This window comes from Cavia porcellus, unplaced genomic scaffold (assembly GCF_034190915.1).
Source record: "Cavia porcellus strain 051 isolate PalLab524CR breed Dunkin Hartley unplaced genomic scaffold, mCavPor4.1 scaffold_1, whole genome shotgun sequence".
Taxonomy (NCBI): Eukaryota; Metazoa; Chordata; class Mammalia; order Rodentia; family Caviidae; genus Cavia; species Cavia porcellus.
Window position 1 is genome coordinate 200,875,564 of NW_026947484.1, and position 142,115 is coordinate 201,017,678.

A 142,115-nucleotide genomic window follows, 5' to 3' on the forward strand; every position below is an offset into this window, starting at 1 on the left:
CGTCTCGGGGGTGATCAATCCCCGGGCGGGCCTCCAAATGTCGATGTCCGCTCCCGGCCAGCAGGAAGGACACACGACAAAGTCTGGTAGTGGACAACCTTTTCTTTTTATTTTCCTTCTCCGTACAGCCTGCCCTGGGATCGCTCCCAGCCGAAGCCTCCTCTGGTCCGCTCCCCGCGGCTCCTTCCGGGCTTCGCTCCGAAGCCTCTACCGGTCCGCTCTCCGCGGCTCCTTCTGGGCTTCTACTTCCGGGCTTCTACCTGGCTTCTTCTTCCGCCCAGGGGTGGCACCGGTATATATACGGGTACAGTGTCCAATCATGTTAAAGTAAGCAAGGCAAGCTGATTGGCTAACATCATCAGTTGCCAGGCAGACTATATTGTTGAGCGGGTTGTTTACGCGGTAAGCAGGAAACTAACATATTCGATGGGAGGGGTAATCTACCTCAGGCTTTGCTCTTTACCACAGGCCGCACGTCCGCCGCGCAAGGCGAGCTATCACAGACGCGGCTCCCAACAAAGAATGTTATACTTAAACTGTCAAAAGTCAAGGAAGACAGATTTTAATTTTTGTTTTTAGATACAGTCTCACTTTGTAGTCCAGGCTAGCCTTGAACTCATAAGAATCCTCCTACTTCAACCTCCCAAGTGCTGGGATTACAGAAGTTTGCCCACCCAAAAAATTTTAAGAGATAAGGTCTGTGGTGCTCAAGTTACCTCTGAACTCCTGGACTCAAGTGATCCTCCTCCCTCAGCTTCTTAAGTACCTGGGATATAGGTACATGTCACCATGCCTTTAGAAGGAATTTTAAAAACAGCAGGAGAAGAGCATTAAATTACATGTAAAGGAATATTCATCAGGCCACCAGCAGATTCTCAGCAGAAACCCTGCAGCCAGGAGAGAGTGGAATGATAAAACTCAAAGGATTCAAAGGAGCAACTGCCAGCCAACAGTACCATATCCAGAAAAGCTGTCCTTCAGAAATGAAGGAGAAAATAGTCTTTCTCCAACAAGCAAAAATTGAGGGAATTAATCACCACTGCTTTACAAGAAATACTTCGGGGAGTTCTTCAAGTAGAAACAACAGGATATTAATTACTAACATGAAAATGTATTAAAGTATAAAATTTACTGGTAAGGGAAAATCTGGAACACTCAATACTGTCATGGTACTTTGTAAGCAATATATATTTTAATATAGAGGTGAAATAAAAGACTAAAAACAAATAACAATAAATTATTCATAAAAACGTTATAAAAGTATAAATTGCAACATCAAAAATTATGGAGGGAGGGTACAAGTGTAGTTTTTAAATGCAACTGAAAACAAATTTGTATCAGGGTAAACTAGTCTAACTATGAAGTGGTTTATGCAAGCTTCATGAAAACCATAAAGCCCAAAACTAGCGACACACAAACAAAAGAAAAAGAAATCAAAACATAACACTACAAAAAAATCTCCAAAATCACAAAGATATGCAACAGAGAATAAAAGAAAAAGGACCTCCAAAACTACCAGAAAATAAAATTTAAAATGGCAATAATAAATCCTTACTTTTCAATAATTACCTTAAACACAAACAGATTAAACTCTCCAATCAAAAGACACAGAATGGCTGCCTGGGTCTTAAAAAAATAAGATCCAGGCAGGTATTCCTACAAGAGACCCATGTTAGCCATAAGCGACACATAGGCTAAAAGTAAAAGAATGGAAAAAGGTATGCCATGCAAATGGTAACCAAAAGAGAACAAGGGAGGTTTTATCTATACCCGATCAAACAGACTTCAAGTCAAAAACTGACACAAGAAACAAAGAAAGTCATTAGTTACTAATAAAAGCCTCAATTCATCAAGGAGACCTAACAGAGTTCAAAGCCAGCTCATGGACTACATGGTGAGACTGATCTCAAAAAACAAGCAAACACAAGAGCTGGGCATGGTGTCATGTGCCTATCATCCCAACACTCCAGGAGGCGGAAGCAGGAAGATCGTAAGTTGGAGCCCAGCTTGGGCAACTGAGCCACTTAGTAAGACCCTGTCTCAAAGTATTTAAAAAGGGGGAAGATGGGGAGTGCAACCACCAGGGGTTCAATCCCTGGCACTGCAGGAAAGGAAAAAAAGGCATAACAATTTCATATCTATATGAGCCCAGTGTTGGGTCATCTAAGTATATAAAGCAAACGTTAATGGACACAAAAAGAAAAATAGGTAGCAATGCCATAATTGTATAGGATTTCAATACTCCACTTTCAATATGGATAGATTAATCAGACAGGAAATGAATTTAAAAATACTGGCTTCAAAATGCACGTTAGACAAAATGGACCTGATAGATACACATTGAAACCTCTGCCCAAAAGCACAGAAAACATGTTCTTATTTAGTGTATATAGATCATTCTCCAGGATAGACCATGTGTTATGCAATGACAAAATTCCTCACAAATTTTTAAAATCAAACTCATCAAGTATTACTCTGAACTACAGTGACTTGAAATTAGGAATCATTACTAAGAGGAACTTTGGAAACCCTACGAGTACATGGAAATTAAGCCGGATGCCACTAAACAGTCAACAGGGCAATGAAGAAATTGAAAGGGAAATTTTTAAAATTCTAGAGAAAAATGAACATGAAAACACAACATAATTGCAGGCATGGTGGTGCACTCCTGTAATCCCAGCACTCGGGAGGCTGAGGCAGGAGGATCATTGCAAGTTCAAGACCAGCCTGGGCTACAAAGTGAGCTCAAGGCCAGCCTGAACTGCATAGTGAGACCCTGTCTCAAACAGGCAAAAATAAATAAATAAAATCAACAGAGGGATAGGGGTTAGTTCTGATATTATATAGCATGTTATGGTAACTATATATAGAAGAATCAATTATGTATTTCAAAACAACTAGAGAAGAGCTTGAAGATTCTCAACACAGAGATATTTGAAAATATGAAAATATTAGTTACCATGATTTGACCATTATGTATTAGAAGCACGTATTCAGTGACAATACTGTGCCCCATAAATAGGTACAATTAGTGCATGGCAATTAAAAATAAATAAAATCACAGGTAAGAAAAGAGATATAGCTGATACCATAGAAATACAAAGAATCATGAAACTATTATGAACAACTTTACACCAAAAAATTGAAAAATTTTTTGGCTCCCAGTCATACACAGCTACCAAAAATTAATCAACAAGAAGCAGAAAATTCGATTATACCCATAGAGAGTAACAAGATTGGGCAATCTTAAAGTCACCCACCAAAGGACTAATGGCTTCACTGTTGAATTCTCCCAAACATTTAAAGAAGAACCAGTATAAATTCTTCTCAGACTGTTCCTGAAAATCTTAGAGAAAATTATTTCAAACTCATTCCACAAGGCCAGTATTACTCAATACCATAAACAAACAATGACACCATAAAAAAGAAAACTATACATCAATCTCCCTGAAGAACATAATTACAAAAATCCCCAACAAAATCCTAGCACACTGAATTAAGCAACACATTTGAAACATCACTCGCTGTAAACAAGTGGGGTTCATCCCCGGGATCCCAGAATGGTTCAACATATGGAAATCAATCAACACGATTCATCACACTAACAACTGAAAGACAAACCCTATGATCATGTAATAGCTGCAGAAAAAGGATTTGATAAATGTTAACATGTTTTCATGATTAAGACTCTCAAAAATTGGCATAAAATGTACATTTTCCAACACAGCAAAGGCTATCCATGACAAACCCACAGCTGACATCATACTGAATGCAAAAACGTTGACAAATTTTCCTCTAAGATCTAGACCGAGAGGTGAGTGCCCACTTTTACTAATATTCAGCACAATACTACAAGTCTTGGCCAGAGCAATTAAGCAATAGAAATAAATAAAAGCCATATGAATTAGAAAGAAGGAAGTCAAATTGTTTCTTTGCAGATGACTTGGTCTTAGAAGTTCAAACCTTAAAGCCTCCACCAAAAAACTGTTGATTCAATGAACAAACGCAGTAAAGTTTCAGGATACAAAAATCAGTAGCATTCCTATACACTAATAGAGAACTCCCTGAAACAGAAATTAAGAAAGCAATTTCATTTATAAGAGCTACCAAAAATTAGATATCTAGGAATGCATTTACTAGGAGGTAAAAGATTTCTATACTAAATCTATAAAACATTGATGAAAGAAATTGAAGAAGACACAAATAAGATATCCCATATTCATGGGTTAGAAGAATCCATGGTATTAAAATACCCATAATACCCAGAGCAATCTACAGAATCAATTAAATCTCTATCAAAATATCAATGTCTTTCTTCACAAAAATAGAGAAAAATCCTAAGACTCATATAGAACAGAGAAGACCCTGACTAACCAAAGAGAGAATCACTCCCTGATTTTAAAACATACTACAGAAGTCTAGTAACCAAAACAGCACAGTGCTAGTGTAAAGACAGACACAGGTCAACAGAACAAAATAGAGGGCTCAGAAATAAATCTGTGGATCTACAGACAACTGACTTTTTGACAAAGTACCAACAGCAAATACGGGGAAAAGAACAGTCTTATTAATTAAATAGTGTGGGGAAAGTTGGATAGCCACACGAAATAAGTAGAAATCACATCCCTGCCTCTCACCATAGATAAGACCCTAAAAGCACAGGCAACAAACTCAAAAAGGGGCTGGAAATGATTTTTGGCATTAGTTTACTTCCTTGACACACTTGAGGCCATGGGTTCCATTCCCAGCATCACTGATAAGTAAATAATAAAGCAAAAATAGAGGCGAGGGTTGCACCAAACTGAAAATCTTAATAATGAACAACAGAATGAAGAGACAACCTAAAGAATAAAACATTTGCCAACTATATGACAACATGTTAATATCCTGAATATATAAATATCTCAAACGACTCAACAGCAGAAAAGATCTGATTAAGAGATGGATGGAGCCCAATACCACAGAGTATTACTCAGCCATAAATAAGATAAACTTGAGACATTTATAGTTAAATGGATAGACCTTGAGACCATACTCTTAATTAAATTGGACACATATGTGTACATTGTGTCATTGTCTCTTTGGTATGAGAAACTGAAAGTGTAAATAATCTAAATGAACCCTGGCAAGTGTAAGATTGTGAGTTAAATCCATGGTACCCCCCCAAAAAAAGAGAGAGAGAGCGCGCCAAAATGAATCCAGGCGTGGTGACACGTGCCTGTAATCCCAGCACTCGTGAGGCTGAGGCAGGAGGATCGTTGAGAGTTCCAGGCCACCTGGGCTACAAAGTGAGCTCAAAGCCAGCCTGAACTGCATGGTGAGACCATGTCTCAAAAAAAGAAAAGAAATTAAATTGTACCAATAAACTTAATTATTCAAAAAAGAAGAAGAAGGAGAAAAAGAAGAAGAAATGAAGCCCACATTTCTTGTGGATGACACACACCTGTCATCCCAGCTCTCTGGGGGTGGGACAGAAGGGTGTCCTGGGACACATCTCCATGGTAGGGCACTTGCCTGACATGTACAAGGCCCTGAGTTCTATCCCCAGTACTGGAAAAAAATGGACATAAGATTCCAATAGGCATTTTCCAAATGAAAGCATGCAAGTGGCTAACACGTATGTTTTGGTTTTTGTTTTTTTTTTTTTAATTTTGAAGAGAATAATACCAAATGAGACAAAACAAAATAGAGTCCATCAGAACAAAAGAATCAACATGGTACATAACTTAAAAGCAAAATACAGGGAGATCAATAATGGCTACCATAATGCCTCCTGTTATCTTCAAAAGAATTGCCCATATCATCAGGCATAATAAGATTGAACAAAACAGTACAGAACAAAACTAATAAAAACAAAACAATGGAGACAGTATAGGACTTCAAAAGATGATAGTAGTCAAAGCACAGTGGGTATCGAAGCGCATCTTATTGTCTTCAAAGTAGTTGCCTGTACCATCAGACTTGATACTATCAAACAAACCAGATTCAAATAAAGTCAGGCAAAACAAAACAGTGAAAGCAATACAGGGCTTCAAATCAAGTTACTAGGAAATAAGAAATGGCTACCATAATATATCCCGCTATCTCTGGAATAGCTGTCCATGCCATCAAATGTAATATAAGGAGACAAACTGCATAAAACCAAACTAAACAGAATAACGAAAACAATATGGGCTTCCAATCATGATGACCGATTAACCACGGCCACTGCCTTCCCTTTTTAGACAGTTCCTCCCCCTTTCACGTTAGCAGGTATACTTTGAAATCCTTAGCATCATCTGTCACCCAGGAAAGGCAAGTCAAAGCCACCGTGACACACTGCCTCACTCCAGCAAGGGCTGTTATCCCAAAGGCAAGAGAGGACAGGGAGGTGTGAATTAGTGCAGTCATCGTGCAAAATGGATGGAATTTCTCACAAAGCCCTAAAAAACCTCCCACATGGTCCAGCAATCCTCCTCCTGGCTACATAGCCAAGGGGAAAGAAGTCAACCAGTCAAAAGGACATCTGCAGCCCTTTGTTTATTGCAGATTATTCTCAAGAGCCTAGATAAGGGATAAACGGAAGCACCCGGCCACAGACGAGTAAAGAACGCAGGGTGTGTGTGATTTCTGCGTGGACAATTATGAGACACACACACGTATATCAAATGGAACACAAGTCAGCCGTGAAAGAGAAATGAGCCATGCAGTTAGCAACAAATAGGTGGATCTAGAAAACAGCATCTTAAATGAAAGAAGTCAGACGCAGGAGGACAAGGATGACGCGATCTCCTTCCTATGGGAACATAAGATGCTTTATCTCAAAGAAACAACCAGTAGAGTAGAGGCAGCTGAAGGCTGGGGAAGGGAAGGCGAGCGGACGGGGAGAGGCGGGGACTGGCTGCAAAGCCACCAGGGACCACAGTTAAAAACCATACATTGTCTATGTCAAAATAGCCAGGAGGAAAGATTGTGCGGGCACCACGATAAACGGGAAGCAGCGAAGGGAAGGCTGAGGAAAAACAAAACAGAGTCAGTCTTATCTCATTATGACCGATGAATTTGGTGTCATTTCATTAAAATTAAAGTGAAACTTAAAAAATCCTATCAGTCCCAAATGTCCATAGAAATCCTGGCTTAGAGGACACAGAGTGTGTGAGGAATGTCCTCTGAGCCAGCACGGGCATGGTACAGGGGTGCATGGCAGGGGACATGGCTGGGTGGGACTGAGACCCCTTAGGGAGCTGTGTGTCCTTGGCCATGTGACGCTCCCTCTCGGAGCCCAGGCTACCTCAGCGATGAAACAGAATTAACAACCGCCTCGTTAGAGTTGGGATCCTAAATGTCCTCTAAGTTTCGTGTGTTCGAGGCGTGGCCCCATTCACTGAGAGGAGGTGGAGTCCAGTGGGAGAAGCTATGTCACTGGAGGTGTCCCCCGAGGGCAATAGCGAGACCCTGAAACTGTTTTGGGCTTCCTGGTTGCCATAAGCAAAGCGTCATCCCCTGCTGCACGCTCCCACCTCCAGGATGTCTCCCCACAGGCCCTAAAGCAACCAGGCTCACCATGCACTAAAACTTCTGAAAGCTTTCCTCCCGTAAGTGGCTGTCCTCAGGTATTTTGTCACAGAAACAGAAAGCTGACTAATACACACCTTGTGAGGTTGTGGGAGGCTCATGGGAAGTGCTTATTCATTCGACTCTGAAAAGAGTCAGCGCTCAAGGAATAGGGGCTGTGACAGGCTCACTGGTGTCTCCACAGTTCTCGTCCACACCCACCGAGTGTGACCCTGTTTGGTGAGTGTCTGAGTGTCACTGGTTAAATTAAAATGCAGTCATGTTGGATGAGTGTGGGCCCTAAATCCAATCGCTGCTGTCCTTACCGAGAAAGGGGGTGCAGACCGAGGGGTGTGCACATAACAGAGCGAGCAGGACCCCAAGCACTGCTGGTGACACCACCACCTCAAGTCTGGCAGGAAGGGGTGGGCATCTCCCTTGGAGCCTTTGAAGGAACCAACCCAATCCTGCTGGGCTTCCTTGCAAATTCTGGTGTCCAGGAACCATAGGAATAATTTCTGTGGTTTGAATCACATCATTTAGGGTACACTTTCTTCATCCTGGGGATTAAACCCAGGCCTTTCTGCTGAGCTACATCTCTGGATTTTTTTTTTTTAATGTAAAGTTTCCTAAGTCTCTCAATAGCCCAGGCTGGTCTCAAACTTACAATCTTCCTGTCTCAGCCTCCTAGAGAGCAAGGATCTCAGGCATGTGTCACCTCCCCACCTGTGTGTGCATGCCTTTACAGTTACGCCAGTGGCTATGACCATGCAGCGATTGTCACTACGTGGCCCCAGCGCACCTGAGTGGGCCTCTTGGATGCCCCAGTTTTCTCAGTTTCCTGCATACATTTGTCCTCCATCATGCTGTGCAGAGCTCTAACCCCCGGGATGTATCCGGCTGTGGGCTTTTCACCAGGGTCAAGGGTGTGTGTCCACCTCCAGCCCTCCAGGTTACACTCAGAGCACGCGCTCTGTGGAGCTGACCAGGACACACAGCGCCTATGGGATTTGCCCACAGCACATGACATGCGCCAGCATCACTGTCCATGCGGCCAGGACAATGGGACACACAGAGGACACCCGCAGCACGGTGAGCGCACCCACAGAGGCTCCCCAGCAAACGGGGAAAACCTCGAAAATACGGCAGAACCACGGCACAGAGCCACCAGACTCTACCCACAGGAAGAAGCCGGGTGTGTGCCCCAGGAAGGTACCAGTGGCTGGCAGGCTGCGTCCCTGGAAAGCTCACAGCCTGGAGTGACCGCAGCACCCAGGCCGCATCTGCTGCCGCCTGACACAACAGCCACGACCCAGGCGGGCTCCGGCTCCACAGAAGTGGCTCGGAGGAGCTCCGCGCGGCTATGGCCATGCAAGGCGAGGAAGGAGGAAAATCCATTTGGGGCCGAGAGCTCTGTCTGAACTTTGTCCTTTTCTCAAGCAAAAGAAAATATTATTTCACCCTCTAAAGAACCACACATAATAACAGGCGAAATGTCAAGGCCAATGTTGATATAAACCCCCAAGGAAAACAAACATCTCCCTACCTTCTCGGTGGCCTCCCCACCTCACCCTGCTCAGCTAGTTTAAACAGATCTAGTGGTGGGCAGAGAGAGGAGGGGGACCAAGGAAGCCTGCCGGGCACGGGGCTGGACCGCGGCGGGGACACGGCGGCCTTGAGGAACGCATAGATGAACTTGGGAAGGACACCCGGGCCAGGCCAGCAGATAAGAGCTTGGCCTGATCTCAGATTCCAACTCCCTCACTGGCTCTGTGACCTTGGGCAAGTAGCCTGACCTCTCTGAACCTGTTTCCTCATTGGCAAACGGAGAGGATGGCATGGGATGATCCAGGTAGGGTGCTCAGTACAAAGACTGATCACTACTCCCTGGCCAGGTGTCCTGGAAGGCCAGGGGGTGAACCACATGCTTGAGCGGTTCCTGAGGCCCTCTAGGTGCCCATGCTAGTCCAGCCCTTCTCCTGAAATCTCCTCCCTAAAAGCATTCAGCTCTGCCATGGGGTGGTCACCCTCCCCATGTCCAGGAAGCATGAAGGAGGCTCAGAGGGGGAAAGGGGCTCATGCAAAGGCATACAGCTGGGACCTCAAAGCCTCGGCTGCCATTGCTGGCTGCTGGTTCTCCCAGCCACATCCATGTGACCTCCAAATCTGCAGTTTCCCTTTTTAACCTGAAGGCGATCCAGCAGTGTTTGTAGAGCGCTTCCTCAGGCCAGACCCAGGATTGAGCGCAAAGACCTAGAATCAGACCACCCTACTTTCGAGAAAATTCCAGTTCAGTGGGCGTTCAGGGACTGGCAGATAGGACAAAATGACACTCGTCCTCTGGTTCCTCTTTAGGAGGGGGCGGACAAAATGACACTCGTCCTCTGGTTCCTCTTTAGGAGGGGGCGTCCAGGCTCTAGAAGGACCCTGGGAGGGGGCATCTTGCCCTAAAGGGGAACCAAAGGAGTTTACCTCTGGGTGAAAACTTGGGAAGGACAGAAGTCTGCCGGAAGGACCAGAGGGGAAAGAGATTGGGGACAGAAAGATGCCTAGAGGGTTGGGCACCCACACACAGGTCACTGCTGTCTCCAGGGACAGGAGACTGGCAAGAGGGGATAATTAGTGGACCCAGGTTCTCATAAGGCGGAGGCAGGACTGGGTTGATTGGGGCGGCTCAGGTGGGTTTCGCTGTGGGAGCCACCACGAGCCACAGAAGGGCCCTGGGTCCAGTTGACCTTTGAAGGAGATCACAGAGGAAGCCGAGGAAACAGGTAAGGCCATAAATGGGAGGCCAAGGAGGAGGCGGAATTAGGGGGCTGGACAGAGGTGGTGATCCCAGGGACGCTGGGGACAACAGATTCTGAGACCTGCACAAGGTAGAAAGGACGGAAACTGGGTGTAGCATGCCTGAGATCCCAGCATTCAGGAGGCTGAGGCAGGAGGACTGAAGTCAGGCTGGGCTGCATAGCAAGACCCTGTCTCAAAGCAAACAAAAAACAAGGTGAAGGAAAGGTAGAGGACAGAGGAGGAGAAGGAGTCCACAGGATGCTCGGGGTCACGGCTGGCTGCGGCTGATGGCGTTACCTCCCGAGGAACTGTGTGACCTATGCAGAAGGAGGGAGGCATTTCAGGGGGCCCAGGGTGCTGCAGTGAAGACTCCAGGAGATGCCTGGCCAAGCGGTCAGAGAAGGCAGAGCCGGCGAGCAGGCTTGGACATCACCCTGGTGTTGGTGGTGGACACTGAGGTCCCCAGAGGTGCAGGCGGTGCGGGACAACCACAGGGCTGGGCTGACACAGGCCGATCCATATTAGGGACATGGAGGAAAGAAAGAGATGTCTGACCAGACACAGTGTTGCAGGCCTCTGATCCCAGCACTCAGGAGGCTGAGGCAGGATGATCTGAGCCCAAGCCGGGAAATTGATTGAAAAAAATGTTTTATAAAAAGGTCTTGCTATTTAGTACAGGCTGGCCTTGAACTCACTCACACAACCCATGCTGGGCTCAAACTCATGACAGTGAGTCTCAGAATAAAAATGGCTGGAGACGTAGCTCAGGGGGAAGGTGCTGGTTCAATTCCCAGCACCACAAAGGGAAGGTGGGAGGGAGAGAGGCCCACAGGTGCTGCCAGAGAAGGCCGTGAACAAGGCAGGAATGGGTTAGAGCCTAGTGGGGTTAGAGCCAGGGCCGTGCAGGGGAAGGGTGGAAGGGAAGAGCTGCAGGGGGTGGTGGGCGGGTGGTGGGCAGGATGGGGGACAGGCTAGGCAGAAAACGGGGTTATGCAAAGGTGTGGAGGTCACCGGGGTGCTGTTCTGCTCAGTCATAGGAGGACAGAGGGACACAAGTGGCACACAAACGGCAAGGGTCACCCCAGAGAGAGCAGGGCAGGAAACAGTGTGACAGGAGGCGGAGGGCTATCAATGGCAGGTCGCAGGGGTGGGGGGTCCCCAGGGGCCCGCTGAGGAATCCGCCAGGGCTGCAGAGAGGTAGGAGGTCGTGCGGGCCCCGGATTCAGACTGACTTGGGTTTGCACCCCACTCACCAGCCGTGTGACCTCAAATGGCACCCACACATCGCCGGCTCCTTGTCTCTGACAGAGGGATGGCGATAGTCCCTGTCCTTCGGGGACAGAGGCACCAAAGGCACTCAGAGCACAGGGCCGGGCTCTGACCAGGGGACCTCAATAAATATTAGCGAATAAGAATAATAAATACAGAGGAGCTCTGGAAGGGATTCGAAGGCGGGAAGTGGCAAGGTCAAATCTGTATTTTCCAAGACCCGGCTGGAGGAGGAGGTAGCCTTGGGGAGGGATGAAAAGGTCATGCACTTCTCGAGGTATTTCTCTGAAGTCTGTGGGAAGTTTGTAGTGTCAGGTTAAGGATTTTATTGGTTCCATGTTTGGTTTTTGATCCCCCTGTTTCCTTGGGATCCTCCTGGTCAGACGCTGGCCCCTTGGTCACTGGCCTGGCCGCTCCTGCCTGGCGAGCAGGGCTTAATAGAGCTCCAAGCTCTGCTTCAACAGTGAAATGAATGGATGGGAAAAATAAATACAAGACATAAGTAAGTAACACAAGGGGCGGATTTGGGAAGAAGCTCAGGGCCAGAGTGGCTGGTGATGGTCCCTACCAAGCTGGTGTGCAATTGGTACCTGACGTCTCCAGACTGTCCCCGGAGGTAATAGGCAGTGGGCTCTCCTTTCACAGCACTCAAGGCTCCCACCCAGAATGACAGTGATACACCCCAGAGAGGACTCCTGGGTGCCCAGCAAGGCTGAGGGGTTAGGCCCGGGGAGAGAGAAGAATGGCGGGGACGATACCAAACTGCACAGTGGCTGTCGCTGAGTTCTTAGCACGCACCAGGCTCCTTCTCACACTGCCTGACTCTCTGAGGTCAAATCTGTGTTTTCTAAAATACCCAGCTGGAGGAGTCTGGTAAACCTGATAGCCTTGGATTAGACCCATTTCACAGAGAAGGATACTGAGACCAGGAGAATTATACCACCTGGCCAAGGCTCCAGCTTAGAGAGGACCTGTGTCCTATATTTACTTATTTATTTATTTAGTCACGGTCTTGCTATGTAGCTATGTAGTTCAGGCTGGCTCTGAGTTTACAGTGTGTCCTAGGCTCACCTTGAAATCTCCCTGCCTCAGCCTCCCCAGTGCTGGGTTTACAGCCTAGCACCACCACACTTGCTTGGAGCCTCGGTCTTAGAGTTACTGCCCACACTCTCCAAGGACTCTGGACCATGAGGCACCCCAGGCAGCCCATCCTCCATGAAGCCTCAGCTTAGAGAGGGCCTGCATCCTGTATTTGCGTCCTGTTCAGGGGCTGACACTCCTCTGCCCCTGCCTGGCACTCAGGTGCGTGGTAGAAAGAGCCCAAGGAGCAACTGGCCTCCCCGGCAGCAGCGCTCTGGTAACTGCTGTGTGACCCGAGGCACATGGCTACCCTTGGCTTTCATCCTCTCTGTCAAGGATGGTTGGGTGTCTGTCTGGCAGGGCCTGCTGACTCCTGTCTGTCTCTGACCCAGCACATAGTAGGTGCCCCACGGAAGTGGAGCCTCTTCCCAGAGCTTCCCTGTCGATCCTCATGGAATCCACGCTGTGAAAATAAACATGAACTCAAGTGGCCCTGGTCTCTGTGGCAGCGAAGGGGAAGCTCAATCCCCAGCCTGTGCCTGTTCTAAGGAAGAACAAAAGTTCCCCTGTGAAGTTGCCCCCACCCCTGCTTCCCTTCTGGAGCCAGCTGCATGGGGTGGGGGCGGGGGCCAGGCCGTGGCCCCTGAGCTCAGCTGCCTGTCAAAGCCCAGCCTCCCTCTGCCCGACCCATCCAACACCACTGGCTGGGCAGAAGCAGGTGACCTGGCTTCAGATCGGAAAGGGCAGGAGGCTAGGTAGGGGTGTAGGTGTGAGGAAGGAAGGTTCCCACAGCAGCTGGGGACAGACATGCAGGGACCGGAGTCTGGCAATGCAGACAGGGGAGTCAATAAATTATTCTTGCAGGGAGCACGGCTGTGCACCATCTCACGCCCCAGTAGCCCTGATATTTAGAGTGGCATAGACCTGGTTTCAGGAGCTCTTGCGACAAGGGCTGGCCCTAGGGGAAATGGCAAGTCTTGGTGGCAGAAAAGGGCTCAGATTCTGGCTCCATCATCCATCATAACTAGCTGGGCAGCTCCAAGCAGGTAAGGGCCTCTCTGAGCCCCCTGTTGCATCCATGTCACAGGATAACCATGCGGCTGGAGCTGAGGGCCCTTGGGGGCGGATGTGAGGCACAGGCAGGTGGGCTCTGCCAACTCTGAGCCGGGTTTCAGGGAGGAACAGTGGGTCTCCAGAAAGACTCTGCCTCAGGAGGAAGAGAGCTGGAACAGTGAGCCGAGCTAGGCCAAGGGCCCAGGGCAGTGGGCACTGTGTAGCTGCTCTGGATGGCAGATGGCATTCTCGATGCCAGCATGGACAATGTGGTTGCTCCCTGGGGAGAACAGGGTGTGCAGAAAGGCGCCCTGTTTCACAGGACTGTAATCCTCCATATGCCCAAGAGGCCCTGCTGGGGGTCCCTAACCAAGCACCAGCCAGAGGAGTGACCTCACCTCCTCCAAGGTTGTGGGAGCACCAGGGGTCCACAGCCTGGACAGTGAGCCCAGGGGAGCTGTGTATGTGAATCATTGGCACCAATCACAACCAAAGGAGACTTGTCTGTCCCCAGAGGGCCTCAGGAGAATTCGAGCAGCCAGAAGCTACAGGGTCCTTGGCCATGGTGGGCAGCTCTGTCCCAAGTGCAATGGGGACATAGAGGAAACTGTCAAATAGCAAGAAAAGCTTTTGTGAAGGAGGTCTCAATGCACTGTTCAAAATGTTTAATTTAACTGGGCATGGTGGCGCATACCTATCATCCCAGCACTCATAAGACTGAGGCAGGAGGATTGCCATGAGTTCAAGGCCAGCCTGGGCTACATAGCAAGTGTAAGACCAGCCTAAACTACATAGAGAAACCATATGTAAGAGAGAAAAAGATTAATTTATAGCTAGACTTGGTGTGCACACTCAATATCCCAGCTATGCAAGATATTGAGGCAGGAGGATCCCACAGTTCAAGGTCAGGCTGGGCAATTTAACCAAATCCTCTCAAAATAAAACAAAAAAGGGCCAGGACCAGGGAGGTAGCTCATTGGTAGAGCGCTTGCCTGGCATGCATGAGACTCAATCCTTAATACTGCCCCCCCCCAAAAAAAAGAAAAAAACTCTTAATTTATAATGGTTTGCTGCTAGGATTTTATATTTTGATTTGTATCTAGCAACCTTACTAGACTTATTATTTCTTATAGCTTTTTGTAGATTCTATTGGATTTCTACGTAATGATCATGTCATATATGCACAGATGCCATTTTACTTTTTCTTTCAAAATGAAGTGACAACTAGGACTTCCCTGTGGGCGTGTCAGACACTCCGAGTGGGGGTGGCAGTGGGAGTGCTCCCCGGGGAAACCCCAGAAGGCTCCTCCAGCAGCGGGGCCCCTGAGTGGCGAGGCTCATGCTCACAGTACCCAGCTTTCGGCTTTGCAGTTTGTTGACAACCACGTTTTGGTGACCACAGTCCCTCCAGCTCTCCTCTCCTGGGTGGTCATCAAGATTCATGATCTCAGAGTTGAGAAAGAATCAAGAAGGGTAGGATTTGGAGCCCACAGAACTGGGCTCTTTGCCTTCTGGCAAGGACTTTTAAATACTTAATACATTATATTCAAAAATTAAACATGCCAATGATTAAATTACAAAGGAAAAAAATTTTGGATCTTTAAAACTTTTAGATCCTATCCTTAGGGACTGGTAGACAATTCAGAAACACACAAAGATGTAGCTCAGTCGACTGATGGACGATGCAGAATGTCATCCCAGCATTACTCGTACAAAAAGCTTGGAAATCCCCCGAGTAGCCAATAAAAGATGTGGAATGTTGCACAGCTGTTAAAAATGACTGCTGAGCAAATATATACGTTCACAGTGCTTTTTATTTATGTCCAACTGAAATAGGTTAAAAAACCAGTATGATCCCATTTTGATTTTACTTTGTATTTGTATTGTTATTAGCGCACGTCTGCAGTACGGAATATTTCCACTGCCTGCATGGAATGGGTACACGCACATGACACATTTCCATTCCTGTCTCATCCTCTTCCCTTCCCTTCCCTCCCCTCTGCTTCGTCTCTTGATCTCCTTCCCGTCTGAGAAAGATCTGTCTCCCTACTGCCTACTCTTTAATTTCGCTCTTTATTTATAATATGGGTTTCTCATATAAGAAGAGGCCATATCGTATTTAAACTTGGGTGTCTGATTTATTTCACTTAATGTAATGGTTTCAAGGTGCAGCCATTTTTCTACAGATGACTCAAGCTTATCTTTCTTATGGCACAGTAGTATTCCACTGTGTGTACACTTATGTTTTTGTTTTGTTTTTTTTTTTTTTTTTTGGTTTGGACCAGGGATCAAACTCACAACCTTGTGCTTGCCAGGCACGAGTTTACACCACTGAGCTAAATCCTCGGCCCCTCAATTCTGTGTAAATGCACATTTTCTTTATCTATTCCCACTTTATTTGTATAAATATATATAACATATACACAAATTACAAACACATATACGTAATGCCTAGAACAAAGTATTTCAAAATATTTACTTACCTTCAGTCAGGCGTAGTGGTTCACACCTATAATCTCAGCACTCAGGATGCTGAGGCAGGAGAATTGATGTGAGTTCGAAATCATACTGGGCTACATAGTAATTTGAAGGAAGCCTGAACTACTTGGTGAGACTCAAAAAAATTTTTTTTACCTACTGTTAAAAGATCATATAAGGAATAATGCACATTTTGCCTATCTCTTTGCTTTATCTGTATTTTCTTATTTCTCTACAGATAAATTTACAATATAAATGACTACCATTTATTAAGACCTGACAAACACTGTATCAAGGGATTTATATGTTTCCTTTAGCAAATCCTTAGAGCAGATTGGGGTGGGAGCAGGTATTACAGATTATCTCTGTCTGAAATGTTCCAAATTCTGAAGTTTTTCAACACAGACATGAAACTCAAAAGCTTTGGATTTTGAAAGCAGAGATGCTTAACTGGTAAAGTATATGAAAATATCCCAAAATCTGGAAAAAAAAAAAAACAATCTGAAACACTTCCTGTTCCCAAGCATTTTGGATAAAGGATGCTTAACCTTTACTGTTCTGGCAGGCATGACGGTTTCAGTTGAAAGTGACAGAAGACTCAACGCAAACAAGCATGGAAAACCACACTTGGCTTCTTGCATGGACTCAAAAGTTCTCCACCATATTGTCATTTCGCCTGGCTCTCCTCTGGGGCTGCTCCATTATACACAATCAATTTCATTTGGGAGCAAGATAGCTTCTCTTATACCCACACAGCTGCAAGACCAAGGTTTAAGAGGTGGTTCATGGCCCTGAATCAAGGCTGGCAGCTTCTTGACATTGTTGGTTTCAAGCAGGAGCCTAAAGAGATGTCTTTCTATGGTCTGCTGGCCATTTCAGAACTTGGTCAGTGAAATGGTCACTTCATTAGAAAGAAACACTTGAAGCAACCCCTCCCCACCTAGTGAGTGGCTGTGAGTGTGGCAGGCTCTGGTGGCCCAGAACAGGAGCCACCAGTGTCCACCAGCATGGGACCTGTGCCATGCTGGGACCTGGAGTGCCAGGAAACTAAGCAACCCCTCCCCGCTTGCCTGTTTTGTTTTGTTGAACTTCAATAAACATGAGGGTATGGACAGCTATTTTGAAGAGAACGAGAGACTCTCTGACAGCATTAGTGACTTCCCTATTGTCTAGTTTTGAAGACCTAAAACATCTTCCTCATTCAGTTTGGATCAGTTTTATACTATGTTGTTTTGTATTAATTCTCTGTATGCGAAGACATAGACAATTATTCTGAAGAAAACAAGAGTAAATATGATAGACAGTGAAGATCTCAGGTCATCTAGCTTTGAAGTTTACATCTCTTTCATTGTTTTCTTATGTCCTGTTTTGTTGTGTTTTGTTGTGTTTAATTTTACCCCCTTTAAAATAAATTTTAAGAAAAGAGGTGGTTCAAGGCTAATTCAAGAAAAAGCCTCAAGACTTATTCTATTGGACTAGCATGGGTCACATGATCTTTGTGAACCAATCCCTTTGTCTAAGCAATGGAATGCTCTTGATTGGTTTAACCCTAGTCACATGTCCTCCTTAGAAAGCCAGGGAATGAAATCATGGTTGAAAGTAGAAAAGAACTTGTTCATCCAACACCAAAACAAAATCAGAGTAATGGATAATGAATAAGCCATCCATTATCATTTGCAGCTTATTGTTGAGGGAAGTGGGGTTCAGAGGTTGTAAATGGTTCATCCAAAGTCAAGTGATGTAGCCAGTATTGGAGCCTGCATTGTCCAGCTCCAAACCATAAACTTATTTGGTGCATGATAGTGCTTCTCATGATTAGAGTGTTTTCATTCATCTTGGGACCAAACAGGATCAACACCCCTGGTAATGGCTTTGTGCTGTCTGGCAGCTTCGGCCGCAATGATCCGGGCTGGTGAATGCCTGAGACATGTACACTCAGCACCTCTAGCCTTGTGGGTGCAGGTACCAGGCCTGGATTATTCTGCATCAAGACAGGCTGCCAAGAGCGCTCTGACCCCAGCAAGTGGCCTCCGAGCACAGTGAGAAATAGCTATTTATTCATGGTGTCTCATGTGTCAGGGGCATAGCTATGGATTCCTCACAATATCCTGGGAAGTGCCTATAGTTGTCCTGAGCTAGCAGTGAGAGAACCGGACGGAGGATATAACTCAGTGGCACAGCGCCTGCCTGGCAAGCACAAGGTCATGAGTTTAACCCCCTAGTACAAAAAATAAAACAAAACAAAACAAGAAGGAAAAAAAAAAACACAATAAGAGAACAGAAGCACGGAGAGGTGAAACTTCTTGGCCATAGAAATAGTGCCATCTTAGTGTGGCAGGCATTTTGGGGGGCCGGGCTTAGGTGGAGCCTGACCTTAGAGCCAGCCCTATTCACATGCTCTAATGCCTGTATCAGGAATCCTTCTCTGCAGCCAAGACGGACGTTTTACGGCACCTGCAGAGATCAGAACTATTGAAAGTGAAAGTGCCAAGAATATAACTCTGAATGCTGAAGGGCCAAAAAGGGCGATGCCTCTGGCGAGCATCCTCACTGCGTTTTCCTGGGCATTTGCCAGGAAGGATTATGCAATCAGGGTAAGGCTGTATGTAGCCTGGAAGCCTGCTAAATATTCCTCCTGTTGTCATTTCAGTCTTAATCTTGAGTTTATAATCATCTTATGTGGAGTGGGATGCCATCAGTGAAAATACATCCAGCCTCTAATTAGACACTTAGGCTTGTGTGGATGTTCAATTAGGAAAATGTTCACAATATCCATTTCAGTGATTTTCTCAAAAATGCAAACTGGGGGGGATATATATATATATATATATATCATGAGCCAATTTTTTTGAAAAAGCTACTTATATATATGGAAAATCAAAGTAATAAACAAAAAGACTAACTCTGAGAGTTTGCGTTATGCTCACTTTTAGGTTCTCATGTCCTAGACTTTTCAAAATTTCTATCATGAATTATACTCATAATTTAAAAGTTACTAATCTTTGTTTTTTAAGTCTCCAAGTTTGAGGCATAAGACTTCCATAAGGACCTCGAGTTCTGTTTGCTTCTTGCCTTTTCTTCTTCATTCATTCATTTTCCTCATGCAACAAATTTCTATAGTGTTGGCCTGTCAGTCAGAGTGGACCACGTACAGGCTTCTTTATGGAACTGCTTGCGCTATGGCTGCACAGAAAGACAGACAGATGGACACACAGTTCTATACCATGCTTGCATGCTCATACAGGAGGGGCTCTGTTAGATGTAAGCCTCCTGGGGTCAGGACCCACCCATCTGTGTACCCCAGTACCTCGGATGAGGTCTGGAACAGGGACAGGTGCTCCAGAAACAGGAATGAGTCTGTGGAATCAGGGAGACATGAGTTCAAATCCCAGCTCAAATCTCCCTGAGTCCCAGTTTTCTCTTTTTTAAAACACGGGGTAGTGCCCACCCCAGGGCGCTGCCTAAAAGCTCAACTAGCAGGCAGGAGTCCTCTGTGCAATGCCTGCAAAGTGTGCTTGACCCTCCACAGGCACAGGGAGTGATTTACTTAAAACTGGATAGATCATGATGATGTACATGAGCCCTGGCCACCTGCAAACATCTGGAGCTGGGCTGAAAAGAACTTTGACTTCTAATTTGGAAAAGAGTGTGTAGATTATACTCACATTTATCTGAGAAGTACAAAGGTATTTGTTACATTTTTAAATGGAACTATAAACCAAAAATATAAAGCAGCAAAGTTTACCTAAAGGGAGAGAAGGCAAGTGGATAAAAGGGGCAGAGAGATTGTATGTAATATTTCTTGTTTTTAGACCTGACTTGGAAACCAGGAGCATAGTTCATGTATCATAAAATAACGTGAAATATTGCAAAAGAAATTTCTAATATCAAAAGCAAAACAGGAAAAAAAAACTCTTAACTTAAAGCAAGTTGATATCATAGCCCCACGGAGAACTACTCCAAGTGACTAACGTAGAGGAATTTTGTCTGTTCAACCCTAACACAATATTCTTAAAGCAAAGCAAAAATAAGTACAGGCCGGTGTGGTAGAATGTACCTGTAACCCCGGAATTCTGGGAGGCTGAGGCAGGCAGATCAAAGGTGCAAACCCAGCCTGGGCAATTCAGCAACTCAGTGAGACCCTGTCTCAAAATAAATTTTTAAAAGGCTTGGAACACATGTAGTTCAGTACAAAGACCCTGGGCAGAATCTCCGGTACCAAAAATATAAATAAAGTACATATATCACACACACAAAGAAAATGAAGAGTATCTGGTATGCTGGGGCTGAATTTTTTGTCTGTCCCACAAAATTCCTGCACTGAAACTTAATCCCTGATGTGGTATAAAGAGGTGGAGTCCTTCTGAGGCGATGAGAAATGGGATTAACAGACTTAGAACCCGGAGGGGCCCTTCTGGTACTGTTGCCTTCCACCATCTAGAGATCCCCATTTTGAAGCAGTTACTTGGTACCAAATTTGCTGGTACCCCGATCTTAGACTCCCCAGGCTCCAGAACTGGGAGCAATACAATTTTAGTGGTTTATAAATTTCTCAGTCTAAGGTGTTTTGACATAGCAGCCCACACGGACTACGACATGGTGGTACCAGTATATCTCAGAGTGTTGTGTGGGTTAAATGGGACCCGGCAAGTTAGAACTTTTAATTGGGAACACAGATGCAAGATGGATGAAACTAAACAAAAACACTACAGCTGGATTTAAATTAAAGTGTCAATATGAACACATGGTTTTTAAAAATAAATACTTATGTTTAAGAAAGTTTATGTTCACAGAAAAGTTAAGTTCCACATACCCTGTTACCTCCCCTCCCCAGCTTCCTCTGTGGTTAATATCTTGCATGATGGGTTGCCTTTGTCTTCACGTATGAGTCAATACTGATCCACGATTATTAACTAAAATGCAAATCTACCTTAGGGTCCACTCTCAGTGTTGTGCCTTCTGTGGGTTTTGTCAAGTGTATAATGATATACACCCACCATAATGCAATAGCTCCTCATTACCCAAAACCCCAGATAGTACTGAACCACATACGTATTACTTTTTCCTATATATACATATTTATAAGAAAGTTTAACTTACAAATGAGACACAGGGATTAACAATATAACTAATACTATATATATAACTAGTACTAAAATAGAGCAATTATAACAATAGACTAATAAAAGTTGAATGAATGCAGTCTCTCAAAATATCTTTTGTTACAAGATTCGGTTTATTGTTTTATAAGGACATCTCTGCAGTGCACAATGATTCGTGGGGAGCTGGGACACATACGGAACACATCTTAATTCTGTTTATGTCCTTCCTGTCCCCTCCCCGACACCTGCACCTTCCCTCCTTCCCCACTCGCCCTTCCAGGATGTCACGGGGGGACAGTGACCGTATGATGAGATGTAAAGAGACTGACACAGGCGTTATGACGCTCAGACACTGTGACACCGTAACAGTCACTCTGACAACCAGGATCCCCGCTAAGCGACCAGCAGGTGGGCAGCCCTTCAGCGAGGATACACTAATCAAAAGGACAAAGGGAGACCTGCAGGATTTCCTCACGCCACTCAAAATGGAGCGTGACTTAAAGCGTATGCGTTCTTTATGTGGGGAATTCTCCATGTAGTATTTTTGGAGCAGAGTTGATCATGAATAATAAAAACGAAAGAACAAAGCTGTGGATCAAGGTGAACTACGGCAGCAGGACGTGGAATAGCTTCACAGCCCGCGCACCCCGGCTCTACCCAGCAGGTGAAATACGACCTCCTCCACCCAACAGCTGAAAACCACCGATCTTTCCAGGGCCTCTAGGGGTCTGCCTTTTCTAGAACTTGGATCCTAGGCTTCTTTCACCTAGCAACGTGCAGTTAAGGTCATTCCTCTTTGCTCCCTCTTTTTTAACTGGGTATAGAAATGAATGGGTTTCATTTTGGCAAATTCACACATGCATATGACATACTTGATCACCTTTATACCCACCACGCCCTTGCCCGGTCCTCTCTCCAGTTTCACATTTGGGGAGGTTTCAATATGTGCTATATTCCATTCACATACGTTCCCTTTATTACCCGCCCTTCCATCCACCTCCCCTTGTTCCCTTCCCTTTGTATAATAACGGCCTTGCCTCTGCCTTCTGGTCATGTTTTAGATTCCACATGTTAGAGAAAATATGCAATATTGGTCTTTCTGAATCTGGCTTGTTTCAGTCAACATGATGATTTCTAGTTCCCTCTATTTTCTTCAGATGACAGAGTTTTGTTCCCGTTTGGGGCTCAGTAGTACTCCATTGTGTGTATTACTACATTTTCTCGTTGTTGACAAGCACCTAGGCTGGCTCCACATTTTGGCTCCTGTGAATTGTGCACTTTATTTAATATCCCATTGTACGGATGTACCACCATTAGCCATCCAATCAAAGCCATCCTACCGAAGCACATCTAGGTTACTTGCAAGTCTTGCCCATCATAATTTATAAGGTATTTTATCTTTCTTTTAAAAATGTATTTCCAGCCGGTGGTTTAGCTCAATGGTGTAGGTGCCTGCTTGGCAAATGCAAGATTGTGAGTTCGATCCCCGGCACCAAAAAAATGTATTTCCTAGTTCTGTCTACTGGAAACACCCAGAAACAATGACCAGTTCAATAGCAATAAGCATGGCTTAAACCTAGAGTGTAGTTTCTAACTACTGTCCAAAAAGAAATTCTGATTTCAGGTGTGCGGCAGAAAAGACTCATGACTGTTTGAAGCATCTTGCCATTCCAGAAAGCCAAGAAGCCATCAGGGCCAACTGGGTCAAAGGTCTCAGGATCCTCCCAAAGAGGTCCCATCTGGCAGAAGGGGAACATTTGAACATCTGTGAGGCTCATGGCAGACATAAACACATCACATATCTATATTCATAGGAACACTTAAAAAATAACTCACAGGATTCTGGGAAACTGACTCATCTGAACTGTTACAGAATCGAGCCTTTGACCATTGAGAGTGCATTACTGAAGGAGATCGTAGCACACACATCTCAGGATAGCCAAAGAGTTAATGAGAAAGCACTGCTCTTTTTCAAGTATTTCAGCTAATAAACGCAGAAGGAAGATAGAAGGACAGCAGCAGCATTTTGCAATCCCTAATGAAATGATCAGTCTAAGCAATGTGTGTCAGTAACTGCCAACCTCACAAAAAAAGAGGCAGCCCACAAGGCAGTGCAGGCTCCTGAGGGAAGGACACCCCACCCGCTTGAAGCATTGTTGCCAAATATTGAACCTGCATCTGATCAGGTCTCTAGATCTAATTACAGGAGTAGGGAGGACAGAGGGACGTGTTAAAAGACCCCACAGGAATACAAGCAGCACAAGCCAGGTTGGGGGAAAGACTCCAGGACAAATCACCAGGTTTCTTCAACAATAAACGTCAGGGGCAGAGGGGAGGGAGAAAGAGACCAACAGACAAAGAGAGAGAAACAGAGAGGTGAGAAGCTGTAGTTTAAAAAAGACAAGGTAGAGAAGAACATTTCTAAAAGCAGTAAAAACAAAAAATTTTTTGAGGCACTCGCGGACATTTAAACATTGCCTGGATAGGTTTGATGACAATTTCTCCAAATGTGATAATTGCATTACAGCTTTTCTTACAGGTTCCCTTATCTTTTACAACTCTAGACTAAAGTAGTTATGGCTGAGATCTTAATAATGTCTTTGATTTGAATATTTGCTTTAAAATAATCCTCTAGTGTTTGGGGGTGTAGCTCAGTGGTACGGTACCCAGTTTGATCCCCAGCACTGGACCAAAAAACCCATCAGGGTAGGAGAATTGGGGTGGGATACAGATGAAATACAATTGCACAAGTTGTAATGTTAAATCTGAGAGATGGGCATATTATTCCAATTTTATATATTTGAAGTTTTCTATAATAAAAAAAAAAGTTCACTAAAAATTTTAGAAACCTCATTTTGCAAACAAAGGCAGAGCCAAGCCAGAGTCTCTCGCACCTCTGACGCTTGTTGTGTTGTCCTGGCTTGGTATAAAATGGCCCAGGTGGCAGCCTTCCTCCCAAGCACTGCTTTCTTTTAAATTCCTGCGGGTAAGCTGTTTCCAACTGCCTGAGCCAGAGTGAGGAGCGGCCACGTGGAAAGGACCCCAAGCCCTAGGGCGACAGAACCCACTGGAACTCAGGTCTCAGCACTGCAGCTGATTTTTCAGGGAGGAGACCTGATGGGGGGGTGCTGTGACCCCATCCAGGTGGGCAGGCTTCTCTCTGGGGCATGCACAGTGCTGGGATGCTTGCCCCGGGCAAAAGCCAAGGAGACACATGCAGTCCTGCAAAGAGGAAAAGTCTGGGCTCTCAGATACTGGCTTCCGGGTCTCGATGCATCAGTCAGTAGCTCTGTGACCTTAGACAAGTGTCTCAGTACCTGTGCCTGAACTGCCTGTGCCTCGGTTTCTCCAGCTGTCGATTAGGAGCAATTGGAAGACCTTCTTCCTTGTCAGGCTGCTATGTGGATACAGAATGGGAACACTAAGCTCAGTGCAGGCTGCAGTGGCCCCCAAAACGTGATGGTTATTTCTGCTGTTGCCCTTACTGTTATCAAAGGCTGAAGGCTTCCAGGAGGAGGTGGCATTTTTGCAGACACAGAAGATGAAAGAAGGGAGTAGAGAGAGACTTCCAGGCAAAGGGAGCGGCCCGTTCCAAGTCTGAGAAGCTGAAAAGAGGCCAGTAGGCTTGGTGAGGCGTGCAGGGAGCAGAGGGGAGGGAGGCAGAGACAGGCCAGGGAGAGGCCTCAGGAGGGTTCTAGACTTGGAGGCTTTTGCTAGGTTTGGAGGCCTGAACTGCCAAGTTCTTCAGGGAAAGAAACTGCCGGGCAGAGTGTGTGGGCCGGAGCAAAGGTGGTGGAGGGGCGGGGGTCAGGACACAGAGATGGAATTTTCTGGCTTTTCTGCACACTGAGAGCCAACACAGGATGTCTGGATTCAACATGGTGCAGCACCAGGCCTGGCACACCTCCGACTGAGGCTGCTCTGCACCCATGGGTGGCACTGAGAAGGGAGCAGCTCTGCCACGCAGTGACCTTGGGCAAGGTCCTTCCTCCTCTAAGCCTCAGTCTCCCTGTCTGTACAATGGACCTCAAAGACAGCTGTACCTTATAGGCTTGTTATAGGATTCTTCAACATGATTGCAGTCAGGGCCTTCGCCTGGTATACTAAGGCTTCTGTAAAAGTTGGTGACTGTGACTGTTATGTGACTTGCTGATGCTGTTGCTTGCAGCCTGTCCCAGCTCCTGGGCACTGCTCTGCTGTCGGTTGCTGGGGCAAGGATGCTGTACTTTTTTGCATACATGTGCATCTTGCATTTGTAAGAGCCCCTCCTTCCACGGAGGGTCCAGCGGGGTTGCTCGGGGGACACATTCCAGAAAGAATAACTCTGTGTAACATGAAACCCTGAATCTGGAAACACAACCTCTATGGGAAATTGGAGGATAAGTCTGCTCTGTGGACTGCCCAACCTTACTCCATACAAAGGGATATTGAAACCCAAGGGCCTCGTCACTTGGCCTCCCGCCTATGGTCTCACCCCTCACTGCAGCCAGAGAGATCTTCCTAAAAACAAACTTGACCATGGCACTGCCCTGTTGAAACCCTCCATGGCTCCCCAGTGGCGTAAAGTACAAGTCCAAATTCCTGACCATGACCTAGCGTAGGCTCGGACTCCTGCTCAAACTTGCAGCTGCATCTGAGCCTTGCTTACAACCCAGCCACCCAAGTTTTCAATAACTCAAGTTCCTTGCTACCTCAGGACCTTTGCACAACCAGTGAACAGTCACCCCCCCAAAAGGTCAATGACAATTCTCCAAGTTTCAAAAGATTACAGACCTTACTGAACTCCAAATAGTAACAGAAAGCAGTAAAATCATTCCCACTTTGCAGCTGAAGAAACCAGGGCTCTTGCAGCTCAATCTCAAGCCAGACCAACCAAATCCCAGCATTTCAGGCAACCCAAGAAGCAGCATTGGCCACAGCTCCAGGACAAGATGAAAGTGGAGGTGGCCCCAGATAAGAGGGCTGAGTCAAGGACAAGAACTGACAGCAGCAAAGTCCTGGACCATTCAAAACTCAGCCCAACCACTCAGAAACTTGCAGTCTAAGGCAAGACACTTGGCCTCTCTGATCCTAAGTTTCCTCATCTGCAAAGTGGGGCTAAATAGGAATCCTGCCTCTCGGGCACATGGTGAGTACTATGGCATGGGCACACACTTACTGAATGGTGCATGACACCCTTCCTAATACAATTGGGAAAGTTGCACCAGACCAGACCAGACCAGACCAGACCAGACCAGACCAGACCAGACTTGCTTGAGCCAAGGTTCGGCAGCCAGGCCTGGGAACCATGCCTGCCCTGTTTCTGTTTGGGGTTTTGTGTTTCCCAACGTTTCCTTTGGAAAAAGTCCAGCTTCCTCCCTGGAAGGAGACAGGAGGGGACTGTTCACGCCTGGGCCTGGATGCCCAGGGGAGCTATGTGGGGAGGTGACAAGAGCCTGGGTCTGGACTTAGGCCAATTGGGTTCGAATCCAGGATCTGACCCTTAGCATGCTGTGTGACCCAGCAGAAAGTGACTTCACCTCTCTGGGGTGTTTACTTCCTCATCTGCTATAGCTCCTACTTCAAAGGTAACAGATAACGATGCCAGGACTATGGTGAGGGAAGATTCTGGATGGGCTTCTCCAGCGCATCGTTTTTTGGGACAGATTAATGATTGAAAGGGGGGAAACCTCAGGTTTATTGCAAGAGTCACTGACACAAATGCCGCCTAGAAGGACATAAGAAGGAAGAGGGTGTCCTGCCTGGGAGAAGGTGGGGTGGATGGATGAACGGAGGGGAGGATTTGCCCCCAGGTTATTCGTATCCCAGAATAAGGGTCCAAACATCAGTTTCCTGATGATTCGGGAGAAAAATTCAGCTCTTCATGCAAAATACCATGAGTAAAGTATGGGAGGGAGTATATATATGATTTAATTTATGTAAAATTCAAACAGGCAAAGCTCACCTGCAGTGGTAGAAATCAACTGGTTCTGTGGAGAAGCTGGCAGGCAACGTCTGGAAGGAGGCACTGAGCTGGATTCTGGGTCTCTCTTCAATCCAGAGGGCTGGTAGCATGGGCATAGCCTGGTTCTTGGTTTATGCTTTGTGCATTCTTTTATATGCCTTGTCTACTTCAGTAACAATGGCAAAATAACTTTAAAACAAATAAATCAGGCCTGGGAGGAGACAGCAAGCATGAGCCCCAATGAACAATACCTGCAGGCTGCATCCTAACCCTGGGCCACTACTGGAGACCCGAGAGTCGAAAGGGTGCCCTGAGTCCCTGACACCCGGACTGGCCCCTTGGCCTTAGGTGGCAGGGGCAGACGGGCTTCCCAAGCCACCCAGGAGGAAAGCCATGCTGCCTAACCCCTCTGCCTTTCTGGGAGAGGGTGGGCAGCTGGTGCATCTTTGTTCCGCTCTGCCTGCCTGCTAGATCTGCTGAGCTCACATTTGGGAGAAAGAGGCACACTCTACCACTTAAATGATAATGTGACCCCCAAAAAACTCACCCTTATTTATTATTCATTTGACTTAGCCAAGTATACCCAGAGGACCATAGTCTGAAGGCAAGCCTCTTTCTGATCTCAGAAAAGCTGCCCCAGAATCTGAATTTCACCAAGCCCACCTCCTGGCCCTCAGAACCAACCTGCAAACCTGATTGCCAGTGTCCCCAGGGCTCATGAGCCCCTGACGTCAGAAAGCTGGTTGTTGGCTGGGGAACTATCCCAGCTCCTCCCCTCTGCCTCATCTGGAGGTCTTGGTTGTATTTTTATTTCCACTGTCATCTTTTCTTTTTTGAGAACCAACAGAAGACGCACACACCTCCTATATCAAGCAGCTTCAACCAAAACAAATGCACATCAGATGCATTTATTTGCACAGACACTCATAAAAACTTTACTAGACACCAAATAATTACAGGAAGGGGCAAACCTCCAACTCTGCAGGCCGCAGCGTTTTGAAGTAGGTTTAAGATAAAGATCAAATGGGACGGGCACTGGTCCCCTTTCACGCCCAGCCTCCCTCCCCAACCTTGGACCCTTAGGGTGGAGACAAATGAACTCCTCGGCTTTGTGAATTTATGCCCAATCCATATAAAATGTGATCTGGGAGTTACTCTTTGAGTCCTAATGGGGCTTTTATGGCTCATGCACCATCCTCGGTCCTCTCTTTGTTCTGGCTCAGATCTGCCTCAGGGAAGTCCCTGGTTCTAGATGGGTTAGAAATAACCCGGCCCTTCTATTTGGCAAGAAATCCAACGGTTCTTGGGGAAAGTGCCTGTTAAAAATAAATGCAAGTGACACCTGGATAGTCCCACATCGTGGTTTGCATGCAACAAGCCAGACTCCCTAATTCTGCTGCCTTCCAAGATCTGACTGGGAACTGATACTCTCTGCCTTCAGTCCAGGCAGGGAGTTGGAGAAGACTGTGCAGACTGGGGCACTGCTGGGGGTCTCTGCAGGGCCCGCCTCTGAGTTTCACTGCTTTCAGAGCTGAGCTCTGCACAGCTCTGCTTCCCTCAGGCCCCGGCTGGAAGAAAGGCAGCTGTGAGCTCCTGCATCCTGGTGGCAGGGCCCCTTCACCCAGTTACTCACCACGTAGCTCCAGAGGTCTGGCACCCCCTGGTCTTGCCCCCCTTGGTGGGCAAGCTCTTCCATCTCACCTTCTCCCCAACACTGTGGGACAGATGCCAGCATGGCACCCATTTCACTGACAAGGACATAGAAGTCCAGAGCTGCAGGGCTTTTTGAAGGTCCCAAAGCCACATAACTTAGCCAGATGTGGGGGAATCCCTGAGATCCACTTTTGAGCACTCCTACCCACTGCCTCGCCAGTAGGAAACCTCAGGCCTGTACTACCCATCCCGGCACTGTCCCTTTCCCAGCGCTGACCAGTTCTAAGGGTGGACAGTAGCCTTTGAACCTGAGGACACAACTCCTGACACCCCTACTGTACCCCAAGACTAACCGCCCAGATCTTGCACTAAAGAGTTGTGGGTCTGAAATTTAGCTCAGTGGCACAATACCTACCTGGCAAGCGTGAGGTCCTGAGTTCAATTCCCAGTACCAAAAAAATAAAAAAAGAGTTGTGGGTCCGTGGGCAGAGAGGGCCCTGTGGGGAGCACACAGGGACTTGGTGACGCTTGCTGGAGCCCACAGTGGACACAGGCACACACTAGCTCACAGCCTCAGAGCCCATCCTGCCTCACCAGAAAATCCGTATCTCTCTGCCACCTCTCCCTCCCCCACCAGCCCGCAAAACTCTAGAGCAAAGAGAGAGAACCAGTTCCCAAAGTCAGCCAAAGTCAGAAAACACCCAGCTGGGACCTCCTCCCCAGTTTCTCCTCTCTGTGGGTCTCCACCTGGGCACTGGGGCTCCCTACCACACAGGGAGACCACAGACACGCTGGGTAGTGGAAGAGTGACCTGTTGCTTTATGATTGTGCAACCTTTTGGCCCAGGAGTCCTGCATCAGACACGGGTGGGATCTACGGAGGGAATGCGGTTGCTGCTAGCACCCTGCCGCGCCAGGCCTTGCTGCACTTTTGGAGTCTTCCTGGCTGACGGCTGAGTCCCAGCAATAGCAGTCCCTAACCTGGCCGGAGACTTGGCGGGGCTCTGGTCCGGTGTGGTCTCCTCTGGCAGGTCTGAGGCTGGCCAGAGCCAATGGTCCCAAGCAGCTCCCTGACCCTTCCTCTCCCAAGAGCAGAGCCACTGAGGCCCAGAGCTCCTGGTTGGCTGCTTCCTGCTCAGGCACCCAAGTCAGGCTCTGCCCTGAGCCCTAAGGAGCCCCAGTACGGCCCTATCTGCCCGTCCAGCCAGAGCTGTAAATTGGGAGGGTACTACTCTCTGCTCCAGTTCTGGTCAGACACCAGAAACTGTCTGGAGAAGATCTGCAAGACAGCAAGACAGCAGGATAGTGGAGGCTTCACGGGGGAGGACGGACCTGGACGAAGCTCCTGGGAGGCAGGTCGTGGAGAAGAGGTTCAGGATCCTAACAGCAAGGGGGCACGGGGCAGGGCTCAGTGGTGCCACAGGATTCGGGAGAGCCAGGAACCCTGCCTGTGCCAGAGCTTCAGGGCTTTTCTTGCTCTTCTTGCTTCTTCTAAGCAACCGTGAGTTGCCGATTTAGCCTTTCCTCTCCTCTCATGGAGATAATCCCGACCTGTTTCTGCCGCTGAGTCAAAGAATATCCCGGGTCGGAAGACGCAGGCACAGCGGTTGCCGCCGGCGTCCTGGGGCCCCGGGCGCCTGGTGGAATCCGCAGTTGCGCAAAGCATTCACGGCTCAGGTGGGGCCTAAGGAGGCCTAGGCCCCTGCCCTCCCGTCCAGTCGCTTATTCTTCCACAGGGGCAGCGGTGAGGAGGCGTAGGAGCTCTGATGATGCCCAGAAGAGCACTCTGCGTGGCTGAGTGCGAAAGATCCGGGACTCCGACTCCGCTGGGAGGACTGGGACCCGGGCAGCGTGGACATAGGTCAAGGAACAGGCCTGTGGGGAATTGGAGGCGGTGGAGTGTGACGGGGGAGCCCGGCAGAGGGGATCCCGGTTGTAGGTAGAGCACCCCAACCCGGAACAGAGAAGGTAACCGGGCTCCACTGTCCCTGCGAGCACCGCGACCCAGCCGCGGGCTCCGCGGTGGATCCGCAGGCTGTCTCAGGTCAACCCTGCTGGCATGAGCGGTGACTCAAACGGGGGCTGGGGAGAGATATCATGGAATCTTATGTGCCTCAGAACACAACAGCGGTGGCACTGAGCGGGGGCTGCTGGTGCGACCTCCTGCAGCACGCAGACAGCCCGAGGGCGCCTCAGGAACGCCCCCGGGACTCAATCAACGACCAAGACTCGGGCCTGGACACCACTCAGGGGAGCCTCGGAAGCCGGACCAAAGGGAATCCCATTCAGTCGAGGTGGAGGAAAGAAAGATTTGCAGAGGAAGAGGCCGAGCACAGGGAAGGTGGGCAGTGGGAGACCGGAGGAGCGGGATGGTACGCTGCAGCAGGGCCTGTGACGGGGAAAGATTTCCCTTGTATCCTGAAGGAGAAGACGACGATCTGCGCCTGGAACAAGGACTCTTCCCTACAGGCGGTCGCCCAGCAGCGGCTGCAAGGATGCACCGTGGCCAGCAGAGGGCAGGACGCGCCCGGTCCGTCCGGCGCCGGCCCCGGGGCTCAGCGCTTCCCGACGCAGCATGCAGAATCCTTGCAAACCTGGCTTCTTTCGGTCGCCACGGCCCCGGCCCAGATGCCCAGAGGAGGAGGCCCAGGCCCAACCTCGAGGCTGAAGCCCCAGGTTTCCCAGGCTAGGCAAAGACAGGAGAGGAAGGGAGTGTGAAGCAAGCGACTCATCTACTTACCCATCCTGGGCAATACAGACACACAAAGGGATCAAGCAATACAAAAAGACACAAAGACAAAGACACACACGCACACGCACAATAGCAGCCGCAAAATCACCCAAAAATTCAGACACAGGCATACGCACCAAAGGGTGACACGGAGACATATATACAGAAAAATCTCCTGACACAATAGAGGGGTTGAAATGCACACGAAGACAAGGCACCCGCTTAGAGTTGACACAGATACACAGGGACCCACGCAAAGATGTACTAACACACCTAAGCCACAGGCACGGAGGGATCTGCAGATTCACACGCACATGCAGGGGGATGCACAGAAATCAGATACAGAGCCCGGAAAGTCGCAGGAACATTAAAAAAATGTGTGTGCACAGAGACACGGGTACACACGTTCGCTAGAGCCCCAGAGGCGGGAGCGCCGACACGCACAGACACACACAGATACCCACCGACACACTCGAAGGTAGTGGGGTGGGGCGGGAGCCTCTAATCCTCCACAAAGCTGGGCCCCTCCGCGGGGCCCCGCGGCACAGGGGGCCACTTCTGACCAAGCCTCCCGCAGGCTCCAAATCCGATCCGCCCTCTCGCCTCCGGCGGGGTCAGGGGACCCGCCCCCATGCCCTCCGCCCCCGCCCCGCTCCGCGCCGCTGCTCCGCTCCGGGAGGGGCCGGACCGCCTCGCAGCAGCTCCTGGGGGCAGCCTGCGCCGCTCGGGGCCGCATCGGCCCTTCTGTGCCCGGACGGCCAGAGGACTGCTGGAGACCCAGGGGGCCGCAGCCTGGACGCAGCGCCCTGAGCCCTGGCTCGGTGGTCTATAGACGCCCCTCATGGGTGCCAGGCCCGACGGGCGCGGCAGTTGCCAGCTCAGTCCTGCAGGCCTTTGGCTCCGCAGTGTCCAGGGCTACTTGGCCCAGGCTAGCCAGGGCACTAGTACCGACCCGCTTAGCCTACAGAATCTCGGTCGTATTCCTCGGCCACCTACCCAGGGTCAAACCACAGGCGTCTATCCAGGGTCAAACCGGATTTCCGTGGGGCAGCCGAACGCACATCTTCCCAAGCCTTTATACCTAAACCGCGGGGCCATCGCTCCTTACCCGAGCCTCAGTTTCCAAACCCGAGAACACCAGACTGCCACCCGCTGTCCCCATCCCTGCCCGAGTCCCCTTCCCCAGCCTTAACCACCCTCTTTACTGCCGTCGGCCTGACTGCCTCACCTACCCAACGGTCCCCAGCCCGACCCGGGCCCCAGGCCCACTTCAGTTCACTCTTCCACCCGATTGTACCGGGCCCAAAGTCCCCCATGCTACCCCGAGTCCGAGTCCGAGCCCGGGTCCAGTGCACCCTGGCGAGGCTGCGACTCGCAGTCAGTGTCCCCTTGTGTTTGCAGGTCCCGGTCCCCACAGCTGGTCCCTCCTGCGGCCCGGGCCGGGTGGGGTCTGGACGGGGTCACCGGCGGCGCTACCCCACCACCTACCTGGGCCGACCCTCGGGGACCTGCCCGGGCGACCGCCCCGGCCGGCGCCGGCGCCTGGAGGACCCGCTGCGCGTCCCGCTGTCCGCGCAATCCGGCCGCACTCGGGGCTACTGCTCTGAGCGCCGGAGCTTTACAAAATATTAGTAATAAAGACGGCGAGAAAGAAACAAGAAAGCCTTCATTCCCTAACTCCCAGACCAATTTTTCAAGGGGGTGGGGCAGAGAACTGCTTTCGAAGGCGACCCAAACTTCGGCGAGAGGCCGGCGGGGCGGCCGGGCGGGCCGGGGGGCCGGGGCCCGAGCTCCGGGCCAGGGGCCGCGCGGGGCGCAGGCCGGGGGCGCAGGGAGCCCTCCCGCGGGGGAGGGGGCGGCGGCCGCACTATTTGACGTGGAGCAGCCGGCTCATCCCGGCGCAGGGATACGAGGCGCACCAATGAGTTCAAATGTCAGGAAGTTTGAGGAGGGGTGAGGCGGCTCCCGCCGGAGTATCCCTCCGCCGCCAGCCCCGGCTCTAAACCGAGCGGCTCCTCGGGCGCACCATGGCACTGGAGTAGCGCGGGGAGCGCGCCCGGAGCCCCGCGGCCCGCTGCGCCCCGCCCGGGACCCCGCTGCGCGGCTCGCGCCCCCCCGGACGGCGGGGCCGCCCCTGCACCCCGCCCCCTCCCCCGCTGCCGCCGTCGTCGCCCCGGCTGCTGCCTCCTCCCCGCGGCTCCGTCTGCCGCCACCGCCGCTGCAGCCGGGCTCCGGGGCTGACAAGCAGGTGACAGAGGAACCAGCGCGCGTGGCTGCGATCGCCCGGGAGAGCGCGGCGCGGGCTGCAGCCGCCCCGGCCCGCCCGCAGGATCAGGGGCCTGGGGCCAGCGCGCCGCCACTCCACGATCGCCGGGGGCAGCCGGCGGCCCCGGCCGCAACCCCAGCCCCGCGGGGGCCGCGCCTCCCCGGCTCCAGGGCTGCGGCGGCGAGCGGCGCACGGGCGGGTGGGCAAGCGGCCCGGTCGGCTGGGTCCGCAGCGTGCCCTGCGTCCCATGGATATAGCAACAGGTCCCGAGTCGCTGGAGAGGTGCTTCCCCCGCGGGCAGACGGACTGCGCCAAGATGTTGGATGGCATCAAGATGGAGGAGCACCCCCTGCGCCCCGGGCCCGCCACTCTGGGGGTACTGCTGGGTGAGTGCGGTGTCCAACGCTCAAGTGGGCACTGGCAGGGAAAGGGGCGTCGTCTCGCAGTGGACACAGGCACTGAAGCCAACGGATAAAGGAAATGGGTTTGCAGCGCACGGGGAGGAGGGGACAGGGACAGGACTCCTGGAGTGATCAGCATGGGGGCAACAAGCACGCCTGAGCGGTCTCCCTGAGGGGACGAGCTGTGCGTGGACATGCCTTAGGATGAGAGAGGACGGGAGAGCTCCAGCCGCCAACCGCTAGCCTCGCCCGGCCTAGGTGCTGGAGCTGCTGCTCCGGGCAAGGAAAGGAAGTGGGTGGCAAGGTGATAGGAAACCCAAGTAGTCACCTTCGCTGGCCTGGGAAAGATGCCTGGTCACCTAGGAGGCGGTGGTGGTAGGAGGCTGTCTGAGAGAAAAATGACCCCTGGGCCATGCAGACCAGTTTTTTGTTGTTGTTGTTTTGGGGTTTTTTTGTTTTTGTTTTTTAATGGGGGTGGAATTGGGGACAGAAGACTGCGATCGCTGTCGCGGGGCGAGTCACCCAGCGAATGCCCCAACCTCACCTCGCCTGTCTGGGTCCTAGCCCGCCGCTCTAAGCTGCAGCTTAACAACAAGCGCTGAATCCCGGGAAAGGGGCTCAGCGCAGCGCCTAGCCAAGGCTCCAGGGCCGCGGCAGTCGGCGCGGGAGCCCGAAGCCCGGGGCGTACTGGCTAGGGCTGCCTGGGGCCCTGCCGCGGCCGGGAGGGGAGGGGAGCACAGGCAGCGGGCGGCGCTTCTGGGCCATCCTCGCCTTCGAGGCCAAGGATTGCGGGCACCGCGCGCCCCGGAACGCTGGGGCTGGGCCGGGCGGCGCTGACGGCTGGCTCTCGCCCTGTGCGCAGCAGGCTCGGACTGTCCGCATCCCGCCGTCTGCGAGGGCTGCCAGCGGCCGATCTCCGACCGCTTCCTGATGCGAGTCAACGAGTCGTCCTGGCACGAGGAGTGTTTGCAGTGCGCGGCGTGTCAGCAAGCCCTCACCACCAGCTGCTACTTCCGGGATCGGAAACTGTACTGCAAACAAGACTACCAACAGTAAGCGCCTCTCCTGCTCCTTCCCCGCTGCTCAGCACTTGAGCCCGGTCAGCCCCCTACCGGGCGGGCCCTCCCCGGTGCACCGCTCTGTTCCTCTGGGCCCCGATACTCCTAGGGCTCTGCAGGCTGCGTGTTGCAGGGCTGGGGCAGACTATCCCATCCGGCCAACGCTGATCCCTGGGTATCATTGTAGGCTGGGGAAACCTGCGCTGGACTACTGAGTTGGGGTACAAGATAAGGCCCTAGGCCAACTGTCCTGAGGTCCAGATTTGACCCCACAGAGGTCTGAATAGAAACCAAGAATTGATTTTCAAAGGCAAATAGTGTCTTAGAGAGCCAAACCTGGTGTGTTCTTTCCCAGCCCAAGAGTTTGGGTTTCCTGGGGGAGAAAAGTCCTGTCCTGGGCACTGACCTGCCTTAGCAATTAGGAGCCCCCATTCCGCAGATTCCCTTCTGCACTTTTAGTCCCCGATGGAAAGAAATGAGTGCCCATATTCCCCAAACCGTTCCACACGGGAATTCTGCAGTGACAAATTTTCTGGGCTGGAGAAGCAGTCTAGGAAGAGGATCTTAAAATATCCAGAAAAAAAATGTCCAGTTGCAGTCCAGAACTCACAATGAAGGTACAAAACAGAGCTAGTTGGCCCTTCGGGACCACCTCCTTTCTTGCAGTGTGTGTCGGAGAGGGATCCTCCGCTCTGACCACAGGTTAAGCCTTACCTACTGACTTATGTGTTTAGCTGTGCCTGTGGATTTGAATGGCAAGAAGTCTGGGACAGATGAGAATAGATGTAGGCTTTTTCTTTTGACCTGATGGGTTTTGTGCCTGGCAGTGCAATTGGGAGGAAGGCAGTGAGAAGAAACAGCCACAAGAGGGGTGTGGGGATCCCCCAAAGTGGCATTGTAGAGACAGCTGGGTGCCTATGAGAACTTTTTAGTGATTCCCAAGAAATCGTCCTGGATAGGATGTTGCAGGACAGGGAGATGGCTGGGTGATTTGGGGCGAGAGGGGAGCTTGTGCACTCTCACCTCCAAGAAAAGGCTGGGTTGCTGGTGGTGCGTGATGAGTGCAGCTTCCCTGCTGTGCCCAAGGAGTATCCCCAAATCCGGGGTCTGGGGGGCAGTAGAGAAGCCCAACAACCTGCTTGGCTGAGACTGTGGGGCTGCGATTGCAGGCCAGAGCCCTAGAGAAGGCATCAGGTGCTACCCTTAAAGGATCTGGCTGTGTCCCCCTGATGTAGGGAAGGGCAGGAGCTGTTCTTAGCGCCTTGCTCTTCTGTTGGTTGGGGACTCTGTGGGTAGGAATTGGTGGCCATTCAGAGGATCAGCTCTTTTGCTGGTCCTGGGACATAGCTGACGGAGGCCTCTCCCATTATACGAAATGGTGTTCTGGAACGGTATGATTCTAATTCTGGGAGATGGAGAGGTCACCAGTCAGTTTACTTGCAGCGGAACATAGAGCAGCACAAATAAAATAGAGTGGTGTAGTTGTGGGCTTTGGGCAGACTCGGGTAGCAAGTGATGGGGTACACCAGCCTGTAGCCCATCCATACCCCATTCATGGGCCCTGTTGTGCCTGCCTGACCCTGTGCTCTGGCAGTGCCACTTATCACCTAGCTCAGCCACTGGCTTCAGCAACTCAACATGTGGGGCCAAGAAGTAGGGGAAACTAGAAACTGAAATATTTGTGTAGTTTTATTTCCTTTTTGTCCAAAATACTCAGTCCAGTCTTGTACATATTTACTGCCTAATGAGTGTAAGGGCTTCTCTTTAAAAGGACTCAAGCCTGCCTCCCCGTCCTGCAGGCAAGTCTCAACATTTGAGCTGGGTGTTGCCTTAGAGATGAAGGACCGACCACCCCCCACACCCCATTTTACAAAACAGTTCAACATTTGCAACTGCTTTATCCAATGTATATTTGTTTTTAAAAGAAAAGAAAAAGTCGGCCAAGAGCCTGCTGTCTCTGCGCAAACCTGTGTGTTAGGAATACATTTTGTCGTACAGTGAATCTCAGGTCCTGTCGATTAAGAGTCTGGATCCCATAGGGCTGAACCCCGGGGGAAGAAGAGGGCGGCATTATTCTCTCTGCTCCAGTCTCCTCCTCCTCCCTCATCCTCTTTTTCTTCCAGTAAAGCCAATTAGGTATCTTCAGTAGTCTGGCCCTCGGGAATGCTGGGCAGTGTGGTAGGGTGGGGGTAACCTAGACAATTTTGGGGGACAAATCCCCCAGCAGTCCCAGGCACTATTTCATGGGGAGAGCTAGCAAAGCCAGGCTGGCAAGAGCTCCCTGGGAAGCAAATGTTTTTTACACAATAAGAATTTTTTTATTCATGATTTCTTTTTTTTTCCTTTGAGAATCGCACATGCGTGTTACTTCATCCGTGTGCAAATGCTTTTCAGCCGAGAATAGAGGCAAGTGAGCACAGAAACGTGCCTTCTAGAGTCTGTATAGTCTGTGTGTCAGCAACACTAGGAAACTGCCGACCCTCCCCAACTTTTGAGAAAAAAATTGTGTCCCAGCTGAAGGAGCACAGGGTCTTTCCTTAAAGGTTGCCATTTTTAGTGTCTCTTCTTCCTTTCGATTTGTTCTCAAAGATTCAGGCACCCAGATGTGTAGTTATTTTACGCACCACGGGGGTGATTAGTTGATATTGGGATACATTTAGTAGCATTAGATAAAATCCACCCTTCTTTTCTTAGTTGAGCAAAACAGATCGCGGGTCATGAGTTTAGGCATTTTTCACTTGTAATTCGAAAAGTCTCCTCCCTGCATAGTGGTTTTTTTTTTTTGGGAGGGGGTGAGGAGCAGGGGAAGGGTTCCTTATAAAAAACAAAACCAAAAACAGCCACTGCCTCTGTCCCTTTCGGAGTGAAAACCCGGTTAGAAACAAGGAGGAAACACGGCCTTTGCAAAAATTGGGAACCTCGGTGCATCCCCCACCACAGGACCAGGAAACAAAACAAAACAAAAATGACAACATCCCCTCCCCAATTTGTTTTCTGGGTGGTTTGGCCAGATCGAATTATGTAACTCTCTTTTCTTGCTGTCTGTTGCTGTTTGGAAAGGGTTTCTATCCTAAGGAGGTGGTGATTCCTAGAGGAGCCTCCGGAAGGGAGGAGGGCTGGTGGGAGAGTCCAAAAATCTGTCACAAAATGGAGTCTAATCGCTTGTAATGCAGCTCCCAGGTCTAGCGACCTGCAGCTGAGGGGGGGACGGTGGCGGTGCGAGCAGCAGCCTTTGTACGTGTGCCTGGGACGTGGGCTTCTGCCTGGGTGTCCGAGGCTGGTGGCTCCTTTCTGCCACCCGGCCAGCCCTGGGTGCCCAGCAGCAGGCAGCTTCCACTACCCAAGATCCACTGAGCCCGCCCGGGGTCCTTGGACTCCCCTGCCCAGGTAGGACGCCACCACCGTGGTGGAAGAGGGTGTTGAGACTGGAAGGGAGTTTCACAAAAAGCCTTCTGAGTTCTAGGGTGGTTTTTTTTTTTTTTTTTTTTTTTTTTTTTTTTTTTTTTGTCTTTTTCTTTTTTATCGGTACCGGGGATCGAACTCACGACCCGCTGCTTGCAAGGCAGGCACTTATGCCGCTGAGCTAAATCCCCAGCCCCTCTAGGGTGGTTTTTAAAAATTTTTCCTCAGCTGGCTGTGGCTGCAGCGGCCCAACCGTGCTCTTCCCAGCACATTCCTTTCCTCAGAAGTGTTTATACCCACAAAGGCCTTCCTGGGAGGCTCATCCCGCACCGGAGCCCAGAGGAGCCCGCAGTGTGCTGGTGTGGCTGTGGGCACTGGAGGAACAAAGCCAGGCTGGGGCCTTTTCTGGCTGCTGCTGCTGCTCCCAGCTTGGAGACCTCCTATAGGCCTAGGCAGCATCCCCTTCCCAGCAGATACCTAGCCCGGCAGGGACCCTCGCAGGACTCATTCAGGGCTACCAACACCACTGCCCAGAGCCTGGGATAGAGGATCTGTCCTAGACCAGCCTGCTTTAGAAAAGGAGACAAGACTTTGCCTCCAGGGTGTTCTGTCTCCCTGGGGCCAGGACCCATTGAAAGGCATCTCTCCATTTAACCCCAGCACCTTGGCTGTGGGCGGGAGGGTAGGCGAAGGCCTCCCTGCTGCTGAACGGAGGCATTATTCACAGCGACTCCTGGCTCACCCTTTATTCCCCAGGCTCCAGGCTGGTGTGGCCCTATTTGTTTGCCGGATTTTTCTCAAGTAGGGGAAGCAGGCTGTGAGGATCTGCTTTGGAGCATGTGATTGGTGTCATTCAGCTCTCTCCAGCACATACGCCAGGTTTAGGGACACACAGCTCTGGCACCTCCTGATCCTCTTCTGTACAAAGTGAACCATCTACCTGGAGGAAATATTCTTGTAGAGACTCCATATAGGGTGCCCAAAGGATCTGGCATCTTGCCTGGCATGTTATTAACACTCTGGAAATTATTGTTATATTGTCACCATCATCATAGCAGGGAATACCTTGTCCCTAAAGACACAGACTGCCTGCCGGCAGGTTCCCTGCCAAGGTGCAGCTGGCCATGCTAGGCTTCCATGATCTCTCTCTACAGGAAGGATACAGGGCATCCCTGGGGAAACCATTCCCTGTGCCTGACTAGGATATCGTGAGGGTCCTGCCCCCCTCAACCAGGAAAAGAGCTTTGGGTTCCCTGTCAGAGCAGAGTGGATTCCCCTTGCAGCCTGATGTTGATCTCTCCTAAGTGTCTACCCTTCCTTAAGCTCTGGTTCTCTGTCACCAGACGGGATCGTGGGATGACGTGTGGAATAGCTGTGGGGATTTCAATTCAAGGGGCACCTGGTGGAGCTGCAGCAAACCAAGAGATCTTCTGTCCTCTTTTGCACCTCAAGAGAGATGGAGAAACTTCTGGTCGTGAGGCTGAGCTCAAGTACCAACAGGGGGTTTGTTAGCAGGAAAGGCAGGCAGCCACTGGTACCCCTGTGTTTCTCTCTGGGCAGGGAGTTTGGCCCAGAGCAACGACAATATTCCCCCTTGGGAACAGTTGGTATCTCTAGGGTCTACATATTGCCAGTAATATAATTTCATATTTGAAGAAATGTTCGTTCTTATTGTTTTTGTGATTCAAATAACAGAGAATGAAGCTCAGCCAACATCTTCAAGGCTAATGATGGGATGGATGGAGGAGGGGACTCATAGGAGAGGGATCTGTATGCCGAGGTTTTTAAAGTGTAGAGGAACTGTGTCCTTATCCATTTGTAGTGGGCAGGAGTCTCCTCTACCTAGTGGCTGCGGGTATTTTTTTTATTTTTTATTTTTTTAAGGAAAAGGAAGAAGCAAGAAAAGGGGGGAAAGAACCCCAGCCCTGCTTTGGCATCGTGTAGGTGAAGGATGGGGGATACTTCCTACGACATGAGTTGTAACTCCCAATTTGTGAGACACCACAGTCAGGCTCAGCTGAGGGAGGGAGGCATGAGTATGGTCCTCCCACCTCTGCCGAGATCTGAAGAGCTGCCTGTGAGCTGTCAATCAGCCAGAGGGACCTAGACTCAAGGCCCTGGCTCTCTGGCTGACCTGGCCGGAAGTTCCTCAGGCCCTCTCCAACCCTCGGATTCTGTGCTGATGGCAGCAAAGAGCAAAACCAAAATTATATATATTTATTGCCACTGCAGTCAGAAGTGGGAAGGTGGTGGTAGTGAGGGAGGGTGAGGCTGAAAACCATATTTGAAAAAGTTGATTCAGGAAGGCAGAGGAAGCAAAGTGGCAGACGTTTGCCATTTCATCGACTGGCTGGTGTTCTCCATTCATGTCATAAATGTCTCCTGTCATTTGATGCCAAAAGCAACATGATTTGGTTCCCCAGTGGCCTATAGAGTTTTTTTTCTCTCTCTCTCTTTCTCTCTCATTTTTTTGCAGTAAATGTTTATTTGTTAATAATATACTTTAAACAGCCCAGGTTTGACCTCAAGTCTCCTGAAGCATCCATCTTCCCCCAGAAAAATGTTTCAAAGTTTGTGTAATTTTGGGGGGAAGGTGTAACTGACGGGCAGTGAAGGGCCTGTGTTTGCTTTAACTACTGCGGCAGCGAGGAGTGGTGGGGCATAAGGGACCACTGTGCTCCGACTGGCAACTTTCTTGGGTTTCAGACCTGGCTGACAGCATTTCCTCGGTGCCCTTTACCTTTTGCTTTGCCTGATCAGTACAAATAAATTTCTACGCGAGCCCTTCCTTTGTTATTCCCTAGGCAGTGGTGTATCCATCTCAGCTTTTTGACTGGCAGACTCTGGACCTGCCCTGCTGACCCTGGGACCCTCAAGGCGGGTGAGAGTCTCAGGTTGTGTGAGCACATGATTGGGGGGGGGGCTTTGTTTCCATGGAGAACCTGGCTTGGGCTGGTCCTGGACCAGTGTACTGACGGATGGCAGAGTACACTGCTGGCCTGGCCCTCTGTGAACTTGGGGAAGCACTGCTGAAGGAAAAACCCCAGTTCCTGGAGTCTGGTTCCAGAAGAAACAAAGATGTTGGCTTCCTGGCCCCCATGCTGTAAAAGGCTTTCCCCAAGAACTGTGGGGAGGTTGCCTGCTAGGGAGGGAGGGTTCTGAGTGCTGTCCCCACAGCAGCTGGCAGGAGCAGAGGGGATTCCAAGCTGCTGGGGAGATGAGGAAAGATCTGGGTAGATGTGCATGCTAGACGCTGGACCGCCCCGGGGTTCCTCCCTTGGGGGCCCCTTGAGTGCTCTAGCAGAGATGATGGAAGAGGAGGAGCAGTGCTGCTTTGGGACAAGCTGGGTGTGACTGGCCTTCCCCTTCCTCTCATGCTTGCAGAGAGGAGTTGGTGACTCTTGTCATGTAATGCCCGGATTGCTATAGTAACTGAGCTGCAGAGAGCCTGGGCATGAGCCCAGTCCTGAGCTAAGCCTGTGATGCTCAGAAGTCAGGGTGCTGTAGGGGAACCTCTTCGTGCAGGGGTCCTGGGTAAGGTGCATTTTCTTAAAGGAAGAGCAAGGTTATAATTCGGGTTTGAGGTTGGAGAACATCTCAATCTCCTCTAAGGAATAGCTTCAATTTCCTCCTCTGTGAAGTGGGGAGATAATTCCAATCCCACAGGGTTGCTGTGAGCATAAAGTGGGATGAATCCAAAGGTGCCACTCTCTGTGGAGTACTAGGTCGGTGAATGTTTTCTTCGTTCCTGTCTGGCAGGCATGCTTTGTCTGCTCAGCGTAGGAGGCACAGAAAGTGCAGCCTCTCAACAGGGCTCCAGAGGGCCCTCGCCCACCCTTCTCTCCTCACACAGGTCTGAGGTCTGTGTTTTGAATTTTTCTCCTGAAAAGGAAACGGGACAGGTCTGGCTGCGGAGACTGCTCCCTTGGTAGTAGGGGTAGCCTGTGGATAGGCCTTCACGACCATTGAGGCACCGAGGTTCCATTTCTTCCAGCAGACAGAAAGAAATGAGACCGCGGTGCCTCAGTGGTCGAGCAAGACCAGTGTCGGTGAACTTGCAGAACCAGGGCTTTGTGGACCCCCGAGGGGCAGCCCACAGTGATGCATCTAGAAGGGAAAGCAAATTGGCCATGTGGCCAGCGCCCAGGAAGTTCTATGGCCCTTTTGCACAAGTTGTACCTATGAGTGAGGAAACTGAGGCTGGGGCGGTTAAACAGACTCCCCCATGGGGGTCTAACGCCCACCGCCCAGGCGGGCAGAGATCCCTAAGACCTCACCTCCCGGACGGAAGTCCCAGTTGCCGGAGCTACAGTTGAGAGTGTCCTCGGAGCTCCCAGCCTAGAGGGGTCGGGGCCGAGGGTGGAGGGTCACTGCCCTCCTAGCGCCGAACGCCCTGTGTAGGGCCAACCCTGGCCCGAGGAGGAAAAGGTTAGAATAACTGCTTTCCCGGAGCAGGAGAGTTTCCTTCGCCGCCGGGACGCGCAGGCGGGTGGCGGTCGGCCGCCGGCACCTCGCCCGGGCCGGGCCCTCCTCTCCAGTGCGAGCGCCGTGCCTGCGCCGCTCGCGGCCTCCCTGCCCAGCACCGGGCTGCGCGGTGCGCGGGCGCCCGGGCTCCGCGGCCCAGCGGGGGGCGCCCGCAGTGCTTGATGAATTTCAGTGTCACCAGGGGTTTAGCCCGGATTTGGGAACCGCGCGCTCTAATACGCGCACACGGTCCTGCCCTTTCTAAGCGGAGCCCTTTTCACCCAGCTTCTGATTTATGAAGGAATCCGATCCCGGGACGGGCTGGGCTGGAGGTGGGAGCCGGGGCCCCGCGGCAGTCTTTGGGTTCCTTTGAGTTTCGGGGATTCTTGGCAGCCCGGAGGCTCTCCTGGGCCGAACTCCGGCCGCCCTGCCTTCGCAGTGGGGAGTTGCACGGCCCAGAAGGAACGGATCCCCCCAAGAGGCGAAGGCTCCCGCTGGAGCGGAGCGGGGCGCATTTTCATCCCTGGGTTGAGCAAAGCCCTGGCCCCTCCCTAAGCCCTCCAGCCGACCCCCTTGGGCAGGCCCAAAAGCAGCGAGTTCGGGAAGTTTGTTTATTGAAGGAACGGAAAATTGAAGAGGGAAAAAAAAATCTAAGACCTTTTTCTCCCCCGCCCGAGAAATGTGCAAAGTCCTGGAGCTCCTGGAGGTGAGGCGGTCTGAAAGTGGAGTTCCTGGCGCGCGCTAGCGGCCGGCCCCAGCCCCCTCCTCTTGAGCCCCCCTTTTTTTTCTTACAGGATTTGGTTTGCGGGGGGGGGGGAGAATGTGGTTGTATCAATCCACAAATATTTACTCTTAACAGACTTGTATCTGTGGAGATTTCGAACAAAGACAGTTTAGGGGGATTACAAAAACCCTAAACCCCGTTTTTCTCCGGGACTTGGTGCTTTAAATGCCAATTACAGGCGAGCCATATCCAACAGCAACGGGGGAAGGCGGGCAGAGTCCGGGAGGGAGTGGGGGGCGAGCTCAGCCATTAAATGTAACTTTTCATTATGAAAAGGATTTCGCCGGTTTTATCTTCTAATAAGATTATGTCACGAACACAAGTACCTAGGATGGTGCTGAGTGACAGGGCTCTGTCGTTTAATCAGAGGCTGCACCGCTCAAACCGCGGGGCCCTTTGTCCCACCGAGTGAACTACGGAAACTTGTGGTCCTAATCCCCTTATTCATGTCAAGCAGAGAAAAGAAGCGGAGCACCTTACAACCGTGTCCCCTCCACCCCTTCTGAGGGTGGCGGGAGGAGGGGGACTTTTGGGCCCAGGAACACCCCCCACATACACCCCAGCCTGGCCTTTGGAGCCTGAGTGTGGCAGCAGGGCAGAGGAAGGGCTACTTTGCTGCAGCCTTAGTTGGCAGCATCTGGGAAATGGGAACAATAATCTACCGCAACCAGTATAGGGGAAGGGGCCTCTGGAGGAGGATTTATTGCTCCCACTGATTGCATTTACAGTCTGGTCTCCTCTTCCCGGGAAAGGTGGTGCTGGGTGCATGCAATCACCACCCTCACCAAAACAGGAGTGACACAAGAGAGAAACAAAGGAGATGCCAAGCTGGGGTCTCCCAAGGGGCAGATTTCCTTGGCTCTGTGGGACTGATGTCACAGCCTTCGTTCAAAGTCCTGCAGGTCTCCAGGGTTGGCTATTTCCAAGCTTCAAGCATGGCCCCTTTTTTCTGCAGGCCAAATTCCTTTGTTTAACCCCCACGGAAACCGCTTGTCTGCTGGAGTGTTGGCGCCTTTATTCTCACCCGCGCAGCTGCCACCGCCCTCGTCCCACCATTTTCAGGACCTTCCCGAGGCACCTAGCCATGGGTGCCACCACCTTATCCAGTCCCCAGCAGCTTGCTTGGACACCTGGAACTCCAGCCAGTGCAGTGGGCCTGGAGGTCTGGACCTCGGCTACAAGCCTTCACCTCTGGGCACAGTGGGAAGCGGTGGGCAGCCGAGAAGCAGCAGTGCGTGGTTCCGGGTCAGTGCACTGGCTGAAAAAGCCACAAGTAAAACCAACACCCAGCAAAGGAAATCCAAGGATCCGCTTTGCCCCCCTCCAGGGACAGCCCTCAGGGTTTCAGCTTGACATTCCCGGAATCAAAGGAACCGGAGGAAACTCCGCAGAAATAAATGTCTGGGATGGATCCTGCTCCTGGACAACTCTTAAAGCTCACAGGCTCTGCTGTGGGGACCCTAGTATGCCAGGGCATTGCTCCCGGGACGCCTGCCTGCAGCAGTCTCCTCCCATGAGGAGCCCAGGCTGTGGACAGAGGGAGGATCGGCTGAAAGCAGGGCGTCACCTCGTAAAAGCGACAGGCAGGCAGGCGAGGGCTGTTTTATGGGGAGGGAGAAGCGCCAGGAAGTGATGCTTCCATCTCGGTTGCACTGGGACAGACAGCTGTGGTGGAGGAAGTCTGATCTTGGTAGGGGACAAGAGGGACAGGGTAGGGCCAGAGATAGTAAGAGGACTTACGTCGTGGTTAGACCCAGTCAGATCCAGGTCATTAAGCATAGTATAGGAAAAGCAGGAGTCAAGAAGGGGACCGTGGATTCGGAACCCAGACCTCCCAGCCATCCTGTCCTGAGCCCCTGTGCAACCTGGGCTTGGCCAACAGCTGGCCCTTCCTCTTGGTGGAGGAGTGGGGGAGGGACTTTTTCCCTCGGAACACTTGATACCAACTTTGTTTTTTTGGCAAGAAAAATAAGCCTTGTTTGGAGTAGGGGGACATCCAGCAAGCGAGGGAAAGCAAGCCGGTGGCGGAGGCCGAGCAAACTTTTAGGATTAGGTTTCAGCGCCTCCGCCCCACCCCCCACCCTCACGGTGGTGATTTGTGTGCGGGGGTCTGTGACCCCGCGAGCATCAAACGGCCCGCGGGAACTGGCCGAGTTCAGAGGGACAGTGGACAGAGGGGCAGCCTAAGACAACGCAGATGGTTCATATCAGCCGACCGGCCGCACCCTGGGTGCGAAGCGTTTGCCCCAGGGCGCTGGCTCCTCTGCCTGGGAGAGACAGAGGAGGCCACCGCCTGAGAGCCTCCAGGGGGCCAGAAACCGGCAGACAGAGGCTTCTAGGCCAAGGAAAGAGGGTTTCTCCACCAGACAGTCCTGATCCTGGCCAAGCCCACAGCACCTTGCTTGCCTAAAATGGCCTCAAAACAGCAGGGACTGGCTAGGAAGGGAAGTCCTCCAAGCCTTTTCCAAGTGGCCAGGTTTACCCTTGAGGGAACTCTGGCTGATCTAGACTGTAGTGCAGCTGGGTGTGGCAGAGGTGTCACCTTTTTACCAAGGGAGGAGTCCTGCTGTCACAGGCTCTCTCTGACTGCTTTCATTTATCTTGCCCCATGGTAAGGGCCTGCCCTTCCTGTCCACCTTGAGCCCTTCTGCCTGGCTTGGCCTAACCTTGAGGAATTCTGCTGTTTTCTCCTCCTGGCCCCTAGATAAAGCTATGGCTCATTAATACTTTGACCCAGAGTCTTGTTTGGGGACTGACTGCCCAGCTCGTTATGGTGGGAGGGGCCCACCTCCACCACCTTGGCCTCTGCTGCCCTTCAGTTGCCAGAGCTAAAGCCAGGCTATCGACCTCAGTAGGCCCAGGCCTCCTGGCCTGACCTGCAGAGCCTCCAGAGACCCTGAGGACAATGAGGGTACTGCAAGGCCACGCCCACAGGGATTTGGGGCTCTCCAGTGTCTCAGCTGAAGGGCTCTTCAGGCTCCTTGCAGCAGTGAAGAAACTGGGCCCCGTTGTGGCAGGGTTTGCTCTGTTTTATAGTAGGTTGGAAGCAGGAACCCCAGTCTGCATGCAGAGTTTTAAGATGGCAATTCCACAGATCTTGCCAGAACCTTCTCTTAGGCCCTAGCATTAATATTAGACTTTTCTGTTGTCTCTGGCCTGAGGTCTCAGGATTCCCAGTGACAGGTGGCCTCAACAATAAAATGGTTTTGAGTTTTCTGGGTCACATGGATGTGGGAATTTCCTCATCTAAATTGGGACCATGAGCAACAGGAGCCAGGGGAGAACAGGACCTCATCCCCAGTCCCTTTAGTCTCCCAGACACCCTGGGCTTGGCCTTTCCTCTCCCCAGTGGGTCACAGAGAGGCCAGCAGCTTGCACAGGACTTCGAGGGCCAGTGGGCTGCCAGGACCTCTCGAGACTCCTTCTCCTCAGGTCCCTGCCTCAGGGGAGCAGACGGCTGGGTCGTCTGTGCACGGAAGACACATCTGTCCTCCACATGTTGAGGCCGACCTGAGGACATGTGGTTTGGGGCGTGTTATCTTAATCATATTTATTAGCCAATCCTGGGGTAAAAAAGTTTGATATTGTTACAGTTCGGAAAAGATCCCCAAATCTATACAATGACAGATCAGGGGAGACCTCCAGCAACAGCCAGGTTTCAGCTGAGCACATGGCATGGTTCTGGAATTCTCTGGATTGTTCTAGTGCAGTGGAATCTCTGGGCTGTGAAACCATACTTGCCGTTTTCATTTGCCCAAGCCAGGATCTGAAGCAAAATTAATTACTCCGCCTTGACTGATAGTTGTTCTGTTGGAGTATGGTTCTAATCCTTATTAACATTCTCTAAAGTCAGGCATGAAATATGACTTTTGCACCACACTCTTTGGCATATGTTTTTCTTTTCCAGGATATTTTTCAGGCTATCTCCAAGCCTCACTGCTGTTCATTATTTTTGCCATAGGTCTAAAGTTGCCAGCCCCAAAGCCCCGTCCCGCACCAAGCACAGCCGGGGGGCAGGGAGCAGTGTATGACACATCTCTGCTCTCAATGCAAATTGCTTCTGATTATTGAGCTTTGAATATTCTCCTCCATCATGTTTTTATTTTTAAAAAAAGCCAGCATATTTACGCTTGATAGTGTCTTCAATTAGGTTTAAAAAAAACACAGGCAGGAAGGGGGAGGTGTTCCCCCTCTCTATAGCAGTATGTAAAGAAAATAGTTGTTACGACCGCAAAATTACCATCCAAGCCTGGATCGAGTAAAGCCAGCCCTGCTTTGACAAGCCCAGCAGGCTGGGTGCTTTTTTTCAACGCGTTCCAGCTGCTAGGGAAACAGACAAGAGAGGAAGCCCACAGCAGCCTCCGATCTGCAGGGTACTGGGGGCACTGCCGCTCGGTAGCTAACGCTTCTGCTTTCTGACAGCCAGGGCAGCAGCAGTAGCAATAATAAGTACGGCGATGCTTGTTTAGCACTTGTGTCCCACCAGGCAGGGCTCCAAGCTCGACCCTTCCTTTAGTGACACTGTGACTTTGGTGCCTGCGCTGCTGCTTTGCATCCGGATGTGACAACTGACACACAGAGAAGTAGAGTGCCTTGCGCAAGGTCACACAGCTAGCAGGTGGAGCCAGAAGTGGAGCCTGGGTGTCGGGTCACAAAAACTGTGAGGAGTCCTCGGGGAGGGCAGGTTCGGGCTGTTGCTTGTTGAATGCGTGGCTCGCAGTGAATGGCCAGTGTTCACGAGTGCACTGCTGATAAGGCCGCGGTGGGGATCACCTTAGGAATCTTCTCACCACTCTGCAGCAGCTCTGCAGGAACATCATTTCCCCTTTGCCAACTCGAAGCTTGACAGGAGAGGCTCAGTGACCCCCTCCCCAAGGTCACACCAACGTGGCAGTGATCAGCACCATTGTGTGTGATGTCCTAGGTGTGGGGCAAGGCCTCAGCACCCCAGATCATGGAGAGTGCTCCTAAATGCACTGTTGTTTTTCCGGGTGTCTAGGGGACCAAACTGGGGCCCAGAGAGTTGAAGCCACACACCCAGGATCATAAAGCCAGTAGGGGGCGGTACTGAGCAGTGTGCGCCATTCATGAGGAAACTCAGGCAGGGGGGACACCCAGAGCTGGAGCTAGGCTGTGCTGTGGTCTCCCTCCAGCTGAGCTGCTGCCTTAGTGGCAGGTGCAGTGTATTTTGACACTGGGCAAAGGATACATCTGTGATCTGTCTTGTACCAGCATCTCCTCCCAGCCTCACTTTAGGAAGAAACAAAAGCACAGAGAATTTAAGTGACCTAGCCCGGTCACACAGCTAGTAGCTGATGGGAGTCATGCTCAGGAGTCCTGGGTCTAAGCTGGTACCTCTCAGAGAGAGGGTGCACCATCCCTCTCTGCTCCAGCACTATCGGTTTCCTGGGTGGCCATCCCTAAGGACCTCTGGGGTGCTTTGCAAATAAAGAGAGTGGGGAAGTTCAGAGAGGGAAAGTGCTTTTCCCAGGATTGCACAGCATGGTGTAGCCAGTCAGGGTCTGTGCGCCTGGTGGCAATGGCAGAGCCCACTAGGCACGGAACAGACAAGTTACCCCATGCTGCAGGTGGGAGCACAGCCAGTCCTCCAGGACCAGCTCTACCCAGGCAATGCCTTCCTGGCTCCGGACTGCCAGTCAGGGAGTCTCTCGGGCACTGTCTGCCCTTTGAAGGGACAGCGCCTGCATGTGTCACTTTGAACTGCAAAGGAGCCTGTGGTGAGGGCTCAGCCCCCTCCCATGTGCCCCCGCCTGCCCACCCCGCCAGGTCTGGTTGTAGTCAGCAGGCCTGGAGCCAGAGGGGCAGCCAGGGCAGGGCCCCCCTGTGGGGCATCAGCATGCTAAGTGAGAGGCACAGATCCCCGGAGGTGGACAGAGGTGGACAGGGCTGGCTGCCCACTGGCCCACCATCCTACATGGCAAAACTTCAGGCCCTGCAGCCACCCTCCTGCAGACATGCCCTCGTGGCTGCTGAAAAATGTCTCTGAACATCAAAGATTTCAATGAAAATAGCAGTAACATTAATAACCTGTGAAAGGAGACATCTTGCTTAGGGCACAGGGAGCCTTTTGGACCCAGTGCTGCGCTCTGCCTGGGGATCGCTCGGGGAAGAGGGTGTCAGGGAGGAGACTGGGACAGCTGGGCAGACATTCCCAGAGCCCAGCTGGGGGCTTTTTAGGTGATGGCCAAGCTGGGCCTTGGAGAGCTCTCGGGATAAGTGAGCAGGATGGGACGGGGTAGGCATGGGGCACAGTTACACCGAAATCACGCCAGCCCAGAGCCCGTGCCTGCAGATGCTGGATTCTTGTGACGGGTCTGGCAGTGTTGCCCAGGCTGGCCTCAAATTCCTGGGATGAAGAGATTTTCAAGCTTTCAGATAGCTAAGACTGTAGGTACAGACCACCGCGTCCAAATTCTTGGAGTTTGTGACCTCAGAATTGAATTCTCACAAGGCCAACAACCCAGATTCTTTGGTCTTTTGTTGTTGTTGTTGTTGTTGCTGCTTGTTTTTGTTTTCCAGTGCTAGAGATGGAACCCAGGGCCTCACACATTCTAGGCAAGTGCTATACCACTGAGCTACATCCCTGACCCCGTAACAGGATTCTTCCACAGAGCTCTGGAGCCGCAGACTTCAAAGTTGAAGTCTAGGCTCAGCCGGTTCCTGACTGTGTATTCTTGGGCTGGGTGCTTTACTCTGTGCCTCAGGTCCCTCAGTCCATTGAGAAGCAGATACCTGACTTAGGGCCATGCTGTTTAAAAGAGAGCAGATGCAGTCTTTCAGGCGCGCGGTTCTTGCTGATTTTCTCATGGCTCCTCCCATTGCCCTTTGTGTCGGGCCTCAGCAGGTACAATGTTTTGGTTGTGTGTTCCAGGCCTCAGAAACAACAGAATGTATCAGTAGTAGGTGCTTAGTACACCTACTATGAAGAAATATAGGAGAATAGATCCGGGATAGACTGGCTGGGCTGGACCCCAGGCTTGGGTTCCGGGAGGCTGGGTGATTTCGACAGATTCCTCAGCCTCTCTGAGTCTCTGTTCTCTCACTGACAAATTGAAGGATATCAAAGAACTTATTCTCTAAGATTGTTGGGAGAATTAAATAAGTTTGTGCCTGAACTACCCGTATGAGCTGCTTTTCTGAGAGGAAGGAGGTCTAGGGATTTAGTTTAGTGGTGTAAGTGCCTGCCTGGCAAGCTCGAGGTCATGAGTTCGATCCCTGGTACAATAAATAAATAAATACATAGAGGAAGAAGATGCAGGCAGGGGTCTGGCTGTGGACACAAGAAGGCAGCTAGCATCTATGGGCTGGTTACCCCAGGGAGGTGCTGAGATGGGAAGCTGGGGGTGGGCAGGACTCAAGCAGGGCACGGCAGTTGGAGGCTCTGGTCCCAGGAACATTAGGGGTCACGTGATGGGCTAACAGTGGGTCCAGCTGGGGCTGGGCAGGGCTGCTGGAAAGGAGGCTGCAGAGTGGGCAGGATCCAGCAGCTGGACTGCGGGGCTTTCATTTTATCCTGCGGGCAGGAGGGAGCCATTGAAGGTTATTGGACAGGGCAGTGACAGGCACTGGAGAGTCACTTTATGGGGATGACATTGGTGGCTTGTGTTCTGCAGTAGAGACCATCAGGAAGCTGCGGCTGTCACGCCGGAAGTGAGGGCAGTAAAGGGATCTGGATAGGGGACAGGCTCAAGCCAATTTTAGGTGGCAGTTCCAAGGATTGCATTTGGGGACAGGCAGAGGGAGAGTCACAGCAGCCAGGGCTGGAGCTGCAGTAACTGATTCATCTCTGCTACTCAGCTGCTTCGGGTCTGAGCACTCTGGGCCAGGTCAGTAGAAGGACGTGTGACTTTGTGGGCATGTGACCTGCACAGTCACATGGGGCCCCACCTCCAGAAGGGCCTTGCTAGGTTTAATGTCCTGGTGTCACCTCTTGGCATCCTTCCTTTTTGGATAGGTGGCCTGCATTTTTGTTTTGTTGAAGGCCCTGCAACTCTGGCCCACGTATGGGTCTTGCCCAGGCCAAGGTTCTCCAGGTATGTCCTCCCCAACCCAAGGTGACCCAAGAGTGACAGTGTCCCAGGATCCCCCAGGCTCTGCACCCCACCCTTCCTCCCAGGCTGAGTTGGCTTCAGGTACTTTCTCAACGTGCAGATTCTGGGCGAGGGAAAGACTTGGGTGCTCAGCGTGGCACCTGTGAATCTGCATTCCTTACTGGCCCTGGGCCACCTGTGCATACTGAGGGCTGGGCAATGAGTGTCCTTGTACCATTGCAAATGAATGAACGAGCAGTGTCTTGTCTGTCCGCTTGCACACAGCTCCCTGGGGCCGGCTCATTTCCTAGCCTGTAATGGCATCCTTGCTGGAACTGTAACAAATGTGAGTCTTCAGGGTCACCTGGCCTTCCTGGGAACTGGCTGGGGTAGTGTTTCTCTCCCTGTCCCTAAAAGCCCTAGTTGTGCGCCAGGCTGAAGGAGTCAGTGCCCTCTCATAAGCATGGAAGGACCAGGGCTGCCTCTGGGGGACCAGCACATCTTCTCTCAGCCTTCCTTCCTGCACAAGGGCCGTGAACTCCCCACCACACCAGGCCAGCATGAAGGAGCAGGAGAGAATGACTATTTCTAGAGCCCTTATGCTGTGCCGCCAAGTTAAGGACTCACCTGATTGAACCCTGACCAGTCTGTGAGGCACGGTCTGTTGTTACGCCCATTTTCACAGTGAGAAAACTGAAGCACGGAAAAGGGGCCTTAGCTGTGCAAGGTCACACCGCTCACCATTCCCCAGCTGGCCTCTGCGATGCCCGGGTCCCACAGTGGCTCCAGCCTGTGGTAGTCAGGAAGCACAGGTAGTAGGTGCTCAGAGGGTATTTGCAGAAGGCAGCCAGCCCCCCGGTCCAGCAGATGGAGCCTGTTCCGGGCAAGACTGGGGTGATACTAGCACCTCAAGGTGAGCAGGGTCATCTGGAAAGCCTGGGGCTGAGGAGCAGGCAGAGATCCAGAGGAGGATGACGTACGGGGGTGCTAGGAAGCTCCGTGGCAGGATCCCAAGACCCAGGCAGCCTCCTGCCCAATAAGAGGCCTGGCTGCACCTGGCTCTGAACACAGAGTCCATTTCCTGCCAGTGTCCCAGGAACACCAGACTCCTCCTGCCAGGCCCTGTGTGGGCACTGCAGAGGCAGAGGAAGGGAGACAGATGCAGACCACCCGGGACGGGAAGCAGGACTAGCTCACAGTGCATAGAGATCTTCTCTGTTGTCTCCATCTGCAGTGGCCCCCCCATCAGCCCCCCAAATGCCAAACTGTGGATCTCCCTGATATCGCATCTGTTAGTTACTGCCTTGAGTCTCTGGACTCCCTGAGTACCAGTTTCCCTATCTGTGAAATGGGTATGACTCTTCTGACTCTCAGAGTCATGGAACAGATTAACAAAAGGAGAATGTGAAGCACTGAACACCAGCTTATTCCTCCAAAAAAGCCAGGCAAGTCAGGTGTGGTGGTGAATGCCTGTCATCCCACTACTCTGAGAGGCTGAAGCAGGAGGATTGCGAATTCTAATCTAAGTTGCCCTGCCCTGGAGAACTTTGGGAAACTCTAAAAATAAAATGGGATGGGCTGGAGGAGAAGATAGGGCACTGCCCCTTCTTCACAGCCCTCTGAAGTTATCAGGAGCCCACTGCTCTTGGACTGTCCTCTCCTGTGGGATAGAGCAGGACACCCAGAACTCTCTTGAAGACAATGGGGTGCACTGTTGGGACCAGGCAGACCAGAGGAGGTGGACGCAGGAAGCTTTGGAAAGCTGGTTGCAGTCAGAAGAGACACTGACAAGGGCTTACCAAGCCTAGGGCACTATTTGGGCAAAGGTGTAGAGGCTCACAAGCCTGGGCTGTGCTGATGATTTCCTGTATCACTTCCTTCCTTGGACCTCAGTTTCTTCACCTGTAAAATAGGCACCCAAAACCTAAATGAGGATTTCCAGCAAATGAAGAAATGATAGCTTCTGTATTATTATTGTTCAAGCCTCACAAGATTGCAGCTGAAGAAACCATCGCTCAGGAAAGTTAAGCAGCTGCTCTGGTGTCACCCAGCTGGGAAATGGGTGGTGTGGGCTGACTAAGTGGCACCAGGGCTGCACCTTAGTGGTGCCCTGGGCTGCTGTTCCTAGAGGAGAAGGGTGGGTGGGGGAGGGGAGGAGGACGCCAGCCCTGATCTTGGGGTGTCTGAGCCAGCCCTTCAGTGGGAAGCGGGGGGCATTCGACAGTGGGCTCTGGGGACAGTGAGTGGCAGGAGTGACGCCCACTTCCTGTCAAAGGGCAACCTGAAGGCCCCAACGATTCCCTGGGTGTCTTCATGCCAAGCCATCCCCTGGGTGATCCTTTCCACTCAGCCCTTCTGCCGGGGAGCTCGGATCCCGCTGGACTCCCTCTTTTCTTGTATCAGCTGAGAGGCCACTGTGTGCCTTGTCCCAGAGGCTGAGGACACAGACAGACAGACACAGCCCTGAGAGAAGCATGTGCCTGGCAGTAGCTTGGTGAGGGCGCTGATGCAGGAAGCACAGGGATTCCTGAGCCGGACCAGAGGCATGGAAGAGGGCTTCCTGGGGGAAGCAGCGTCCAGGCTGAGAGCAGAGGCATTGTCCAGGGAAAGAGAGGAGGGCGCCACCTTCAGGAGAGGTTAGCACAAGAGCCTAGAGGGGTCAGATCCTGCAGGGTCGAGGGGCACCTGCTGGAGGTGAGGGGCTGGGAGTGCACCTCAGTCAGTCTGGGAGAGCCCAACCTTGACCTTGTCCCCTGGGTCAGAGTTCTGACCCTGCCGGATGCTGAGGCGGAGAATATGTATGGATATGTAGTATGTGTGTGTGCACAAGCCCACCAGTGGTGGAGGGGGTGTGTCCCTGTGAGTATGTGTGTGCCACACATGGCCATGGTCAGTTGTGAAACAGCAGCTCTCTGTCCAGCCAGCCTGCCTGGAACAGAACCAGAGAGCCTTGGGCAAGAGGCAGGCAGCTGTGGGCCAGGTCTGCACAAGCCCAATCTGGCATGGACACCACCTGGTCTTGTCAGGCCAGCCAGAAGCCACCAGCCAGTGCTGCCTGTCAGGGGACTGTCGCAGCTGCGAATCGTCCCGCACAGCTCTGGTACCTGCGCAGCCCACTCTGGCTGAGCTGATTGTGGCAGGTGGTGGGTGGCCCTCGTGCTCTGCTCCAGAGCACACGGCATCTGGAGAGGCAGGCTCTGAGCCTCCTCGGGGACCCTGGCCTAGCCTCCTGCATTCCAATGCCAGAGCATACGCAAGGCAGGGGGTGGGGGATGTATGTGCCCAGTGTGGCAGGCGGCATGTGAGGTGCCCACACGCCATCATCTCCCTGAGCACAGACTCAGGGTGTCAGCGATGGTGCCTACGTGGTGTGTGTATTTCTCCGTATGTATGGTGTGTGTCTGTCATGGGCGTGCTGTGTGATGTCAGCCATCAGGACATGAAGGCTGCACTTATGTCCTTGAGGGCCCTGCAAGTGTGACATAGGATGGCTGTGACAGAAGGAGCAGCAGGTGGCCCTCCTGCCGTGTGATGTCTGAGGCCAAGGCTCTGAGGGCCCAGCCTGGGTCCAGCAGAAACCTCTTCTCGCCCTTATCACTGCAGACAGAACCAGGGCGATGGCGGGTGACAGACTCCCTGAGGTGGGAGCAGTCAGAAGTCTCTCCGCTCCTCTCTCCTCGAGCGCCAGACCAGGGCCAAAGGGATGAACATGTGGGCAGGACCACAGCCCCAAAGGAGCCAGACCACCAGCCTACTTTGGGCCTATGGTCAGGAGCCCTGTCATATGCCCAGGCTGCCTAACGGTGGCGTGAGGAGAAAAGACAGGACACAGCAAGACTGGGACAGGCCTTGGGGTTAGGGAGAGCCCTCCTTGCTGCTGTCCCTGGCAGGTGAGTCCCTACAGGTGTGCCCGCTGGTCTGCCCTCACAGGTGTGCACATCAGTATCCCCCAACAGGTGCGCCCTGACAGGTGCGTCCTGACGGAGCTTCTCCTGAGGAGCCCAGTGGCTGAGCCTCGGGCTCCTCTGCAGCCGCCCCCCACTTGAGAGGCCTGTGCCCTCGCCTCCACCACCGGCTGCCCTGCCTGCTGCCCTGCCACCCCGGGGAGCTGACCCTGATCCCACCCGTCCCCTATGTCCCAGCTCGGGGGCGCACAAAGGGAGAGAAGGAAAGAGAAAAATCGCAGAGATTTGTCTTGTCTCGGGCTGACAGCGGAGCGAGTGATTGCCAGGCCCGCTTGGCAGTTTTTAATCATTTTATCTCTGTTCTCGGCTCTCCGGGGAGACAGCCAGTGCTTAGCAGTCTGCTCAGAAAGACCTCGGGGCGCGTGGCGCAGCGGCGGCTTGGAGCTCCCGTTATTAGCTGTGCTCTTCGGAGCGCGCTGCGATCTCTCCCGGGGGAGCCGGTGAAAAATTAACACGGGCCGGCGGCGCGGGCGCCCGATGTAACTGTAATTACTCCATTGATATTCCTCACACAATAGCGCTGTCATCAGTCATTTACATAAACTTGACTCCACCAGGACGGGCGGAGGTGCCTAATCCTATTGGGCGCTTCCATCGCATGCATTATACATGGCAGCGGGCTCCTAGGTGGTGGCGGGCGGGCGGGGGTGGGGAGGAGGAGGCAGCGGCAGTGGGCAGTGGCGGGTCGCACGCGGGCTCCTAGGTGAGCCGAGCAGGGGAGGGCAGGAGAGAGAGGAGGAAAGGGGAGGGGAGAAAGAAGGGATGGGAAGGAGAAGGGGTGAGAAATGGGATGAGAAGCAAGGAGGACAAGGGAAGGGAAGGGAGAGCGGAACTGGAAAGGCAGGAGGAGGAGAGGCGCGGAGAGGACAGCAGAGGGGAGCTGGGTAAGGCAGGACAGAGCCTGAAGTGGTCGCTGGTGATGGTGATGGGGTCCCACTGGCTGGCCCCCTGCTTGGCCTAACCAGGGCCCTGGAAGAAGGTTGGCCCCCTGGGCTGAGCTCCGATGCTGGCCAGGCTGCCCATCCTCTTTCTGGGTCTGACCTGGGACAGGTAATTCTGCTCCCTGCAAACAAAGCCTGGCCTGCCCTTTCCTGGGTTCCCTGGCCTCCCTCACCCTGCTGGTCTAGGGATGTGGGCTCTCGGGCTGGAGCCTCTGCAGCTGCTAAGGAGTTAAAACCTCTCTGAAAATTACCCCGTAATGACCTAATTAAAGACTTGGGGACCACCTACTCCAGGGTGAGAGCTAATAACACCGCCCAACAATAATAATCCCAATGGAGCCGGTCTTATTGCCACTGCCTCCTCCTATCACCCTGGGCCGGCCCCCTCCTCTGGCCCCCTGAGCAAGCTGTTGGTGACTGGGGAGGGCAAGGGCTGAGCCCCCAGCTGGGGCCGAGAGGTCCGGATGGGACCAAGGGGATCGGCCCTGGATAGTCAAATTTCCGTTGCTGAATATTTAATGAAGCCTGCCGGTTTATTTGGTTGGCCTGTCGATTTTTATTCTTCTGTCAATAGCTTCTCATATGTGGGGCTGTGATGATCTTTAGCAGGGCCTCTCCAGGGACAGCTGCCACTAAATGCAATTATGGATTTTATACCTCAATGTGTTTGATATTTCCACTGATCTAATTTGCAGCCTGGTAGTTTATTGTTTGGCATTTTAATGGCGTTCAAATGCTATGGGAAATTTGATTTCTTTTTATAATTCCTCCTTAACACAGTTAATGCGGGTGGTGGGATGGCCCAGATTTTAGAACCCAATGTATAGAAAAAGGAGACAAAAAAAAAAAAAAACCACCCTTGTATATACTTTAAAGATGTGTCCACGGGAGATCTCCCTCTGAGCTCAGGCTCAGGTGTACGTCTGCCTGGAGAGCTGCCAATGTACCCAAGGCCTCTGCCCTGACGATTCTGAGTTTTATGCCTCATAGAACTTGTCACGAGACCTCTGCAAGTGGCTTCAGGTCACAGTCCTGTTCAGCCTTGGGCAGCTGCAGAGCCAAGGAGGCCAGCTCCACCCCCTGCACACTGCCACCAGTTTTTGTGGCCTGCAGGGGGTAAAGCAGCCCCAGGCCTTGGGGTCAGGGGATGCTTCTGTGAGATGCCTGTCATCTGTGACAAGCCCTTCAGGGCCTCACCACACTCTCCAAGTTTCAGGTCAGGGCTGTGCCACTGAAGCCCCTATCTGGCCCCCTCCTGCCCCTCCAGCCCCTCCTTGGGCCAGTAGATACAGGAGCACAGCAGGGCAGGCCAGTGCCCCACATCTGGTTAGCAAGGCGGGTCTCTGGAGGACACTCTGAGAGCCTGCTCCCAGGAAGGAGCTGCCCATCCTTGAACGCATTCTGTAAAGTATCTTCTGGAGAAGAGTCCAGAGCAGCTCAGGAGGCTCTTGTGCCTTCTTGCAATTGAGCAGGGGATGGCATGAAGCAGGTGGACCGAGTCCCTGCATCCCAGGTAGCCAGGGCTGCACAGGGCAGAAGTTGAGTAGGTTGGGCAGATGGCCTTTGGCCTGTTTAGGAAGCTCTGGTGAGCACCTTTGGCCTCCTTGGGATGGGGGTGGTGTGTGACTCTGTAGCCTGCAGATCCTGAGATCTGGCTTAGAATGGAGACTTTCTACATGGCCTCAGGGCAGGTCTCTGGCTGTGAGACTCATTCACCCTGTTGTGGGTGCTCCCCACATGTGCTCTGTGAGCATCGTTTCATTGCATCTGCAGGAAGCATGGGTTTCATGATGGTACCCGTTTCAGGGAGCTACAGGCTGAGGCTCAGAGTTTGGTATCAGCTGCCTGAGGTGGTTAGCTAGTGCCTAGGAAGGACCTCCAGGTAGACACATGCAGCTTTCTGGACCCTAGTGCTGACAGTGTGGTCTTACCAGGGCTGAGCATGTTGTGCCGGAGAGATGGTGACCCCCTCACTGGGCCTTCCTGCTCCTCCTCAGCATCTTTCCCAGAGCCAGTCCCACCTTGTGATGCACCAGGCTGCTGGCTCAGCCTCGAAGGTACATGGATTCTGTCTCTGAGCAGGTTCTGTACAGCAGGTCAGCCTCTCTGTCCTTCAGGGATTCCAGTCTTACCATCTAGTCCACTTTCCCCTGTGTCCAGTGCTCGTTTTATGGCCACGGCCACACAGATCCTGGCCAGCCTCTGTCCTTGGCAGACGTGCACAGTTGTGGTCACAACTCACACTCAAAGCGCTTTTCCTGGCCAGGCCCTGGGCAGAACATGTCATGCGTGTTTCTTCTAGAAGGTAGGAACCACAGTCTAACCTTTTACAAAATGAGGAAACTGAGGCACAGCAAAGACCCAGTCCTGCTGAGACTCCTAGGTTCCCCAGCCACTCCTTCCTCCAGACTAGAACAGTTGTACGACTCCATAGCTTTCTTTAGACATCAAGTGCTGTGGCAGAAAGGTTCACATGGATTCCCCCAGCCAGTCCAGGAGGCCCGGTGGGCTGGGCCTTTCTGCTCGGTCCATCTGCTGTGAGGCAGGAGCTGGCAGCCTAGTCCCCAGGAATAGTCCTTAACACATGGCTGAGTGGAAGGAGGGATGGATGGATAGATGGACAGGCATATGTGTTAGGGAAGCCCCGGAACAGAGCTCTCCACCTCCCACACAGCCATTCTGAGGTTTCCTGGCCCCTTCTGGAGAGATGGGGGCCCATGGTTGTTGAGGCCTCCTCCTACCTGCACCTTGGTCCATCACCGGCCCTTCAGCCCCACCCAGTGACCCCTCCCTCTCCCTCTCCTTTCTCCACCAGGACGCCAGGCAAACCCTGCACATCTAGGGCCATCCCAGCATCTGTGCAGCCTCCAGGTCACTGAGGGACTATCCCCGACTCCCCTGGGTGTCCCCTACCCAGGTGTCGCCCAGGGCTGGGGCTATACTGTAACATCAGGACACAGAGGAGGATCTGTGGAGTGAGTAAAGGAGTGGAAGAAGGAAGGGGAGAAACCCATCTGTCAGTCAGCTCAGCTCGTCCAGGTTGGGGGCCAAGCTCTGTGCCTGCAGACGCCCCACCCCGGGGCATGAAGGAAAATGGACAGAGACCCTTCCTTCCTCCTCCCAGACCCTGGTCAGCAGGTGATGGATAGCAGCCCCCGCCTAGGCCTCACCCTGTGCCTAGGTGTTAAATGGCCTGTCCCCCTCCGCCCCCCACTTGGCAGTGAAATCAGAGCTGAGTAATCTGATGTTCCACTTAGGAAAGAAAACAGGATCCTGGGCCAGGGGGCCAGGGAGGAGCTGAGGCTGGTGGGCAGCCACAGCCCCCAGCTCCAGAATCAAGCAAGGCCTGATAAGATCTTCCCAGCTTGTTATCCTGGGTCAAGCAGACTGTGTGCACAGCTGGGGGGCAGGCAGAGGCTCCCCAGGTAGCCTGTCCGCTCTGTGTGACCTGCCTGCGGGCAGGCGAAGGGCAGTGTGTGCTTGTGGAGCAGCTGCAGGAGGAGCTGGTGTCTGCGGGCTCTCTTCCCCGGAGGCACCGTGTCTCCAGCTGCGTCTTCAGCAGCATCTTTTGATTGAGCCAGCAGAACTTCTGAATGTGGACAGTGCAGTGCAGTGGGTCGCACAGAGCAGGATCAGACTGACCCTGGCTCAGTCACTCCCTGCTGGATGTCCTCGGGCAGGTTGCACACCCTCTCTGAACCTCTTCTGCCTCTTCTGTAACTGGGAACCATGATCCTCTGCAGCTAGACTATTGACGAGATTTAGTGACGTGCCATGTCCCCGGCAAATTAGGAACCATATCATTTATTGCCCAACCTGGGACACTTTCAGAGTGAAAGGCGATGTTATTCATAACATAACCTGGGGCCCAGGTATAAACCAGGAGTGTTTCATCACCTAGCAATTGTTCCAAGACAGGGTGGTGAGCGATTGTCTGGACAGGATATCAGGCACTCCTACATGCATGGCACTATTTCTCACTGAATTGTCATAGTGCCCCTGTGAAGTAGACACTACTTTTCTGCCCACTTTACAGATGAGAAAATTGAGGCTTAGAGGAGTGGTATGAATGCCAAGGTCTCAGAATCAGGAAGAGATAGCACCCAAAATGCTCTGGCCAGCTCCTAGACTAGAGACTGAACACTGGGTGGCCTTGCCCTGTCCCCATCCCAACAGTGGAGTGGAGCAGAGCAGAGACCGGACTAGAGAAGGGCCATCTGGAGGCCAGGTGGGAGCCATCTCTCCCTGCCAGGTAACCAGCCAGCAGGCTCCTGGGCCCACAGTGGCTCCCCTGGTGCTCCATGTCCTGCCACCAGCTCCCTCCAGCCTGGAGAGTCCCCCCCCCATCAGCTCCCCAGCTGTCAGCCTTAAAGAATGAGATGGGGAGAGAAATCCATAAACTGCAGTTTGAAAAACCTGTTTGCTGGGTGAGCTATTGATCCACCTGGAAAGGCCCTCCCATGTCACTGTCACCAGCTAAGCTTAATGGCCAGCAGAGGGTGGTCGGGTCAGACACCGGAGAGAGGGTAAAAGTGACCTGCCTCTCCATGCCAGTTCGGTTGTCCCATTGCCCCGAGGGCAGGGCCCACCACCTTCAGCCTCAGGACAGCTGTCCTTGAGGGTCAATAATTGTTCCCTGTGTGTGATGTTCCCTACTCCCCCCAGGCCCTGCACTGTGGGGTTGGGGAGTGAAACGGTCAGGGTGGTCACTCACCCTAACAGGCAGGGAATCAGAGGAGGGCCCTGCCCACCCTGCTGGCCAGACTGAGATTTCTGCCCTGCCGCTTGCTGGCCCTGTCACCTGGGGAGAGTGGCATTGTGAGGCTGGACTGGCCGATGGCGAGGGAAGAAGACTGGTGTGTTTTGTTGAGGATTCTCTCAAGCAAGACAGGTCCTTCAGCTGAGACATGGCATTCCTGAAAATCTGCCCAACGGCGACACCTGACACTGACAGAAGACCGGAGGGTTCCACTTGCCTGCCCAGCCCACCTGCTGTCAACCTCCTCAGCCAGGAGCACCCCACTCCCTGCTCCCACCTGGCCCATCACTAGCAGGCTTCCTGCCTGGATGCACCCTCGTGGCCTGCAGGTTGCTCCTGGTCACCCAGCCCCACGGAGGATCCCTGGGGAAGACCCTCTCCAAGACCAGGCAGCTCACTTTTCTCAGATAGGTGGACATCTTTCTCTAAGCTCTGCCCCTGTCCCCTGGCAGGTTCTCACCAACATCTCCTTTAGGCCAGGTTGGCACTAGAGAGAAGAACCAGGGAGGACTCAGATCTGGACCCTGTCCCTGGGAAGCTCCCGGTCTTTAAGGAACGAAGATGTGGATGCCACCAGTCCCAAGATGACCCTCTGGGGTTCCCTAGGGCTTGAAGGAGTCACCAGGGCCTGACAGGGTGCAGGACCAGCCCTAACCCAGGCCTCCCTGCAGGAGCACGGCTGGCACACTGAGCACAGGCTTTCAGCCCACTTGCCCCTCAGATGAGCATTGTGCTCAATGAACAACTTGGTTAAATGTACAGGGTGACTTGGGAGGGGAGACGAGCCATGGAGGAGACCGTTGTACAGGCACTACGTCAGGCGGTGCTGGCAGAGCTGAAGGCTGGGGGGCCCTGAGGACACCAGGAGGGAGGGCAGGGGAGGTGTTGCTGAGGTGGAGCTGGAGAGCAAGTGGAGCTTGTCCTCAGAATTCTAGGACCCGTGTTTTAGGGCTCTGAGCAAGTCTGCAGTCCAAAGGGAGACAACAGGCTCTAATTAGGGGCTGGTGGCACCCAGCTGCTCCACTGAGGGGAGGGGAGGGGTCTGATTGCACCGCATCCTAAGATGGGAGCTCATCGAGGGCCAGCCTTCTCAGGGACAGTTTGGTCCTTTGTGACCTGAGGTGATACAGGGGGGAATGTGGATGACGAGAGAGATGTCGGAGGGAGTGTGCTGAAGGTGTGCTGACTCCTCCTGCCTTCATTTGTGCACCCAGGTGCCCACCTACCCACTCTTCCATCTGCCTGCCCTCCCATCTGTCCCATCCATCCATCCATCCTCCCATCCACCTATCCATCTGTCCATCCTTCCATCCACCTACCCATCCATCCATCCATCCCTCCTTTCATCCATATGTCCATCCATCTGTCCATACATCTGTCTTTCCATCCATCCAACCAGACAGCCTCCCTGCACTATTCACTGAGCTTCCCTTCTATGTAGGCCCTGTGCTACAAAGCAGGGCACAATCATGGCACCTCCAGGCAGAGCCTGTCCTGGGGCTTCCTGCTGCAGGGAGCTAGCAGAAAGTGGCCAGTATGGCGTGGCATGCCCTCTCCTGTGGGACAAGGTGGGTAACATCTGTAACAGGAGCCTTTAACCCCTAGGTTCCACCTCTGGCAGAACAGAGTCTGGCTGTTAGAGACAAGCTTCTCTGAAGCAAACTCTGAGTCCACACATCAAATCTTTCTTGATTTGATCAAATCTTTCCTGAGCTACTTCCTAGCCAGACCCTGCTCTTCTGCTTGGACCTAGAGGCCAAGGTCCTTGCCCTCCCTCCAGAGCTCATGCGCCACACCCTGGGCTGGCTCTTGAGTTGCAAAGATGAGCCAAGCCCATAGTTCCTCATGTTGAGAAGGTTGCAGCCAAGGGGGACGCAGACAGTGAGACACGCTGAACCTTCCAGCAGCAAGCCTGGGTGCTCAAGAGAGAGAGATACGAATGCGTGTTTACTTTGGAGGATCAGAGGAGCTTTTATGGACCAGGGAACAAATGGGTTCACTTTTTTTGGACAGATATCCATTTAAAGATCATTATTATCAAAACAATATGTGCTAGGAAAGACCCTAATACACCGACTGTATAAAGGAGGGGAAGGACCCTTCCTCTGTCCCCCAGCCAAGAGGGACCCCTGCAGAGAAAGCAGGAGTGCCTGCCTCCCAGGCATTGCTTGGCACACTCACTCCCACAGGCACAGCTTTGGGGCAGCATGGAGCACGGGCACACCCCACGGTGCTGTGTGTAGTACACTTGGGTGACTTGCAGCTTTCATGATGTAGATAGGTCCTGCCATGTGAGGGCATTCTGCTCCTCCTCACGTCTTTGAGCCCCTTATTCAAGCAGTCCTCTGACAGCGGTGTAGGATTTGAACCGGGTCACGTGACCCTTTGACTGTCAAAGCTGCCCTTCTGGGACATGGTCAGTGGCTCTTGGTGGCTGGACTGCTCCCTCCAGAAGGCTGTGCTGGGGGGCCACATGGGCTGTGTGGACCCTTAAGCTAGGCAGGCCCAGTTCCCTAAGTCTACTCCTGTCCTTTTGGGAAGTCTACAAGTTAAGACTCAAGTAGGGGGCTGGGGATTTAGCTCAGTGGTGTAAGCACCTGCCTGGCAAGCGTGAGGTTGTGAATTCGATCCCTGGTACAAAAAAAAAAAAAAGACTCACGTAGGGACTGGGTGAGCTCCAGGGGTTGCAGACTTCTGTCACTGGAGAGCTGACATTCGCTCCCAACCCTTCAACTTCCTGTCCCAAGAAAATAGCCATCTCTGCCCCTCCCCCTTTCTGCTTTCCTGACCCTGGCAGCTCCCTGATATGTGCCTTGGACTGGTTTTATAGCAGGCGTTTTTATTTCTTCAGCACTTTGTGAAATTCATAACACCCAGTACTGGGTAAAGGGAAAAGCGGGGAAAGAAGAACCTTGAAGAAAAATGAACCGAGGCAGGCGGGGACTCCATTTGTAACAATATGGAAATTGATTGTTGAGTCGGAGGAATATTTTGTAGTTTGCTTAGCTGTGCTCGGCACTAATAGCTGGGAGCATTAGTGAACCCAGGGAATGAGTTATGGGCCCATTAAGGAGGCCTCGAGGCTCCCGGGCCTCCCTCGAAGGCAGGTTCCAGCCTGTGGGGCTGCCCGCCAGGTCTATGGCTTCTTCCTGGCCTGGAGGATCAGACCCTGCTCTGCGGCTGACGATAAACCTGGGCACCACGTTGCTGAAGTGGCAGGGGCAGGACCTGGCTTCAGTCTCAGCTGCTCCTCGCTGTGTACTGCACTCCCTTGGGTGGGTGACTTGGCCTTCCTCAGTGTTATGTTCTCCTGTATTAAACATTCTGATTATCCGGCTCCTGGAGGCATAAAGGGACAGGGAAAGATCACTGGTGGGACTCAAGGAGCACTAGGATTGGCATCTTGGTGGCTCAGCCAAGAAGGCTGGATGGGCACTGGGGCCCTGGTCACTCTGCCCCTGAAGACGGTGGCCAGCATCAGTGAGATTCTGGGCTGTCCACTGGACCTCCCAGGGCTGAGGGTCTCCGGCATGAGGGAGCTTTCACCACAAGGGCCGCACGCTGGTACTAGGTAATTAAGTGAAGGGAGGCGGTGACTCCCAGCTGTCCGAAGGCAGGTAACTCCTGAACGCAGAGCCCCACGCAGCATCTTTGGGCCCTTCAGTAAGCCTGACCCCCACCCAACCCCAGAACCAGGCCCGCTACCCTGCTCCCTGTTTGGCGTCAGGCATCCACATCCTCCTAGGTGCTGGGTCCAGCACCTGTGCCTTCCCACTCCTGAGTCCCATTCACTGTCACACACCTGTCCTCATCTCTGTCCCTCGGGCTCCCCTTCCCTTGCCTGGATGGCTGCAGCATCATCTTCCCGGCCCCTCTGCCTGCAGGCACCCCCTGCCCGCTGAGGTCCCAGGGAAGTTTTCCAGTCTGACCCTGTCATTGCCTTGTGCAGTGCCCTCCATGAACCCCAGCATCCTCCCAGGGGTTCGGTGTCTCTAGGAGCTTTCGAAAGTTTCTCCTGCGTTTCCTCCCTGGCTGCCACAAGCCCTCTCCCAGATGTGCCCTCGCACCAAGGTTCTCCAATGAGCGGGCATGCAGCTCCCAGGCTGCCTCTTCCTCTTGCCTCGTTTCCAACTCAGCAGGTCTGGGCCTGGCCTGAAAATTCACATTTTTGACAAGAGCCCAAGTAACACCAAAGCCGCCGTTCTAAAGAGCCTTCCTGTGAGAGCCCCGTGGTCCACGCACAACACTTTGGATACACTCAAACATCTGTTTCATTTGTCCTTCCAAGCCTCCATACCTGCTCGCCTGCTCTATGAATGGTCTTTCTTCTCAGCCTGGTGGTTCCTTTCTGTCCTCTCCCTGTCCCCAGGCAGAGCCTGCAGAGAGCCTTTGAGGAGCACTCTTTGTCCCTGTTGGTCCCAAAGATTGGGAACCCCTGAGCCCCCGAAGGAGCAGGCTGGAAATAGGTGGCTTCAGATTAAGGGCTTCCTGTCCTGCCAGGTCTGGCTGCCAGAGCAGGGTCCTCTGTGAGGACTCAGACCCAGGCCAGACCTGCTGGCAGCCAGAGGGAACAGAAGTTCCCAGGAGCCCAGGCCAAGCTGCAGCTCTGCCTGATCAGCTGAAAGGCAAGAAGGGTCTCTGAAGGGGAGGACTGGCCTGTGTTTTGCTTTAATCACGGGTGAGATGCTGATGGTGCCCTCCCTGGAGGTGGCAAGGGGGAGACCAGACCACAGGCGGTGGAGGCGCCTCCGCAAACAGCCCGGGAAACCCAAGTCAGCAGTGGCAGGGGCAGGAGGCCACCATCCTGGGAGGAGGACGTTCGTTACGCCAGGAAGGCATGGGGAGAACCAGGCCGGCCAGGGGTGGCCAAGGGCCTGCACGGCCTCCTCCCATGCTGCTTCTCAGCGCTGCCCACCAGCTAGGCCGGGCCCCTCACTCTTCCCCAGCACAGTGTGGCAGCAGGGACTCCTGGGAGCCCGCTAGGAGCCACCGCACGTGGGAAGTTGTTGTCCACAGCAAAACTTCCAGCGCATCCTTTCCATGGGTGCCCTGGGCAACCCTCCGCGGCCAGGAAACTGCTCGCCATACCTATTTTAAACACCAGTGTAATGGTTTATGGCCCATGGAGGGATAATTACGGAGTGCAGAACCCGGCTTTTATGGCCCCTCCTCCCCGGGGCGCACTTACAGAACAGTATGTGTCATGTAGCCAATTTAGATAATGATTCTGATAAAGATAAACGGAATTGTTTATTATAAGTAATTGGGTCTGCAAGGCCCAGATGAGGTGATGGGGAAGGACTCTAGGATGTGGGGATGTGGGCCCAGGGCCCTGCATGGGCTTCCTGGGTGAAGGTGGCTGGTCCCCTCCCCTCCCCCTCCTGCTATATCTCTGCCTCTCTCTATAGCTCCCTCTCCTCTCTCTCTCTCTCTCTCTCTCTCTCTCTCTCTCTCTCTCTGCCCAGGTTCCCCACCCCCTCCTTCTCTGAGACTGAATGGATCCTCCTCCATCCTGCATCCTGGGCAGAGGCTGCTCCTGGGCATAAATAAATCATGGGGTTTTCTGTTGAGTCAGCTGGGTGGGGGAGGCACCTGAAAGGAGGGACTGGAGGGGGTCCGACCAGCCCCAGGCTCTCAGGCGGGCAGCCTGGCCTGTTGGTCCCATGTGGTCCAGGGACCCTGAGGGCTGCCATCCTCCTCAGAGGACAGCTGGCAGGTGCAGGGAGTGGGAGGGGGACAGAGGGCTAGGCAGGCCTAGAGTTGAGACCTAAAGGCTATCTCAAGGGAGCAGTGGTCCCCAGTTGGGGGTCTTTGTGCAAAATAAACAAAACTAAACAAAACAAAGGCCCATCAGCCCTCCCTACCCCAAAGCATATACACCTGAGACCTCTAATTATGCCTGGTGCCCTGCAGGGCCATGGGAATGCTGCCCCTTAACCCTCCCGCCTGACCCCTCCCCCACCCCATCCCTCCTGAGGTTCTTGGTTCTCAGAAATAAGGGGAGCACCAAGATTACAGCCTCCAAGGATGGGTCTCTCGCAGCATCCGTGATCAGAGGATCCTGCAGATCAGGGTCCAAAGTCGGGGTTTGGCAGGCTGGGATCATTACTAGAGCATCCTGCCAACCAACAATGTTCCACTCCCCAAGTAGGGCCCTACAAGCCAGGGCTTAGGGGAAGGACCCCACAGTCTGGTGGGAATGGGGGACCTGCAAACAGGGCCATTGAGAAAAGTAAAACCCCAAACCTCGAGCCAGGGTACCATAGCCAGGCGCTTGAGGCAGGCGGCCCACAGCAGAGACCCAGCGCCCCAGCAGACCCAGGTGTAGGGGCCCGGGCCCGACTGCCCGGGGCTGCAGCTCCCTAGATTGAAACCCAAACCGGAGGAGCGGCCTGTCAGGGTGCCTGTGATCCGCGCATGATTGAGAGGGGGCGCGGCCGGGAGGGGGCTGCAGGCCCCGGGGCGGCCCCTGGCGGAGCAGCCGAGCAGCGGGAGTCTGGGATTTTCTCTTTCTTCCCGCCTGCTTATCTGATCACAGAGGAGGGGCGGGCTCCCGTTCAAAGGCAGCCTCCTTATCAGTGGGGATTTGTTTGGGACTGAGAGGTGCACCTGGCGGGAAGGGTTCCTGCTTTCCAGGCAGGGATGGGGCAGGGATGAGGACGAGGACTGCGGTGATGATGGGAGCCCACAGCCCCTAGAGTACACCTCTCCCAGCAGGTGTGACCCTCCCTTGGCCCTCCCCTGTGCATGTGGGTGGGGCAGGCATGGAGCAGACCTGACCCAGACAGGGGACACAGTGATAGGACTTCACATCTGGGCCTGGGACCACACCAGGTGATGCTGTCTCTGCTGGCCCCACCTGAGCCAGCTCCTATGGCCTGTGGGGACAGGAGATGATGGGTGACCAGGGCATTTGGTGATTATTTCAGTCAGGGGTTCAGCTGGGAGGTGTGGATGGAGAAAAACAGGCTTAAGGGGGCTCAGCCAAATCAGGCGAATAGGGTGGGGTCCCAGCAGGGAACAGACAAAACCAGACCCCCACAGAAGGACCAGAGCTTGCCCAAAAGTAGCCTGGCATGGGACCTAGGTCTTTGGTGCCAGGAGTTCACTTTGACATCTATCCCTCTTCTTGACCGCATGCCTCTCCCCTGATGGCCTTTATTCCAGGTGATTTTTTTAATTAAACATTTGTTTTGGAGACATTCTAGATGGATGTGCAGTTGTTGGAGGTAACAGAGGTCCCTTTGTACCCTTTGTCCGGTTTCTCTCAGTGGTAACGTATCATACATCACACCTGAGCTACTGACACCAACACAGTGCACCGTGATCACACTTGCTGTTGTTTTATGGTTGTGTCTGTGTGTGTGTGTGTGTGTGTGTGTGTGTGTGTGTGTGTCAGTGTGATCTCCTGTTCACTGCCACACACAAGAAACCAAGCACAGGGCAGGGGGAATATGTAACTTCATGGCACAGTTCTTGCCTGACAAGCGTGAGGTCGTGAGTTCGGTCCCCTGTATCAGAAAAAAGAAAAGAAAGAAACAGATCAGGTCCACCCCCACAGGATCCCTCCCTTGGTCCACCCGGACCCAGTGGACTGGGCTGTTCCATTGCGCTCAGTCAGTGGCACCTTTGTCTCTGAGACCCCTGCTGACGGTCAGGACTCTGCTGGTTTCTCTCATCTCCGCTCCATTCTCTGCATCTAATCAGTCACCAAGGCCTGGGCATCTGCCCTCCGGGTCCTGCCTGGAACACTCCCTGCCCTCCATCTCCCCACGCTTACCTCTCCTTTGCACCTGGGCTCCTGGCCCCGGCCCATCTCCTGTCCCCTGCACTGTGCCCGCATTGCTCACACACAGCATTAGTCAGAGTCACCTCCGTCTACTGCCATGGCCCCACTGTCCTAGCAGGAGAACAGCTGGCCCAGCCTTGATGACTTCTGTGATCTGACCAGTCTGAGCCATGTGCAGGGCCCCCAGGAGGCCACACTGTGTGCCCCGTTCCCCTCCGTCTGCTGACCCTCAATCCGCCTCCTCATGGAGAACCCTCTGACAGGTTTCAGCCTGCATGTCCCATCCAGAGAGCCTTCCCGGCACTGCCTGGCATAGCCCACCCTGGCTGGGCTCCCGCAGGCCCTTGGGCCACCCCTACTCCAGCCCTGGTCCCACATCTTGTCAGGCGCTATTGGCCACAGAGGGCAAAGAACTTGAAAAAGAGGCTGTGGCTGGTTGCGTGTTTGTGACCTGTGTGTCCACGGCAGGGAGCTGGTGCCAGGTGGAGCCTGCGTGGGTGGCGGTCTGGCGAGCAGGTCAGGTGGGTGGTAGGTACAAGTGTCAGGCTGCTGTGCCTGCTCACGGTGGGAACCTACAGCCAAAGACTGGGGAGCCTGAGGGAAGGGGCTGCCCAGCCTGTGGCCACGCATCCTGAGCCAGGGCCTTTCTCACGTGGCCTCTGTCTTCTCCCACATTCCCTGACTGCCAAGATGTGAGTGCCCGGCTCCAGAGAATGAGATGGGGCAGCTGCTGAGTGACTTTGAGACACTGGGTGCTGAGTGTGCTGCAGGGATCAACATGCACCAGGGGGAAGAGGAGGGCTCGGGACAGTGGGGCGCCCTCCCTTGTTTCCGGGCAGTGCTGATGTCTTCCTCCTGGGAACCTGGGAGGAGCCAGGTGACGTGCAAGGGTGAGGAGCTGTGCTTTGCTTGTAGCACAACCAACTTGTGCCCTCAGAGATGCCCTGGCCTGAGATCATAATCAAGAGGGTGCTCCCTGATAGCCCTGCTCTGCCCCAGCTCTGTCCCCTGACCCTGGTGTGGTGGCCCCTCAGTAGGAAGGTCTCAGCGTCCTTACTGCCTGCATCCACCCATTCCAGCTGGTTCTCCTAGAGGTGACAGGCCAGCAGGGAGGGCAGGGGTGGGGACACCTGCTTGTCCCTGGGGAATTCTGTCCCACGAGGACAGACACATGGACAGACAGCAAGAGGAACTTCAGGAGGCCCAGAGTCACATACTAGATCCCGGCTTTGCCTCCACTGGCCAAGTCCCCTACAGCATAAGCAGCAAAGAGCAAGTTTGCTGTCCCCTTACTGCATTTAGCACCCAGAACCATACCTGGCATGGACAAGTGCTCGAGAAGCCTGGCACGACAGAGTGACCCAGAGCAAAGCATTTTTTCTAAGCTTCATGTGGGGCTGTAATGCTACTATTTTTTTTTTTTTTTATTGGTACCGGGGATCGAACTCACGACCACGGGCTTGCTAGGCAGGCGCTTATGCTACTGAGCTAAATCCCCAGCCCAATACTACTATTTTGATTTGGTTTTCCCATGTAGTTCCAGTAGCATCAAATCACACAGCAGCCAGTTCGCCGTTTAATGTGTGCAGATGTTTCCTCATGATGGAGATGGAACCCAGGGCCCGTGCACGTTACGCCTCCGGTCCCCAGTTCACTGCTTTAGAGGGTGCAGTTCAGTGGTTTTCAATGTGGTCCCAAAGTTGGATGATCTGTTTGGATCCCTACGGGTGACACAATGGATGGACAGTCGCATGTGACTGCTGTGTGGACAGCAGTGTTTCCTCCCTAATGACACCTGCTGTTTTCTAAAGGGTGGGTGGAAGGCAGCTTCCAGGAGAAAGGGAAGCTTCCATCAGAGGCTTAGAATGAAAACGGAGGGATCACACCCCTGGAGAGGACAGGAGAAGTGTGACAAACACCCAGGCCAGCGTCTCACACAGGTAGGATTAAACTGAGCTCAGAGCATCCTAGCAGCCAAGACAGAGAGGGAAATAGGATGAGGTCAAGAACTCCACTGCTGGCCACTGGAGACTGACGAGTGCCTTGGGAGAGTTGTGTTCTGTTTTGCTTTGTTTTTCTTGTTACCAAATTTAGTTTTTGCAGATGTCCTGTGTGAGAAAGAGAGAAAGGCAGGTGTCAGATCCCCAGCCCCCACCCCATGCCTGCCTATCAGATGCTCTTGTTAAGCCTTTGACAAAGTGAAATACTAAACAAGATCCACAGAGAGAGGCATGGCGTATGCTCTGGGTTTCACACAGGCGAGGAGAAAACAGGCCTTGTGAGGAGTCCTGTCGGAGGTGGTAACCGCTTCTCCTCCCCTCCTTGGGGAGACAGACAGACTTCGGGTTTCTCAGTCTCGGCCTGGTAACTCAGTGGTCAGCTTGTCTTGGAGTAGGGGTGTCCTGGGCACTGAGGGGTGTTCAGGAGCCTCCCTGTCTCTACCCCAGGGCATCCTATACCACACAGTCCCCTTGGGACCATCAAAGATGCTCCCAAACCTGTCCCAAGGACCCCTCATGAGTGGAAGACCACAGCCTTCTGATTTTGTCCTCCATTGTGGCCAGATTTGGGGGTGTTATTGCTGTACCCTCAAACCACTCTAACATCTCAGATCCAACCTGTGCCCGTCGCCTGGTGAAAACAGGAACCCTATAATGGCAGGGGCACTGGCCACCACCTCCCACTCTCCCGGCCCCGCCATCACCTGAGTGGCTGCCCTCTGTAGTGTCCTGGATCGTGTGTCATGGTTTGTAGGCAGACTTTGTAGAAGTAGAACAGGTGATTGGGCGGCACAAAAGTGCCAGCTGCCGTAAGATGTGTGCGTCTCACATCGGGGGTCACCACCAGCCAGCTCCAGCTCTGCGGAGTGGACTCTCACTGTGAAGGAACACAGTGAACTAGTGGAGCACAAACACTAACGTGGTGAATAAAAGCCCTGGCGACTGCAGGGGCCCAGGGGGCACGGCAGTGCAGCCCTCCCACCCTCTGGGAGGCTGAGGCGGGAGGCTCACAAGTTCAGAGCCCAGCCTGCGCAACTTACTGATTTAGCAAGATCCTACTTCAAAATAAGAAGTATGAAAAGGGCTGGGGCTGTAGCTCAGCACAATGGCCTTGGGCTCCGTCCCTGAGCTGCAAAAGCCAGGGCAGGGGAACTGTACGTGACTAAAGTTGCGGGAGAAGACAGGCAGCCCACGCGGGAGCCGGTCTCGCTGTCCTGTGCAGCCTGGCTCAGGCTGTGGGTCCCCAACAGTGACTCACTGTGTCCAGGGGACACCTGCATCTGGGCCAGAGTCAGCGGGAGACCCATGGCCTCTGGGTCATGGAAGCCTCATCAGAGAGGGTGGTAGGGCATCCTCACTGCAGGCCCTTGCCGCTGGCACAGGCGCATGGGTGCTCTGGCCCTGCCACTCCTGGGCCGGAGTTTGGCTTGTGAAAGGATCTTGCCAATTCACTCATTCTATCAGGCAGGCATTTGGCAAGCAGCTACTGTGTTGGCCACCGTGCAAGACATGAAGCATACAAAGATAGGAGAGGGAAGGAACCTCCGAGAGCTTTCAGTTTGATGAGATCAGTTCCAGCTGTTCGTGTGCCATTGTGCAGGTTGCTCACTGCACAAGAGTGCCCAACCAAGGCCTACTCAGAATCCATCTTACCCAGCACAGGCCTGTCTAATCAGAAGAGAACTTTCTTTTATTGAACAGTAAGGTCTAACAGGCTAGCAGTTTGTGGTCAGGGGTTACAGAAAAAGATGAGCAAGAAACCTTGGGTCTATTTGAGGGACGTCACAGTGTGGCCTTTTAGCCGGGTGTAGGAGTGGGCAGGAGCAGCCCAGCCTCAGGTGTGGCCGCTCTCTCCCAAAGGCCGCTAGCCTGGGGTACTCGCATGCTGACCCTCTGCCCTGGCCGCCGCCTGCCAGCCCCCTCCCTCCGGTCCAAATCCCCACCTCCTGATCTGATTTGGGAAGGACTAATTAGATATAATTCATTATCCTCAAAAATGAGATCAGAAATCAGGAGCTCTCCTCAGAAGAAGGTGGCCTCGCCCCTCATCCATCATGCTGCTAAGTAACCAATTTAAAGTCAGGCGGACGCACGCAGCAGCATTATTACCTTGTCATAAATAGTTAGGCGAAGGCCCCCGAACGAGGCAGCTTTATAAATGGTTTTTATCACATTAGTTTGTGGTTATTTGTCATCCACTTTGCTTAAGATAAATGCCGAACAAATAATCGAATTATCAAGCCAAAACCTTGGCAAAGACATTTGCATTCATCCCAGTGGGAGAGGCCAGGCAGCCAAATTTGGAAAGTCCCCTGTCCTGCCAGGCCTAGGGAGCCGGGGAGAGGGGCACCCAGAGGCTGCGGAAGGTGGGCACAGGCCGGGCCGCACTGGGGCGCAGGCTGACCAGACTGAGGGGTATATGTGCCTGGCCTGGGGCCGACATACCTGGGAATGGGTCTGTCAGGGCCTCTCTTGTGTGCACTGAGAGGCATGCAAACACATGCAGACACATGCACACATGCACACACACGTGCACGCTCAGCCACACTCACTCACAGCTCGCTTGTCTGTTGCTGGGAGCCAGTGCCTATTGTCTGGCCCCAGAAGGGCCCTGTCACAGGCCTGAAAGAACCTCCTACCCCAACAGGGAATGACAGCTCAGGCGGTTCACGCCCCAGGCCTGTCTGGTTCCTGTCCTGGCCACCAGTGCCTGGCAGGTGGTGAGGAACATCCCAGGCCTGGGCGGACCCCCTCCCAGCTGGGCCCAGGAAGGCTCCCTCCGGCAGCAGCCCTGAGTGGAGAATGGCAATTTCACGCTGTCCCCAGGAAGCTGTCCTGAGCCCCAGCTGGGCCAGCCCTGGCCGCCTGGCCTCTTGCACACGTGGCAGGACAGGGACCTTGCAGGCTGTTCTAGTGGCAGTGCTGGCTTGGTATCAGAGATTGTACTGTGAGAGCCGTCTACACCGGCTGTAGAAGTTGCCCCATCTGGGGCTTCTACACTGGTCTTGGAGCTTGTCGCATGTGGGGTGTCAGCTTGTTTTTGAGGTTTTCTTGCTTGGGCCTGTACAACCCTCAAACGTCATCCTGGTGTGACCAGGGCCATGTGAGCTCTGCGGTCGGCACAGAACTCCCGTAGCAGCCCAAGGTGTGGCTTCTGATGCCAGGGTCAATAGGACTGGCATGGTCAGGGGCGCCGGAGCCAGGTGGCCTGGGGTCAAACCCCAGCTTGCCAACAAATTTAGGACAACTCATAACCTCTCCGTGCCTCAGTTCCCCCATCTGTAAACTGAGGTAGTAACTGCCTTCCATGGGTCTCGGTGAGGGTAACCTTGTAAGGTGCTTGTATCAAAGCTTAGAAGCCACGCAACACCTTATAAGGGCTGGGAACAGCTTGTGGAGTGGGTCAGAGGATAGCAAAGGTCGAGGTGAGCACCTTGGATACTCTTTTCCGCATTATTCTGTCTTTGGGTCTTTTCTTACATCTAGCATTAGTGTTCTCCAAGTGCCTTGCGTGGCCAGGGCTGCAGCCACAACTAACCTGTAAAAAAACGCCACCTGCCTCTGTGTGTATGTGTATGAGAGAGACAGAGAGGCAGAGAAACAGAGAGAGGATCTCACTGTCTGGTTCAGTCTGGCCTTGATCTCACAGTGATCTTCCTGTCTCAGCCTTCCAAACGCTGGATTACAGTCCTGTGCCACCGTGGCCGGCTGCCTGCTGTGGTGCTTCAATTGGACTGGACCAAGGGCTGGGGATTTAGCTCAGCAGCACAAGCACCTGCCTGGCAAGCATGAGGTCATGAGTTCAATCTCCAGTACAAAAAAGGAAAAAAAAAAGTTGCAACAAGCATTGAAAGGCACCTTGCGGACACACAGTTGGCTACTGAAGCAGAAGCAGGTGACAATCCTGGGACTCCCAGAAGGTGTCCCTGTAGAAGCAGCATCTACGCTAAGATCTAGATGGGCAAGGGGAGGAGAATGGACTCGGATCCCCACACATGCAGGCAGCCTCACCCAGGGGTACCCTAGTGGGAGCAGATAAACCCAGGCACGCGCAACTTTGAGGCTAGTGTGGATCCCCCAGAGGCTCTGGGACCAGTGTGGGCACTCCACACCGGGTGACCTCCGGTACTGAGGTGGAGCCCAAATGTGGGGCAACTCCAGGGCCAGCACAGACTCCACAAGTGGGGCCACCTTTGAGGCCCTGGAGCTCCTTGCAGACCAGGATGGGTTCTGAGCCGCAGGACCGAGTGCAGCGGGAGGCGCAGGCAGAGTCTCCAGCAGCTGCTTCGGGTGGGGGGCAGTGAGGCTGAGCCGTAACACATGGTCACTGTCTGTTTACTGGGCAGTGGAGCAGGTTTAATGGCCCAGCCCCGAGGCTATGAAGAGGCAGCCTCAGAGGAGCTTCCATGGAGAACCTCCTCCTCAGCTTCCCCTCCTCCGGCTCAGCTGGCCTGGCCGCCTGCCTGGGGCTCTGCGGGGCGGGGTGGGGGGACCCACCAGCCTGTGGGGGGCGTGGTCCCATTGAGCAGGCACCTGGGGATGCGGGACCTTGGTGGGAGGGCCCGGACCTGCCCCTCTCTGTCCCCAAAGCCCCCAGGGCTCCCTGCAAGGTGTGGTCACCATGGCAGAGGGGAGGGAGGACACCTGGCCAGGTGTGACCTTTTCCCCACCGGGGCACGACTGCCATGCCCCAGCCCAGGATCCCTGCAGACCAGTACTGACCATCGGCCATCTCTCCTCCCTGAGAGCAGCTGGTATGGCCAGGGAAATCACCTAATGAGTCAACAGTGCGGGGAATGCAGAGGCGGGGCGGTGGGAGGGGGCCCCGCTGGAGGCTCTGGACCCACCAGGCACCCGGGACATCTGCAGGGCAGCCTGGGACCCAACTGGACCGCCAGGACCCTGCAGGGTGAACGGAGCTGAAGTCGGCTCACCTGGGCAGCACTGCTTGGCCCTGTGCTCCGCTTGCCGGCTGTGTGGCCTTCTGCAGGTGACTTCACTGCTCTTGGCTTCAGTTTCCTCCTCCTTAGCAGTGCGCTGGTGCAGCGCCGTGGGCCGGGAGGCTGTGCTCCCTGAGAAGGGCTCTGCATGTGCTGCGTGGTGTGGGCCCAGCCTGCAGACCGTGGCCTCTTCATGACCACTACACTCATGGCTCTGTACCTGCCCAGCAAGCGGTCATCCCTTTGTACTTCCTGGCAACCCTTGCCAGGGAATTCCTTCCGAACCTCAGTTTCCTCCACTGAATGTGGGAGCCTCCTCGCTGGAGGTTAGTGGCAGCGCTCGGCTCCTGCCCCGGAGACCTCCTGGCTTCCAGCCCAGCCTGAACCCAGCCCTGAGAACTTCCCAGAACCAGTTCCCTGGTCTGGCCATGTGCTCTCCCACGCCCTGCCCTCTCTGGAGGAAGATGCCTACTCCCCGGGTGGGCACAGGGGCTTGGGGAAGGACAGGCGGAAGTGTGTGGGGCAGGGCTGTGAGCTGGTGGGCGGCCTGTTGGAGCAGGCCCCACGCTGGGCACAGAGGGCCCATTGTTGCTGGGCCCAGGCCGGGCTCACAAGAGCGGCCACTGCCCTGAGTTTTGCGAAGTGTCTAGACAGGGCAGCCCGGGGCCCTGGCCCAGGTGCCTCCAGGGTGGGGCTGCACCTCAGGGAAGACAGTGATGCATTGGCCCTGTGCTCAGCAGCAGCCTGACAGACAGAGGAAACAGTATCAGAGGCAGGGCTGCCAGTGCGGAAGCGCAAAGGCACAATCCAAACATTGCTGGGAAAGAGGATGGCATTGATCATGGCGATATGCTTGGGTCCTGGAAAGGGACCTGGACTTTAGGAGGCAGAAAAATCCTGGGTTCCAGTTGAGGCTCTTGCTGTGTGACCTGAGGCAAGTGAATATCCCCCTCTGAGCCTTACCATCCTCAGCTGAACTGAAGTTTAAGAACTCTCGAGTTAGAGAGACTTGGTTTCAATCCAGCTCAGCCGCTGCCACAGTTGTGTCCACTTTGGTAAGGGACTTGAACTCTGTGAGACCCTGCTTTCCCCTCTGTAAGGCAGGGGAGTAAGAAGCCTTTCTGTGTTGCTGAAAAGGGGTGTGAAGGACCACTGTGGCACACAGTGGGTGAGGCACTTGCAATGCTGTGCTAGGGCTCTGTGCCCTCCCTGGCCTTGACTGTCCTGCCCCAAAAATGGGCTCGTCCTACCCGTGGCCACCCACAGGGCAGGGGCAGCAGGCCAGGCCCTCAGCGGGAAATCCCCTGCCTCCCTGGCAGCACTGGGCTATTTTTAGCCAGGTGGGTAGGAGTTGCTGCTCTATCTCTGCCTGGCATTTTTGGCACATCCTGGCCGACAGGGCTCCTCTGCCCACCTGTGCCAACCACACCCAAAGAGCCCAGGCTTGTGCCAGGCTTCTGCCTCTGAGCCCCAGCCCAGAGGAGCACCTTGGAGAGGAGGACCAAGTCCAGACACTTCTGCCCCCTGCAGCCTCCAGGCCACCCACCGCAGCCCTTTCGGGGGGTCTCCCATCTGTAAAGGGAGCCTCACGCTCTACTCCCCTCCCCCCCACGCTCTGTGTGGTTTCCATGGCAACGAGTACAAATCCCCCAGCCCTTCACAGAGGAGCCTTGTTTGTTTTGCCTGCATAACTTTGGAGACCAAGTCACAGGCCCAGGGCGCCCCAATTCCCCCACTCAACCCAGCTCCCACCAATCAGATGGACAGTCCCAGAGATGGGTGGGGACGGTGCGCCCCTCCCTCTGGAAGCCAGGGGGGGGAGAGCTGAGAAGTGGGACCTCCATGTCCCTTTGTGTGTAGCTAGGGATGTGTCATTGGGATCACACGTGACCCGCACTAGGTGCTCAGTAAAGGCACACATGATCCAAGTCTTTCTAGATCTCGGCCAAAGTAATTTCCCGGCTCAAGCCTCAGTTTCTCCACCTGCACAGTAGGGATGGAGATAGGTATCCACCTAGGACCAGGGCTGAAGCCCAAACTGGCATGATGCCCCACAGCACTCATCCTGGAGCCTGGCACCAGCAAGTCCCATTTGTGGGAATTGTCACTGTCATTGTGCTCTCCAGGCGGGATGGGGCATCCACTCTGCTCTCGCCCTCTCTACAGCCTCCTGCACCCAGCTCCCAGGAACCGCCTCGCTGAGCTGAGCGGGAACTCTCCCCCTTCCTCTCCACGTGGTAACCTGATTTGTTGGCGGGGGGGCATGGCCCAGGGTCACCCCCTCCCTGAGCCGGGGCAGTGGGAGTGGGCTTGCCGGCTCTGTGGCGACATTCCACAGTCCTGCTAACTGCCACTGCTGACACTGGTGGCTAAATTGAGTCTCGATTTCCTTAAAATGACGATTTATTGCTTTGATGCAGTCCTGAGTATTTAGTGACTGTTGGAGAGAAGCCTGGCCTAGCACACAGTGCAGTGGATACTCCAGCCTGGCAGTGTCACAGGGCCACTGTGGGAAGAGAGGTGCAGCCCTTCTTGCCATGGGGGAAACAAAGGCCCTCCGGGGCTCCCCATGCTGGGCTGCAGGGTGGGGCTGCTGAGTCTCTGATCTGGATCCCCTTCCCCTAGGTGGAGGAGGGCCCTGTGGGGCACCCCTGCCCCGCTCCCCAGCCCCGCTCCCCAGCCGTGGAGAATCGCTGGCCTTTGAACAGAGCAGGCACCAGCTGCCCCCTACAAACCCCTAGGTAGCCACCTCCTCGAAAGGCCCAGCCCATGCCAGCCTGGGGCTTCTCAGCTGTGTCCCCCTGTGTGAGCTGGGGGGAGGGGGGCTTGGGCGCTCCCTGAGGACTGCACCATTGTCTTGGGGTGAATGTAAATGCTGAGCTCAACACAGAAGGCCCAGTGCCTTGTGTGGAAGGCGGCTGTGCTGGGAAACAAAGTGGGGTGGGAGGAGAAGGAGGAGAGGGCGCTGGGCTGGCCACCTACCCAATTGCCTACCGACGCGACTGCGCCACGCTGTGCCTGTGCCTCAGCAATTCTATCAAAAGCTGCCGAGTCCTTTTGTCCTATTTTACAGATGGAAAAACTGAGGTTCGAGAGGCTTGATGGAAAGACAGAACCTGGGCCTGAAGCCAGGGCTGCTGCTTGGCACCTCACCTTCCTGTGGTGGTTCGTGGAACCTGCAGGAGAATGCAGGACACGGCTCCCTGGAGGGCTCCCTGGAGGAGGTGTCCATCGAATGAGGGCTTGACAGATTAAAAACTAGGGGAAGAGGGACAGGGAGGACAGAGCGCAGAGTGGAGCCACAGGGTTCTGGAGGAGCTGAGCCAGGAGCCTGGGCAGGGAGAGCTCGCCTTTGTGTGCCGGCAGCCGGCAGCCGCAAATCCCTCTGCAGAAAGAGGACAGAGAGGCCGTGAGAGGGGAGAAGGGTACGGAATTGAGGGCTGGGAAAGAGCAGGCAGGGGAGGAAGGGAGGAAAGCCAGGTGGCTACCGCTGTGACAGTGGCCTCCGGGCTGGGCACCACTGTGAGTGCTTTCTGTGTATGGAAAATTTGGGAAGGCAGCTCAGCCTGCCAAGGGCACGTCGAGGGCCGTGGTAAGGAGGCAGAGCTGCTCTGTCCTGGTGGTGGTGAGTCACAGTTTGATTTTTATTCCTGTAAAGAATCAGGAGAGGTGAGGAAGCCTGCATCAGGCCCAAGCAGGGGGTACCCTGGTCCAAGGGCCCTCAGAGGGGCCAGCGGGGTGCACGGTCCTGGACTTAGTGAACATCTGTGTCACTTCCAGAAGAGCTGCACTTAGGTGGAATGGGAGGATGGTTCATTTCCTTTCTTCTTCGCATTTTCGTCTGCTTTTAAAAAATAGATGTCACATTGCTCTCTTTTGTTCTGTAAAAGTCATTGTGGCTCATGGTGAAATAAATTCAGGCAAAGCAGAAGTTAAAGCAAAATGGGCCAGTCCTCATCACTGCCCCACGCCTCCCAGGGGTGCCGGTGCAGGCCTCTCTGACCAGCCGGGCTCTCGGGAGCACACCCCCTGTGTGTCCCACTGTCACGGCTTGGCCTGCGCAGGATGCACTGCTGTCTGAATGCTCTGATCCGCCCTTGGCCTGTTCCGCTCCGGACCTGGGCCCCTGTTGGTGCACACAGATTCACTCCCGCTTCATGAGCGCAGGGTCACAGTCCAGAGAATGGGTGAGCTTTGACTAATGAGCCCATTTCCCCCTCCGACAGCCTTCTGGGGCGCTCAGCCCTCCACTGTCACACACAGGATGTCAGCAGGCGCTCCGGTCCACACATCTGGCCTCCCGACAGGAGCTGGGGGGCAAACACGTGGGGGCCTTGCTGCCCTGAGGCACCCACAGAGCAGCCAGGAGGAAGAGCTGATAGTGCAGGGAAACTGTTGGGGGGCTTTTGCATCCAGTGACAATCAAAGCCACAGAAGGCAGAACCCTGAGGGTCCCGGCACTTAAGAGCAGGTGGAAAAACAGGAAATGCAAATCTGTGGGAGAGATGAGGGCTGAGGGCTTCTGCCTGTGAGGCATTGCCTGGAAAAGGGTGGCACCATGTGACAAATGGCCAAGGAGGGTTGCGTTTGGTACCCAGCCACGTGCACGTCGCCCGGCTCGTAGGAGCTGCTCCACGTCAGTCAGTGACTCAGTCAGCGAACCCATGAATGAGGTCCCGGAATCCTGAGGTGTCTGGGTTCTCAGTGAATGGTAGTTTGGGGGGCGTGGAAGAAGCAGGCTGAATGGAGGAGGGAATGCGGCTGAGGACACAGGCAGCTTCCCAGATGGCTGGCCAGGAGGTTAGAGGTGGGCAGGTGAGGAGAGGGAGGACAGAGCAGGAGGTGCCACGGCAGGAGCTTGTCCTGGGCACTCAGGACTCCTCACCTCGCCTGACCCTCACCAGACACAGTGAAGGCGGATCAGAAGCTCCCATTTTACAGATGAGAAGCTGAGGCTCTGGAGGCAGAGTCTCAGAGCCTCAATCACAAAGCTAAGATATATAGAGGCAGGATTTGAATCCATGTCTTTCAGACACCAAAGAGACTCCACTCCCACCTCTTCACAGGGCCCAGCCTTGGCGGAGGAGGTTCCCCGGCAGGGTGCTGGGAGAGCAGGTCACACTTTTTCCCTTTGCTGAACCATTGTGGATGCTTTATCAGGTAGCACACTGTGGTCCCTCGGACTTGTTTGCCCTTCAACAGTGGCCATGAAGACAGAGGCCCTAGGGTCCAGCCCTGCCACCATGCTGTCTGTACCCTGAGTGCCGAGCAGCTGGAGGACAGGAGGAGGGAGGGGCTGCACAGTGGGACCTGGGTGGGCAGGGGCAGTGAAGGGCAGCTGCCACCAGGCATGTCCTGGCGTCTAGGAAGCCACCCAGGTCCCAAGAGGACTGAAGCCAGCCCAGCAGGCCAAGGGCAGACAGGTGGATGTGTGGCTGCTGCTCTGAGGTTTGAGAAGCTGGATGGAAAGAGAGCCTGGGCCTGAAGCTGGGTCTACTGCTGGGCTCCTCACCTTCCGCAGATGCATGCCAGTACCTACCTGCAGGGGGTGCGGGATGGGGTGGCTTGGCCTGGCCACCAAGAGCCTCTCAGCCTCTTATAACTCACTGCTGTCTCTGCCCGGGGCCTCCTGGCCACCCACAATGATACAGTAGCCACCCTGAGGTCAGCAAGACCTGAGACGTGTGCGTGTGGGTGTGGGAAAATGCCACCCGCCTGGGCACCTGTGTCGCTGTGGCCTTGTTAGTCTCACATCCCCTGTGTGCTTTGCGGGTGCATTCCTGGGTCTTTTTGTGCCCCCATGTGTCCCAGGTGCCTGTGCCCCTCTGTATATGTCTGTGTGTGTCTCTCTGTGAGTAGATGGCATTCCAGCCCACATGGGTCACCAAGGGAAGGGGCAGAGGTCAAAGCTGCAAGTCCCTTTATCTCTGAGCGTTCTTCTCTGCCCTGTTCCCAGGGCAACCCCAAGTACCCAGCCGAATGGCAGAAGTTGGGGAGGAAGATGAAGGGTGCGAAGCCTTCCGAAGGAGCATTATTCAGGGCTCCTGGATGGGGACTGGTGGCATCTTAGGGCAGCGCTTGCCTAACAGACAATGACCAGAACCCAGTCCTGCGTTGTGCAGGACCTGGCAGCTCTTCCAGAAACCCAGAACCACCAGGACCTGACCCCACACTGAGCTCCCAAGAACACAGGCCTCCATGTCCCAGAGCACAGGCCAGCAGGATTGAGTCTCCGGAGCAGCAATGTCCCCTCCGTAGCCTGCCATGACTTGTCCATGCGCGGTTTGTAGCAGCAGACGACACTCCTGTGGGTGGCAGTGGAGGCGAGCACACATACATGTGTGTGTTGGCATGTGCATGCACGTGTGTGTGTTTACAGGCATGTCTGCATTTGTGCATGTGTGAGTGCATGAACATGCTTGGAGCTCAGCCCCTTGCAGCTGTATTGGTCTGTGTGAACACACATGGGCAGCACGGGTGGCGCACATGCATGAGCACAGGTATGTGTACGCGGTGCCAGCACACACATGTGTCTCGGCGGGCACATGCAGGCGGATATGAGGTGGAATGTGTGGAGTGGGTGCACGCCTGCCCAATTCCCTCCGTGACCCGGGTACCGTGTTGCAAGTGTGCACGGGGGGCAGTACATGTGACATGAGTGGGTGCAGACATGAGCATCAGAGCCGGGTGCGCAGACTCCTCTCCCTGAGCTGGCTGCCGGGTGTGACTGCCTGGAGAGGAGTGCGGGGCACAGACATGCAGCCAGGGCATTGAGGTGTCAGAGCAGGGGCGAGAGCAGCCTGCAGGCAGGCCTCCCCGTGGTCCCCCTAGAGCGTGGCATCCTGGGTGCAGCCCCCAGGCTGGGGCAGGAATCCAGCAAACAGAGGCTCCGCCTGGCCACTGCTGCTGGGGGAAGGGCCCCACTCGGAAATCGGCCATAAATTTCTCGAGATGCTTTAATTTTTTAAAAGCCCCACATAGATGCTTTGCATTTCGAAAACCCACAAATATCGTCTAAATGAGGTGTGCCGGCAGAAGGCCTGGTCAGGCCCGGAGCCCTCCCTGCCCGCCCAGCAGCTGGGCCCGGGCTCAGCTGGGGCCCCTGGCCTGGCCAACCCAGCCAAGGGGCCCATCTTTGTTCCGAGTAGGGCTCAGACTGCCGAGTGGCTGGGTAAATAGTCGCCGCAGTAATCGCAGGCTGATTCCAACTAATTAAATCCTGCGCCAAGAGCCCACTCCAGCCAGTATCCCGAGAGGCCACGAAAACACAGACACCCCAGACAGGGCTTTGCTCCGGGTCGGGTCTGCCTCTCTAATCCTGTATCTTTTGAAAGATAGGCGCGTCCCGGGATGAGGGGTCAGCGGGCCTGCCCTGTGCCGAGCGGTGGAATTTTTCAATAACCAGCAGCTGGGTCACCAGGCACACAAAGGCAGTGTAATATCCTGTGGGCTTATTCAGGGAGAGCAAGTGGGCTCTGCACAACCAGCTCCCTCCAGGCCCAGGGCAGCGGCCCCCCGCAGCCCAGGCCCCAGCGGCCAGCCAGAGGCTACTTGGCCAGGCCTCCACTCCCCCTACAGAAGGGCATAGAGAACCAAGGTCAGCCTCCTTCCCGACTGGGCCCTGCAAGTGAATTCATCTTCCTTATTAAAAACCAGCCTCAATGCTTCCAGTCCCCGGCTGTGCCAGTGGCAGGACCTGCCCCAGGAAGGGCTGCTGGGACCAAGTTCTTTCCAAGGGGCAGCAATAGTCCTCACATGGAGCGGGGGACAGCGTTGGAGTTAGAAGGGAAGGATCAAATCCCACAAGGCCTCTGTGTTTGAGGAGCTCCTGGTGACCCACGTTCTGGTTAAAGTAAGAGACTCAGTTGTGCCGTCTGTGAAATGGGATCATCGGTTGGAGTTTGTGATTACTGGGAAGAAAAATACTAGAGCCAGTGTCAGTCATGATCAGGACAAGGTCGCTGTCTATCTGCCCAGCTCCTTCCATGGTATTGTGGAGGTGGGGGCTTCCTCACAGGCTCAGGGAAGAGGCAGGGTTTGTGCCCGAGGGGCTCATGCACTGTAGAGGGCTGTCCGCAGCGGGAGCCACGCAGCACATGTGAGAGTGATTAGAAGCTACAGAGAGCTGGTTGATTTTTATTTTATTTTGTTTTTTTCCCAGAGAAACAATAGTTGCCCCTATCCTGAGTCTGGAATGCTTTACGCCCCAGGTCTGGGACCCCTCAGTTAAATTGGCTGCGAAGGGCCAGCACTGTGAGCCCAGGGAGGAGGTTGTTAGGGATGGAGAGCCGGGCCCAGGAATTTACAATCCGTTACTTGAGAGGTGTCCTGCCTCCCCTCGCCCCATCCAGCCCCTTGCAGGCCCAGCATGTGCCGTAAAGATGTCACTTGGGTGGGGAGCCGGCCAGGGCCTGGCCTTTGGGAAGGGGGTTTGCTGCCCGGGACAGAACCATGGCTACAGGTGTCCCACCCAGTTGGATGGGCCTGGGGGAGCTCCCAGAAGGTGGGAGCAGTGGCTGCTGTCATACACCCCTCCCCACTAATGGTGGTGGGGCTCGCAGACTCACAGCACCCATAACAGAGTTATGGCCAGAATCTCCACCATCGGCCCTGGGTATTGCACTTGGACGCCACTCAGGATGAGCAAAGGACTCTTTTTTTAATGTCCTTCTCTAAACCACCTGACGTCATCTCTCCTCTGGGGCCCTGGCACGCTGTAGCTGGCACAAACCATAGCACCTCTGGGAAGCTCAGCTGTCTCATCTGGAAAATGGAACTTCTGGAAAGTTAGGACTTCTCCTGACCTCTGATTTTGGGGAGACAAGAGAAAGGTGTGACTGGTCACAGAGCCAGGCCCAGAGGAGGGAGCAGGGAGCCAAAAGAGAGGAGGAACCAGAAGAGATGTGTGCCTTGCTGCCCACGCCCAGGTCCCCAGAGATCTCCTGGCCAGGAAGGAGGGCCAGCCTGGAGAGCAGCACAGGAGAAGCCTGGTGGCAGGTGTGAAGGAAAAAGGGGACCAGGCCACCCAGGCAAGGGGGAAGGGTGGCATTGTAGTGGGGTGCTGCAGAGGAGCCCTTTGGGGAATGGTGACGAGGGGGAGGGGAGCTGGGGCCCAGGAAGCCCTGAGAGCCCTTTGGCAACCATATTCCCCAGAGGTGGTTTGAGCTGGTTCCCCTGGCACCTACTTTCCCGTCCACAGGCTGGAGGTGTCAGCTTCTGTCTGGGCAGAGAGGGGAATCGGGGACATAGCTTGGAGCAAGTATTGTGCTGTTTTCTAGCCCAACTGACCGCTGCCCCAGGGGCTCCTGGTGACTGTGGCCCTGCTGGGCCAGTCAGCCCCTCAGGCACCCCCTGGCCTGAGTCCAGGACAAGGGTGAGGAACATTTAGGAACTTGTGGATCAGAGGAGGGTTGGGGGGGACATCGACCCAAGGCAAGAGTGGAGCCCTCGAGTGTGTGTGTGTGTGCGCGTGCGTGTGTGCGTGCGTGTGTGTGTGTGTGTGTGTGTGTGTGTGTGTGTGTGTGTGTCAGGGCAGGGAGCAGAGTAAACAGCCGCTGCCCTGTCCTCTCTGCGGCCGCAGCCAGGTACACAGGGCTGTTTGGACAGCTGCCTTGTCTGTCCATCTGTTTGGGAGATGCTGGCTGATAGATGGGGTGGGCGGGCTGTTAACCCCTCGCTGTCGGGCGCTGTGGGCCTGGGTGCCATGCTCCCCGCCTCCTCCCAGAGGTGGTCTGAGCAGCACCCCATCTGCTCTCCAGAGGGCCACCTTGAGCTCCAAGCCAGGGATGGTGCTTTACGGAAGGGTGCTTCGGGTGAGAAGACACTGAGAGCCCCGCTCCTCGCTTTCACCGTGGAGCCCAGGACTGCAGAGAAGGGGTCTCCACGGTGATGGGGCAGAATGCGTCCCTCTGTCTGTCCACATAGGACAAGACCAGTGCTGCGGCTGCAGGAAATAGTGTTGAGGGCAGAGTGGAGCCAGCTCCCGGGCTCGGGGGTGAGCTCAGGCTCAGTGGCTGTCGGTGAGGGAGCCCAGGTGGCTGCCTGGCATCTCCAGGGGCTCCTCCACCCTGCACCCCATTTCCAAATAGTCCCTGGATGAGGGCGGGGCGGCGTACCCCCGTTCTTGCATTGCATGCCCTACATCACACTGTGGTATCCCACCTCTCCCACTCCTGCACCCCTAGTGGGGAACCCCACTTCCCTACCCTGCAGGGTGCCCGTAGCAGTCCCTTGTGCTGCCTCTTCATGCACGTGCTGGGCTCACCCTATCCGAGGGAGGTCCCAGTTCCACAGCAAAACTGATCGTTAAAAATGTAAATTACTCAAGCCACACCCCACTTAAAACCTTTCAATGGCTTCCTGTGGCTCTGGAGATTAAGGCCAAAATCCTCTAAATGGCCCACCAGGGCCTCCATGGGGCACAGGGTAGGTAAATTAGGGTTTGTCAGTTTGTCCTTACAGTAGAGGACGGGACATTGTAGATGGGGTCCCAGCTCTGCCTTTGGGTTCACCCCTCATTGTGGGGGAGGGGAGTGGACATTCAAGAACAGGGAGAGAGTATGGGAGTGCTCGGGTTTTTTCTTTTAAAGTAGACAGAAACCCTGATTAGTCGTGGTAAGGAGGAGACCTGCTGTTTGGGTGGGATGGAGGAGGCTTCGGGGATCTCCCTTTGTCCACTTCCATACAAAATCAAACAATGCATTACCTACTCAAAAACCAATCCAATTATTTTTAAAGATAAGAAATTTTGCCAGGGCTCGGTGGTACACGCCCACAATCACAGCTGCTCAGGAGGCTGAGGTAGGATCACAATTTCCAGGTCAGCCTGGGCAACTTAGCCATATTGTGTCTCAAAATAATAATAATAAAATAAAAAGAGCTAGGGATACTGATCAGTGGTAGAATGCCCCTGAGTTCAATCCACAGTCCCAGAAAAATAAGGTTTTTAGTTAGCTGGCCTGCAGGGCCCTGCGTCCTCTGGCCCTCTCCAGCCTCCTGGGTTTCCACACGCTCCCCTCCACTGTGCGTTTTCTGCCTGGGTAGTGCTTTTTGGTGTCTCCAACCCTGGGCCTCAGTTTCCCATATTGCCTGGGCTCATCTCCTCCTCTCCTGGCGTTTTCTTCTCCGTCCTTGGCCCAAACCAGCCCTGTCTGCAGGAGGGGTCGTGACCACCTCCCTGCCAAGCCCAGCAAGACGCCGTTAGGAACCTCTGTGCCTATCTCTGACTTGCCCGGCTCCCTTCTCCACATGCAGTCACGGGGGCAGAGCCCACTCCTGTCCTCAGCGATCCGCAGTGCCCAGCACCACGCCTGGCACCACGCCTGGCACACAGAAGGGGTCGTATCAATACTGGGGTGTGGGTGAAGTAGGGAGAGGATGCCTAGAGTTCCATGCCATGGTGTCGGCAGACGCCCACCTGGGCTTTGAAGCATGAGAAGAAATTTGCCAGCCGCACAAATGGGAAGGTGACCCAAGCAGGTGGCTGCGAGGTGCACAGTGTCAAGGCGGCTAGATTTCTGCAGCAACCTGTCTCATTCCTCCACACCCCGCTGTGCATCTCGGACGTTACCTTCCCTCTTGGGGCAGTCACTTCGGTCTCCTTCACCTCGGCACCGCGGGACCCATCGGAGTTGCTAGGGTGGGCGTCACCAGGCCCCCAGGGAAGGCAGGTGTACACAGTCGGTGCTGAGTAAATGCTGGGAGAACTGCTGCGGGCGCTGGGAAAGGGTTAAAACCCGGCGCTTTTTAATTGTCAAATGACTGCGGGCGATTAGCGCTGGCAGCTTCCTCAATAATCGCTCTTCGCTGTACCTGCTGGGAGCTTAATTAAAAAACAAAGAGGCTCAATTTAAAGGCCATTACTATGCTAATGCGGCAGGGCGGGCGGTGATTAAGCAGCTCTGGCGGCCGGGTGGGCTGCTGGGGCTGGGGCTGGGGCTGGGCGCGGGGCGATCAGTTACCCACTAAACGGGAGGTGGTGAGGGCTCTGAGAGTGGCCAAGTGGCCGCGCCCTGCCCAGCAGGGCTGTCAAAGCTGACTGGTCACACTAGCCCCATCCGCCCGAGCCTGAGCTCAGGAGCTTACTGAGGCGTGGTCCCCCATCCTCGGCTCCCTCCCTCTCTAACCAAGGATCCTCCTGGGGGTTGGAAATGGGTGGCATCTACTCCTTGTCTAAGTGTCTCCTTAGGAGTCCTCCTCCTAACCCTGCTCAGACCCCCGGACATCACCAAGCTGGACACATATTCTGTCCACCTATGTCCCGGCAAGAAATCAGCTACACAGAGAGGCCCCTGGCCAGAGGCTGGTCTCAGGCCCCTCGGTGCTAGGACATTTGCTGTCCTGTCCCTGACCGCCTTCCCAACTGCCAGGAAGGCAGGAGAGTGTGTTGGTCACCCTCAGGGTTGGCACAGGGTCCAGCTCAGCAGCTGGCTAGCTGGATGACCTGTGTAAGGAGGAGACTCCTCCTAGGGTGGGCAGGAGGCATCTGTGAGACCAGGCACCAAGCCCTGGGCCTAGATGCTTCCTGTGGCCTTGTGGTATTTGGTCAGAACATATGCCAGGGTCAGAATCTGAGCTCAGAAGTAGGCAGGAGCTCGGGAGCACCTGGGCACAGTGGCAAGGGGTGGCTCTGCCCAGGTGGCATGAGAGAGGCTGGGCTGGCAAAGCTGGTGCCCTCTCTGGCTGCATTCAAAGGAGCACAGAGTGGGAAATGAGGAGGAGATGGCTGGTGTCACCTCTAGAGTTGGGAGTCAGTGGGTCCTGGGCCCAGGGCTACTTGGACAAACTGGCTCATTCTGAGAGTGATGGGAACATGAGATACAGCTACAGAAACCTGGGGAGCGTAACCCACACAGAGGATGCCACTGTCTGTAGTCTCTGGAGAGCAGGAAGGAGCCCATTTAGGCTCTAGGACCCCAGCTGAACCTGGCTGACATTTTACTCTTAACATCGGACATCTCTGATGCCACAGTTTTGCTCCTGAGTCTGTCTTCATCAGCTGTCCCGGTGAACTTGTGATAATAAACTTTAGTGACTTTGTCAGTAACATTGAAAACCACCCTAGCACAGCCAGGGAAGATTTAACTGGGGGGAAAACCGTACAAACTACAGCTGACAGCAGGGAGACAAACTGCTCCTGGTGACACCCACGGCAGCCTGTGGAGTAGCCAGAGTGGTCATCGAGCCCCAGGATGGGTGCAAACCTGGTGGCAGGACAAACCTTGATTGGAAACTTTTTCATGAAGAATCATTTGTTGGGGCCGGGGATTTAGCTCAGCCATTGCCTCCCTCGCAAGCGTGAGGTCACAAGTTCGATCCCCAGTACCAAAAAAAAAAAAAAAAAAAAAAAAAGAAAGAAAGAAAAAAAAAAGAAAAAAGAAACATCCTTTGTCTCAATGAAAATAGTTTTGGTAAGATAAAAATGGGAATGGAAAAAGTTGTAAATTATTTAACTGTGCTAGAAAGACAATTAATCAAAATATGAAATTGCCTTAATGGAGTTTGTTGTAGAAAACACTCAAAAATAGTTCACAGTATTGCTAAAACTTAATCGAAATGACACATTGTCTAATGTCCAGAGTCCTTGGGGTCCGAATAGTAGGGGCTACATCTTAGTTTTGTTTCCTCTTATGCACTTCAGGGGTGACCTGAATACCCCGCTGATAACCCCCTCCACCCCAGCCAGAGGCTTCCTGTGTCTTGTTCCCTACCAACTCCCCATCACTAGTACGGTGCTTAGTCACGGTGGTTTGGTAAATGCTAGCAGAATTATTTTGCTTATTTTGCAAGAAGAACCTTTTGCTTATTTTGCAAGGCTTGAAAAGGGTCTGGCACAGAGTGAGGACCTGTTTGTGGAAGGACGGACAGATGGACTGGTAGATGTGTTCAGTGGATGGGTGGCAAATGCATGCAAAGCTACATGGGTGGATGGATGGATGATGGATGGATGGGTGGGTGGGTGGATAGGATGGATGGATGGATAGATAGGTGGGCAGAAAGAAGGGATGAATTATGAATGGGAGGGAGGGAGATGGATGGATGGATGGGGTGGATGGGTAGATGGATAGATAGAAAGGTTGAGTGGATGAGTGGGTGGGAGGGAGAGAGGGATGGATGAGGGGGTGAAAGGAAGGAAGGGATGTATGTGTGTGTGTATGAGAGGGAGGGAGGAAAGGAGAGATGGATGAGTATTAAGGAATGGCTAGGTGGGTGGAAGGGGTGGAGAGACAGGTGCTTAGGTAGCTGACCAAGTGTCCATGTGTATGAGGTGGATGGATAAATAGACGATCTGTCTTCTCTAACCTAATATTCAAGACTCCAATCTGACTTTTTTGAGGGGAAGGAGGAGGACAGACAGGGTCTCACTGTGTAGCCCCGGCTGGCCGTAAACTCATAGCAGTCCTCCTGCCTCAGCCTCCTGAGGGGTAGAATACAGTGCTGCACCCCGCAGAGGCTCTGAGGCTGCTTTCTTAGCTCTCCCCCACCCTGACCACTCTCCCTGGCCTTGCAGGTGGCTCGTGTCCGCTTTAATCACTTTCTTCTCCCAGAATGACCTTTGGCCTGTCTGTCCCTGTACAGCCTAGAATCCTGTTCGCACCCCAGCCTCACCACACCCCTTCCTGGAATCCCCTGAGGTCCCCAGCAACTCTTCCCTGACCAGCTCTGCCCTCCCTCCACTTGGCAGAGTGGCACTGCATCAGGCCCTGCTCTGGGTCCCTCAGCCCTTCCTGGGCACACAGCTGTGGGCGCAACCCATTCTGAACACGGGCATCTCGTGACATGGGGACCTCATCCTCCGCCTGTGTCGCCAGCCTCCTGGGCTGTGGGAGCCACAGCTGCGCTGCTCTGTATCTATAGGCCTCCCTACTCAGAGCTGGACCCACAGCTCTGAGCTGATGGGCCGTGCAGTTGTCCCAGGAGACCAGCAACGTAGAGAAGGCTGAGGCAGGAGGAGGCTCCAAGAATAGGAAGGCCCAGAAGCCACTGAGGCAGGTGCCTGCAGCTGTGCGCCCCTCCCCAAGGGCCCCGCAGCTGTCTTATGAGGGAGCAGTTGGTGTGCTACGAAAGCCCAGGGCCTAGAAGGTGGGGGCTCTCAGTGCATCTTAGTGAATAATAATAACGGGAGCTGGGCCTGGACCAGGAGCTGGAGGCTCAGGCTGGTGGAAGAGAGGGGAGCTGATGAGTAGTGGAGAGGAAAAGTCCCCTCCTGTGGTACCTGGGCAAGGCCTGCTCATAGCAGGTGCTCAGGAAACCTCAGCAGGCTGAGTAGATGAGCACAGCATGGGGAGGCAAGAGTTTGCTGAAAGCTAACGAGAGGGCATGACAGAGCCCCAGCTGCTGGCCCAGACCAGTGTCCCCGGCTCTGCTGGAGGAGTGCAGCGTGGCAGGGTGAAGTGCTGCCTGTCACTAGGGCTGTCTGGTTCCAGAATCCCATAACAGAGAAGAGATTCCTGGGGAGGCCCCAGTCCCCACCCCAGAACTGGAAGCCCCCAAGGTGGGAAGCCAGGTGTCAGGCACCAAGCCACATGGGCACAGCAGCCCCCTCTGCAGGAGTGGGGGTGACACGTGTGAGAACCAGCGTCAGTGTGCGTGGCAGGGATCTCTACCCAAGCAGCTGGCACAGGGTATCCAGCCTGGGCTCCTCCCAGAGCTTCAGCCTTACACCCACAGCTGCCCTTGGACACATCCACAGGGTGACCTGAGCTCTGATTCTCCCCTCCCCAAAGTCCCCCAGATCTCAAGCTCCTCCACATCCTTTCATGGCCCTGCACACCTTCAAAATGTTTTCAAGGGCCGGGCTGGGGATTTAGCTCAGCGGCATAAGCGCCTGCCTTGCAAGCAGGTAGTCGTGAGTTCGATCCCTGGTACCCATAAAAACAGAAAAGATAAAAAAAAAAACAAAAAAAACAAAATGTTTCCAAGGGCCATCCACTGCTCAGCGCCTCCCCTGGATCTGGGGTGTGGGGTGCCCAGGCGGTTATTGTATGCCTTTTACTGTTCGTGCCCCCCTGGGCCCACACAGCTGCCCTGGGGGAGTGAGTTAAATCGTCTGTCAGGTCACAGCTCCCTCTGCTGGGAACCTGCCCAGGGTCCCAGGTCACGTGATCTGCCCCCACTGCTGTCAGCCTGCACCTCTGGGTCCCCCATTCACCTGCTCCAGCCACGGGGACCTCTTTGTCGTTTCCCCCAACACCCCAGATGTAGTACACCCTGGTCCTGGGGCCTTTGAACTTGTCACAGCAGATTTCACAGGTGCTGTTCCTGGGCCCTCTGCTCAGCTGTCATTTCTAAATCTGCAGCCGCATAGGGGCTGGGGATTTAGCTCAGCGGCATAAGTACCTGCCTTGCAAGCAGGCGGTCGTGAGATCGATCCCTGGTACCGATTAAAAAAAAAAAAAAAAGAATTTACAAATCTGCAGCCGCGGTGCTCTTCTCTGCCTCAGTTTCCTCATGTCACCATTTTTTATCCTCTGTGTGCTTGGATTCTGTTAAAATAGATCTGTTTAAACCAGCAAGGTGGCACACGCCTGTAGTCCCAGCACTCAGGAGCGTGAGGCAGGAGAATCGCTGTGAGTTTGATACCCGTCTGGGCTACATAACTTGAGTTCAAGGCCAGCCTGAACTATATAGGCAGACCCTGTCTCAAAAAAAACAACAAAAAAAAAGAAAAAGTTTAACCAGGCACATCATTCCACAGCTGTAATCCCAGCCAGGTGAGAGGCTGAGGCAGGGTGATCACAAGTTTTAGGCCAGCTGTGAGACCCCCTCTCAGAATTTGAGAAAGGGCTGGAGGTGTGGCTCAGTGGAAGAACACGTGCCTAGCATGAGTTTAATCCCCAGAACTGAAAAAAAAATGTTTTGTTGTCCCCTTGTCAATACGAGTGCAAGCTGGACATGGAGGGCCTTTTGATGGGCTGAAATGCTTCTGCCCTATCCCAGGGCCCTGGATGGTACCCCGCATATAGTAGGTGCTAACCAGGAATTTGTGAGATCACTGGTTGCGTGCCTGCCTGGCTGCGCTGGCCCCTGGATGGCACCAGAGCTCCAGCCTTGTTCCGTCCCTGCTGCCCCTGGCGCTTGACCTCCAGCCCGGGCTGGGGACTCCCGACTGAGACCCGGGCAGGATCAAAGGCCCGAGGCCAGGCGGCTGCCCACAGGAAGTGCCGGGCAGCTGGCTGCACAGGGCCGGCCTGGCGCGGCGAGGCAGGCGGGGAGGCCCTGCAAGGCCCGCGGCCAGCGGCGGTCGGCGGAGTGCAGACCGAGAGTGGAGAGCAGGCTCCGGCCACCAGGCCGCGCATTCCAGCCGCCTGATTGACACGAGCACCGGGCCCCCGCCTGCGGCTCCCAGCGCCGTCGCCCAGGCCAGCCGCATCAAAGCAGATGTTTGCAGCTGGTTTGAGTTGGATCCCCATCAACAGGCCCCTTTTTGTCTCAAAATAAAAAACAGCTACGCCCGGAATGATAAGGACCGGCAGGCACGTGGGGGAGATGTCAGCGACTCAAGCAGGGAGGAGGCCCGGTCAGTGACAGGCTGGCTCTTGCAGCGGCCACCTCCAGAGTGTCCGGTCCTGCCCCGTGGCTCCTGCATGCTGCCCCTCATCCTTCGCCAGCATCACCGTAGACAGCACAGCCTGGCCAGTCACCATGGCAACATAGTGAGCTCCCGCTGGCTGTCTAGCGTCCTCCTGTGCCACACTGGCCTGGGATCCTGCCCCCACCACGGAGTTGTGGCCTGAGGCTGACTTTGTTCTGGTGATGCCCTGAAAGGCAGGTTTTGAGGACCTCTGCTTTCCCATGGAGAAAGCGGCCGAGGGCAGGAGCCCAGGGCCGGCCACTGGAAGGTACGGAGCTAAGATTCAAACCATTCCTTCTGCCTCCACAACCAGGGATTTAAAGCTTTTCTGGGAAGTCCCTGACTCTCCTCTGGATACCCGCCATGCCTTTTGGGCCTCCCAGCCTCCTGAATACACCTGGCAAAACCTATATCCTTGACGCAAGTTCCCAAGGCCAGGACGTGGCCTACCTGTGCCCTGGACGCCATACATACATGAGCTCTGCTCAGAGTCAGGGTCCAGGGAGCTTGCTGTGGGGATTCAAGAAAGTACCCCAGTGGGCGCAACAAGGCTGCGGCGCACCGGCCATGCCCATGATTCCTGTGGAGGGAGGAGGGCGTTTTCAGCTCTGGGGCTCTGGGAGCTGGGGGGCACAGGCTGGAGAGGACGTAAAGGAACCAGGCCCAGAACCTGCCCAGGCCCAGTGTGGTCCTGGGTAAGGGTCTGACAAAAGCTTACAAGAAGATGGACAGATAGAATACAGATATTGAAACCAACCAGGGTGAAAGAGGAGGAAGAGAAAGTTTCAGAGCCTGCAGCTGGCACCACCAGTGACCCTTGGGAGGGGATACATCCCTGTTGGGCCACCGTGCCCATTTTACAGAAGGGGACACCGAGCCTCAGGGAAGGATTTAAATCAGCAGGTACTAGAGATAAGGAAGACAGGTGGGGGCTGACAGCCCTCCGTGAGCAGGGGAAGGAAAGGACACAGGTCAGAGGGTCCAGTTGGCTCACCAGGGAGTTCTTCAGTGTGCACATGGCACTCCTGCGTCTTCCCCAGTACCAGGAATGAGGGTGCATGATTGGAGGCAGGGACCTGCCATTGGACTCCCACCCTGACACTAGGAAGTTATGGCCTTCTGCAGGGGAAAGGGTGGGAAGTGGACTGCACGCTGCGGAGCCGCGGAAGGGCCTGGGCTGGGCCGCCAGTGGTGCTCTCAGACCCCTGGGGGCGGGGCAGCTAATGTTTTCTTGTCCTACCTGCTGCCCACTTCACTTCTCCCCAGGCTGCTCATTCACTCGACACTCAGCACCTGGATGTCAGAGCCTGGGGTGTGTGGCGAATTAGACTCGGGTCTAATCTCTAAGTCAGCAGGACTGGAACACACAGCCAGAGACTGGCCGGCCTGTGCCCAGCAGGGGCGGCTTCTCCGAGGAGGTGGCCTGTGATGGGATTCCGAAGGGTGAGGAGGGCCAGGTTAGCAAGAGCCAGCAGGAGGGGGACGGGAGGCAGGCAGTGGGAACAGACGGAACTTACGTGCTGAGGAGGCCAAGTTCTGGAAGCAGCCTGGTTCCAGGAGCCAGGTGTGATAGAAGCGGGGTGAGGCTGAGTGCCACAGTGAGGTTTGGGGCACAACTGAGATGACTGGGCGCTCAGTGAGGAGTGTTGTCAGCTCTCTGTTGCTGTGACAAAATACTTGGGACAGTCATCTGATAAGGAGGACAGCTCCAGGGCCAGAGCTGTCTGTCCAAGGTTGGCCCTTTTGCTCTGGGCCTATCAGGGCAGAACGTGGCAGAGGTGCATGGGGCAGAGGTGGCTTCTTCCGCACAGTGGTCAGGAAACCAAAATCGAGAAAAGAGGGGCAGGGTGTCCATAGCCCATGAGGCCACGCCCCCGACGGCCTGAGGCCCCGCCTCCTAGACATGCCACGCCCCTCCGGAAGAGCAGCACAAGCTGCGCCCAAACCCTGAGCACTTTCTGCTGCGTACCAAGGAGCAGGGCTGCTCTCTGAGCGCTTCTCCCTAAACCTCTGTAAAACAGGCCATATGGTTCAGTGCGCAGTGTCATGGTTATGGGACACCGAGGCAGGGAGTCACCTTGAGACTTGTGAGCACGGGTGGAGGGGGCCCGGTGAGAGCAGCAAGGACTCACGTGGAGTGAGAGCCCAAGAAAGGGCTGTAAACTGTAAAGTGCAGTCACAAGGTGTGCAAATGGTCCACACTGAGGAGGAGGGAAGGGCGATTCCACGTGCAAGGATGGCAAACAGGTGGCAGGAGTCCTGGGGAGACAATGGCAGTCCCGGTTCCCAGCACCCAGCGCTGCAGACAACCTCTGCCCTTCCCACGGGACAGACGGGCTCACTGAGGCTCACGAGGAAAAGAGACTTGGGCGGATTCCAGTGCTGGGAATGACAGGCACATCCGGGAGCCCACGCCTGGTGCGTACTGGTTGGGTTTCCTTGGAGAGGAGAGGCTGGAGCCCTCTTGGGCGTCAGGAAGCCACCCTCAGGGCCGGCAGCAGAACCCGCCATGTCCCAGCTTCTCTGCTGCTGTCTGTGACTCAGGAGAAATTCATCAGATCTCAGATGCCTCTGAAAATTTGGTTTTTGGAGAGTTTTGTTCATTAGCCTTACAAGTTTAATAAATTGAGACTTAAACAAACCAATAAAAACAGAGGTGCCAGAGATGTGTTCACGCAGCTTGGGACCCTTCAAGGGAGGGATGTCCCCACATGTGGGGTCTCCTACTGCAATCATGGACGATTCCACCAAGAGGGGAAAGTAAGGACGTGTGCATATGTCAGAGACATTTGGTTTGCTTTCCAGGACCACCCCCCATCACAGGGGTGGACAGAAACCATGGAGGCAGCACCTGGGCAGGGCACAGGGCACACCAGCATCCCCAGGGCAGGGAGGCAGCATCTAGGATGCGGCGTGTAGCCTTAAACAAGTAGCCACCCTCTGCCCCTCAGTGTGCTCCTCTGTAAAATGGGCCCCAGGCAGCAGCCTCCTTCAAGGTCTGCAAGGCCCTCACAGGGCAGGCGAAGGAGACAGACAGGGTGGGGGCCAGGCGTGCTGGGGCCAGCTCAGGCCAGCCAGGAGCTAGGACGGTGGGCCGGAGGCCCACGTGGGACCTGTGGATCACAGGGGCCTCTGCTGGGATGAGCTCCACGGGCATTCTGGACATGTCGGGCAGGAGAGGACGGAAGGGCTGATTGGGTGGAAGCCCTTCCCAGGCCTGAGCACGGCCAGGGCCTTTAAATGGACCCCATCTTCCATCCCGACAGCCTCAAATTTCACTTCCATCATCCTCGTTTTATTTTTGGTACCAGGAACTGAACTCAGGACCTCGCACTTGCCTGGCAGTCGCTGTACTGCTGTATCCTCAGCCCATCATTCCCATCTTATGGATGAAGCATTCGAGGCACAGAGAGGTTAAATGTCCTGCCAAAAGTCACATGGAGCCAGGGCCTATAGCTCAGAGGCAGAGCACATACATTCTAACAATGCACAAGGTCCTACGTGCGATCTCCAACACCACACACACAGACACACACACCTTGTAGAGCCAGGATAAAAACCCAGGCCATACCCTCTCTGCTGGCCACAGAGCCCTGCCTCATGTGCTAAGGAGCAAACAGCCAGGTTGAGTCCATTATACAGATCAGTAAGCTGAGGCTGAAGTCAGAGGATCCCTTGCTGTGAGTGGGAGAAGCAAGCCTAACTCCGATGGCTGCTCCCTGTGACTGGCCTGGTTCTCCCAGCTGGTTCCAGAGTCCCTCCAAGGCAGGAGGGACTAACAAGGAGGGGACCTGCTGGCGCCCCAGCCGCTCTGACACACAGTTAGCTCTCACCCCACCCCTGCATGGTACACAAAGGCAGCCCCATAACTGGGAGCAAGTATTTCATGCGTCCCCCCCGATGTTTTATTGGGTGGAGAGATGGTTGGAGACCAAATGGATGGCGCATTCCGTTTATAAAGTGCGTGCCGTGTGTTTTATTTCCCGGGCTTTTGCAATCTAGATAACAGATGATGCCCCGAGTGGCAGGCGCTGCCTCCTAATGGCGGCACCGAGCCTTTGGAGAAGTATTAATAATAGATTGTGTTGATGAGTTTGGAGAAAGTAGCAATCGACCCCCTGCTGCCAAGGCATTAGCGCGGCTGTTCTAACCCAGCCAGCACTGAGCCCCGCGGAGGCGGTCACCCGCCCGCTGCCCCCTCCAGCTGCTGGAGAAGCCTTCTCTGGAGGCAGGCTGACCCTGACCAGGAGCCCTGGCCCCGTCCTCTGTGCTCAAGGCCAAGCTGGACTTTATAGCGGGCTGAGCACACGGGGCAGTGAGGGGATGAGGCAGGAGCAGCAAGCCCTCAGCATGGCTGGATGGCCAGCAGAATCCCAGGAGCCTCTGCCTATAGCCACCATGGACAGGTGGGCAGGTTGTGGCCTCAGTAAAAATATCCAACCCAAGGGCCAAATCAGCTGAAACCCAGAAGTCCCTTTCACCTTGCAAAGCAGGCACTGTGTGGGCTCGAGGGGTCCTGCCTGGACTCAGCCCACTTGAGGCTTTGCTTCCCTGCTCCACACACGCACACAGGCCTCCTTGAGGAGGACCAGGACCAGGTCCTGCCTGTGGGACCCCAGCAGAACTGGGCACCATGGGGACCTGCCTTGTCACCCCACAGTGATATTCATGGAATTCACAGCCTTTTGATAGTCACCCTGTTGGTGTGCCCATTTTGCAGCATGCAAACTGAGGCCAGAGGGAAGCTCAAGGTGGCCTCCCCACACTGGGACATCAGAGAGGGCTTCCCAGAGGAGGTGGCATTGGAGTTGGGTATTGCAGGATGAGTAGGAGCCTGCCAGGAAGAACAGAGGGGCCAGGGTCACTGAGGGTGCCCCCAAGCTGGATGCCCTGGCCAGTGTGGGCAGTGGACAGAGCTGGGCTTGGCCTGGTCCACCGCACCCGGGCTGCTCACCGTGGGCGGTGCTGATGGCAGCCCGGGGAAGGCAGGCAGGCCGAGAGCCTCGCGTTTATGGCCATTCCTGTTCCAGAACCGATTAGTGGAGAATTGCAGCTGTAATCTGCGCCCGGGATGGCGGGCCATAAAGAGGGATGGGATGCGCGCGGCGCTCCCAAGGTGGCGCCCGCAGACGTGGCCCGGGGACGCAGAGAATGAAAAATGGTTTTAATTCCCTCCCAGCAGCAATAATTTGATTCTTCATAAATTTTTCCATCAAAGTGTTGTTGAGGCTGAGTTCCCGCCGAGCAGGGCGCGTGACTGGGAGGGCGCGCGCCGGGAGGAGTGGTCAGCGCGCGCGCGCCCAGGCGGGGCTGTGCGCGACCCCCTGCACCTGCAGCCTGGGCGCGCGCACCGCGGGGCGGGGCGTCCCCGAGCCAGCCTCAGTTCCGGCGTCCCCAGGCTCTGCGCCAAGCCCTGCTGGCCCTAAGCATTGATGCTCCTCCCAGCGCCTCCATCTCCTCATCTCTAAAATGGGGGCAAGGCTCGGGCGATTGGCGGCGGTGGCGGCAGCCCAGCTGCGCGTGCACAGTAAAGTGCCTGGTCCCAGGCACGGTACCCAAGCTGAATGAGGGACAAGAAGACGCCATCCAGCAGGGTGTGGTGGCACAAGCCTGACACCTCGGCCCTCGGGAGGCTGAGGCAGAAGGATTGAAAGTTTGAGCCCCTGCTGGGCAATTTAGCAAGACCTCGTCTTAAAAAATAAAGAGCTGGGTGCTGCTCAGTGCAAAGGCCTGGGGTTCGGGGCTGGGGATTGAGCTCAGCGGCATAATTGCCTGCCTTGTAAGCGGGTGGTCGTGAGTTCGATCCCTGGTACCGGTTAAAAAAAAAAAGGCCTGGGGTTCAATCCCCAGCACCGCAAAAATAAAAAGAAGCCACAAGGACAGCACATGCCAAAGGGCCACCGAGATGGTGCTTTGAAGAAACTGCTGTCCTGTTTGGCAGCAGCTGGGCAGCAGAGGATGGGCAAGTGGGGCGGGGGAGGCAAGATCCCGGGGGCCCTCAGTGCCCGGGTCAGGAGCTTGGACGACCTCCTAAGGGCTCTAGAGAGACATGGAGGACTCCGGGGCAGGGCAGGTGCGCAGTCAGATACCTATTCTAAGATCCGCTGCTGGGTGAGAGTGGAAGACGGTGAAGCGCTAGAGGGCGCCGGAGGCAGGCAAGGGCTCTGGGGCAGCTGTTGGGCGGGGAGGTCTTCAGGATAGGCAGCCCAGGGATGGGGATCGCTTGGAAGCGGGCTGAGGAGCAGAGGCCCTGGAGCAAGTGGCAGAGGGTGGGACCCGGGCTGACCCCGCACAGTGCCCCCTGCTGGCCACGTGCCTCTGAGCTGGAAGGGTCCTGCACTGACCATCGGAGGGGCGCCTCTGGCAGGGGTCCCCGGAAGCTCCCAGCCTACGGGGATGCTGAGTGGGGCTCAGGCCCTCCTGTCTGTCCCCCTGGGCGGCAGGGGGAGAGCTCCCCGGGGCCCAGCCCACGCACCTGCTTTGTGCCCACAGGCTCTTTGCTGCCAAGTGCAGCGGCTGCATGGAGAAGATTGCACCCACGGAGTTCGTGATGCGGGCGCTGGAGTGCGTGTACCACCTGGGCTGCTTCTGCTGCTGCGTGTGTGAGCGACAGCTGCGGAAGGGTGACGAGTTTGTGCTCAAGGAGGGCCAGTTGCTATGCAAGGGTGACTACGAGAAGGAGAAGGACTTGCTCAGCTCCGTGAGCCCCGATGAATCCGACTCCGGTGAGCCCGGGCAGGGGGGTGCAGGCTGCAGGAACCTGAGCTGCCTGAGCACGTGGACACACATAGGTCCCCACTTACTTGGATATACACGTGACTCTGCACACTCAGGCTGCGTGTGCATGCTTGTACGCATTCTTACATGTACTGTGGTTTGTGCACACACACATATACATGCACTTGTTCTCTGGGGAAATCTGGGGGTGGCTGGCACCTGGCTGCTCCTGCCCACTGGGGAAGGACTTAGCAAGGATAGTGGGAGTAGTGGGAGATTCCTTGGGCCTCCCCATGGGGTGTCCGGGACCCACAGTCCCAGAGTCTGCTCATACAGCTAAGCTCTATCCCTGCCAGGGCCTGGGTGGAGGAAGTGAATCATCCTGCATCTGTCCCCGTTAGGGCACCACCACAGTGGGGCCCATGCTGCCAGGATTCCTCTTGCCAGGGCTAGAAGAGGGGACACCCCTCCAAGGGGCTCACTGCTGAAGATGACAGGTCTGGGAAGAGGAGACCCCTCCCTCGGGGGAGGAGGCCCGTGGTGGGCGGGAGTCCCAAGCAGAAGTGCCGCAGATCACACCCACGTGTCTGCCCAGGAGCACGTGCCTTGGGTGCCACCTCTGTGAGCTCCTGTGTCTGGGCCCACATGCCAGCCTATGTGTGTATGTGCCCCTGGGTGAGTGTGCTACTGTATGCACACATATTTGTGAGCAGGGGTCTGGGACATCTGTCTTTGCCTGTCAGTGCTCGGCCCCTTGAAGCTTCAAGAAAGAAGACTCCTGGCATCTCCCTTTGTCCCCTGCCCCACGCCTAGTACTGAGCTAGCACAGCGGAAACTTTCCTAAAGGTCAGCACCTTAGGCAGAGTCCCGACATGAGGCTCCAGGGACACTCAGGACCTGCACGCCACATTTGTGCCCTGGGAACATGTCCTCTCGCACCACACAGGAGGCATGTGCATGGCCATGTGTGCACTTCACACCCGTTCCCGTGTGTGTAAGTGTGCAGTGGTACACGTACTGTGCGCCTGTGTGGGTGACAAGGACAGTGTGGAGATGCTTGGGGCACTGGGGTGCAGGAGAAGAAGGGGCAGGCAAGGCAGGGCTTGAAGGCCGGGGGAAGGGCAGGGGCGCCAGGGAGCCACGGCAGGCAGCAGGGTGATGGGATCCTGCACGGGTACAAAGCCGGGACCTGGGCCTGCCCCAGCTCTCCCTGACAGGCGGCTCGTGTCCCCCACAGTGAAGAGTGAGGATGAGGACGGAGACATGAAGCCCACTAAGGGGCAGGGCAGCCAGAGCAAGGGCAGCGGGGACGACGGCAAGGACCCGAGGCGGCCCAAGCGACCTCGCACCATCCTCACCACGCAGCAGCGAAGAGCCTTCAAGGCCTCCTTCGAGGTCTCCTCCAAGCCCTGCCGGAAGGTGAGGGGGCGCGGGGCTGCCTGTCCAGGTGCCACCTGCTTGACAAGGGGGGGGTTGCCCTCCCAGCTGCTGTCCCTGCAGACCTGACCTGTCCCCCTCTCTCCGGGCCAGGTCCGGGAGACGCTGGCGGCCGAGACAGGCCTCAGTGTGCGGGTGGTCCAGGTCTGGTTTCAGAACCAAAGAGCAAAGGTGAGAGGCTCCTGGGCAGGGCTGGGGTTCCGGGGGACAGGTGGAAGGTGGGTCCTGCTGTGAGGCTGGGTGGGTGGGAACAGAGGCTGGGGGCCTGGGGGGGCGGGAGGCCTGACCCGTGCTCCCCCTGCAGATGAAGAAGCTGGCCAGGAGGCACCAGCAGCAGCAAGAGCAGCAGAACTCCCAGCGGCTGGGCCAAGGTGAGCGGGCACAGCGGGCACCCTGCCAGGGCCAGCCTCAGGCCCTACCACTCTCTCCAGATCCCTGAGGACAGAGCCAGGGGCTTCCTCCTTGGAATCAGTGATACGCAGAGAACTTGAGAAGTGGTGGTGCCCAGGAAAATGGGGAGGAGATGGTGGCATGAACAACCAGGCCAGGAGGGCGGAATCTCCAGCCCACTCCCTGTCCTCCAGGCTGGGCACTGAGCGTCACTCTGCCCGACTCACTTCCTGTGCATCCCATCAGGAAGAGACTGGCCCAGCAGGGGACGGGCACCCTCCATCCCACTTTGGGGAGCTGAGGCCCCAGAAGATACGGGGCTGCTCAGCTGGGGGAGACAAAGCTGGGCCTCCGCCCAGAATGGGGTTCCAAACCTGCCCTTTAGCAGGGTGATCCTGCCCTGCTGCTCCCCACAGAAGTCAGTGCCAGGGCCCAGGGACAGTCGTCAGGGTTGGGCGGAGCGCTGGAAGGGGGAGGATGGGTGGCCCCTGTCCCCAGCCTTTGCTTTGCCAGGATGCTTTTCCCATGTCTGAGTCTTGGGCCAGCACTGTTCTCTGGGTGCGGGGGCCACTAAGACTTCATGGCCATGAAGGGAGGATGCAGGGGGCTCCAGGGACCCTGAAGCGTGTGGGGACTTCCTGCCCTGCCCTCCATGAAAGGGAATACACCTGGGAACACTCAAGGGCAGCCCTTCTCCAAGGGCCCTGGGACCAGGAAGTGTCCCAGGCTGGCCCTGGCTCTTAAGTACAGGACCAGGGAGCCCTGTGCTTCCTGCCATGTCCCTGTGCCTCTCCTGGGGCTGCAGTCACTGCCTCTGTGCCCCAGCCAGCCTCAGAGCTGCCACCCAGTGTCCCCACTCCCCCAGATGCTGCTACCAAGAGTGCCCTTGCCCCGGGCTCCTCACAGCCTGCTGTTGCCTGTCACGGCCCAGCGCCCGCAGTGCCTGGCCAGCCCTTTCTCTCCTGCCTACTCTGCCACCAGCCGGGTTTGGTTTTGTATCCTGCATCCTTTAATCCTGCATCCTTAGAAGGATCCAGACAGAAACCTTCCCCGAACTTCCTCTTCCCCACACTGTGGTCCCCAGCTGGACTTTCAGATGCTGTCTGATTTCCGGCTCCCCAGCCTGGCGTACCTCTTCCTGGTAGCTCTAGTCATGCTGGCGTGGGGCTCCCTCCTCCAGGAAGCCTTCCTGGGCCTCTTCCGAATGGGTCTGGCCTTCCCTTGGGTGCTTCCAGGTGCCAAGTATCCTGTGCTGTGCCCAGCTTCCCCACCTGCCAAGACGCTGAGGCCCCAGGCCCAGCTCCTGAGGCAAAGGAGGTGGGGGATGGGAGGAGCCTCTTAGCTTTGGGGAAACTGAGTCTGGGAGATGGGCTGGAGAGACCGTCTGAGGAGGGAGTGGGATGTCTGGGCCACCTGGCCAGTGACAGGTCCCTGGGTGTTCCCTAGAAAGTCACAAGGGGTCCCTGACCTGGGGGGCCATTTGTGGGGACTGCCAGGATGGGGCAGGCAGGCCATTTGGTGAAGGCATGCACTGTCCCCAGAGGTCCTGTCCAGCCGGATGGAGGGCATGATGGCTTCATACACGCCGCTGGCCCCGCCGCAGCAGCAGATCGTAGCCATGGAGCAGAGCCCCTACGGCAGCAGTGACCCCTTCCAGCAGGGCCTCACGCCGCCCCAAATGCCAGGTGACCACATGAACCCCTATGGTAAGCTTCCCCCCCACTGCCAGCCCCGCAATGCCCCCTGCCTGGCCCAGCGGCCCCGGGGCACCCACAGCCACCCACTGCCCCAGAGCCCAAGTATTCCTGCTTGTCACCAGCCACCGGCCATCCCTCGGGAGCCCCGGCTCGTAGCCCAGGCCTGACACCCCTTCTGCCCCCCAGGGAACGATTCCATCTTCCACGACATCGACAGCGATACCTCCCTCACCAGCCTCAGCGACTGCTTCCTCGGCTCCTCCGACGTGGGCTCCCTGCAGGCCCGCGTGGGGAACCCCATCGACCGGCTCTACTCCATGCAGAGTTCCTACTTCGCCTCCTGAGGGCAGCCGGGCTGCACGGACGCTTGGGCATGGCCTGGGCTGGGCTGGGACTCGGGCTCAGCCGCCTCCTCACCAGCCTGGCCAGGTGCCCGCAAAGACTCTGCAGACAGCCATATGGTGCCCTCCCCTCGGACAGCCGGGCCTGGTTCACGTGCTCAGTGGGCCCAGCCGGAAAGGCAGATGGGCGCGGCCTGGGAGGGGCTGTGTCCTGCCCACAAAGACCTTGTCACCCTGGGACAGCCCCTCGTCTCCCAGCCCCACCTGGATGCCATCGCCTCCTTCTCCCTCCCCGTCTCTTTTTTGGGAAGCTTAAATTCTCTCTATTTTTTTAAATGTCCTCTCTGTGTCCGGCCAACCTCCGTGGTTCCCGGAGCCAGCCCGTGACGATGTGGGGACTCCGTACCTGGGACCCGAGGAACATGTGTCCTGGTCCCACTGCGGAGCCCACGATCGCATGTCCTCCCAGCCCGAGCGAGAAGCAGAGGTGGGGAGGAGCCGGGCATAAGTGACAGGCCACCAGGGCCACCAGGGCTCTGCCTGAAGTGGAGGGGAGTGGACAGAGACCCATGCACACCTGCAGCCCTGCACACACACAGCACATGCACACGCACCCACACACCCATGTCCAGAGCCGAGGGAGGCAGTGGGGCTCTGTGACCACCCGGCCACATCAGCAAGGGGAACAGGGCGAGGGGTGCAGCTGGAGTGGTGAAAGGGGACAGCAGCAGGGTGGTGGGAAGGATGCAGCTGTGTCCGGGCCTCAGCCCAGCTGGAGCCACCTGGGCAGGGAGGGCAGCCCCGCCCTCCAGCTGGAGTCAGGCTCACAGCAGGAGCTCCAGGTAGCTAAGTACCTGCTCTGAGCAGCCTCTGCACCTCCTCCCTGCCCCCATGATGGCTCTCACGGCCTCTGCCAGCCTGGGTCGGGGCCCTTCCCTGCCCATTTGCCTCTGCCTTTCCCAGCCCTCAGTTTTGCTTCTCAAAGCCAGGCTTCCCGGGTTCTCTAGCTCCTCCCCCCCCCCCCCACACACACACCGGGCTCCAGCTTCCTCTCTAAAGACGTGCAGCAGGCAGCTCTAAACTGATTTTCTCCCTGACAAGTAGCGGGCCTCGGAGATCAGGCCCATCACCTCCTCTGCTTTCGGCACCCCACCTCTGCTAATGTGGCCAGAGAGCTAGTGAGTGGTTTGGGCCATGTGACCTTGGAAAGTTACACTGCCCTTTTGTAACGAGTCCCCTAGGCCTAGGACCCAAGTGACAGCTGTGCTACACCTTTTTGTGTGTAGGTAAGCGGGGAGGGAGAGACTGTGGCTTGTTTCCTTACTTGATTCCATTACCTGTGGCCCGCTCTGTGACCACTGGTCCTCCCTCCCCAGCGCTGTAAGTGACGAGCTGGCGCTCGTGTCTCCCTGAGGCGTGGGGCCGTGGGAGCCTCTCACTGCCTGGCATTGGCCTTGGCCCATGGACTCCCACACATCTCTGCCTCCCTGGCCCACGAGGGCTGCAGACTATGCATCCTCGCCTGTCTCCTCCATTCTCCCCCTGCAGAGAGGATGTGAGGGCAGCTGACAGCCTGTCCCAGTGACCCCACACTGGCCCTGCTAATCACTGTGCCTCTCTGGGTGCTTCGACCCTACTCTGACTTCCAAATCCAGACTTTGAGCCCTTGAGGGTGAGAAGTGTCTCCCACACCTTGCAGCTCCATTTGCAGCCTGTGCCACCTCCTGCTGGCCCCAGGCCCCCATGCTCGCACCCCACCTGGTCACCACCAGAGCTGTCAGAAGGGAGTTTGTGACCCCAGCAGCTGGCCAGGCCCTCCTTTGTTCCTCTTGTCACACAGAGAACATGGCCAAAGCCTCAGCTCATGTCCTCTGTCCTCTGGGCTGGATCTGGAATCCTTTAGATCCCACCCACATGACACAGCTGGCAGACCTGAGCCAGGAGAGGGCAAGTTAGGGGCCGGGCCCTTCTTCCTCCTTTTAGGAGCCCTGGCTTCTCCTGCCTCCACACAGGGGCCCCAGCCAGGAGCTAGTATCGGGACACCCATGGTGTGACCTCCAGGTTGTCAGAGCCGCAGAGGCCCCAGAGAGCCCCCATGCCCGAGGCACCATTAGCTGTGCTCCCAGGCCAAAGCTCTTCCAGGAGAGGCCAAAGCTCTGTCCCAGTCCTGGCCAGAAGTTAAGAGACCCATTTCTCAGGTGCAGGAGCCCCGGAGGCTTGGGGATGGAGGGCTCTGTGGGGTTTGGGGTAAGTGCGGGAAGATGCAGGATCACCCCATGACTGCCCTGAGGGGCGCCCCTCTACTGGGGTGGGGTGGCTGGGGCAGAGCCCAGGGGAGGAGGGAGGAGCTGGGTCTGCTCTGCAGGAAGAGGCAGAAGGTGAGAAGGGCCAGGGCGCTGTGGAGAAGAGCCACGCTCTGTCTACCTGCTGGGGACTTCGAGCGCAGACAGGGGAAGCCAGGCTTTGGTCCAGCCAGGGGCTCTGTGGTTCTGGGACCTCACAGCGGCCGCAGGGACAGAGGGACCCTGTGGTCGTGAGGGTCAGACCAAGGGGCAGGCGGAGCCTTAGGAGAAGGGCCACACCTGGGGGCTACCGTGGAAGGAGCTTCCCGCGCACACGTACACACGCACACTCACACCTGCCACACTTGGAGACACACGACCCACACTCACAGGACCTGGGGCCAGGGGAGCAGCAAGGACCGGCCCACACGCTGACCCCTGGAAGGTGACATCACCAGCGAGCTCAGTGCAGCAGGCGGGGACCGGCCGGACGCGCCCCACTCCCCTTGTACAGACTCCATCACTGCCACCCGCCTCCCCACACACATTTTATTTAATAACTTGTCATTGTTAAATTATTTATTAGCGTTTACCACTCTCACCCTGCCTTCCGCTCTCACCTTCCGCCTCTTCCCACAAGAGCAGAAAACGGAAGCAGAAACGAGCAAAGACAAGACGTCGGTATATTTGTAAATAAACCAACCTGTACACGGTGTGCTGCCTCTGCTTGGGAGCGGCCTGCTCCAGGCCTGCCGCGATGCCAGGGCAGATTCCTCGGTGGCCACCAGGGACAGCCGGTCAAGGAGGAGGCGGGCCTGGGTCCCATCATCCCGTTCCCTCCCAGCCCTGAACGTCTCCAGTCTGAAGAACAGTGTTCAGCCCATCTTTAGGTCACACCCCACGCCTCAACTTCCCTGCATTCTCTCTGCATGCCGCCGGTGTTGGTGAGCAGTCCCTTAAGTGTCACGGACTGACTTTGGTCCCTGAGAATCAAGGATTGATAGCCCAGCCCTAAGCACAGTAGTGGGATGTGGGAGCAGATGAGGTACAATTGGTTCAAGGGTTCCGGTCTCACCTAAACGCCCGGGCCCACGGAAGGCTTCCTGGAAGAGGCTGCGTTTGAAGCTGAGATCTGAAGTTACCGGGGAGCAGGTGTGGGGGAGGCTGTCTCGGGGGTGTCCCGGGCTTGTAGGAAACCTCAGAGGAGGGTAATCTCGTGAGTCTCCTGCACTGAAAGGGTAGCTAGCTTGAGGGCCAGGCCCCTGGGGTTTTACCACTGCGTGGAGCACTTGGGATTGGCTCAGGCTGACTGTCTGGAGGCCAACTGGGCCACCGAGGGGAGAGGTGACCACAGCTTTGACGAGGCCATAGAGCTCACCGGGAATGGGACACTGCAGACCAAGGTGGCGAGCTGAGCCTAGGCGGTCACGAGGCCTCCGTGCTGACCACGGCCATGCGGCCAGGGGAGCTGGAGCAGGTCTGCTTCCCTGCGTGGGTTCCTTCAGGTCTCAGGGCTCCGCCAAGGCCCTTCAGGGCTGTGTACGGACCCGTGTGTCTGCACCTCAGTGTGTCCTTGGGGCCGCCTGTCCACACACCCGCTATGCTATGTCCCTCCTCCTGCCCCTTCCCAGGATCCCTCACTCTTGTGCTTGGGGTCTCCCCACACCCTCTCTTGGCAGCTCTATTCGAGCCTGTGAGCACCAGCGCCCCCTAGGGGCAGGTTTGGACCTGAAGCCTCTTTGGAGTTCCTTGATCAGTCCATGTGATCTGAGACTTTGGTGCATTTCTTCATTGGTACCTAACAACCTTGAGACGCTGGACCCCATGTTCCTGAAGGGAGAATGAGGTTTAGAGGAGGAAGTAACCAGCTCAGTGTGACAATGCTAACAAATTTAGCAGAGCCAGGATTGGAAGCCAGGTTTTGCCACTGTTCTCCCCAGCCCACAGTCTAACCCTGCAGCTGGTCCTTTGAGGTGAGGTCAAGGGACCCAGGGACAAAGAAACTCTCCCACCTTCAGCTGGTGCTTCAGAGAAACCAAGTTATTCAACCCAGACTGCACAGCACAAGAGCAAGACTAACCAGATCTTAACATCCAAGGCCCAGGCCTGGACTCCTGCAGGGAAGGACATGCCAGGACCCTCTTGTGGGGAGGCTCCCCACACCACCCCCCTCTGGCAACTGGCTGCCAACTCTCTTGCCTATGGCAGCTGTTTAAAATCCTGTCACTTAAAAATGCAGGGGGGGAGGGCCGTGCTAACCCATCTCTCCCCAGCACCTGCCTTTGCCCCCTCCAGGGATGAGGAGGAGATTCAGGTTGAGATCCTGGGATGACAGAGGGCAGGGGAGAAAGGCCCTTCTCAGAGTCCCCCTTCCCTGGGCAGGTTTGGCTTCTGCGTGTCCGCAGACTCTGTGCTGGCAGATCTTGGTCCCAGACACCAATGAATACACAAACCCTGTGCCTGGCTTTACCTTCGAGCAACACCTCCGGCTGCCTGGAGGGTACCTAGGTCACGCACCCCCTTCCTGGTCGTCCCAGGACCCAGTGCACCTGGGCAGAATGTGAGGCGTCCAAGAAGGCCATAAGGGCTCAGCATCGGCAGTGCAGTCCGCCAGGTCATGGAAACCACAGAAAGTGCCCTGGAGGAGGAAGCTTGGCCAGGACTGGGCTGTGAGCTTAAGGTATCTAGCAGAGGGGACACAGAAAGGACCAGTGTCGAGGGGCAGGTGCAAGAGCTTGGAGTCTGAAAGTCAGAGGTGCCGAGGTGACCTCCCAGGGCTGCAGTGCCCACACAGAGCTAGGGGCAGGCTGCAGGGAAAGGGCCTGACAAACTCCCATTCAGCTGACAATTAAGGCAGGCACGGTGAACGCCTGAGGAACACCTGCAGCGTATGTGTTCTCCAGCGTGCGTATTTACAACCTGCAGAGAAATAGTAAAACAAAACCTAGGCAAGCCTGGAGCGCACACCTCTAACCCTAGGACTCTGGGAGGCTAGGCAGGAGGGTCATAAATTCAAACCCAGACTCTACAACTTAGAGACCTAGTGAAACTCTCTGAGAAAAAAAATTAAATTAAGGTCTGGGGTGGAGCTCAGGGTGAAGTCCCTGGGTTCAAACTCCCAGATCAGAAAACAAGAAGGAAAGAAAGAAGAAAATAAAAGAAAGAATCTTGTGCCCATTCCCTAGATATATAAAAGGAGCATTTTCAATTCCTGGAGCCCCCGGTGTGACCAGCCAGGGCCCAAGAGCTGCTGTTTTCTTTGTTTAGAAAACTGCTCAGGTGGCTGGGGATTTAGCTCAGCGACATAAGCGCCTGCCTTGCAAGCAGGCAGTCGTGAGTTCAATCCCTGGTACCGATAAAAATGAAAAAGACAAAAAAAAAAAAAAAAAAAAAAAAGAAAGAAAGAAAACTGCTCAGCCACCGTGATGTAAAGAAATTTCTCAGCACAGAGTGTGGCAGAGACAGACCAACAGCAAGCGTCCTCTGGTAAGGCGCCCCTTTGCAGCAAGATGTCCTGGGGTTTTGCATAGGCAGCACCCGGCTTCACTTCTCACTCCCTGGTCAACCTCAGGGCGCTCTGCTACTAAACCCCGGCCGGACAGATCAGAGCTTTTGATTTGAATTTCATCACTCCTCCGGCAATCACGCAACAGGCCACGAGGTGGCGGTAGGGAGTCAGGCAGGGCGGTCCGGAATCAGGCAGGTGAGTGTCACCGCGGCCGCGCGCCGGGACAACCTAGGCTTTGGATGCGGTCACAGAGGGCAGCGGCAAAGGGCCTCTCCCAAGCTCCTGCGTGCCTGGCATCCTGTGAGTGCTGCCAGGAAGGATCTGTAGATTCCCCACCGCACCCCAGGGGAGCAAGAGCGCGCTCCCCATATGATCATGTCCATCGCTGCGTCTCACCACTGGGGGGCACCTGACCTGGCGATGGCGAGGCACCCCGCACGCATTTAGACCAGGGTAGCTGCTAGGGGTCGTGTTTCCCGTGACCGGCCCGCGCATGCTCAGAGACTGACAAGCGGACAGACGCCCCAGCTCCCATGACCCCAGGGCCGCTTAGGGGAGGCGTCACGGCTGAACAACAGGAGATTGTCCCTGCCGTCCAGCCAGGCCTGAGTCTCTGGCCAGAACACCCTGTGGCCTCGTTTTGGTCCAAGTTGGGCTTCTTCATGGATCACAAGTTACTGGGACGCTTGCAGCCATGTTCCTGCCCTTGTGGGGGTACCCTGGAGACTGGGGCTGATTCACTGGCAGAGGGGCAGGGAAAGAGGGACAGAGGCAGCCCCAGGGCCTCAGTTCATGGAAGAATTAAGGAGGGAAAAAGAGACCAATATGTCTTTTATTGCTTAAGAAAGTCTGAGTCTCTATTACTTGTCATCAGAGTCCTGACTAGAACCCATATCATGGCATAGTTATTGAGCAAAGAAATGAGAATATTTCCATGATTCTGACATAAAAATCAGTGCTTGAAAAAATCAGTAGTTAAGACGATTCCTCACTGAGCACATTCCCGACAGAAGGGCCCTGCACCTTCTCCCCTCTTTAACCCTATTTGCTGTTACTATTGCTAAATAACTGAGGCTGAGTACTTTATTAAAAAGGTTTCATTAATTTACAGTTTTGGAGGCTAAAAGTGCAAACAAAATATCTGCTTTGGTTTAGATTATGCAGAAGATGGCATCATGGTACAGAGAGTGAGAGAGAGACAGAGGGAGAGAGGGAGAGAAGCCAGAGGTCAGGCTTGCCCTTGTGACAACTCTTGCGACAGCTAGCCAAGATCCTGCAAGAACTGTGTCAGTTCCTCCCCAGGACAGCACCCTGAATGACCTATGTACTTCCCATTAGGCCTTGCGTCCTGAAGGTACTATCACCACACACAGCGTGTCTAATCTGCAACACAAATCCTTGGAGGAAATCAGACAAACTGTATCCAAATCACTGCACTCCTCCCAATTCTGACTAACACATTAGTTTCAGTATGAAGTGCCCCCAAAGACTCATGCATTGAAATGCAGCAATATTCAGGAACGGGCCCTAGAGAGGCAATCACTGGGCTACAGGGGCACTGACCTCATCCATGGATTAACTCACTACTGAGTTCCTAGCTGAATGGGTTTATAAGCAGGGGCCCCTTTGGGGGAAGTAGGTTGCTAGCAGCGTGGCTTTGAGGGATATATCCTGTCCCCAGCCCCTTCCACTCTGGGGTCTCCTGCTCTTATTCTGCCTCCTGGCTGCCATGAGGCAAGGGAGCTTTGCTCTGCCAGGGTATTCCTGCCTTGGGGCCAGCTGACATGGACTCAACCCCTGAAACCAGGAGCCAAATGAAACCCCTCCTCCTCTATTTTTTAATTTTTAATTTTTTTATTTTGAAAATAGTAAAATAAAACAAGACAGAACAAAGCCAATCGAGACAATGCAGTGAAATTGGTACAGAACTTCAGAGCAGGATACAACAGTAAGGTACCATCGTATATGTCGCTGTCCTCACAAAGTTGTCCATTCAATCAGGCACAGCAAAATCAAACCAAAAAGAGAACATTATAAAACCTATCAAAACTGAATATTGAATAGAGCAAAACAGTTAATGGGAACAAAGCAAAACAGTGGAAACAATATTTACCTTCAAAGAGATTACAGAAGGAAATGTCCCATATTTGCTATGTTGCATATGGTCATCCTCTCAAGAGATGCTCAGACCTCTGGCCTCAGGTCAGCAGAGTCACCCAACAATACAGGCATTTAGTTGCTTTATGTGCCTTAGACTGTCAACTCCGGCTGCCCTGAACACCTTCCGGTTGCTTCGAGGAGGGGGGACTTTTGATTCCCGCTGGGAGGCTCACGTAGGAGGCTCCGACTTGTTCTCCCTCAGTCACGCTTCTGCCGCCGCTTCCCAGAAGGAGGGCTCATCACTTTCTTGCTCGGCTCCCCAAGTTCCGACAGGGCTGACTCTCGGGAGACACTGACTTGTACCCCTCCTCCCTTAAATTGTGCGTGTCATTTACTTTGTTCCAACAACTAAAAGCTCCCTAATACACAAGAGCGCATCCTTGGAGCTGGTGTTTAAGAGCAGACATTGTTTGGAAGGCATTTTTTTTGCAAGTTGCACCCAACAAGATAGTGTCAGAGATTTCCTGAGAACAAATGCAAATGATTGCTGGTGTGAAACATGTGGGGGCAGCGCACGTCATCACTGAGCAGGGCCTGGCCTTGGGCTTCACATGCAATGCAGTGCAGGTGAAAAATGAATTACTGGTGTGGGGTTACCAGCAATCAGGTTATACCTGTCACAGAAACATGCACAAACGGAGCGACTGTGATGAGGGCAGAAAACTGGAACTGTGCTCTGTGACAAGGAGGCAAATCTGCAGATCTACAAGGCCGAGCGCTGCGTTGCACTGGTTTCAGTTTTAATTTTGAGACAGGCGCACTGAGCCACTCAACTGCTAAGCTGGGCGGGAACTTGCAGTCCTTCTGCCTCAACCTCCCACGGTGCTGAGACCGAAGGCCGGGGGCCACCACACCCAGCAAACGCTAAAGATAAACCGCTCAGCCAAAGCCTGGCCGTGATGATGGTAACAGGTAGTGATGGCTGCTCCGAGCCGGTTATGGTGGACTGGTGCCGCCCTCTCACAACAGTACCGTCATCGCCAGTCTGGAGATGAAGGCGCTGACGCCAAAGGGGTGAAGGAGTTTGCTCAAGGTCCCAGATCAGGTGAGTGTGCGTTCCGAGCCCAAGTCATCCATGTGAACAAGGAACCAGAAGGAAAGACAGGAACGGCCCCGAATTTTCTGCAACTCTGTCCTTCGGAGGGGCTCTAGCCCCCAGGCTCTAAGCCAAGGAGCACCTCAGGGTGGCCTGAGGGACAGGTGAGGGGATTCCCAGGGGAGCAGAGAGAGGCTCAGCACAGGGCTGCAGGCTCGGCCTGTCCTCAGCTGCTCCCTGGCCGCCAGCCAGCAAGTTGGTTCAGACCTGATGAGGGAAGCAGGGAGAGAGATGGCCAGAGCCGCCCTCCCTGCCAGGACCAGCCCAGCCCTGTGCACCACTGCAAAAGGCAGGGACCTGTCCCAGAGGTGACACCTGAAATCCAGGGTGCTTGGGAATGGGGCTGGCCAGGAGCACCTCATCTGCCCCAGTCTCCTGCCACTGAGCAGGAAAAATAGGTGCACCATTGAGATTTTCTTTTCTTTTCTTTTTATTACTAGGAATCAAACCCAGGGACTACCACTAAGTTTCCAGCCCCAGCCCTTCTTATTTTTTTAATTTTGAGACAGAGTCTCTAAATTGCCCAGGCTGGCTTCAAATTTGTGATCCTCCCGCCTCAGCCTCCCTCCCCAGAGCTGGGATTACAGGTGTGTGCCTCCCTGAGATTCTTTCTCCTGCAGTGTTTGCTTTATACAGTTGGCTGCTCCATTGTTTGTTACAGGGGTTATGATTATTTTCCTTTCCTTAGGGAACATACATTTCTTTATTAAATGATGCCCCTCTTTGAACTGTTTAATTCTTTTGGTACTGAATTCCAGTTTGATCAGAATTCTGAGACTCTTAACAATTTTTTGTTGTTAACCTACTGTATGTTTTATTCAGTAATTTATTTTACTTTTTTGTTCTTTATTCATTGTTTCTTAGAGAACAAAAACAGAAAGAGAAAGAAAGAAAGAAAAGAAGAAAGAAGGAAGAGGCGCATAGCTGAGCATGGTGGTGGACACCTATAATCCCAATACTTGGGAGGCTGAGGCAGGAAGATCGCAAGTTTAAGCCCATCTGAGCAACTTAGTGACTTAAAAAGACCCTGTCTCAACAAATAAAATGGAGCGCACAATTGAAACCTGCTTTAATTTTCATTATTTTTATATATGCACAGAGAAAATATACAATTGATATAAGTTATGAAACACAGTAAAAGGGTCCCTATGAATTCATCATGGACTCTCAAACAACAATACTCCTCAAACTACTGAAACTTTCTGTGTCTTCTACTCCATCCCATTCTCCCCATCTTGCCCCAGAGGATACCACGTTTTATGCTGTGTGTTTATCATCGACCTGCTTTTTAAAACACAAATTCTCAGCCAGGTGTTTGGCTCAGCGGCACAAGTGCCCGCCTGGCAAGTGCAAGGTTGTGAGTTCGATTCCTGGCACAAAAAAGAGAAAACAAAGCACTTTCTGGTCCCCTACAATTATGTACTGTTTCTGTCTTGCTTGTGTTTGAGTTTTACACACATGCCATCATATCCTGTGGCACCTCCAGACTCCTCCTTTTGGAAATTTTGTTTCCAGTATTCATCCCGTGCTGCATGCAGCCAGTATAAAGCTAGTGTTTCACTCACTGGTTCATCCATTCATCCGTTCACTCACTCTCCCATTGCCGACGTCTAGCTTGCTTCCAGGACTCTGCTGCGATCGGCATGTGACGGTGAGTGTCTCTCATGTCTCTTGAATGTGGGTGCCAGAAGTGCCACCATTGCCTCTCTCTCTCTCTCTCTCTCTCTCTCTCTCTCTCTCTCTCTCTCTCTCAGCAGTCTTACTATGTAGCTCAAGCTGGCCTCGAATTTACACTGATCCTCCTGCCTCAGCCTCCTGAGTGCTGGGATTACAGGCGTGCACCACCACACCTGGTTCAACCACTGCCCATCTTGGGACCTTTCAATTTTAACCTTCCTTGAATGATCTTACTGAGTTTGAATAGTTTTTCCACGTGTGTTTTCTCTGCGTTTTCTGTGAAGTACCTATTTGTGTCCTTTGCTTAATTTTCCTTTGAATTGTTGGTCTGTTTCTCACTTCCAGGAATTTTTATGCATTCTGAACAGAAATCCTTGACAGATTGTATGTGCTGCAAATGATTTTACTTTATTTGTGCCCCACTTTCTCTATGTTGTCTTTTGAGGAATAGCAATTCTTAATTTTAATGGAACCCACTGTCTTATCCTTTCATGGTTAGTGCTTTTTTTGGTCTTACTTACAAAAGTCTTCCCTACCTGAGTCACAAAGATGGGTTCGATCCCCAGTACCGACAAAAAAATAAAAATAAAAAAGATAGTCTGTTACATTTTCTTCTTAAATTTGAAGATGTTGACTTTTATGTTTAAATATTTAATCCATCAAGAATTGATCTGAAGCCAGAAGTGGAAGCGCACGCCTGCAATGCCAGCATTTGGAAGGCTGAGGCAGGAGGATCGCCACCCTGGGCTACATAGTGAGACCCGGCCTAAAAAAGAATTGATTTGAGGGTATAGGAGCCTACTTCCTACTTTCTGGTAGGGAGAACCAGTTATCCTGGCATTTCACACTGAAGACAACATCCTCTCCTGGTAACCTCCAGTGCCCACCCCCAGGTGTCAGATTTCCACCATGAGCGTGCCAAGCCTTGTCATTTGGACTGTGGGGCTGGTCCCGAGCTGACACCACCCTGCTTCTCTGCGTGTCTGTTTTGTGAGTGGGGATCGAACTCAGGGCCTCACGCACGCTAGGCAGGTGCGGTGCCGAGCTGCAGCCCCAGCCCTGTGCCACCCAAAGCAGTAACACCTGGCCGCGTCTCCACCGCGTGTAGAGCAGCTGAGTCCAAGGTCTGGGCCTTGGCCCTCCCTTCAAGGTGTTAGAATCAGTTTGCAAAGGGCTTTGTAAATGCTGCGGGGGTTCTGGTGGGAATTACAGCACTCTGGAAGTACAGCTCTAGTTACTGGGTCTTCCTCCCCGAACGACAGGACGAATCTCGCTGGGTCTTCAGGTCTTCTTTCAGTTTTCAATAAAGTCGTGCCATGCCCTGTATCAGGTGTAGCACCTCTAGACTTTGCGAAGGGTTGCTCCCTGTCACTACTCTACACATCGCCTTTTTTCTGAATTACTTTTATGTGCATATGTAGAGAAAGCAATTTAATTTTGAATATTAATCTCATATCCTGACATTTTGACAAAGTCTCTTAATTCTCTTTTTATGTGTGTGCCAGGAATTGAACTCAGGACCTTGTGCTTACCAGGCAGGCACTTATGCTACTGAGCTATATCCCCAGCCCTTCTTTTGTTAATTCTAAGCCTTTAGGTTCATAAATTAGATTCTTGGGATTTTTACATGTAGATAATCCTACCATCAGAGCGTAATAATTTTTCCCCTAATCATTATTCCTTTTCTTTCTTTTGTCTTAAGCAGCTTGTCTAAGCTTTCTATAAAGTGCTGCTAATGAGGGTACTAATTGAGATTCTTGCCAGTTCTGTTAAGGAGATTGTTTTTTACTTTTTATTGCTAAGTGTGATTTTGCTAAATTTTACAAGTTAAGAAAATTTATTTGCTCTCCTAATAAATAAGAATTTCAACCTTGAAAGGATACTGATTTTTATTCAGTAATTTTTCTGCAAAATATTTCTTCTTTAAGCTGTTGATGTACCTGCATATATTTATAAATTTGCATTTATTATGTCATATCATAGCAATATTATATATAAAGTAAATTTATGCTGCTAATACATAATGGGAATTAAGTTTGGTCTTTTTGCATATTTGTGTTTATGTATAGTACTAGAGATTGAACCTAGGGCCTTCACACCACACTATATCCCAGATCTTTTTTAAATTTTGAGACAGAGTCTGGCTACCTTGCTAAGTTGCCCAGACCAGACTTAAATTTGCGATCCTTCTGCCTCAGCCCCCAGAGTGGTAAGCTTACAAGCATGTGCCACCACGCCCACCTGGCCAGGGGTACTGAGGTTAGACAGCTTCACACAGTAGGTGGAGGAGTGTTCTCCCTTTTCTGTTCTCTGGAAGAGTTTGCAGAGAATTTTCACGTCTGTTCTTCGAATTTGTCAAATCATCTGAGCTTGTTTTCCATGTGGAAAAACCTGCACAACCACTTCAATTACATTTAGTGATTATGGGACTACTCAGGACTTCTATTTCTTCTTGAATCAGTTCTTGTTTTCATTATTTCTTTGGAGGGGTCCGTTTCAATAAGTTATATGTGTCAAGAAATTTATTTTCTGTTTTCAAAGATATTATTATAAAATTGTACAGAATATATTCTCCACTCTATAGCAGTATTTCTTCTCCCATTTTTACTATTATTTACTTGGATCTTTTTATTTATACATTTTGCCACATATCTCTTATTATTATTTCAAAGAACCAAGTTTTTGTATTATGAAATCTTTTTATTGTATTTGTATTTTTCTATTTAATTAAGGGGTCCTTTCTTCTACTCTATTTAATTTCTATTGTTATCAAGATTTTTTTCTTTTTCTAATTTTTTTAAATTTTATTTTATTAGTTCTTTTCTTAATTTCTTAGGTTGTATGGTTGGCTCATTAATTGTTACCCCTTTTAAAAAATACATGTAAGCATTTAAAGCTCTAAATTTCCCTCAAACTACTACTTTTGTTTCATCACACAAGTTTTGGTATGTTATATTTTCATTTATTTCTAAGTATTTTTAAGCACACGGAACTTCTTACCCATTGTCTTCTTTACTTTTAACCAAAGTGACACTGATCATAAAACATGACCCAGTTATAATTTTTTTTTGTCTTTTTCCTTTTTTATCGGTACCAGGGATCAAACTCACGACTGCCTGCTTGCAAGGCAGGCGCTTATGCCGCTGAGCTAAATCCCCAGCCCCTGACCCAGTTATAATTTGTTGATAATACCTTATGTCCTAATATATAGGAACAATATTGCATTATATTTTAGTATATTTGCTTTTTATAAATTTTCTGTAACTATATAAAACCACTCATTCTCTAATTGGTGGATTTAAAATTTTTACCCATATTCATTTGCTCCTTTATTAATTACATAGTTTAAAAGTCCTATATATTTTTTAACCTCTTTTTTGCTTGAAATATCCATAACTAGAAGATATATGTTGTCTTGTACAGTCATCATGACTTTATAGGTTTTTATCTCTAGTTTTATCTATTTTTGTTTGGATATTTTGATATTTTATTTATTTCTTTCAGGTACACCAAAATAAACTTTTGTTATTATCAAGAACTTTCTTACAATAATGTTTAACTTAGTGACTATTTTTTATACTAATAACGCCACTGTAATTTTAACTTGATTGATATTTTTGTGATGTAACCTTTTAAATGTGTTTATTTTCAACCTTTCTTTGTCTTTATTTTTGAGAAGAGGCTTTTATAGACAACGGGTAGCTGGATTTTAAAATAGCATATTTTTATCATCTTTGATGTTTTCTAATTTTATTTTGTGGTTCGGAAAATCAAACCCAAAACCTCACATATGCTAAGCAAACACTCTGAGTTAGCTATAGCTACAGCCCTAAATTTCTGTCAGGTAAGTAAAGTTTAGCCTGCATTTCTTAAAGATGAGGACTCCTCTGCTACCTAGCTTTGGGTTTTCTTCTTGATCCACTCATCTTTTTTTTACTGTTATTGTTTGTTTTTTACTTCTTTCCAAATTGAAGGTCTTCTTCTATTCTATTTCTTTTCCTCTGCAGATTGGGTTGTTACACACTACTCAGGGGTCTTTTTCAGCAATTACCCTGAAAATCTTACAGATTTTTTAAAAATCTGAAGTTAATTAATTATCTTGTCTTTCTGAAGAATGCAATGACCTTGAGCAATGCTGACTCAAATTCTGCCTTTTTTTGCAAAAAAAAAAAAAAAAATAGGTATTATCACTATTTTTTTTTTACTTTTTTTTTTTTTTTTTTTTTTTTGTCTTTTCCGTTTTTTATCAGTACCAGGGATTGAACTCACGACTGCCTGCTTGCAAGGCAGGCACTTATGCCGCTGAGCTAAATCCCCAGCTCCTTATTATCACTATTGATATTATTTAATACTACTTTTTTTTTAGATTTACCAGCTTTTGTCACTGTTGCTTCTTACACAGGAGACTTCACTTTGAGGATTATTTGCTTCCTGAAAGTTTAACAGTCGGAAATTCAGTTTGGAGCCACATGAAAATAACTTTTTCCCCCTCATTCTTAAAAGATAGTTATGCTGAATATACAAGTCTAGGTTTGTAATTATTTCATCTCACCTGATACTGACAAATCATTTTGTCTAACTAAATAGTACTTTTAACTATTATTTTAATAACTTAAATATCTTTAAATACATTTTCTCATTTCTGTAGATTTCTACTGTGACTATTGATAAGATTGCCGTTAACCTAAATGTTTTTCTTGTAGCAAACTTGTTTCTTTTGCATAAGATGTGAAAAGTTCTCAGCGACTGCTTCAAACCCCAGCCCATCTCTGCTGTCTCTTCTTTCCCACGGATCCCAGTTGCATAAGAGACTTCTCTGCCTCTGCTTTCTTAATCTCTATTCATAAATTACATTTCCTCTTTTTATGTTTTATATGCTGATAATTTCTGCAGATCTGTTTTCTAGTTCAAAAATCTCTCTTCAGCTGCATCCAATCTATTTAATCCATCTGATGAGATTCTTAATCCATCAGTTATAATGTTCACTTGCACAAGTTCTAGCTGCTTTATTTGCAAATCTCCCATCCTTCATGAATGTTTAGAGTTCTACATTCACTGGTGTATGCGTGTGAATCCATCATTCACTCCCTTAAACATTTTCTACACCATTACTTTATACTCTATGTTTCTAATTCCACTGCTGAAATATTAAAAGGCTGTCTAAATATATTAAGTATGTTTTATGGCAGATGCTCCTCACTGTGGTTTGTTTTCTTGGTTTTGGTGACCGCTGGTTATGAGCTGTATTTTGCTGCAGTTAACCTGCGGGAATGCTGAGGGTCAATCTTGCATTTGCTCCTGCCAAAAGCCAAGCTTGCTAGTACCTGGGGCTGCTTCGACCACTTTAAGAGAGACTGGCTCTCCCTGACCTCTGGCTGGTATTCGGTTACCTAGGGCAGGGCTTCCTGCAGCACAGCCCGCCTTTCCTGTCTCCTGTTGGTCACTGCATGCTTCATTTTCAGCGTCCCTCGCCTTGCCACGCATTTCTTGGCAGAGGGCACTTAGTCCTTAGAGATTTCCCTTTCTAGCAAGTCCAGTAACACGTTAAAATACTGGCTTGCTGTGCTTTGTTTCCGAATTCATGGAGCACCTAGTTGTGTTTTACTGGCACGGCACTGTCCGTCATGTTGCAGAAAGTGGAAATCCCGCGGTGATCTGCTTTGATAATGAGGGAACTGAGGCTCAGAAAATCCAATGTGTTGCTTGACACTACACAGCTCACCCGCAGCCCAGACAAGACTAGAACCCAGGTGCTCTGACTCTACAGCCTGAGTATTTAACCGGAGATTTGCTGCCCCAAAGAAGAAACGCGTTTCGAGGTTTGCAGCCTAGGCCAGTGCCCCGCGGTGAGCCCCCAAGCTACTGAAGGGGAAGGAATGAGGAGACCCAGCTCGGCCCAGAGGCCCAGAGCCATCCATCCACTCAGCACCAAACGCTGGGCCAGCAGAGGCTGCACGCGGCATTCAGCTGGCTCCTCCCAACCCAGGGAGACTCCATTCCAGGTTTCCATGACAGCCAGGAGCCACCCCTTTTAGAGAAGATGCAAGTCACATGCAGGGAGTGGAACATTCCTGAATCTTGAGTCTGTCTTACAGGGGGTCTTCTGCAGCTTTGGGACAATGCAAGGAGGGCTCAAGAGAAAACAAAAATATGCATGTAGAGAGAACATTCAAGCTAACCACAATGTTCACTAGCTCCTTTCTCCCATGCCTCAGACTCCCAGGGCCAAGAAAGTCCAAAGCACAGTGCCCTCTGCCTGGTACTAGGTCCCACCTCACACCAGCTTTTTTTTGTTTCATTCAACAACTGTCCGCCTAACACCTGACAGATGAGGACCCAGCCTCACCAAGCAGATCCAGACAGATCCGAACTGTCAATTACCACCAGGTGACAAGTATGTCAATTACCACCAGGTGACAATTACCACCAGGAATGCACAGTAGTGCGAGTGCTCCTGGGGAGACTTCCCAGCCTAAGGAGATGTGGTGGGGCTTAGAGGGATGACAGGAACATAGCCAGGTGAAAAGGGAGGGAAGCACATTATCCATACAGAGAACCACAGTGGAGATGGCTTGGGGGCCTGAAATAGCATTCTCTTTAGTTTGCAGGTGAAGGGAATGAAAAAGGTGGCCAAGGCGGGCAGCCAGATCAGAGCGTGGAGGTCCTTGAGGGGCTCCATTCTTGGAGTAGTGGGGAGCCCTGCCAAGGGCATGACCAGGCCCTATTGTCATCAAAGTATGGAAGAAGGACAGGAGTCGGGGACCCCCATTGCAGGGGCCCATTGCAATAAGCAGAGGAGAGCTCAGAGGAACCAGGAGGATGACGATGGTAGTGGCAGAGATGAGAGGGGACAGAGCTGATGGGTGTTTAGAAGGGCAGGTGGCCATGCTGGTGAGAAGGTGGTGGTGAAAAGAAAGAGCTCCAACCCAGGGCAACCAGGAGCAGGGTGGGAAGAAGCAAGGTGCCTTTGCCCCCTGCAGTGGCCGCCAATTTTGCTCCTAAGGTGCCAGGGGCTGTGCTGTCTGTGTGAGTGTGACATCCAAACCGTTTCCTCTCTAGGCCAACAGAGAAGAATATTCCAGAGCATTCTTCAGCCCTGAGGCTTCTACCAGGCTCCAACCACCACGTAGGCAGTTTTGCCCCACCCTGAACGCGCCAGCCCCACAACCTCTGTCTGTACATCCAGGCGGCTGGTGTCTCCTGATGCTGGGCCGCTGGCCCCTCACCTTTCCTCCGTCTGCCTCAGTGTCCTTGTTCTGACTGTATGCATGTCACAGAGTTAGGTCTGTGGTCCTTTAGCCGTGCAGTCTGAGGCTGAGCCATCAAGTTGGTGGTGGTGAATCTAAGAACAGGGTTTGTGGAGTCACTGGTCAAGTCCCCACTCCACCCTAATGGCTGCATGTCCTTGCCAGCATCTTCCTACTTAACGGGGTGCTCATGCTCAGACACCCATGCCCGGGGCTCACCCCCTCCCTCCAGCTTCGCTGCTGTTCACACTAGTTTCCCTTCATGTCCCCCTCTCCTGGCCAGTGCTGGGGGATGAATCTCCCCAAGCTCCTGCTGGGGAAGAAATGAGTCCCCGCCAAGGCCCAGAGGCACCCATTGGTCCATCCCTCCATCCTTCCCTTCCCCTAACCAAGGTCTTCGGACCGTACAGACAGGGAGTCACCCAAGCGCCTAAGGGAACAGGCTGGGGGCTTCCTCCCCACTCCCAGCCTGGAGCCTGCTCTCCAGGAAGATGGGGGCCTGGGCACCAGGGACCAGGGATGTTGCCTGGCTGCTCAGGAACTCCTGGATACTACTCTATCCGCCGGAAGTCTTGGGGTGCCTATTGGCAGCACTTCAAGGGTGGCAGCATTTGGGTTCCCCTTACCCCCTCTTCCGCAGCCCCTCCCCCAACCTCCACCAACACGAGCTGGGGCCCAGAAGGGACAATGAGGAGGGGCTCAGACAGCCCGGACCGCTCCGGCTAGGGCCTGGGACCCAGCGGGGGGCGACCCCCCGGCCTGACCCGCGCCCTGCCTGGCGGGCCACCCCTGGGCGGAGGAGGCTCCCAGACCCGCACCCCCACTTCCTCCCCGGGGCGGGGCCGGCGGCCACGGGCCAAGCGCCGTAAAATTTAAAGAGGTGAGAGAGACACTTCGCAGAAACCGCAGAGCGCGGGGAAATGAAATAAGGCCTCCTCGGGGCGTCCGCCCCGCCCCCGGGGCGCCCCGGAGGGTCCAGGTGCGGCCCTTCTTCGCCCTGTAGCCTCCCGGGGCCGCGCGGAGAGCGCGCCCCCAGCGTGGGCGGCCGAGGGCGCACGGCACCGGGACGCCCCCCACAGCCAGCGGAGGGCGGGCCCAGCTGCGCCCCAACTGTGCCCACGCCCTTCTCGGGTGTGCGCGGTGAGCTGGCTCGCCACCCCCTCCCGCGCCCCGTGCAGCCCCCGTGCGTCCCCTCGTGATGGATGGAGCCTTCAGGGAGCCGGCGCGGGCGGGCTCGGCTCGGCGGAAATGAAGAGGATAAGATCTGCCAGCCGAGCGCCCTGACACCGTGATATCCGCCAGGCTCGCCGCGCGCGGCTCGAGTGATGGATGGGGCGGGTCCCCCCCCCCTCCCCCGTGTGCACACACTCGCAGGCACGCGTGCGCACACACCATTGAGCGCCTCCCAGAAACACCGCACTGTGGCCACACACGAGGCTCCCTGACTCACCTTTACACACACACACACAGGCTGAACTCACCACACATCTGCCTAAGCCCCTTGCACACCCAGGGGACTGTCCTTGTTTGCATATTGGTCGCAGACCTCCTGGCGCTCACAGGAGGTGAGACTTTAGTTAAACCGCACCTTACCCTTTGCCTATCACATTGTCAGCTAGGCACCTCCAAGCAGGCTGCACACCTATCCCCCAGCGTGTGCTCCTGAGTCTCAGGTCCTCCCGAGAGGACGGTGTGACCATGGTGTACTCAGCCTTGGGCAGGGATCTTGGAATAGGAGCTGGGCGATAGCTGTTCATCATCTTGTGGAGGCGCTAAACAGGTCAGGCTTGGCAGCTGTGGGGCCGGTGTGGTCCAAGCAGGCCGCACCATCAGCGTTGCCATGGTTACCATCTTTCTAGCACTATCATAGAGCAACATCACTGTTACTATAGTTACAGGCACCACATTCCTCTCTACTGCATGGCTACCATTTGATTCCCATTGCCATTACCATTCATTCGTTCACGCCATATATGCCCTCGTCTCCTCTATTTATTCATCTGCTGGAGATACAAAGACGAATAAGTCAGTGCCACCTTTGGGAGCAAAGCTGAATGGAGGAGACAGGCAGGGAGGCAAGCAACCAACAGCGTTGTCCACTGTGCAGAAAGATTAGCTTAGCACCTGGATGGCTGGGCAGATAGACTGATCAGGTGATGCCAGGCAGAGAAGAAAGGCGTGAAACCGTCACCAGCATCCTTATCACTATGTGAGGGAGTGCGTGGGGAAGTGAACCCTTCCTGGATATCACAGCAGGCAGTAAGGAGAGGAGGCCAGTTTTGGTCACACTCTGCAGGGTCTTTAATGACCCAATGTCCTCCATGACATGCGGTTAAGAGCAGGACTCTGGGAGTCTGGATTTGAATTGTGAATTTGCCAACCCCCTGGTTCAAGGCCTCTAAGAGCCCTGTGTCTGCACAACGTCTAACCCTTACCAAGAGCTCTGGAAGTCAATGTTTTTCTTACTGAAGAAGAGAATCTCCTGTATTAGCTCTTTTGGCCTCTACAGGAGGTCAGGTTCCTCTCTTCCGTAACTTGCCTTCAAACCCACACTAGGAGGAGCGCCCAAGATAGGTTAGAATACTTTTGACTCTCCCTTGGTTGAATCCTTAGGTGGGGAAGCACTGAAACTATTATGTGTACATTTCCATGAACGAAATCTTTCCTTTGACATTAACGTCTAAGATTTGATGCACTTTGATATGCATAGTCCTGTTCATTCGTTTTACTTAATGATGACCCACTATTAAATAAACACTCTGCTCTCTTTATGCTCCAGGGTTGATAGATAGTTTTCTGATTTTGTTGCAATTTTAAGTGATTCAACCATGAGCATTCTTGTGCACGTATTTTTGTGTAGAACAGCAAAATATCTGCTGCGTGTACTACAGAGAGAACCTGCTGGGTCCCACGATGTATTTGTGGCCAAGCTGTAGTATTTCCAAATCGCTGTGCAAAGTCAGTACACTAATCCCCCCTCCCACCAGCAGGCTCAGGACTCTCCATCCCCACATCCTTACATCCCCACCATCCTTACTCCTGCCTTTCCCGTTTTCACATGTGAGAGATGGGATATGGTATCTTTTCTGCACATCTTTTTGTGCTTCCCCAATTAATAGTAGAGTTAACCACCTTTTCACATTTTAATGGGACGTTACCGTGTGCTGCTTTGCATACGAGCTGTTCATATCCTTGGTCTACTTTTCTACTGGTCGCTTGCCTTTCTCTTAATGGACTTAAGAACTTTCTTATGCAGTCTGAATAGTGGGCTTCTCTCATTTTTACTTTGAAAACAACCTTGCCCAGTTTATGATTTTTAAAAATTATTTTTGAAGGAGCAATTTCAAATTCTCTTTTTGCTTTTATCTTCAAATGACAAGTAGTAATTGTGTAAGTATGAATGTATGGGGTACGTTGTGATATTTTGATATATGTTGTTGATACTAATCAAGTTAATTAAAAAGCCTAGCACTTCACATTTTTTAAAAACTTTGTAATGAGAGAATTTCCACAATCTACTTTTAGTAATTTGAATTAAAATTTTTAATTTAAGATGTCTATAGGTAGTGGTTCGGGTACAGGGTTAGACAAAGTAAGAATAAAACAAAAAAACAGAGCAAAAGAAGAGTCAGACGTGTCAGTTTTTCCTTCGTGGTTTGCACTTCTCTCCCTCTGACCTCCTCCTGCTTTCCTACTTCTCTTCCTCCCTCCCATCCTTCTTTCTCTTTCTCCTCTGTTTTCCTTCTTTCCTTTTGCTCCTTCCCTCTGTCTGTCTCTTTCTTATGCTTAAGAAATCTTACCAGCCGAGTGTGGTGGCACTCCTGTAATCCCAGCACTCGGGAGGCTGAGGCAGGAGGATCCTTGCAAGCTTGAGACCAGCCCGGGCTACAAAGTGAGCTCAAGGCCAGCCTGAACTGCATAACAAGACCTTGTCTCCAAAGATAAAAAAGAAAGAAAAAAAAAAAACCCTTCCTTTAACTAATAAAAGATAGACTTTCATACTTTTTTCTTATTACATTAAAGTTTCTGTTTTTTAAATTTTTTTCTATTTAGGTTTTATTTTTATTTTTTAGTTTTTTTTTTTAAAGGCAGCCACGCTGAGAATGAGCCCCGTGTTACTGCCTGCATCACTATGACAGCTGATGGATGATGTCCCGCATCTATTTAGGTTTTTAATCACCTGGAATTTATTTTTATATATGGCCTTCTGCATATTATGTATTATTTTACATTGGCTTTCATATTGACAGCCATGGTCCCCACACTATAGAATGTATATGGCTTGTACTTCCGCCATCGATCTATGAAGCTGTGACATGCACGTTCAATGCCGTTTCTGGCTGTGCTTTTTTCCCTGTCGTTCTGTATTTATTTATCCCTGTGTCCCTGCCATCCAGTTTTCATGGTTATCCCTGTGAAAGAAATCTCAGTAGATGGCAGATGCAACAAAGACCAGCCAGCTCCGTAGCACAGCTGTTTCCTCCTGTTCTTGAGAACACAGCCGGCCCTCCCAGCCTCCCTCGTCAGCCGTGCAGCCAGGTGACAGAGTCACGGCCAAAGCTGGGGATGGGAACAGCGTAAGGAACACTGCTTCTGGGTGTTGCTTGCTCCTCTCCCCTTCTGTCACTGGATGCAAGTAAGTACGGTGACCTTGAAAGCTGGAAGAAGCCTGGGTCTGAGAATTGCCCACTCCCTAGAGACATCAATATTGGATTTTACAATGGTCAGAAATAAATTTTTGTTCCCCTGGACCTTCAGGTATGTTGAGATTTCTTTGCTTCAGTAGCTAGCGTCACCTCAATGTGGTATAACTCAGTCCCTCCTTTCTCCCTGGCTCCTTCTCCTTAAAATGGTGATGCATGCCTGCAATCCCAGTGGTCAAGAGGCTGAAGCAGGAGGATTGTCCTGAGTTTGAGGCCAGCCTGAGCTACACAGTGAGTTCAAGCCCACCCTGGACTACATACTGAAACTGTATCTCTAAAAAACAAAACAAACAAACAAAAAACTCAAAACCCTAAATTTTTCCACTCAAAATGGTTCATTACTTTAGTTATTATTTATAAGATATTATTAGATCACATCTTATTAAACCAATAAGGATTGTAATTTATTTTATACCTGGGTCTTGTGTATCTTTTATTATGTGTAGTCGATTTTGTTGCCATTGCAAATTAACTTTTTATTTCTTACCTTATAGATCTTAATTGGTTGCTGCTGTTGAAGGGACCCCATTGGTTTTTGAATATTTATCTTGTATCTGACAACCTTGCTAATTCTCCTCTTTGTTCTAGCAATGTTTCATGGTTTTTTTTTTTTTTTTTTTTTTTTTTAAGTAGAAAATCAGGGCTGGGGATATAGCTTAGCAGCACAGCACCTGCCTGGCAAGCGTGAGGTCCTGAGTTCAATTCCCAGTACTAAAAAAAAGCAGAAAATCGTATCAACAGTGCCTCCATTTGCTATTCCGTCCGCCTAGAGTTTGTCTATCCCAGAGCTGTGTGGCTCACTCCTTGACCACCTCTGGGTCTCAGTTCATACATCCCCTAATCAGACAGGCCTCCTGACATCCTCCAGAAAGTGAAGTACGCACAGGACTCTTTAGCCCCTTGTTCTACACTATTTTTCTTCTTAAAAATCACATAGTATAAATTGTTGGTTTATTTCCATCTGTCACCTCTACTAGAATGTAAGCTCCACTAAAGCAAAATCACTTTGATTTTATAGTAAAAATAAGTAACCATTAGGGGATAGGAGGGAAAGAATAAATTTGCCAGTGTTTGTTCCACCTACTTATGTATCATTTCACGCTTCTTCTCAGTACAAATTCTGAGAGACTGCTTCTAACACTTCACCACTTACAATCTTTGTCGTGGGTTTCTGGTAGATTCATTTTACAGTGTCTTAGTCACTTCCTTGTCACTGAGACAAAATATCTGCAATGTAAGGGAGGGGAGGTTTATTTTGGCTTACAGCTTTTAGAGGACTCAGTCCACAGCGGGATGGCTGTCCGGCAGAAAGGACAAGGGTCTGGAGGAAGAAGGCGTCCCACCGCATGGGGCCCTGGAAGCAGCAAAAGAAGGAAGGAGCCAGGGAGAGGAAGTCACTCTTCAGGTCACGCCTCTCGTGGCCCATCTCTAACTGGCCCTGCCTCATAACAGCCACTGAACTGATTAGGGGATGGATCCACTGATGACACTGCACGTGGGGTGCCGCAGACCTAAGCCACAGCACAGAGTCAGAAGACTTTTCTTTGAATGTAAATTTTTCCATGAATATAATTTTTCCATGACCATATCACTTTCTTTGTGTTTATTATTATTGCAAGTAGTTCTTCGACATCCATTTAGATTAAAATTTCTGTTTAGCTTTAATCTGTTAATATGGTGAACTGCACCACGATGTACTAATATTAAGTTGTCATATGTTCCTGGGATAAATTTAATTTAAACTTAGTGTATTTTTAATATAAAGTTGAAGATTCAAGTTGTCAACATTTTAAAAAGGATTTTTGCATCTCTGTTCATAAATGAGATTGTCTTATCACTTTTGTTTCTCATACTATTTTTTTCCAATTCTAGTTTCAAGTTTATCTCAACCACAGAAAGAGAGATAGAGGTAGGGATTCACTTTATTTCTACCCATGAAGCAGTTTAAGTGATACAGAGGCTACTTATTTCTTGAAAATTTGCAATACTCACCTAAAAACTAAGCCTTGAAGTTTTAATTGTTGGTCAAATCTTTCAGTGCTTATAGATCTATTTTAATTTTCTTTTTTTTTTTTCTGAAGCTAATCTTGGCCACTTTCTAGATTTCTAAAAGACGTGCATATTTCATACAAATTTATAAATATTTTGGTGTAGCATCATTTAAAGTATTTGCAAATAAGATATATTATGTATGTGTGTACCAACTCCTCACGATGACACAATCATTATGTTATACCCACACTATTAACACTTAGAAGTCTTAGGGATGAAGCAGTCCATTTTCATCTCTGCAGTGCCCCTTCTAAAAAATTTCTCTTTCCTTCAGTAATCTTGTTACAGGATATATATTTTTGAAGAATTTACTTTTAGTTTGGTTGATAATTTCTGTTACTTCTCTCTTTTTCTGGTTCATTTTTCTATCTTTTCAAGTTGAAAATGATTCAATAATTTTCAGTCAATTTTTTTTTAATAAAGACATTTTAAAGCTATAATGTTCTAAATTCCACTTTGGTGGAAACTCGTAAGTGTTAATTTTTAGAAATTTAATTTTTGTTTGGCATAAATATTTGTAACTGATGTTATAATCCCTCCTTTAAACCACTAGTTTCTCCAGTCGGTGAATGCTTAATCTTTTATTATTAAATTCTAATTTCATGAAATCTGCATCATAGTGCATTTTGTTTACTTTTTGAGGTTTCTTTTCTTTTTCCTTTTTATTTTTTTGAGACAGAATCTATCTCACTATATAATTCAGCCAGGCCTTGAACTCACTATGTAGCCCAGGCTCGCCTCAAACTCACAATTATCCTCCTGCCTCAGCTTCCCACGTGCTGGGATTGTAAGTATGTGCACCATGCCTGTTGAGTTTTCCTTTATGTATTACACGGTCAGTATTTATGAACAATGCATACATCCATGAAGGGAATGTATATTTTCCCCATTTTCTACCTTTAGAATTGTACATGAGTTCTTTGCATTAGTTTTTGTATCTTTTTTTTTTTTTTTTTTTTTTTGTCTTTTTCATCGGTACCGGGGATCAAACTCACGACTGCCTGCTTGCAAGGCAGGCGCTTATGCCATTGAGCTAAATCCTCAGCCCCATAGTTTTTGTATCTTCTTTATCCTATTTTTTTCTTTCTCCATCTGCTTCTGAATGAGTTAAAAATCTCCCAGGATAATCAAGGATTTGTCCATTTTTTGCTTAATGCATTCTGTGCTGCAACACATACTTAAGTTCTTTGCATGATTACTGTCAACTTTTCTTAAGATTGCTTTTTCCCAAGTCCTGTAATGTTTACAATGCTTAAGTTTTATTGGTCTTGTCCTCTACTATTTTGTTCAACTTTATAATATCTAATGAGATAGACAATTCTTTTTAAGAAAACAAGAGACATTGTTGATAACCATTGTTGATAACCTTGTACTCTGTTTTACATCATGTGCTATGTCTATCCTTGGTTTTGACTGACAGCTTTGTTTTGCCATATTTGACTTTATTCTCTCCCCTTCCAAAAAAGTAATAAGAACTAAGGAGTAATAAAATCCAAAATGTGTAAATTTTGTTGTAAAAAAGAGAGGGAAAAAAAGAGCTCTAAAGGATACAACAGCAAGTGTGTTTAGGGGTGTTAAATAGCTGACCATATTAATGTTTTTGGTTGGATCATTGAACACAACTGTTTGCAGTCTCCCTGTTTGAATGTCCACTTTGTATGCTTTGATACTGTGATTTGAGCAACTATCTCTAAGATGATAATATGTAATCTATTAACTGGTGATTTCTTACTGTTTTTTTTTTTTTTTTTTGTAGTTCTGTATTACTTGTACTCTTACACCACTTTGTTTTGTTTTGTATTTTTCTCTTTTTCCTTTTAAATAAAATTTTTTAAAAAAGATTGCTTTTTCCCAAACTTCATTTTTTTCATAATTAATGTTTCTATTTGAAGCCAGTGTAGCAGTTTGTCCTTGTTACTGTGTCTCTTTCCATACATTTACAATAGCCATGTCTTCCTTTCAAATGTCTTTTGTAAAGAATGTGTGTACCTGAATATTTAACCAATTTGAGAATCTTTTAATGACTGAATTTAATGTCTTTACATTTATTACTATTATTTAGAATTATTTATGACTTTATGTCGTGTCTATATGGGTCACTTCACTATCTTTTTCTTGGTTCTTTATTTTTTCTTTCCTGCCTTCCATTTAATGAATCATTTTTATTTTTCCTCTATTGTTTTTTTTTTCTTAATTACTTTTTCTTCACTGGGACAAAATCCTTGCACCACAAGTTAAAGGAAGAGAGGTTTATTTTAGCTCATGGTTTCTGGAGGTTTCAGTCCATAGTGGATGGTGCCAGGGCAGAGTTGCATGGTAAAGGAGCATTGCAGGAAAGACACAGTCCGTGGTGTGCAGGCAGGAACAACGTTTCCTCCTTCCCAGTTTCCTCCCATCTAGGCTACCAGCCCATTGGCTGTTGTCAATAATCTCTAGTACTTTTCATAGTAATACAAGGACTGAGATATTTATTTTATACAACATGCTCCTGCCATATACTTTTGTGGTCTAGCATTTTGTGTCACCTTACTTTTGACTGTACCATTAGTTAGTTACGTTTTACAGCTAAGGCTTACCATATTTTATCAAATCTAAGATGTCATCAATTGGAAGAAACACTATTATTTTATGGACTTCTAAGAAAAAGGGGGTGACATCAGTGAAAAATGGCAGAGCAAGGGTGTCTAAAAATTCCTGCCTCCGTAACAGCAATGACACCATTAGCAAAAATTGTCAGAAACAATTTTTTCCAGAACTCTGGAAATTAACCAAAGGCTTGCAGCAATCAGGGAAGTGTTTATTTAAAGTGAAACAAAATTCAATACCTGAATCTCAGTATGAACATATGAACAGTGAGCTTTATGGCATTTTAACTTTCCCATTCCTGCCTGGCCCTCCCCAGCTCTGCGGTAGCCTTTCAACTGCAAGTGTAGTGGAAACCAACAGCCTGAAAGCCATTAGACGGGCAGGACAGGTCGGAGCGTGTTCAAAGCCTCTTTCCCGGATAATAGTCATTATTTGACCCATTTGGTAGTTCCATAGAAGACCCCACTTACGAAGCTGTCTTTATTTAGCCTGACTTGGAGCTCACTCAGCTCAATTAACCTTCCTCCAGGCACTTATGTCAAAAATTACAGACAACTGTTTAACGCTGGGTGCCCAAGACTGCAGTAACGAGAAAGGCAGCAAGAAACTAACCAAAAACCTCAAAAGGAAAATATGGGGAATGACTACAGGAAGCTTCCAAAGGCTCTCACGTATCCCTGGAAATCTAGAAAGCCGTACATCTACATAGGACCAGGTACATATACAGGAAAGAGTAAGGTGAATGTAAGTGCTCTTCTAGCTCACACTGTGTTAAAACTGTCACACACACACACACACACACACACACACACGAGTTCCTCTAAAAGACTTAGAGACTTAAAAGTCCCAGGCATCTAAGGAAACTTGCATCCAATTATTAGCTGACCAGCAAGCTAACTAAGCAGAGACTTCAGAGGCCACACATAACACAGAATACAGACCTTTGCAGAGTTAGTTCAAAAAACTCTCTGGATGAACAATGAAAGATGATCATAACACCAAACCCGGGGAAGGAGGAGGAGGAATTGGATTTCCGGAGCTGCCACATTAAATTATTCAAAATGTCCAATTCTCAACACAAAATTGGGACATGCAAAGAAACAAGGAAATATGGCTCACAAACAGGAGAAAAGCAGTCAATTGAAGCTGTTCCCATGGAAACCCAGATGTTGGACTTCTGAGAAAAAGACTTTAAATCAGCTATTTCGGGTATGTTCAAACAACTAAAACCACATCTGAAAAGCTAAAGAGAAGTATGAAAATATCTTCACATAGAGAATATCAAGAAAGAGATGGAAGCTACAGAAAATAGTCAAGAGGAAATTCTGGAGTAGCAAAAAGTAAAACAACTGAATGGAAAAATTCACTAGAGTGGCTCAGCTGGAGAAAGAAGAAGCAAAGCTGAAGACAGGTTAACCAAGGTTACCCAGCATGAGAAACAGGACAGAAAACCGACATAGCCTCAGACACTTCAGATTCCACCAGGAGTATACAATACATGTAAAAGGGAATCTCTAGAAGAAAGAGACAAGGGGGCAGAACGAATATTTGAAGAAAGAATGGCCCAAATTTTCCTAAATTTATGAGAAACTTCAATATACACATCCAAGACACCCAAGTAACACAAGCCCCATATCCACACTTATTTAAACTGTCAAAGGCAGTCTTGAAAATGACACATGTGGTTCATCACACATAAGAGATATTCAAGAAGACTAACAGCTGATTTCTCATGAGAAACCATGGATGCAGGAAGGAGGGGAAAACAAATGATTTAAAAATAATATATATCCATGTCCTGGTTGCTTTTCCCTCATTACTGGAACAAAAACCAAAATGAAGGAAGGAAAAGTTTATTTAGCTTACAGTTTCTGGATGTTTCAGTCCATAATCAGCTGGCTGCAAGGCAGGGTGGCATGGCCCTGGGGCAATACTTCAAGGCAGCAGCCAGAGCAAAAAGGAGGGCAGAGTCAGCCTCTTTTCTTCCTTATAGTGTATGCAGATTAGAGCCCCACCTCCTTGGAGTGGGTGTAGCACTTGCAAAATCTCTATGCTCTCCTTTTGCACAGGATAAGGATATTAACAAAGTATCATGGCTCCCTGCTGAGTCTCTTAGTTAAGCTTTTAAACTTCTCAAATTGACACAACCTATCAACTATAACAATCCAGGAAAACTGTCCTTCAAAAACGAAACAAAAAAAGAGAAAAATTTTAAAAGAAACAGAAGCCAGGCATAATGGTATACTTGGCGGCCTGAGGCAGAAAGATCACAATGAGTCTGAGGCCAGTCTGGACAAAGTAGTGAAACTGTGTTTCAAAAAAAGAAAAAAAGAGGAAGAAAGGAAGGAAGGAAGAAAGGAAGGAAGGAAGGAAGGAAGGAAGGAAGGAAGGAAGGAAGGAAAGAAGGAAGGAAGGAAGGAAGGAAGGAAGGAAGGAAGGAAGGAAGGAAGAAAGAAAGAGAAAGAAAGAAAGAATTTGATATTAACGTGAAATAGATTATAGCAAGTTGTTCATGCTAATCCTTAGGTAAAACACTAACACAATAACCCATAAATAAAAGAAATGACGAGAGGGAATGAAAGGAACACAATTAAAATATATTTCATACAAAAGAAGGCCACAATAGGGGAATAAAAAAAGTCATAGGACATACAGAAAATTAAAAATTGCACTTATAGACACTATCTTATCAGTACATTAAAATGTAGGTGGCTGTAACACTAATCCAAAAGCAGAGGTTTGGAGATGGATTAAAAAGACATGCTCCAACCACGCACTCTCTACAAGAGACAAACCTTAGATGCAAACATACAAATAAGTTTAAAGTAAAATATGGAAATAGATATACTATACAAACAACACAGAAAGGAAATCTGGAATGACTGTTCTATCAGACAAAATGGACTTTAGGTCAAAAATGGCTATTAGAGACAAAGAAAGGCATTTTATAACAATGAAAAGAGCAATCCTTAAAAGAGATATAACAGTAATAAATATAAATGAACCCGATAACTGAGTGTCAAATATTGATGCAAAAACCGACAGAACTGAAAAGAGAAACAGACAATCTGACAGTCATAGTTGAAGGCTTTTGTAGCCATTTCCAACAACGGCTAGAATATCTACAAAGAAAGTTGACAAAAGAAATAAAGACTTGTGCCTGCCTTGCAAGCAGGCAGTTGTGAGTTTGATCCCCGGTACTGGTAAAAAACAAAAAAGACAAAAAAAAAAAAAAAAAAAAAAAAGAAATAAAGACTTGAAAATGCTACACACCAATTAGACCTCACTGACACCGACATTAATAGAACACTATCCAACACTAGCAGAGGCACATTCTTGTCAAGGGCAGGTGAAACATTTTCTGAGGAACTCCATTTGTTGGACCACCAAATCAATGTCAACAAATTAAAAATATTGGGATCAAGGTTTCTTCTCCAACTGCAATGGAATGAAATTACAAATTAGTAGCAGAAGGAAATTTGGGGAATTCACAAATATGTGGAAATTCAAAAGCACAGTCATATGGGTAAAACAAGAAATCCCAAGAAAAACTAGAAAATACTTTGAGATGAATTAAAATAGAAACACAGCATACCAAACATAGATAAAACAGAGGAGAGGGAACAGATGGAGAGGGAACTTTATAGTTGTCAATGCTCACATTAAAAGAAAAGATCAATAATACAGCATTCCACCTTCTGAAACTAGAAAAAGAAGATAAACTACACCCAAAGGAGCAGAGGAAAAAACAAGTGTTAAAAGGGAGATAAACTCAGCAGAAAATAGAAGAGCAATAGAGAAAACTCAACAAAACCAAAAATTGCTGTTTTGCAAAGGTCAACAGAATTTACAAACTTTTAGCAGGACTAATGAAGGAAAAAAAAGGACAGTCAAATTACTAATTTCAGAAATGAAAAAAAGTACAACTGGCCTCTAGAAATATGAAAGGATTAAAAAGAAATACTATGAACAAATTAAAGAACTCACATGAAAGGGAGAAATTCTTCAGAAGACACAAATTAGTGAAACCGAATTAAAAATTGAATATCTGAATAGACTTATAACAACTAAAAAGGCCAAATTACAGTAAGAACTTTCCACAAAGAAAACCATAGGATTACATGGATTTACTGCTGAATTCTACCAAATGTTTAAAGAAGAATTTACACAAATCCATCACAAACCCTTCCAAAATATAAAAGGAAAATGTTTCACAGGTTGTATGAAGCCTGTATTAACCCAGTACCAAGATCAAAGACATTACAGAGAGTGCAAATCACAATCACTATCATTTATGAAGGTATACACAAAAGTCCTTTACAAATGTGAACCCATGCCGGGCATGGTGGTACATGCCTGTAATCCCAGCACTTGGGAGGCAGAGGCAGGAGGATTGCTGTGAACTCGAGGCCAGCCTGGACTACAAAGTGAATTCAAGGCCAGCCTGAAACTGTACAGTGAGATCCAGTCTCAAAAAGCAAAAATATCTACTGAAGGATTAATTTTGACATAAACATTAATTTTGACATAAACATTTATCATATATTACTCTTTTTTAGTTTTTTCTTTAAAAAATATCATATGCTACTCTTATGAAAATGTAAAAGAAAAATACAAGCCAAATTGATTAATGTATTCTTAAGTGTTCATATAAAGACCACAACTCTTTGGAAGAACTTTGTGTATACATATATATTAAAGTACACAAGAAATACTCAACATTATTTTTGCTTTGTTGGTTTCTTTCAGTTGCTTTTTATTATTGTACATTTGCAATACTTACAATCATCAATGATAATTACAATCATCTTAGGGAATTGGTACATATACATATCAAATCTTAATTATTTTTACTTCTTCCCCACCCTCCTATCCCCTAGAAGGATTCAACATTACTACTCTTTCCTGCAATGGGGAACATGGCTGTAGCTAGTATTTAAAACTTTATTCTTCTGTATTATATGTCATAGTTTTTCTGTTAGCAAAAACTCATCTGGCTGTGGCCCCTAACCTGGTAGGATGACCCAGGTCTTCATTTCTGAAGAGTCTGTTGGTACCATTAGTAGTCTTGCCTATTATATTGGCCTCCTCTTTATCAGTGTTACGAAACACATGATACAGCTTTCTGTGAGGATAGGCAGGCTTATTTAGCTCTCGGTTTTGGAGATTTTGAGAACACGATGCTTGTGTTAATTCATTGTGGTGAGGACCTACCCAGCTGTGACAATTCATGGAAGAGATACATGCATGTGAAAGAATTTACATCACTCTGTTATTCAGCTTTCCTGTCAATGGAACACAATTCCCAACACCTAGACTTCAAGAAAGAGAGGTTTATTTCGGCTCACAGTTTTAAGGGTTCAGTCCACAGGCAACTGGCTTCCTGGCAGAAATGGGGTGATGGAAGGGCACGGTGGAGGAAACCTGTTCACCTTATGGCAGCCAGGAAGCAGAGAGAGGAGGAGCCAAGGATAAGAACACATCTTTCCATGTCCCACCTCAATGACCTACAACACCAACAAGGACCCGCCATCAAACACAAGACTTCTGGAAGACATTTAAGACCCTAAACCATAACAGTTGCCAAACTGAAAGTCAAAAGAGACACCAGGGTCTCAGCATACTTTCTGAGGATGTATCCCCTGTGACCTAAAGACCTTTAACCAAGCCCTATTATTGAAATCCCAATATTATATATTGTAATCCTTTTTCCAGTTCACCTCGGAATCCAGAAAGTTGTATTTGTAATCCCATAGAAACATTATGGGAATTCCAGCTAGTTAATTCCAATCTACCACCTCCAATGCGACTCATGGCAAAAGTAAAGACACTAAGACATATTCAAAGTTATGGACAACTAAGGGGTCCCCTACATCCTATTCAAGTGAGGATGTATGGACAAAGGTCCTGATCCAATCCCAGAATTTATTATCTTGTGAGGAGGGGAGTGGTCCGAGGGTGGGTGACAGGGAGGATGGCGGGAGCTACATGGGTAACTTGAGCTGTCTGGCTGTGGGGGAAGAAAGCATCTTTGCAAAACGCAGGGAGAATGACACACAGAAGGATCAGTCTGCAAAACTCAATTAGGGTAGCATTTGAATGTTTTTAGGAGGCTGTTGCTTCAGTTTTTGATATGTAAACTCTTGTGCCTGAGGAGTCATAGCCTTTTACTTTGAGGCTGGTACCCAGCTGACATTCCTGGAGCTGACATCCTGCTACACTCAATCTTTTTTTTTTTTTTTTTTTTTTTTTTTGTCTTTTTCCTTTTTATCGGTACCGGGGATCGAACTCACGACTGCCTGCTTGCAAGGCAGGCGCTTATGCCGCTGAGCTAAATCCCCAGCTCCTGCACTCAATCTTTTACAGAGGGCACTATGCAAGGAAACAGGAAGCTGTTCGGTTGGCCTCCGAGACCACCGTATCAGTACCTTAGCTAACCTTATTTGTATTGCTTAGAGTCAATTGAACGGAGAAGGGAAGAGTGTAGCCCGCTCCGTGCTTATTAGTATATGGAAATAAGATGGATTTAACTAATATTAATGCAGTTGTTTGCAGTCAGGGAGAGGTACCAGGTCATCTTCTGCACCCTACCAATTAGAACTTCCACCTTCCACCTCCTAGGACCAAACCCCTAATCACAGTGGATCATTATGGACCTTGATTCACCAATATCTATATCACAGAACCCATTTTGCAATGCTTTTGTTCCCTGCTGAATTTTATTTCAGGATGTAAAGGTACAAAGAAGTATCACCCAAATATTTCTTGTATGCCAGACATGCTTCTTCTGGATCCACTGTAGAAACTCAAACTCCCGAGTGATTCCAGGATAAACTGATCCAACCAGTATGGTTCTTTGGCATGCGGAGTTCAGTGTGGCCAAGTGGAAGACTCAGCTTCCGGTTTAATGGGACCACAGCTATGCCCACGAGTGGAACATACCACATTTTGGAACTAAGACTTTCAGGCCAGCTTCGCTCAATCTGTTAGACGCATGAAGCAAGAGCTCTGCTAGTGGACCATTGGGATAACAGAGGGAGGATGCTCCCATTACCACCCTTTGATTCCTTGGAGACCTTGAATTCTGTTTTTGAATAAATCTCACTACATATTGGTCACAGTGATTATATTTTTGAGACCGAGTCTCACTCTGTAATTCAAGCAGGTCTTGAAATCACTGTGTAGCCCTGGCTGGCCTCAAACTCACAGTAATCCTCCAGCCTGGGCCTTCCAAGAGCTATAATTATAGGCATGTGCCGCCACACCCCGCTCAGTTACAAGGATTTGGAACATATACCCCATCCTAGAAGACTCTACTCTAGCTCTGCAAGTTTTTTCCACTCTTCTGGTATCATAATTGAGTTCAAAAAGTCATTTCATGTTTTATCAGGCCAGCTGCTCCAGGGTAATGGGAAATGTGGTAAGACCAGTGAATTCCGTGAACCATGAACTTCCGGCATACTCCTTCACTGGCTGTAAAATGTGTGAAAACTTGCATGGAATTCCACGGCCACGGTCAAGGCTGCAGACGGTGGTTTTGAAAGAAGCGTTGTGATGGGGGAGGACAAAGCACATCAGAGCCTGTATTCCAGTGACAACCCAATACTGCCCCTTCCGTGTTGGAATCAGTCCACAGTAACCATCCTGCCACCACATGGCTGGCTGTGCCCTAAGGGATGGCGTCACTCAGGGGCTCAGCTTTGCTCTCTGCTGTTGGCAGCAGGGCCCTCAGCAGTGGCTGCAGCCAGATCAGCTTTGGTGAGTGACAGTCCATACCGCTGAGCCTTCAGCCCTGCCACTGAGGCTCCTGACCTCACCACCCCATTGAGGAAGGACAGGAGGGACTAGGGAAAGAGGCTGAGCAGGACCCAGAGAATGGGCCATCCTGTCTGCCTAAGATTGTCCTCTGCTAAGGCTGCCTTTTAAAAAAGATTTATTTAAGAAATGTTGCTACTGGGCCAGGGATTTAGCTCAGTGGCTCAATAGCTTGCCTGGCAAACATGAGGTTGAGTTCGATCCCCACTATAAAAAAGAGAGAGAGAGCAAAGGAAAGAAGTGTTATCACTGAGCGCCTTCCCTCCCTGAGCAATGGGAGCAAGTTGGCCCTGTGGACAGAGCCAGGGGTATTTGGTCCATTCTCCTGGGTGGGTATGGAAAAGATACAGAGAAGACTGCACGGCCTTCTCAGCACCAAGACAAGGTCCCTTGCTTGGGCAGAGGTCTCGGTGCTCCTTGGCCTTGCCCTGGGATTTCTGGGCTACTCAAAAGCTAAGCTACATCTGTCCCCTTTGGATGGCATGGGCGGTGAAGAAGTCATGAAGCACAAAGGACAGGACCCAGGCCAGGTAGATGGAACATTGAGAGACATCAGAGAACTCAGCACCACACGACAGAGGTCTAGTGTTCCCACAGGCAAGCTGACAATGCTGTAGCTGGTGCCTGTCCCCATCCCAGCACGGGCTCCACCAGCCCAAAGCCCCACTCCTACCTGGAGAACAGCTGATGGCCATGCTCACGTCACAGAACACGCAGTGATGCCAGTCTCACGTACAGCACCTAAAGACAGAACTCGAAGCCTACATGGCCAAGCACAAGCAGCACCTGTCATGGTTTTTGTCAGTGGCTCCCAGGCCTCATGCATTTGCATTGTGCATTTGTGATTGGTTCACTGTCTAGCACTTGAATTGATGGTGTCACCCGCCTAGGGGTGGAGCCAGCATACAATGTAATGGCAGGAGAAGGCGTGTGTCTCTTTTTTGCTGGTTTCTGCTTTGCTGTTTGCAGCTGCCATGAACTGCGGCTCCGCCATATTACCCTGCCTTGAGCCAACTGAGTGTGGACTGAAACCTCCAAAAGCTATAAGAAATAAATCTTTCCTTTCTCAACTTTGGGCGTCAGGTATTTTGTCTCAGCAATAAGTAAAAAAGTAACTAAGACAGCACCATGCAGGGCTCCCCCTGCAGATGCATGCAGCTTCAGGTCCTGCCTGAGGAGGATGCCCAGAGGCTCTTTGATGAGCATTTACATGAAGCACAAATGTCTTCACATTTGGAGAGATGGTTCCACATGTGTTTTCCCCAGATTCTTTGCCACCAGTGCTCCAAATTGCTCCTTCCAAGTCCCTGACTGCAACAAGACCCTTAGCCACTTCCTGTGATGGGTTTTTATTAGGCACTATCTGTACAGGTCTGTACCTCCTGCCTTATCTCTTCCCAGGCAAAATGCACCATGAGAGGCACTGCTCAGCTCCCTGCTGGGATGATCCATCTTGCTACTGCTTTTCAGAACCAGCCGGAGTGCTGCTCCGGCACTGCCATGGTCCACCTGCAGTGGTTTCAGTGGGTCACGCACAACCGTTCATTTATCTGTTTGTTTTGTTGTCGTTGTTTGAGACAAGATCTCACTATATAGTTCAGGCTACCCTTGAGCTCACTGTGTAGCCCAAGCTGGCCTCAAACTCAGCCTCCAAAATGCTGGGATTACAGGTGTGCACCACCAGGTCCAGCTAACAACCATTTATTTTTTAATCCAAAAGATTTTACTCCCAGTTATCTGGTCAACAGGGAGCTCCTCGTGAGCGTATGGTGAGAACTGTAAGAGGAAAAAAATGGGAGACACTCGCTCGTCTAACTCTCTGCCCTTGGAGGGCTACTCATGTCCCACCTGAATAACGGAGTGATGTAATGAGATGATGTGGACACTGCGGAGATGCTTTGGGGCCCGTCAGCACCACAGTAAGACACGAAATCTTATTATCACCGCATTTCTATAATGCCCTCCTCTACTCGCTGGACCACCACGCCATTGCAGATCTCTACGCGTACAGTGATCCCCTCAGATCTGTCATGTCCTTTCCCCCTGTAAGTGGTTACTAGTCCCTTTAGGAAAGACCAAGAAGAAGGGTTGCAGTGCACTGAAAAAAAGAGCTATTCAACCTGTTTCTGGAAGCATAGTACTCCTCCCTCAGGCATCTCCCATCATTCAAAGTGTCTGATGTTTTGGGGATGACAGTGTACAGTGTGTGTACCATTGCTGCCCCCGATTGATGGGTTTTGAAATTTTGTTGTAGTTTTCTTTTCTTCTACTTCTTTTTTTTCTTTTTATCCTTGAAATGAAATGGGTTTGTGAAAAATAAATAAATAAAAGATAATAGGGAAAAAATGTCTGAGTCTGTGAATTGGCCCAAGTTGGCACTGGCTTG

General features: G+C 52.0%; 1 protein-coding gene and 1 non-coding gene across 5 annotated transcripts; both read left to right on the plus strand.

Annotated features, from left to right (window-relative positions):
* The first annotated feature begins 16,985 nt into the window (after positions 1-16,985).
* Positions 16,986-17,122, plus strand: LOC111757108 (small nucleolar RNA SNORA2/SNORA34 family). The gene has a single exon (XR_002791491.1). It is a non-coding gene; the product is annotated as a small nucleolar RNA SNORA2/SNORA34 family (small nucleolar RNA).
* Positions 17,123-33,997: 16,875 nt separating this feature from the next.
* On the plus strand, positions 33,998-107,597 carry Lmx1b (LIM homeobox transcription factor 1 beta). 4 transcript variants are annotated; one of them, XM_063227683.1, is made up of 8 exons: positions 33,998-34,281; positions 35,159-35,348; positions 100,514-100,746; positions 101,976-102,157; positions 102,269-102,346; positions 102,480-102,546; positions 104,107-104,271; positions 104,449-107,597. In XM_063227683.1, the coding sequence occupies exons 1-8, from the start codon at positions 34,143-34,145 to the stop codon at positions 104,604-104,606; spliced, it is 1,212 nt and encodes a 403-aa protein (XP_063083753.1). In that variant the 5' UTR covers positions 33,998-34,142; the 3' UTR covers positions 104,607-107,597. The 4 variants fall into 4 exon arrangements, with proteins under 4 accessions (XP_063083753.1, XP_063083757.1, XP_063083754.1 ...); XM_063227687.1 differs by having other exon boundaries at positions 104,107-104,250; XM_063227684.1 differs by having other exon boundaries at positions 35,162-35,348.
* The last annotated feature ends 34,518 nt before the right edge of the window (positions 107,598-142,115 follow it).

Coding starts and splice junctions, on each gene's coding strand:
- Lmx1b (XM_063227683.1), top strand. CDS start 34,143: ATGGATATAGCAACAGGTCCCGAGTCGCTGGAGAGGTGCTTCCCCCGC. Junction 102,347..102,479: donor TTCAGAACCAAAGAGCAAAG/GTGAGAGGCTCC, acceptor CTCCCCCTGCAG/ATGAAGAAGCTGGCCAGGAG. Junction 104,272..104,448: donor TGACCACATGAACCCCTATG/GTAAGCTTCCCC, acceptor TCTGCCCCCCAG/GGAACGATTCCATCTTCCAC.